The following is a 133,105-nucleotide window of genomic DNA, read 5'->3' as shown; positions in this document are numbered from 1 at the left end:
GTGACAGCGGGGACAAAGGCGCCGAGCGCCGCCATGGGGCGGCCAAGCCGGGCCGGGCCGCCCACGTGTGAACCGCGGAACCTCCCTGCGGCCTCCGTCCCACCCTTGGCCCTCCCGCGGCCGCTGCCGCCGCAGCCTTTTGTTCCCCGTGAAGCGCAGTCTTCCCTGCCGCAGCAGCGGGCGTTGCCGTCGGGGGGGGTGGGAGGGGGAACCTCGCGGCTGCCCCCGCCCCCCCGCCGCTGTCTCCGTTCACACGGTGCCGGCGGGAGACTCCCTCCCCCTTGGAGGCACCGTGCACCGGGCGGCATCACCAGGCGCCTGTGGTCGCCGCCCGTGTGCCCGCACAAGCCCGCACCGGCAGCCAGGAGCCCCGCGCCCTGACCCGGTTTATCCACCCTCGGCACGACGCGGGTGGGCTTCCCTCCAGCACGGGCTGTGCGCTGATCCAGTCCGCCAGCCCTGCCTGCCCTCGAGCGGTCCCCGCCTGCCTCGCCTCGGTGCCGAGCTCGGCTTCTCTCTCTATGCCTAAAAAGGTCGGATTTGGTGTGAAGCTGAGCAAGGAGCCGCTCTCCAGCCAAGCGCGCTGCTCCGCGCTGTGCCCCGTCCGGCCGCAGCCAGCCGCGACCCGGCGGCAGACAGACAATGGCGCGGGGGCTGCAGGCCGGGGCCGGGGGCTGAGGGGGGAGGTTCCCTCAGCTCTGCAGCAAGCGGCTCTCGCTCCTCGGCGCTTCCTTGCGGATTTACAGATGCTGAGAGATTAAGAAAGGAGGGGAGGGGGGAGCAGGAGAGGGTTGAACATGTGGTCCCCAGAGATGATTTCTTGTCCCTCACTTTATTTTTGAGCAGCCCGTAGATCACCGCGGGCATTACAGCGGTGGCGGGGCGGGGGCCGCGGCAGCGGGCAGGGCACGGCACTTGCCCGCGCCGCCGGAGGAGGAGGAGGTGGCGGGGAGGAAGAGCACGGGCAGGGCGGCACGGTTCCCGCCGTGCCCGGTACCCTTCGGGGCGGTCAGCCCGGCGTGCCCGCTCCTCCTCGGCATCGCCTGGTTCTCACCACGGTCTCGGTGTGCGTGTGCAGCGGAGGGAGGGCGCGGCTCCCTCGGGGGGCTGCTCCGAGCCACCGATTGCCCAGGCAGGCTCCCCGTAGCCAGCGCCGGGCGGGACTCCACTAAACCCCGTTTTAGTGACCCACTAGATGTAGGCTACTTCGTCTATTCTACACTTGGCTACTCTAGACGTGCAAATTAAAGCACATCACCATTTTCCACCCATATTTCTTCGGTGTATTTCTTCTTCTTTCTCCCTCCTTTGTTCTACACACGTGCCGATGTCCCTAATCTCTCTAACCTGGTTTATGCAGATCGATAACCTTGCATATGGATTACTCCAGATCTGATTTTACCTTCTTCCAAGGCAATCTTCAGCACAACCCGGTTTCCTCTGATTGATATGCCAACGCATCCACACCTTTCTTTTGTTTGCTTTACGGTGAGAAGGCATCCCATCTCCAAAACGCGTGCTAGAAAATACAGCCTCACGTTTGTCTCTTCAGTAGTGAATTTGAGAAAAATTAATCCTATCATTTGCAGTCCCTGTGAAATCTGTTTTTACTGGCCCAGGCCAAGAACAATTTAATTATTTGGTTGACTACACTTCACAAACAATGTGTAGCTGTAATTCCAAGCGTACATTTTTTGTGGCATGCTAACTTAATAGTCAACATCCTCATCTATAATTATTTGTTCAAGAATAGCTTGCAGATTAGCAGCTCCAGGGGACCACTGACCGCTCCAGGTAATGATTCAAATTAATACCAGCCTTTCCCATGGCTGCGGCGGGTGTGCTCCTGAAAACCCTGTCACAGCAGAGCTGGTGCAAAATACAGGTACTCTGACTCTTTGCTACTATTATTTCCAAGTATCCTGCCTGTTGTACACTGCAGATTAGTTTTTTAAGAGGAGAATAACAGACATTTCGGTGTGAAGGGGAGTAGCTGATTTTACACATCCTCCATATCTACGCTAAGCTCATTCCTAACAGCTTGAGGCTTCAAAGGAAGCCATTTTAAAATCCAATTCAAGGAAAACAGATTATTAACAGTGGAGGAAAGAAACCCACCCCAACAGCTTTGCCTTAAAATAAATTAATACACCTCTTCGAAGCAGGGAGGATTCAAGTATATCTACTATACAGAACTTGTTGAAACTAAAAGAAAAATAGGTGAAATGTTTATTTTAAAAATAAATAGCTGTTTTTCAGAGGGTTGAGAGAGGAAACCCAGGTCAGCTTTTCTGCAGCCCCCAGACCAGACTCCTTAGAGGTGGATGCAGCCGTTCAAGTCACTTCGGGAGACTTCAGACAGAGTCCACTTTAATTCTAAGGTGAGTGTTTGGCACGGAGAGTTCCTCAAAGGTTCGGCACAGCTTGTTGTGAATGACTCGCGGGGAAATGAAGTGTTCAGCTGTTGGCTGCCCTGCCCCTCTCCCCCCCTCTGGCTCTGCCTCACACTGCTGTGTCTGTCAGCCCCTGCCCCAGCCCCGGGGCCGGCCCTGGCTGCGCTGCTCCATCCCCATCTCCCCGGCAACCGCCCCCCCGCCCGGCAGGAAAAAAAGGAACAACAAAAAAAGAGCTGCAACATTTTCACTCGCCAGGCTGATTTCCCAGGGTGTAAAAGCACTGTGGGTAGGGGACTGCGGGAACGGCGGCAGGGCGGATGAAATGTCAGCTTGCAAGGTTGTTCACAGTCGTTCTCGAATTAGAGGAGGAATGAGACAATCGCAGTCAAGAGCTCCTTTAATGAAACTCAGAAGATCAACCCAGTTTTGTCTAACGTGCTCTCCAAACTCCCTTTTGCGGTTCCCATCCTCCCACTACAAGATTGGGTGTGATCACTGTCAGAGCCTCTGTCTTACGCTCTTGAAGGGGGCACTGATTAAAGTAAGTCCTGGTTTCCTTGCTAGATGCAGAAGGTTGCAAAAGCCAGCTAACAAAAGCCCAAGAGAAAGACTTAGTAATTTTAATTTATAATAGAAAATACGTGCTTTTGTGGGACGTGCTGCAGCATAGTTTGTGGGTCATTAGAACATGTTTTCTAAAATGAAACTTGGACCTGTCCCATGGCTCAGCATCACATTTCATGGAGATCCCACTCCTTGTCTGTGGCTCCTCTCAGAAGGATGGAAATTCCTTACAGACCTTGAAGTTATGCCCAAACCCCCAAGTGAAGCGCCAAGACCTTCTGTATATTGAGAGAAAGGATGCTGCATTATACAAAAATTAGAAGTTTGGACTCTCATGAGTTGAAGTCTTAGGCCATCGACCAAGCTGGACATCTAGGGTGGCTCATTAGTTCATTTAGGGCAAACCAATATTTTGCTCCTCAGCATGAATCATTATAGCTCAGCAGAGGGTCGGTGAGGGGTGGGCTGGGAGGACCCTGGGTACATTTGAGAGGAATTCAGGATGGTGCAGGTGGAGAAGGAACATTTGGCAAACAAAATGTTGTTGAGTATCTCTGTTTCCACATGTCTTCATGGTTTTGCTTACAGGTTGCCTGCAGTCTGTGTCAGTGGCTGGAGCCACCCATGCCAGCTGCTGGGAAAGGACAAGGCTGGTAGTAGCCGCAGCTCTGTGCTGTGACCCTCATTACCCTTGCTCCCAACAAAACCCCTGGCTGTAACATAGCCCAACAGCACTGCCTGGACCCAAACTCCTGAGAAAATTGCTAAGCTGTGGGAAAGCCAGCAGCACAGCCCCCTGCCTGACAAGAAAAGGTACAAATGCAGGGAGAGAGAAGATTATAGGAACATGATCATCAGTGGCTGAAGGACAGGGTAGAATCAACACCAGCATGGAAAGCTGTGAGGCTCTAAAGGAAGAAAGCAGAAAGGCAGCAGAAAACTGCAATGCATCAACAATGTTCATGGGAGCAGCAAAGTCCAGCCCTCCTCCCTCTGCCTGCAGCTGCCTGGCCAGCACACCAGAGTCTGTCTCTGCCCATCAGTGCAATGCTTAAACCCCACAGCTCATCAATGCCAAGCTGCCTCAGGCCTCAGTACCCAGGGTTAATGCCAATGTGTCCCAATGAGACATCCACACAGTGACCCAGGACTGGACAGTGAGGGGTGGTTACACTGTCAGCAGTGGCCCCAAACCATCCGGTCTGCTGGGTGGGCTCTGGTCACCCAACAAACCCAGTGGGTGAGGTCTGGGCTGTATTCACAGCCCCCATGTCCCCCAGGCAGCCCCCCAGGGGAACAGGGTCACCCCCACAGTGCTGCCATGCTTGCCAGCAGGGCCCAGGGCCAGGGCAGCTGCCCCATAGCCCCTGCCAGTGCTGCCCATCCTGGCCTCATCCCTGCTAAGGCCAGGAACTTCTGGTGCATCCTCCCCACAATGGACTTCAGCCAGATTGCAAGATAATTTCTTTCTCTTTTACTGCTGCTACAAATCATTGTTCCTAGCAAATAGTTAAAACTCTGTGACTGTTAAATTTTTTCTGAGAGCACCTGTGTGCTCACCAGTTCCTCTTTATTACACAAAGTAAGGGTTGCTTTCACAAAACAAAAGCTGGAGCAAGGCTGTCAGCCAGAACCCCACTCAGTGCTCTCAGAAAGGAAACCCCCCAGTCTCAGCTTAAGGACTCTCACTGCAGCACTTTGTCAGCAAAAATTACAGCAGTAAAAAGCCCCAAAGGAGGCTCTAAAGGACATCCCAGGACCACATGACACCTTTCATGTGCATAGTGCCACATATTGTGCACTTGGTTTCCCATAGCTCATAATGAACCTGTGTCGATGTTATTTCCTGGTTCATCTCATTCACAATAAGGCTGATGGGTATGCCCCCATATAAGGAAATTATAATATTAATAATAATAATTCAAGCATCTATAAAGTCTTCAAGAACCTATAATATGTGGGAATATAAACTACAGAAGTGCAAAAGAGAGATGAAAAATGGTTTCTCTAATTAGGAAATTACTAAATGATGAAAAGCAAAGAGCAGGTAAGAAGAGGCAAAGGGCAGTTTGCCTGCTACTGGGTGAGAGTGTTGATGAGAAATTGATCTGCTCTCTAATAAATCCGCTTGCCCTGGCCCCAAACGTGGCAAGATGTTGAATGGATGCTGGGGTCCCTGAACCAATGATGGGAAAGCATTTTGATTCCTGTGTGCTCTGCTTGCCAGGCATAAATATTAATAAGGTTCTAGCCTCAGTACTGTTGCTGATGCAGCTGTTTCTACATTCATGTGGAACAAATTCAGTAAATGCAAAAGAGCAGGGCATGAAAGAAAATATTCACTTGCTTGTCTGAGTTATTCTTGAAATCTGGTCTTGTTCCTTTCTTTCATAAACAGGATTTTTTTTGTGTGTGTGTGTGTGTATGTTCGGGCTCAAGTAATTGGACAAATTTGCACAATTTGAAGGTCTTGTTGCAAATGGCATTGTCAGAGGGTAGAAACGCTGGCATGACCGTCATTTGCAGCCATCAGGTCAGAATCTGGCAGTGCAGCACACAGGAGCCACATGCCCAGCAAATATTCCTTATTTGTTTCGACTCTCCTCAGTTAAAAAAAATTTCTTTCCACCCCAACGACTCATCCTTGAAACCGCGATAGCAACACGCTGCCCTGCATCAGTACTAAGTCTAATTTCTACTGAATCCCTTGCCTCTCTCGACCAGCTCGGATTTGGTATGTTAGGGAAGCAGGAGCCTTTGTAACCGGTTTGAACAAAGAAATTTTTTTCAAGGTCTTCTGCCACCACCCTGCTCTCTCCTCCCTGCAGTTACATTGCGGCTGGCAGCGCTGCTTGCTGTACGGAAGAGTGTGCTCGTCAACTCGTTAACACTTTTCTTTTTGCCTTTGCTAAAGACATGATCGTGCAAATTAATCGCAGAGACCTCATCAAGCAGCTGCGTTGGCCTCTCAGGTGCCTCTGATAAGCATTTTCAGAAGAGTGGAAAGAAATGTGATTTTGAAGGCTGAAAAAGATTGGTCCCCAGACTACTCATATGTGCATTAGATATCTGTCTTACTGGCAAAGAAAATGACTGAGCCATGTCTCTGTCCCTGGCACCAGTTGCCGTCCGGTGCTGGGCTGGAGGGAGATGATCTGGGTGTGAGGAGCTCACAGCTGACAAAAGCAGGGTTTGAGGGAACTGTGCAGGGCTGGGCTGTGCTGTCAGTGCAGAAGCAGAGCCATTCTCCTGGTGGCAGGATTTACACAAAGGCTTTGATCGTCTGGCTTATTAAAGCTGGAAGCATCCTCATCAAGACCGCACCGTTTCCATCCCTTCTTTCCCCTTGTGCTTTATGGAATCCCTGCGCTGGAGCTGCAGTGATGAGGAAAAGGCAGCAAAACTGGGGTGTGATGGCAGAGGACAGCAGCGCCAGTACTGACATTGTCACTCGGGAGCATCTGTGTAGGTGACTGACAGGCACTTTTAGGGGGGGTGTCAACCCGTGCCTGCAGAGTTGCCTGGGTTTATGGGCTGAGGCCTCACCTTGGCACAGGTGGGGATGCAGGTAGGTAAGCAAAGGATCCAACACTGCCTCTGAGCACATGCTGCAGCATTGCACACAATGGCTAAGTGAGGCTCATCATTACAAGGTTTATCTTCTGCTCACAGGAGCAGGTATTTTTTCAATTGATTTGTGTGGAGGCTGGCTCAGATTCTGAACGCATTAAAAAAAGGTATCACTTCCAAATGGCATTAATTCCTTTGTCCTGCTCTCTCCTCCCATTTTCCCTTTTACGGGTCTTCACAGGATTTAGGGATACTTTTCACCAATTTGTGTTTGCTTCACAAGAAACATTTAACTTCATGTACACAGATCTTTCAATCCTGAGAAAGAATCCACACCAGGACACTGAAATAGCAGCAACAGTGCCTGGCACCAGCTTTTTCAAACACAAAAGCAGAAAAGGGACATAATTTCTCATGCTTTCTGAGAGGCAGCAGTGAAGGATATTTTTCAGCTGCTGTACAAGGGTAGGACACAGACTTTTTGAAGATGCAGTTTCAGCCTCTTGGGATTGTACTTAGAAAATGCAGTAAAGGAATTTATAACATTTTCCTAGGGTGATGTGTTCTGACAGCCAAACTATTCTGTCTGTTCTGTTGTCATGCAAATAGGGAACACCCCTATCTTTGGCTACTAATGGGAATTAATATTTTAAATGTTTTTAACTCAGGAATTTGGAAACAGGTCACTGAAGTGATGTTTGGGAAAGCTATATCCTGTGTAATCACCAATAACACCAGATACACCGATGAGGGGGCAAACAGTAGCTGTTTGATATACTTGTGATAGAAAATAAAATACACACCAGATCTAAATCATGATTTTCAAGAACTGTACTAGGAACTTGGAGATCCTGGCCAAAGCAACCATATTCTTATGGATCAGGTGACATTTGCTGCTCTCTAGTAATGTACAAATGATTGTTTGAGATATTTACTCTTTTGGCTAAAACATTGTGTTCAACAGAGCAGGAAGGAAAAGCCAAGAGAAAAAACTGAATCGAGCTGAGGAACTTCTGAGTGAAGACTGGGAGGCTGCTAAGGGACAATGCCAGGTCTGTTAGCTTCCTGCCTTGCTCAGGGAAGAGGACGGAAAATAATCAAGGCTGGTTTTGTACAGCTAGTTTTGCTTGCTTGCAAATGGAAAAATGAAAAGGCCATGGCATCACTTAAAAGAGTAATGAAAGAGAGTGGCTGTTTGGAGAACCAGACTGAGAGGCAGGCCCTTGCTGGCATGCTGGAGAATGGGACAAGCCACACACAGGCATGCCCAGTCAGACCTGCAGGTTAAGGAAAAATGGAAAATGGAAATCCTGGCATCAGCAGAAGGAAAGTACCCAGAGGGGTGGGGAAGAGACCAGAAGTGCAGCAAGTTCCATAACCATGGCAACAGCAAACTATCTATCAAAAAAAGGAATTTCATTCCACTCCCAAAGCAGCCTGAATCTCGGTCAAACCTTTGTTTATGTGGCTGCCAGTGCTGCATGTTGAATCAGTAATTTCCATGGCTTTGAACGTGATTCTCTGTCACGTTCAGGCTGAGCAGACAAGTGAGCTCCTGAGTCTGCAGCAGACTGATGTTCCCTCTGGTTCAGGAACACTACATACTCTCTGCCCTGGCTTGGCACTGGTCTAGGTGACCCAGGGACAGAAGAATATCAGGATCCACCAGCAGTCTTGTATGTCACATAAGATCTAGAAACTGAATTGAGGAATATAAAGGAAAATGTTTTTCAGTACTATCTCATGGGGTTTTTTCCTTCCCTTCTCAGCCTTTCAAAAAGTCAGTTCCATTAGCCTTTCCCACCTGTGCCCTTCCCTGTCAGGTCACAGGTGTGTAATAACCCACTGCTCCTGCAGATCTCACTACAGCTGCTGACATCTGTGTAGGGGTGTGGGTGAGATTCTTTGGGATTCTCCACCATGAAGTGGTCTATCTGCATACAAAATATGATTTCCAGTTGACTGCATAAACCTCCTGTCCCCAAGGGGAGCAATGAGTCACTCTGTGTTAGTGCCTCCCGTCCAGCAGCTACGACACCACGAGTCTGAAATGCTCCAGCAGATCTAAGGCAAGGTCCTCCAATGACTCATATGACAATGAAAGGAAACTGTCTGATTTGATATCAGCAGAAATGTAGTCTGGGCTCACAAAGGTCCTTACAAGCTGTGTGTCACACGGAGCTGTGTTCAGCTGCAGGGAGATAGGCAACAATTACTGTACTCTTCTAGTCTGCAGAGGAGTGAAATAAAACAGGGTGGAAGGGATTTGCAGGAGGCCACTGGGTCAGTCAAGCACAAAACCTAACAGACACGATTTCTAATCAAACACACTGTGCAGAGGATCCAACTGACAGAGAATTGCTGTGCCACCTGCATTCCAGGCTTCATCCCACATGTATGGAAATCCTAACAGCTGAGGTTACAAACCCCAGAAAAAAACCCAAATCCATTACCTTAAGTCTTCTGAAAATCAGGAACTTAATTTCCTTGCAGCAGTGCCTGCCTAGGTACCAACATGTATGATGAGGAGGTGTTGTAGCAGTTCTGCTAACACTGTCATAGCAGCTACTGCAGGTATGGAATTGCTTGCATGTGTATATTTTGCATCTGCTTACTAGTGTTTTTCAGAGAGGGCTGGCTTTGATAGTGCTTTGGATTGTGAGATTCATAGCATGGACTTGGTGCAGTCCCCTTGCAGACCTCTTAAACTGATTTTCATACAAGTTCACAAGTCAGATTCCTCCATTTTCTGCAACTTTTTCAGAAGTTCCAGCCTGGATTCTCTTTCCATCGCTTTTTCTGGGACTACAATTCAGGCTGATCAACACTTGACAAAGGGTTTTGAGTCCTCACGTTACCCCTATGGCCGTGGTTAGATGATTCAGGAGCAACTTCCTATCACAGCTAACCAACAACCCATGCCAGGATGCTGACTCATCATCATATTAGATGCACTGGGCCAGCCCCAGCTTAAACTGGTTTAGATGGCCACAGCCTCACAACCATGGTAATGCTAAAGTGTAAGCAGAGACACTTCTGCCTTTCTTGCTTGCCTGATTCTGCCCTCAATGATGACAGCACAAGTTTTTGAGCAGTGGGACAACAATCTACATCAGAGGATAGATCCAGCTGAGAAAAACCATTCAATGACAGAAAAAACCTCCCAAAAAACAAACAAGGAAGTATTTTTTTCCAGATCCTCAAGGTGCCTTGATGTAGAGGTAGAGCAAAGAGCCCCTCAGACATCTGATGCCACTGATGGAAGTCTACACACAATGAGCATCCAAGCCTCAAACAGAGGAGATCCCTGGAAGCCTGGGACTGCAGCACAGCTACCACAGCAGCAGCCTGGTGTCATGGAGCCTTAGCAGAGCAGTTGGAAGGTTTTGCTTGGCTTTATCAAGAGTGATTTACTCCTCTACAGAAGGATGGCAAATCAAGAAAACTGGAACATCCTAGGCATCAACAGGAGGTTCACTGACACACACTAATTGTCACCTGCCTTCCTGCATGTCAGATTCACTCTTTATTCATGCAGGAGCCAAAGCACATTTTGGAATCAGAAACAATTGCTTCTCTCAGTGATATCCCAGTTCATAACTATACTTTATGGGTCTTGACTTCACAGTTACCAGGAAGAAGATTTACTCCTCACTTAAAACTGTACTGGAAGGGAGATGATGATCTAGAAAAATCAAGGTTTAGGATCTAGTGACTCTTAAGGGCAACCTAACTTTCAGAGAAGAACAAGGTAGATAGAAGTACCTCTAAATCCTAAATACCTTTAAATCACCCTTCCCAGAGCTTGGATCTTACCTGAGCAGGAACACATACACATCCATATAAACAGGCAGTGCTTTTGCCAAGGTGCGTTTGCTTTATCATTGTTTTTCTCTCCAGACTGTGTCACTACACCTGAGGCTCATTGCAGCCTCATCCCTGACAAACAAGGCAGACTTATGGGTGCTGCTTTCAAGGCCACAGGGAAAAAAAAAATGAGCATTTTAAAAGAAATGCAAGAAGGTCCATACACATATAGAGTGCTTTCCCTTCTTATTTTGTAGGGATTCTCATGACCTTGCAGTGCTGTAATAGAGAAATTCATTTCACACTTGATGGTCTGGTTCTGCACAGCTCTACTCACACACCTGCACTGTAAATAAAAATGCTTAACCAGCATTTTAGTCACTAGATGAATGTTTTTCCTTTTCTGAGCTTAAACAAGGATTTAGCATGATTTAGAGAGAGCAGCTGCATTTCACAGAAAAGCATTGAATACGCAGAACTGCTAACAAGGAGAGGAGCCCTGTGACAATTTTAGAGGTCTGCAGGGTTTAGTATAAGGGAAGTTACAGGCACTTTGGAGAAGACTCCTGGTGAGAAGAGGAACAGATCACAGCATGATGAAATAGGGGCAGTTCCCTGTAGAGAGAAACAAGTCAGGAGACAGCCTCAGAAGCAATACCAGACATTTGCACCTGACGTGGAAAGAGCAGTGAAGAAAACTCTTACTTCAGTCCAGCAGATGACTTTAACAAAGGCTCAGCACACAAGGGAGGCCCAAACTTCTACTTTGTGGGAAGACACCCTGAGCTGGAACTTTGTTAGAACAGATCCTCCACTAGGACTACATTGCAGAAGTCAACTCTGGCCCAGCATAGCAAAGAAACCAGCTTTGAACACTTAGAGAAGGATTTACCTGCATGAATAAATCTGTCTGCAAAGCTGTGCAATGCCTTACCTTTCACCCTCATCTCCTTTCAAGTCAATGGAAACCAGTCAAGAGACATTCCTTCACTCTCAAAAGAGAGACCTAAAGCAGCTCAGCTGAACTGTGCCCTAATATTCCCTCTTCCCTCTACCGATCAAACAAGCCTGGGGCAGATTCCTCCATCACCTGCAGGTGTCTAACCACAGGAATCTCATCACCACCACCTGTGTGGCTCCCAGCAGACATTTTATCCTGTTCCTAGAATTTTATTTCTGCAATGCTCCTGGCTCCTGGCTGTTTTAGCTGCCAGGTCTGCCTTCCCAGCTGCAGAGTGAACCTGCAGCTGCAATGAGCACAGTGCATGCAACCAACGCTCTCTCCCTTCCAAGGTGGCTTTTGTCACCTATTTGCCTGTCTGATTTCACAGCTGCCACAGGCAAAGTGTCAGCTTGCAACAGGCTGTGGGGACAGGTTTTTGAGCCCCAACACAATTCCCAGCTTCTGCAGTACCTCATCTTGTGGGAGGCCAGCCCACATGGAGGGAAGGGGTCGGGACTGGCTGTAGAGTGGGGGGCATGGGGGACCAGCACAAGCCTGATGCTGTTTCAGCAGCGAGGCAGGGGACAGACATAGTGGGGGGCTGACACCATACATCCCATAATGCTTTGTGCAAGAAGAATCAAGTGACAAATGTAGGGCGGGGGGGGTGGCGTGCGACCCCCCCCTCTCTCCAAGCTGATCCTGTGCCATGGGATGTCGGGGTATGGCAGCTGAGCCGGGCTTAGCTGCCTCCCGGGATTTAGTGTCAGTGCAGCAGCATGGCCAGAAATTAGCACAGGGCTGAGGATTTTCTTTTGGCAGATGCCAGGAGAACTGGAGTGGCTCAGGGAAGAAAAGTGATGAAGGGTTCTTTCCTCTCCACCCATTTTTTCAATGGGAAAATGAAATCTTACCATTTAGAAATGGGAATTTTGATTTCCGGCGATATGTAGGAAACGGGAGGCAGAGGAAATGCTGATTAAAAAGCCAACCTGCACCTAAGGTGCTTGTTCTTTGTGCAGCGATGATTGCCCTGCCGGTGGCGTGAAGATGCATGTTTCCAATTGTAAAGGGCCCACGGCCATCGGGGACCCGACAATATTCTTATCAGCAACAGACGGTACAGTTACTGAAAATCCTCTCCAGTAATGACCGACTTTGCTGCGGCGGAAAGAGCGATGAGCACAGAATTCACACCCAAAGTAGGGCTTTTAATTATTCACGGCTCCATATTCTCCAGAGCTATGCAAACCCGAATCACTTGCTTTGTGATCCTCGATGCCGAAAACCTCTATAGATGGATGAAACCAAGGTCGCTGTGACATTTCTCTCCCTTCCCGAGGCTGCACGGGGAAGGCTGAACTCTTTCCCTTTCGTCTGGAACCCCGGGGCTCCTCTCGGGTGGCTCCCCGGAGCCGTCGGTGTGCCAGGCGCGCACGCCGGGGTTCACCTGCCACCTAGCGGGGTTTCCCCATCGCTGCGGCTGCCTCGCGTTATCCCTCTGCCGGGCGGGCGGGCGGCAGAGCCCGGGGAGGCGTGAGCCGCGGGAAGCCGCGCTCGGAGCGGGTGCCCACCGGGGCTGCGGCTGTGTTCCCACACAGGGGGGTGAGCAGGCGCACCGAGAGGGGGCTGTGTCTTTTGGGATGGGAGGGGAATAGTGGGAAACGGAGAGGGTGTGCACCGACCGAGGAGAGTGCAAGTTCAGGGGGTAGGGGGCACGGAGGGGGCGCATTCCCGGGGCGCTGTACCCGGGCGTGTTCGTGCTGGCGGGGTCTGCGCACGGACGGAGGGGAGGCTCGGGGAGCGGCGCGCACGGAGCGGGGTGCGGGCACCGGCGTGCGTGTCCGTGTGCGGGTATTCCCGGGGGGAGTGGGAACGGCGCAGCCCCAGGAGCCGGACGGGGCGGCCGCGCAGGGCCGGTGGCGAGGGCGGTGTCTCCCGGCGGGGCGGGCGGAGCGGAGCGAGCGCCGCCTCCCCGAGGCCGCGGGGCGGGCCGGGCCTCCCGCTCGGGCCTTGCGTGCTCGGGCCTGGCCGCGCCGGGAGAAGCGGCGATGGAGGCGGCGGGCGGCGGCGGAGCGGCGGGCGGCATCGCCCTGCACGACTTCAGCGGGCAGCTGGGCGAGCAGCGGGTGCACTTCCACGCCATGCGGCTGCGGGACTCGCTCTTCCTCTGGGTGGGCGCCGCGCCCGCCCTGGCCAGCCTGGCCGTCGCCATGTGCAGCCCCCGTGTGAGTGTCGCCCGCCCCCGGAGCCCCGCGGCGCTGAGGGCCGGCCCCGCCGCCTGCACCCCGCGCCGCCGGGACTAAGCCGTGCCCTGTGCTGTGCTCCGCTTGCAGGACAGCATCCCGGTGGCCGCCTCGCTCCTGGGGGACCCCTCGGACACCGCCTCCTCCTGCCTGGCGCAGCGCTTGGGTAGGTGCGGGGGCGCGCTGCGGGGGCCGCCTCCCGCCGGGCACGCGCGGGTCGGGAGCGCGCCGGGCCTCTCTGGGGTCCCTGAGCCGCCAGCCCGGCCCGGGGGGCGCAGGGACGCGGTGCTCGCTGCCCCGGCCGCAGGGCCGGCACTGCTGCGGGTTCCGGCAGCTTCCATGCAATCCACCGGGTCACTTTAGTTTTCCCATCCGTGTACGAGTCTGCGGTACCTGAGTCAGCGGCCTTGGGCACGCTGTGCACTACCAGAAGTGAATTATTTGCTGTCCTTATCCTGGCTTTGGGTGCGAGGCAGGGGCAGCACATGCTGCACCTGTCGAGTGGGGTTTCAAGTGACCTGCTCTCTGTAAAGCTGTGACACTGCTGAGCTGGTGGGCGAGGTGGCTGTCATGCCAGGCATGTGCATTTCACCTGAGGATGAAGCCAACCCGCATCACATCTCGCACCTTTTAGCCCCCACACTGCAAGAAGTTCTGGCCTGGGAAGCCCAGGGTTGTCTCACAGATGCTCAGCCTTGATCTGACTGACCCACATGGGCTCCGCTCAGGATGCTTCATTTTCTCTTATGTGCAGTAGCTGAAATCCTGCATCTTAATGACAGCTTGCAAACTCCCATGTCCATACTAAAAGGATGAAAAATACACGGCCTGGTACATCCTAGCATCTTCTCAGCTCTGAGAGCTGTGTCATGCTGGTTACTCATCATCACCCACCAGTGGCTGATGCAGCTCCTACTGGTGAACTGCTGCGGTGCTTGTTACCAAGCTTTAAAAGCAGCATCAGTGTCACCTTACTTCCTCTGTTTCAGATGGAAAGGCCACAGAATTATTAATGATCTGTGTGCTGATCTCCATTTCAGACAGTATGTCCTGAGTTTGTATTGTCAGGCACTTTCATGAGTCTGCAACACCTTCTTCTCCATGGCCTCATATAAAAAAGGGTTGCTCACAAGACTAATCTTTGAAAAACGGTGTTAGCATCTTTTCTTCTTCACAATAACTTCTGTATGAAAGTAAGAGACTGTTTTAGTCGACCCTGGTGGCACAATTTTCTGTACACACCGAGTTCAATCCATTCCACCTCAAGTAATAATTTTATGGGGTACTATATAACACAGCTTCTTTATGTGTAATTAGTGCCTTATGCTTAGGAAGTCAGTAAAAATGTAGTTAGAGAGGATTTATGTGGGATAAAGTATAAGAGTTTATTCCTCTTTCCATTTGGTCTCCTTGTCACTCATTTCTTCTGAATCTTGCTCTAATCTTCTGTGTAGCATTGCAGCCTGGCTGACAGCTCTGAGTTATCTTACTGATTGCCATGCTTCTTTTGGGTTTTTTCTTTTTGTACATGTGCTTGCTATCTCTCTTAAAGGATTTATTACATGTCTCATAGCTGAAGGTCATAAGCTGGCGTTGCCATTTCTTCCATTAGCTCTTTCAGTGTTCTAGGACAGAGGCTGCCTGAGTCACCTGACTTTTCTGACAATTCCTAGTGAGTTGTCTCAGTTTTGCTGCCTTTTTTTCTTACCCTTTTTTATTTTTTTCTTAAAGCGCTTTTATTATTTGCATTTCTAATTTCCCATATTTTGTTACTGAGAGCTGATACTGTTGCTTGGTACTGGCCTATAGGTTACTCTTTATCCTTGGACTATTATGCACCTTCCTATTTTCTTTTTCTTTGAGTGCTTTAGGTGTCTCTTGTTATTTCATCTTAAACTTCTGAGCCAGATGTGGCCCAGCTAGGCTTTTGGTCCATGTTCCTCTGTATCCATGACATCTACCCACTGGGTTACAGGTTTCCTTGCCAGTCAGCTCCTTTCATATTATGTTTATGTACTGTTCTTGCTTCTGTGATCCTGGTTAAGGCATATTATTTTGAAAATTACTTTCGCCTTTGAACCAAAGGTAAAAAAGGTCTATAAGTCTATCATACACTTATGGCTTTGAATAACTGTGCTTGCTCTTTACCTGAGCTTCAGGGAAAAGAAATACATCTTTTTGAAATCTCACATCATAGTTTTTAGGCTGGCTTTGACAGTCCAGCAATTTAGGTCAACTCATGGTCACTTAGTCCAAATTTATTTATTTATTCATCTATTTTTTAAAATTTATTTACCCTGAGGTCAGGGGATCTGCAAGGTCATCAACAAGCATCCCTTATCTTTGTTTCACAAAGTGCTTGCTAAGGAAATCTGTGCTCCACCTCAACTAGAAATACCCATCTTTGCTGTCATTGGTGTTTAGTTTTTCTCTGGGAATTTAAATCCCTGTTACACCCACACAATCTGTAATAGCAGAGATGCTATTCACAGCCAAGTCTAACTTGTAGTTGTACTTCCAAGGTAAAAATGGTAGCCTTTTTAACCATCCTGGCATGTGGTAACCTTCAGGCAGCCAGTTTTTCTCACTTTTTCTCCCCCCATCATTTTTTTCTGTGCAGTTTCTTGTCTCCACAGGCACTAGCAGGAGCAGCATGCAGTGCCATTTGCCCATAACTATTTCTGCAATGCCAGGTTTCCTGCCCTGGAGCACGAGTTTCAGTGCTGCTGTGCATCACATTGCACACATTCTCCTTTTGCTTTCTGGACAGTTTGATAGGGGTCCTAGCCACAACAGCTGCATTTTGTGTGTTGGCTCTATCTCCTTCCTTATTTCTGAGTTTTTTCTGTTGCTGAAGACGCATCTACTTCATTCTTAGTCCTCTTTCTACATATATCTATATCTGCTTTTGTGAGGTGCAGGGACTGTTTCCCACCACCCTGCCCGATTGCTTTGGCACAAGATGTGTCTCACTAAACCTGAATCCTGAGAAAGTTTCCTGTAGGATACTGGAGGCCAATTCTTGAAGAAGTCCTTGCCCATTAGTGCCTCCCTCATGTGCATATCCTGAAATCACAGTGCTTTGGGCTGCAGTACTGATTAGTGCCATGTCTTCAATTTTCCTTTTGTAGGGACTGGCAGACTCTTGGTGAAAATCACCTCAATCTTTTCTTTCAGTATTTCTCAGCTGGGCACTGGTCACTTTGATCACCTCTTTTCCAGCATAAATAGTCTACAAACTCATGTCTAACATTTGTCCTGCCTCTTCTGCTCCTGCTGGGCTCCTCTTCAAGCTTTGGTTTGGGCCTTTGCTCAGTACATGAAGTTGTAGGAGCAGATCTGTGCTGCTGTAGTTTCTCCTGGCACTCAGCACATCCCGGCCGATGGCTGTCAAGGATGATTTTCCTCCACTTTGAGGAGCCAGTGGAACAGGGGTTATTACCCAGGCTGCATGGGAAGCAGACCTGCTGGAGGGCTTTTTAGGTAAGCCTTGTCCTTTGCAGTTTTCTGCTTTACTCTGAAGCTGCAGATGGTCTTCCACAGAGGCATGAGATGTGCCCTCTTTTGTCCTTTCCGCAGGAGTGCACATGTCCAGCTGAATCCTCAGGAAGCAGGGACAGAAAAGGTCCCCCTGCCCCTCAGAGCTGGGCCAGAGCCCTGGGAGCAGCGGTCCTTGGCACAGGCAGCCCAGAGAGACTCCCAGATTCACACTGTTCTGGGAACTGGAGCAGCATCCCAGAGACTCTATAGGCAAACATAATTAACAAGTTGAGTTTTGACACTGCAGCGCACTCTGTAGTTTTGTTAGCTCGGATAACAGCATTAATTAGTTCAGAATTAGCATTGCATTCATTTAGGGCATGATGATGAAGCACTAATGCTTACAAAACATGCTGCTTTGTACCACAGAAATCTACTGCCAGGTGCTAATTTTTGCAATCAGAGCACCACGCTGCATTATCTCAGCATTTTGTAGTGCCAAGTCTTAAAAGGCAAATGGATCCTTGCATTTCAGAAGCAGCTTTACTTACTGAGTCAGGAAGCTGGTAACCTGTTAGGATAGAAAATAATAAAAAAATCATTTGCATAATGAAAATGCCTTAAAGGAGTTGTTTAACTACATTTTATACATTGTATGGGTTTCTATATTTAACTATTTCATTTCCTATTTAGAAAAGATTAAAATCTTAGAAGTCCGAGTGTCTCTATTTTGAAGTGTTGAAAATTCAGATGACATTTTTGAATATTCAGCAGAACAGTCTGATTTGTGTCTGGGGTCATTAGCTCCCAGCTCATTCCTGGACAAGAATATCTCGTGACCCAAATACAATTTTTTGTCTTCTATTTTACACAACTCAATTTAAATTTAGTGCCTATTTTCCCTGTATAGTGCTTACATTTTTCAAAAAGTTTAGCTTCAGTAATATATAAGAAGAGCCACAAATTTTCTATATTACTGTGGTAAAATCTAAGTATTTTATTTATAAAACAGTTCTTGGTGTTATCTCTTCTACTCTGATAATTAAGTCTTCTTGTCCCACTGGACAGTTTTTTTTGTCACTGTTAATTAGCTCTGTCATGGAAGGCAGCTCTTAATTTTGTAGGACCTCTCTCTAGGTACTTGTCATTCCAGTAGCCTGGAACTTTTGCTTGGCTTCATCATGTTCAGCAAAGGCTCTCCAGCCTCTAGGAGCATTCATGGACTCTGTATAAAAAAGGTTAATGGAAACAAAATTGATAGCAAGCTTAGACAGAACTGGTGCATAGCTTTTTGGGGCCTTTTAAGGCTTATGAACCTTTTAAGGTTCATTAAAAAACCAGAACTTAATTAATTTAGGCCCAATGACTTTCTTGAGCACTTTCCCTCTGATGTTTTACACAGCACAGATTTACAAACTCTGAATTTCAGTGCTAAGAGTCCAGTACAGTCTGTGGTATCACTTACATTGTAAGATATTTAAGATGTGTCCAAAAATCCACTACAAGCTCTGCAAGGCTCCAGTGGCTAGTGGTGTCTTGTGTCAGGTCAAAAACTAGTTGACAGTCACCAGTCTTATATTGCTCACTTCTGTGATGTGCAAAATCTTGCCCAACTCCCCAGTGGTCATTGACTTTTCTGCTTTTCGTTTATAACTGCACCCAGCACAGCAAGAATGGAGAACATCTTAGAAATCTGCATGATGTGGCTTTTTTAGAGGCTTGCTCAAATACCATAATCACTTTTATATAAGAGTAAACTCTGGCTGACTACTCTGTTTTGTGTTTTAGCCAGCAAGACCAAAAAGCAGATATTTGTCAGCTACAATCTTCAAAACACAGACAGCAATTTCACCTTACTCATAGAAAACAGGATCAAAGAAGAAATGACAGCTTTTCCAGACAAGTTCTGATTGTGCATCATTGTAAAAGAAGATGAAGGTTTTGTTTCAGAAAATCTTATTGCAATTTTCACACTGACATTAAGTTAGTATATTTCTTTTGTATTGTCTTGATTGAATTTGTGGTTGTTATTAAATATAGATACACTTGACTAGGATTTTCTTTTTTTTCAAATAGAATTTGAATTTTCAAAGCAATTTTTTTTTTTTTTTTGCTACCCTGCCAAGTAGGATAGCAAATGGATGCTGCAATGGATGAACATGACTGAAAAAGTGCATGTGGTGTGTGGCCTCCACACAGTACTGGGATCTGATGGCAAATCAGTTCCAAATGCTATCTGTACAATTAATCTATTGTGTACCAGCACTGAACATAGTATAGCAGCTTTTAGTGTTCAAATAAAGAACCCCCACATTTTTGTATGGTAAAGCTGTGACATGAGTGTTACTTTTGTCCTTTTAGCCTCTCTTGATTATAGTACTGGTGCTAAAGAGTGGATTTCCTCCCATCCCTTGGGCACTCAGAACACGAGAAGGATTTCACAAAGGGTTATTTATGCATCTCTGAGGACTACATAGAAGGAAAAAGCACAAGCCAAGTTCTGGAGCAATAGATAAAGCTGTCAGGCTGCTAGAAGAACATCACATGTAAATTGAGCATATACATAAAATCAGAGAGGTCTACTACTGTGACCACCAGTGAAAGCATCCTGCTGCTACATCTCTGGGCTTACTTTCAGGTAGGATGGGTATCTTTTAATAGGGCATTGGCTGTTTTGTTTATGAGATGGCAGCCAGGAGTTAACTATCTGGATTTTGGTGGTTTTTTTCTTTCATTCTGCGTTGAGCCCTGACTAGTGCTAAAGCATCAGCTTCTGATACAAACCTAAACTAAACTGCTGGTGCTGCTTCCAGACAGCTGTCCTAAGCACCTACAGAAAAGTGATGGATTTACCTTGCTGTGGTGCCACAATCAGCAATTAAAACGTGTAACTGAGAGGCTGCTGCTGTAGGAGGCACAGCTGCTGAGTCTCTTGTCCAAAAGAGTTTGAACACCCAGTGGCTTCAATGTCTCAGATTTGGTGTGGGTGCAGAGGGCCCCTCCTTACCTGGTAGGAACAGCTGCTTGTCCTTGGCTGCAGTTCAAGATGAGAATAGCAAAAAGCAACTGTTGAAGGGTATTTTCTTTTCAATTTACACCACTGAGGAAACAGAGTCAACTATGCTTCTGTAATTGACTGTAAAGGATAATTACTTGCAAATCAATGTGCTGTTTTAATTAGCCTGATTTACAAACAGCTCATTCTGTTTGTAGGGCAGGGTAGGGCTATTTGCTGAGGCATCAGCTGCTGCGGGGGATTTGAGAAGTCACTGCAAGGGAGCCAGACCAGGGAGAGCAAACTGATGGGACAACATCATTTTATTCTGTACATTTACATACAAAGTTCTTCTCAGTAGGTACAACAGATGTAACATCATGCAGACATTTAGCTTGTAAGACTGTTTTCAGTACTTGATTTAAGCTTGTGCTATGAGGAAGCACCACCAGACTATTCATGATCAAAACATACAGTAACACGATTCTTTAAAACTTCATCAGAAACTGAAATGGGGAGGGAGATCTCGCCCACTAGACAAAACACACCGTACTCCTTTCCCAAAACATTTTACACAACACATTTAAAATGAGGTTTGTAATTTCATTTTTTTCTTAAAAAATAAAATAAAAAAAAGTGACAGGGGGGCGATCATCCCCCCACTCAATAGTGTTGTCTTATGTGCCAGCTACAGGCGCAACTTGACATTCACAGAGTTCAGTTAATGGCACTTCTGCTTCCAATTTGGTGACCAATAAAGTGTTTGTCTCCAGGAAGTGGCAACAGTTAGGTAAAATACTTCCACTAAAAAGGACGACAACAAAAAAAGCCTGCTCAGTGAAACCCAAAAGTAAATCACACAACCCTCTTTCAGAGTGGCCACAAACCACTTGCAAACAGGGTTATCTGTTTGCAGTGTGTCTGGCAACAAAAGCAGTACTGAAATCTTACAAAGGGGGACAAAACCCCCAAGATCAAGCATAATGTCACTTCACATTTTTGTTTGAACTTACAAAGATGGAGAAAGCCCTTAAATGATAAACCCAAAGAAAAATCTACTAATGGGCTTAGAGGTTACTGAAGGTTCACAGAAAAAGGCCAAAAATAGACAGGACAGCTTTGGACTGCTTCCCCTGTTGTGGTGGCCAGAAAGAGCCGCCTGAGAAAAGCCTTTCCTGGTGATGGCTGCAGAGGAGATGAGGCCAAGGAGCCAATAGTGCAGCAGGCTGGGACTCCAGCAGAGAGCCCTGTCCTGCTGCAGGACTAGACAAGGCAGGGCAAGCATCCCCACGCTTCCTTTCTGCCCTGCTACATCACCTGGTTCTTGGCTCCTCCACAGGAGGAGGTTTAGTGAAAGCTTTCCAACTCCATGAGCATGTGTGGAAGAACATAATCATCACAGAAGTGTTCATATTTTCAGGAAAAGGAGCAAAACTGGAACTGCCAAGGCAGGAAGTTAGTTTTTGCTTTATTGTTGTGACAGAGGCAGAGGGCCAGACTGACTAGAGAAGCTGGGGCTCCCTTCATTGCAGATCAGTACCGACTACCTGGTTTCAAGCAAAAAAGCAGCAAATCAAGTCAACTTCCTAAGATTTTTTTCTTAACCAAAAAAAAAACCAACAAAAAAAATTGCTGCATGTTTCTGTCACCTAATGTATTTACTGTCTAAATGCTGATATGTTTAAACAAGTATTCTTTTCCCTGTGCCTGTCATCGGAGAGCAACCACCAGAGTAGGAACCGCTAAAGCGCTGTGGACAGCAGCAGTGAGCTCGCCAGGAGCACTGGCAGTGCTGGAAGCAGCCGGGTTCACAGGCCTGGATGCTCTGCAAGAGCTGTACTGCAGCTTGAGCACACGGGCCACCAAGGAGACCACGAGGGAAGGAGCCCCTGGCTCCACAGCACGATGGATGGCAGATGCTGCTTTCTGCCTCTGTGCTCACACCTTCTCCTCTCCCAGGCCCTTTCTCTCTTCCCTGAAGCCTTGTTTTGCTTCTTCAGCTTTTTGTCATGAACCCATTTCTTTCATCCCCGAATGTGTGTGGCTTGCAACAAGCATCTCGCATCGAAGGCAAAAAGGTATTGCACAAATTTGGTGTGAGAATACTGCACGAGTGGGGAAGGGCTGGGTTCTTTCCTCGGGTGAACACAGACTGCAAAGGTCTCAGCACAGAACAAAAAGAAGCAGCCGCACTCAAGCCTGACAATAAAACTTGAGTGTAAGGAAGATCAGGCTCTTGCTGTCACAGCAAGTTTAGTAAGGGTGAAAAAAACCCAGTAGTGTAACTCTGGGCAAAACTACCATCAACTGGTCCAGTGTTTCTTACCAGGCTCAAGAAGAACCCAAATGTCCACATCATCCTCTGTAAAAATTAGCAGCTTTAGGACAACATTGTTACTCTGGATGCAACCACCTCTGTTGCTTCTGCAGGTCTGCCTGTCCCCTTGCATCCGTCAGCATCTGAGGCTGTGCTACCTTACTGCATGGCCTGCTGGGGAGCGTGGATCTCTGATTTATTGGGAGCTGTAAGAGGACATTGGCAGCCTAATGGAGGATGGAAATTGTTAGGTACAGTAGTTAATCGACAATATATACAGCAAGGGAGGAAGGGGGAGGGAAGGTACAGGAGGAGAGTGCAAACGAGCACTTTTTCTGCCTCTGAATGCAAGATGTACATCAAACAAAGTGGCAATCATACAGACAGTCAGTACAACATTGACATCCTGCTGCTCTGCTTGAACGTCTGCACTACCGAGCAATCACAAATGGATGGCCTGAGTGAGGAAGGAGAACAGGGAGGGAGAGAGGGGAGAGTTAACTACAATGCAAGAAAGCTGTTTACAGAGTCCTTGCATTGAACTAGATCCTCACAATATTCTCTTGAGTGAGAACCAAAAGCCAATGGCCAAAGGAAATAATTTGGGTGCTGGAGGAGAGAAGTCAAGTGGCCACTATCAAAGTGCCATCTGCACAGCAGGAGGTAAACTGGATGTTCGCTTTGTGTAGAATTAATCAAATTTTTCCTGAACTTTTTTTTCCTGAATTAAAATCTTACAAGAGCAGTCAGGAAAGTGAGGAAATAAGGGTGAAATCATTGTATATTCTTGGGTCAGAACCAGAACACATCTCTAAGAGCGCAAGACAGCTCAGTAAGTCATTATTCACAGGCTATCAATTAATTCCTTTCCAACAGTTATTTAAGCAGTTTTCCCACTTAAATTGAAAACACAAACCCTGGCTCTAAAAACATTTAGGACAATAAATACCAGGACACTCATTTCCCAGGAGCAGATATCCCAGCTATGCTGCCTTTTGGAATAAAGGTAAATAATTATATATATAGATAATTTCCCATGCTCCTTATTATTTATCACTGCTGGTCTATGCTTTTTTCCTGGAGCAGTCAGAGATCCTAGGCCTCCTGATAATTACAACCATTCTAGACAAAACTCATTTTTGCATCATTAGTCAAATTATTTGCATCATCTACATTACAATTAAGGACCGGTGGCAACCACCTAAAATAGATTAATATATTCTTAAAATGCAGAAAGCTGATTCTCATTGAAAAATCAGCTTGGTGGGGTAGGATTTTCTCCAATGCATTCAGTGAAAACAAAAAAGGACTAATTTAGAAAGTAATTTTAAGTGCACATGGGTTATAAAGACAAATATAAGCTGCCTAAAATGCAGTCAGAGTTTGAGTCACAACAGGTTTTGCTTTGTTTTTTCTTATTTTTTTTTCTTTTTTTTACTGTATACAAACACAGCAGGCAATCTGGGCACTTGGACTTTCTAGACAGGCAGAAGAATGTTGCACAAGTCTAAGTTTAAGTCAATTCAACTTTGCAGTGAATCCCTCTTTCCTTTAAAGAAACACAAAAACAAAACAGAAAACAACACTCCCCCTCCCCCCATGGTTTCTTTCTTGGAATGGCTGCACCTCTTAAAAGATGGCTTCATTTTTGTGATCTATGAAGGGAAAAGGAAATAAAGTGCTTCTTGAGAATAAATCAAAATAAATATACATATTTAATGGCAGGAAAAAAAGAGTTCTGAAGGGCTACTGCCAGCCAGGTCTTTTCTCAAATGAGTCTTTTCCCCCAAAACTTTTCAAAAGTAATCTGCATGACTGTTGAAGATGCCAAAATTTGCTTTAGTAGCAGAGTTGAATTCCTCTAAGTTTGTGTCTGCTCCATCACTGGTTTGTAAAATCCGTGCAAAACACCTTTGCCCAAAGTGCAACTCCTCCCGCACAACAGCATCAAATAAAATACAAAAGGAAGAGAAGAAATATAAGACGGGGAAATAAAATAATTAAAAAAAAAAAGGAGAAGGGAAAAAATCCACCCAGTTACATCTACTTCATGCCGTTGGCAGTGGTGTTCTCGGAGATGCCGTCGCTCACAGCTGCCGAGTCGTGGAGGCCAGAGTAATCCTTGAGTTCAGAGTTTGTCAGGAGCAGGGGCTGCTCGCCCTTCTTGTGCGGCAGCAGTGGCTGCCGCGTGTAGTGTTCCCCGTCTGGGATGTTCTCAGGCAGGTGCTGGTTCTTGCTCTCAGGCAGCAGCAGGATGCAGATGATGCAGATGAGTGTGCAGCAGGCGAAGATGACGTGGTGGAGGAAGTAACCTTTCTGGTTGTGCAGCTCCATGATGGGGGCGGTCAGGCGGCCGAAGCCCGCGCTGGCCAGCACCAGCCCCAGCCCGCCGCCCCTGCAAGCACAAGCACAGGGGGAAATGATCACACTCAAGTATCATTTTACACCCCTTTAGCTCCCCCACATAGGAAAAAGAGAGGCTTTACCATGTGGGTGTGTAGACAGCACTCTAAAGTACTCCCAGTTCTAAGTATTCTCACATTCAGTGAGGGAAAACCAGATTTTGCTTAGCATGCCACCCTTCTCCACTTAGACCAGACACACCAAGGAGCAGTAAGTGCAGAAGTCAATTTTGGCTGCCTCTAAGTACCTGGCACCACTCAGCAGTGGAGGCAGGAGATTAGACTTTAAAATCCATTATACCAAACACGGACTGCTGGAATATTTTCTACAAGAAATCATGTTATGGCTGGAACTTCTCAACACTCTGGAGATGTAACAAAATGCATAATTTTCAGGGGGGGAAAAAGTGTGAAAATAGACTCATCTTCCTCCAGCTAGAGGCACAGACGCTGCTTGTGAAAGGCCAGTTCAGTGCTCTCTCCTGATGCTTGGCTAAGCAAGCAAACTCTCTTGCAATTCCTTGTCTTGCTCATCAGCATCTCTCCAGAGGCTGGTGCAGGAGGCCTGGCACACCTCACAGTCCTGGGGCTGTCTCTGCTGGGTGTCCCCACGCAGAAGTGGCACTGCAGGTGTTTCTTTGGGGCAGGACATACCCTCCTGCTGTGACACGACTGAGGTCTCCTGCCAGCAGAGGGTCGTCCTTAAATGACTCATTTTAACAAAATCTGTGAGAGTGGCAGCTCCTCCTTCATTTTCCAAAGACTGCTGCCTGCAGAGGGAGACCTCCCTGTGAGTTTAATCACTGGCACCCTGCTTCCCTACCAAGCCTGTGAGGGCAGCACACTTCCTACACTTCCTCTGGGAGATGCCATCTATTCCCAAACCCTCTGCAGATCAGAGGGGTTCAGTTCCTGGCCCAATGCAGAACTGTTACTATCAACAACAACTGGCCCTTACAGAAGATGGCTTGCAGAGGGCAAATGGACTGCTTTATGTCAAATATTTGGCATAAAACCAGCTTCCCTGACTATTAAGCATCCTGGAAATCACTGTACAAATAAACCTACAAATGCCAAATTCACTCAGCCAACCACAGTGTTAAAGCTAATCTTCACTCAATCCTTTCCAAAATCCACTGCTGCTTGCTTGACAGCTGAAGGACAGCAAACATGGGTTTCAAAAGATGCTCTTGGGACACTGACTGGATCAAAAATTCACATATGTATGTTCCAACTCTTCAGACTCAGCAAAGCATCTTTCAGAGACAACAGTGACTTCCCCAAATGCTGCAAAAGCCCTTATTAAAAACTTGCCAGCTTTCCAGTGGCAATTTAGAAACCCAGCTGAATGCAACTATTGTGCAACTGGCCTCCCTGCAACTTCATTAATACACTCACATGAGTAATTGACACAACCAGTCCCAAATGCATGGCAGATCTCTCTCCAAGCTGGCTCCTGAGCAACAAAAGCCTGGCTCATTTACATCAGTGATTGCAATCGCTAAATTGTATCTCAACCCCCCTGAGAAGGACCTGAGGTGAGTTTTAAATGTTGCTGTAGAAGGACACCAAGCAAGCTGAAAGAAAACGGGAAAAGGCAGCAACAAAGACGGCTCTGTCATTTATGGGTCAAGTGGCTTCAGATTTACGGGGGGGGGAAAAAGTTTTTCCGTATGACGTCAGTAATTAGAGTAGGCATTACTTTTTCCAGTGCCATCAAAACCTGGCAGAAGAAGGCTTGAAAGTGCATTTCAGTGTGTGTCTTAAAAGGGGTTTCTTTAAGGTTTAACTACACTGCAGATGTGAAATGTGAAGGGAAAAAAAAGAGAGAAAATTGAAAATACTCTCAGGAACTTTCTGTTGTGTCCGTGCACATCAGGAAAACAGCTATAGGATAAAAGAGGCAGCAAGCTCATGGTTCACACCATTTTTGCAGGTGACAAGGGGCAGGAAGTGGAAAAGAAAAACATTCTGAGTGCTTTGGGGCATTGCTCCTCCTCAGCACAAGGAATTCCATGGCAGGGGCCAGCGTCTGCACTTCAGACACTCTCCAGATGCAGAGTGGAGCCTGGAGAGGGAGTGCGAGGGCTGCTGGCACCCACAGTGATCCCAGCCTTCTCCCTTGCACCTCTGCCTGCCAGTGCCTGCTCTGGGGGGGCTTTCCTATGGCATGGCCCCATGGATGATCAATCAGGACCACGTTCCCAACTCCTGCTCCCCCACTGACACTGGGGAGGATGGTTTGCATGGGGTTTATGGTACTAACATGGGCAAATCACAAAATTCAAAATTCTGTCCTCAGAAAGGTCCTGCTTGCTCATAGGGTAGAATTTCCTTGCTTGCTACCTCAGTGTTTTGCCAGAGAGCAGCAAGACATCCACGCTGGCATTCTAAGGGAAGGGTCTTGTCCTTCTCAGCACTCCTCAGGAGAGCAGAGGTTTGTTACCCCTGTCTTCAGACAGCCATGTCTGCATAGAGCAAATAGGTCAACACACAACATGGCTCAGAGTACAAGCGAGCCAGAGAGATGCCCAGGCTAAAGGAGGCTTTGGGAGAGCACCTAGTCCAGCCTCCTGCACAAAGCAGGAATCAGGTGAACTGAAATCAGACCAGGTTTTCCAGCTCAGCCACTTCTTAAAGTCAGTCCCTGGAAACCTCCTCAGCCATAAGGGATATTTTGTGCACTCAGTCCTAGGCCAGAGATTCAAGTAATACACCAGCATACCCTTGGCCTCATGGAGCAAGCACCACCTTTGAGAAGCCAGGCCTTATTCAGGTCCCAGTAAACAGCCCTGCATCCCACTGCATTGAGAAATACATTCAGTGCTGGTAGCTGGGTGGGCAAGGTGTGGTGTCAGCTGCAGATTGATCCCTGGGGGATGGGACCCCAAGAGGAGAGGCTGTGAGCTGGTGCAGACCTCTGTGTGAAGGTGACTGTGCCAAGTGGCTCCCGGGTGGTCACAAAGGAAAGTTTCCTCAACAACTGGAAATTCAGCTTGAGGCAGCTATTGATGGGAAAAAGCCCTAATTCAGCCATCCCGCCCACTCTTTGGCTGGGTGGGCACAAAAGCAGGGCACTGGGAGAAAAAGCCAGAACCATCTTCCACTTGATAATAACTGAGAATGTGGAGGATGAGGAGAGGACATGCTGTGTTTTGTTCAGCCTATTCCTATTTAGTAGACATGCAGGCTGTAGGGTGTGAAGATTATTCCATGTGGATTATCAGTGACACTTGGTGCTTTAATTCAGCATTTGCATGGAGGTCTGCACTGAAGTCCCAGGTACAAATAAGGATAGTTCCTGATAAAGCCCTCCTGCCTACTGCCAAGAGACTGGGGGGCAGTGCGCAGATCCCAAGGACCCCTCTGTGACACATGACAGTGTGGAATGTTCATGTTGCTGGAGCAGGTGTCATCTCTTAGTGATGAGGGTCTGGCTGTTCTCCTCCTGGAATTGTTCATCTCAGCACCACAGCAGCAGAGATGGATGAGTGCTGTGGGTTTGCTATCATGCCACGGCTACCCCAGGTAATGGCAGTGCTATTTTCCACTCTCAGAGATTTGCAGACAATGGATTTGATCAGGGAAATCCCAGAGACAGTCTCAGTGCTCTCTTTGCCTTCCTATTCCTTAAGGTTCCTTGAGATGTAACCAAAAGCATATTAGTATCATATAATGGTTTGGGTTGGAAGGGACCTTAAAGATCATTTAGTTCCAACTCCCAAAGGCATCCAGGGTGGCATTTTGGAAAGCAGATTATGAGGGAGTAGCCAGATCCCACCAAAAGGCAAGACAGAAGGCAGTTTAAACCCACCTCTGCATGAGACAGGTTTATGCACTGTCCTGAGTTACACCTCCTAATTACAGTTCTGAGGGGATCTTATTGTGGTGGTAGGATCACAAAGCAGTGCAGAGTGTCATCATTTCTATAAATAAACAGGGATCCTGAGGCATATCTAGCTGTGGTGTCACCCAGCAGAGTCAGGGGAAGCAGAATTTTGGCTCCCAGCCAGGATTTTGTCCCCCTGCCTGTAGCAACAAAAGTGATTTAAGGGAAAAAAGCTTGCTAAGTTCAGACTGCACATCTGACCCTACTTGGCAGATTCTCTTCTGGCTGACATGGTCAATTCCTTATCTGTGTGTCTTTCAAACAGAGCCAAGGAGAAAATTAAAAAGGCATAAAACCACCAAACTGATTGACACACACATAAATAAACAGCTGTTAGTGTTTCAGGCTGCTGTATAATCTTACTCCTCACACTGCCTTTTCCAGTGGAATTAATGTTATCCACAAAATACTTTCACAAATTTAGATAGCCTGAAAAAAAAGACCATGAAGCAAGGAGACTCTGGCTACTCAGATGACAGTTTTGCAATAATACTTTTGCAAAGTAGTTGAAAAGGCATATAATTTGGAGGGGACAAAATAAAAGTATCCTCTTTCCTCTACTCTCTCTCTCTCCCTCCCACCCTTATGACCTACATTCCTGGGAAATTCAGTGAAATCAGAGCAAACTCCTGAATTGCTGTGGCATTGCTGAAAGCATAATCCAGAACACAGAAGCACAACCTTTGTGCTGTGAAAGATAACAGTGCATGTACAAAATTATACAAACCCCTGACCATACAAAGATGTGTTGTGAGAAACTCTCCAACAAAGATAATTTTTCTGATTTCTCCTATTTCCCAAGATGAAAGTGCTCCTCTTTAGAAAAACTTTGAGCCTCTGCTAAGATAGGTCTGATTGTGAAGAGAAAGACAGCTTTGTCTGCAATTAAGGCAGTGAGGCAGGCTTGCAGAGAACCTCTATGCACCAAAAGCATTTAAACCACATGTTTCAACACCTTCCCTCCACTGAAGCACCCTGCAGCTGTCCTGATTAACCTGTCCTATGCAGGCAGGGATTGCTGGCACCTGTGCAGAGTCATGGAATTCCTCCTTTAATACCAAGATGCATACTCACCCAACTGCTGCTTGAACAAACCCTGCAGCGTTAGTGAAGCAATGACAATGCTCAACCACAAAAACTGCTTCAGCTGAGTATTTAAGTCCCTACCAAGCTGCAATTCATGTGCTGCCAGGCCTGCTGATCATCACCACGACAAGACACAAGGTGGAGCCATGGAAAACAAAGCCTCTCTATACACAGATATGCATTTACTTGCACAGACTGACTGCAGCCACCGCAAAAAGCAGCCCCCAAGTTGCTGTGAGGTCTCCAATGATGTGCTCCCATACAATGTGTTAAGTTACACAGCCCATTATCAATTAAATGAGGATAATTTTGTCCCCATCTCTTGAAGGGGGTTCCAGTCTCACCTGATTACTGTGGGTGTGATTTCAGCACAGAAGAACACGCTGAGGCTTCCAACAGCATGCGAAGAGAACATACCCACGATGGAAAATGCAACAGAGAATTTGTCTTTGACACTGTCACTCATACCTGGCAAGACAAGTGTGTTCACAAAAAGTAAGAATGAAGTCAAACTTCTAAGGAAGAAAACAATCAGAGAAATTTCTATTACTCTTCTCCCTCAGTAGAAATTGGAGTAATTTTGTAATACTAATTTAAAAGTGGTATTTATAAAATCCATTCTCCAAGCACCTGAGATACAAACACATATGAAAAAACCCATAATGTCATGCCAATAAATGGCAGTGATCTCTGATTTTTTTATGCTCAGATACCACAGAAAAGGCAAAACCCATGAAAAAACCAAACCCTTTGGTCAGTCTTTTAGGCACCAGCGTCTTTCCTCTCACGTTTGACAGACAAGTAGAGGCAGACAGTGTTCCTCAAGCTGCCAAACATCTTGTGCAGTGGGGCTTGGGCACTGAAGAGGCTTCCAGGACAAGAGAGGAAAGAGCTAGAAGTGCTCCCATCTCTGTGCTAAGCCTCTGCATGAGATCAGTCTGCAACCTCTGTTGTAACTCCCAGCTTGACAAGTGTGGGCGAGAACAGCTGATGCCAAGGATGGCGAGGCACTCCTTAAGCCAGGGCTGTTTGCTCAATCCTCTCACAGCTGGATGGCAGCAAGGGTTCCAGGAGCAAACAGTGTCTATCAAGCACTTGCAGAAACCCCAGTAAATCTAAACAAAGCTCAAGGAAACTGTTTCTGGCCATGATGACAGCACATCTCTCACTGGATCCCTGCTCGCCTCCTCCTGTGGGCAGGGCTGGCATCTCTGACCAGGGTTGCACAAGCTCACGTGGCCTGTCCTGGCCAGCAAGGAGGCCACATCACTCACAGACACCATTGCACCACACAAGGGGACACATTATGCCTGACAGGAGCACTGGGGAAAGGACTGCCACTTTGCAGCCTGTGCTCTCTCACCTTTCCACGCACACGTCCCAAGCCCTGCCTGAAGAAAGAACTGCTTTGTGCAGTCCCAAGCAGGGACTGTCTGGCTGGGATCCAGTGAAAATTAACACCTGCTTTTGTTCTTGCTGAATATATCAGCTGTCAAGAGAGCAAAAGGTATTTGGGAGCTCTTTGGTTACATCTTCTGAAATGTGCTACAGCTTGCTCAGGGCTAAGCTCTTTCTGCAATGCACCCCAAGTCTGGGTGAGAGAGCAAATTCTGCCAGCTGATGAGGATGTGGGCACAGCATCTTGCAAACCACAGGTCTCAGGCCACTCTTGCATAGCAAGTGAGGCTACACCATTGATCCCCTCAGGGAATTGTGGCTGCTCAGCAGAACAGACCTTGGAAAAACTGGGCAAGGACAGGTCCATCAAATCTGATACACAAAGGTACATTTTGTTCCCCTGAGGTTTGTTACTGCATTGCTCCTACAGAACTTCATCTTGGGAAAGCATCTTTTAAGGTGTTTAACTCCCCTTATTTAAAGAGTCCTTAAGGTGTTTTAGTCCCCTTTTCTTTTCTGGGGGAAAAAAAAAAAAGAAAATCTGAGATTCTTGAACTGGGAATGCTGCATCTCAGAAGGAGACTTTCTGAGAAAGCCTCACCCTGTGTGTCAAACCTTGGGGGACCTCTGCACCTTCTCTTGACATGCAGCCTATGTGGAGGGGATGCTAAACAAAGAGGCTGAGCACAGATGAGCAGGCGTGCCTGTCAGTAGGGTCTCAAGGCATGCACAGAAGGACTTTCCCCCTGCACCCCTTTGTGGCAGCAGCTCTGCTCTGGGTGCTTTGAGTGTGGCGTTTTGAATCTACCTGTTCCTGGGGGAGTGCTTCCCACATGATACAGATTTGTCTGTAAACCATACCTGAGTCTGGAAGTTGACTGTATTTTCCAATCACTGGATCCAAGACCATGGAAGTCAGAGAAAGATAAAAAAGAGAAAGGGAGAGGAAACAAGAACATACAGTTTTTATATGTTTATTTATCTGAAAAACAAGGGTAAATCCCACATGCCACCCTAGCCCCACCCTCTGACTCCCAATTCTTTCCCATGCCAAAACCTTCCCATCTTTCCCTGGCCACCAGATAGGACATGCTGTTTCCAGGCACATCTCAGCTGGAGGACAGCATGCTAATGAGACAGTGATAACAAACCAGCAGTAAAGCATATTTAAAAGCCCCAGAATTACCACTGGGACTAACACAAAGGCCTCTTTGTTGTTAATGAAGGGGGAGAAGAGAAAATGCCCTCCTGCTGCAGCCCTGAGGGAATGGCCAAAAGAAGCTTGGGTTAGACAGCAAAATCTGGGCATCAGTGCTGTCAGACTGGTGGGAGACCTATCCCTCTCCAAAAGCATGAGCTGATGGTCCCTGTGTCACACTAACCACACAGGAGCACATGGCAGCCTGGGCAGCAAGGGGAAGGGCATCAGCATGAGCTCGGCACAGCTCTGCTCCTCATTTCCCATCCTGATTCTGTGACTTTCCAGGTGACACTCCAGAGCTCAGAGGAGGGATCAAACAAGGAGAGCTTCATGGTCTGCTGCAGGTTTGTGGCTGGTGCAGAATATCTCCCTTTCTCACCATTCTCAAATTCTGATTTCATTTTCCTATTACACCCAAATTATGCTAAATTAAAGCATGCAAGATGCTGTGACAGATTTCATAATAAACAAAGGTCACTACTTCTCTCCAAACAATGTCTAGTTCTTCTAAGGAAGAGGTGGCCATGGTCAAGAGTGGGGTGAGCTGCTCTGAAGTTTGAGGTTGCCTTTCCCTCCTCTTCTCACAAAGAAAAGAGTGGAGTCAGAAAGGCTGACAAGGGCACTGCATTGAGAGTGCCAGTGTAGCACAAAGCACCTAAAGCCATGCCTGATCTTAGTTCTGGCAACTTGGTTCACAAAACCACCTAAACCTGTTATGGAAAAGGTTGTAATGAGTCCTACAGGGTGTTGCCTCCCACCTCCCTCATAAATTTATTTTGAAAAAATGCAACCAGATTTTCGTGGCTCTGGAGCAGACTAAGGGCTCTGACACACCGTCTCTCAGCTAGGCAGAGTGTGTTTATTGCCTTGACAGCCTCAACAAACATCTCCCATCCTGAAAACAAAAATTAAAATGGGCAAGTTCAGTGTAGAGACACCCTGATGGACACCCCCAGAAGAACATGGAGCTTTGGGAGGTTGCACACATGCACAGTGTGAATCTGCATGTGAATGGTCTCAGTCCATCAACAGACATGGTGAGGGTGCAGTCACAGGGCTTCTCCCACTCTCAGCCAGCATTGCTGGACATGATAAATATGTGCTCAAAGGAAATGTAAACATTTGTGCCAAGCTGGGAGCAAACACACATGATGCTGGAGTTTCCTCCATTACATGAAAGAGGTTCCCTGTTTCCCTCCTATACTCCTACAAATAGCTTGTTTGCTAAAGGCGAACTTAGTAAATGCCTCTGGGTAACAGAGGCATTTGTAAATATGAACAATTCCTGCTGGCTTGGAGCTGCCCTCAGTATGCAAGAATGTGAAAGATTTCCATCCTCAATGCAAAAAGCTCTTTCTTATTAAGGCCCTCAATTATTTCTAAACATAGAAATTAAAACCAGCAATAGCCAGTGTTCTGGTATTTGTCGCACATCCAGTTTGTCCAAAGTACGTCTCAACCCTCTTCCTCCTTCCTTGGGGTGGGGTTTTATGGGACAGGAGTCTAATGATTGCACACTGTGAGAGAGGCAAAGCACATCCCAGATTCCCTCTGCTTCAACAGCTCTCTGATTGAACAAGTTCAACCTCCTCAAGGAACAAAAAATGAGGTGAATGAAATAAAATGGAAAAAGGAAAGGGAATATTTCTATAGCAGTTTTAATAGCTGAAACAGCTCCAAAGGGCCACAAAAAAGTTACTGCTTGCAAAGGAAGAGGTGGAACACTCACTTTTTGCAGGAACAGCCATCTGAAATGCTTGTGTGCATCTGAAATGTGTCACTTTCCAAAATCACGGGTATACATTCACATGGACTATACGTACAGTATGTTAAAAGCGGGGTCTTTCAGCTGCATGATTTCTGCGCTACCTTTTTACTACTTGTTCATAGCAAGATGCTAAGAGCAGGCAGAGGACATACACCTACTGCTTTAACTTCTGCATGGTTTGGAGGCCACTTGGGAAGCTGACTTGAGTGGGAAATTTTGCCTTCCCAATCTCGATACAGCTCTTTCCCTGGCAGATGTTTCACCAAAATAAAATTGAAAGCGTTTCTTGTTTCCTTGCTTGTTTTCTTGGAGACTACCCCAGATACAGCACCAAAGCTCAATAAGCTTCACCATGGGAATCATCCACAATACAATGCCTTTTGTTAATGAGCCTGAGAAACAAGTGTTTGGGGAAACCTTCAAACAAACTCAGATTCTAAAACTATGCAGGTGTATCACATGACAAATCCGGGACAGGCAAAGGAAATGCCGGTATTTCCTGGTCCCTTATTTGCATATCAAGCTTGCATGGTACTGAAAAGCTCTCATCTCCAACTTACAGTTGAGAAGGCCCAGCTGCAGGAGCGATGCCAGAGCTGTGAGTATCATGAAGAGCAGGAGTCCTCCTCTCCTGCCCAGAAAGCCGACCACGGGGCACATGGCCAGGCAGGATGCCAGCGCGATCCCGGCCATGGTGTAGTAGTCCGCGTAGAAGTTGTGGGTAATCGCCATCTTCGCCTCGTGCCCCATCATACTCTTTGCAAAACAGTGGTGTATGCCATAACCAGTCAGCCTGGGGGAAACAGGAGAGGGCAAGAGACACCACTGCTGAGAGGGCAGAACACACACTGCAGTGTTATTCAGTGTGGGGAGGAATTGATGCAGGAATACAACACCCTAAGTTAAGAGACTTATCTCTAGGTGCTACTGTGAAAATAAGCATTGATAAAAAGAAGCAAAAGAAAAAAAATCTCCATTCAGCCAAATATTTGCTGGTTTTATTCATTTAGCTGCTGCTCATGGTATGATCAAGGCATGGGGAACTTTAGAACTCCTAGTGCATGGTAGGTTTTCCCATTGTATTTGAGAAATCTCATTCCCAGAGGAGCACATCTCTCCGTTCCCGGTGCACCTGCTGAGAGTACAGAGCCAGCACTGCTGTGATGAAGTAGCTCTGTGCTTGGACAGCAAAACACCAGGAATACCCACCTGCCTGTGACATTTGGTCATACTAAATACAAGCATTACAGCTCACTTCCCAAGCTAGCCCATTAAAACTGAAAGCCCCTGAGAAAGGAGTGTTTGAAGTTTTATGTGCTGCAATGATTATTACAATCATGAAACAACAAGATCTAATTCAGTCTACACATTCACACCACCCTTCAAAACAATGTGTCTCCTCCTCTTTAAAAAATTTCTTTGAAATGTCACTGATCAACATCTTACCATCACATCCTTCTCCTGTCTCACCCTGTGCCTCCAAAAAATAGAAAAGAAAAAAAGGAAGAAAGAGAAAGGGGCTGAAGGTACAAAAGTCTGATGAGAAGCCCCAGCTTCACCCCTGATGTGGTACAAAACACAAAATAGCAGCAGGGATGCAACAGGAGAGGTCAGTGCTCTCAACTGCACCATCACAGCTCAAGTTCCTCTGCCAGGAAGAACCTCCTGTCCCTGGCACTTACACAAGACAAATCTCATGGCACAAATTAACAGTGCTTGAGAGAGTGGGAGGCACAGATCCAGGTCTCCAAAAAAAAGAAAAACAAAACAAAACAAAACAAAAAAAAAAAAAAAAGAAAAAAAGGCAGGTGCATTACACTGATACACTTCTATACTTCTGAAGTTCAGGAATTTGAAGCTCTGTCAGTATAAATTGAGTATCCGAATAAGCATAGAAACAGCTGTGGGGCTGTGCAGACCTTGAGTGCATGACAGTCCACGGCCTGAGGAGCTTTTCTTGCAAACTTGTGAATCAATGTTCTAGTTCAAAACCCCATCCTTAATACCAAACACCTTGCCCCTGATAAAAACCTAATACAAGTGCTTCCTGTTACACAAAATTGACATTTGCTTTGAATAACTAGATTATAGCTGACTCCTCCCCTAAGAGAAATATCAATCAGCAAAACAGTAGTAATAAAAGGGCAGAGTTAATCAGCTTTACTTCTGTCTTTCTCTTCTATGCATGCAAATACAGTTGCAGAAGTTGCTATTGAGACCATGACTTATAAAGTAAATTATTTAATCATTTGGACTTTGCTTTCCAGGCTGTTCCCTAAGAATCTATTCTCTTCACTTGATGAGCAGCTCAGAATAGTTACTTTTAAAATTGAATCCTTGTCTTTCCAAATTTCTTTTTGTTCCCTGCAGAAGGTTCCTTCTATATAACTAAAAATTTAGCACAGCCCTGTCTAACAGGAGTAACAGAAGTAAAATTAATTTTTTTTCCACTCCTTAAAAACAAACATGAAATCTATTTCCTCAGATGTACATCTGCTTCATGCTCTGCTTGGATGCAAACAGCCTTCATGTGCTAATGCCAGAAATTATTTTTTGGACTGCCTAGATCTGATTTAAGGAATTTCCAAATATGCAAATGATGTGGGTGAGGGAGGAGGGGAGAATTGCCCATGCAAACAGTTTTCACAAATACATTTAACACTGTCTACCAAATGTACTTGGTGAGCCTAAGAGGAAAGAACTCTTTCAGAACAGAGGTAGTCCCTCACTGGTGGGTGGAAGAGAGACACAAAACTCATAAAACCAGAGTGGATTCTGCAATAAATTATGCTGGAGACTGACCCCTGAAGTTTGTGTGCTTCTGGATGGGTTCTTGCCCAGCATGGGGGCTGTCCCCTCTGGGTGCTGACTGATCCACAAGCCTGCTAACAGCAGTGAGGGCTGCAGAGCAGTGCCCTGAAGTGAGGAAGAAAAAGCCACAAGAGAACTACATACTCTGAAACCTAGCAGAGGAAGGTGATTCCCAGCCTTCTCCAGCCCCACCTCCCATTTGAAAAGAAAACCATGAAAAATTCAAGTGGGCATTTTACAAGATGGAAAAATTAGAAAATGCACTGCTGGTGCCCTTCCAGAGTTTGCAAGCCAATGTATTTCCTCTTTACAAGGTGTCAGTTCTGGACAGAAGATCTCAGAACCTGTAACCTGTAAAACCCTCAGGCTGATGCTTGTTTTTGCCCACATGAGCATGTCCAAACTGAAGCCTTAGGAGGTGAGCATCACATTGTCCTGTTGGAGACTGCACATTCCCCCTGTGACCCCCTGCACATAATTTGAGAGTGCTAAGGCACTTTGTAATCTGCTTTGAAGACCCACCAAGCACAGCTGTTATACGAGGGAGTAACTTGTATTTACTGGCAAGCACCATCTTCCTCTGCACCATAGCCCTGTCAGATGTACACAACTTGAACCTGTGCTCCTGGGGCAGGAATAGTTTCCAAACTCCCACCTGGGATGCAAAGCACATGTGAGTGTGCATGAGCACTTATCAGCACATGGCCACACCAGACCACTGGTGACAGCAACACAACTGCAGCATGGCACCTGAGAAAATGCAGCTCTGCTGCCTGAAAGAGCCACTGAGCTCCTCCATGTTTGCCATAAAAATTTGGTTCCCTGCAACAGCTGGTATTTTCCCAGGATCATTTATCAAAGATGTTAGTGAAGGGTCCCACAGTAGGAAATAGTGGAGCTCCCTCATCACTTCCCATTGCTACTCCAGTTCACTGACCACACAGATATTTAAACAAAGAGATTGCACTTACGAATTCACACACAACACTACGATGTTTTTCCACAGGTTCCTTGTTCCCACCACTTTAACAATGCAGACTTTCTTTGGTCTCCTGGTGATTTCCTTTTCCAGCTCTGAAACAAATCAAATCAGAATTATCATTTCACTGAAGAGAATGAGAAGATTTACTTGTGAACTAAAATATTCTGAGGGATGTTCTGGAGAGCAGAACACTATTAATTACATTTATGGGAGCTATAAAAACGCTGAACTACCTGCCTAAAGTCCAGCACAGGTTCCTCCTTTTCTTCCAGGCTTCCCTTCATCTTCTTGGGGCAAAAGAACCAAGAACTCCATACTCCAAACATCCTCCCAGTTAAAAATGTGAATGTAAAGTGGGAGCAACATGGAGCTTGACCCCAACAAGCATGATAGCAAATTTCTTGAAGAACTTAAAGATTCTGTTAATTTTTAGAACCCTCCACAGGGAGGACTGCACTCGTGCAGCTACAGGCTCTGCTCCCATTGTGCAATGCATACCCTAAAAAGCCATGGAAAGGACTGAAGCTCAAACTCATTTTTCATGGGTCGTCTTTTGTAGTTTGTTCAAATGCAAGTTTGAGAATGCAGTAGCTAGGACATTATGTCAGCTCATCCATCTTCAACTCCACTCCCTTTTCAAATATTTAAGTTTTTCTGATGGATGTCCTAAACGTTAAGACATTTTCTTAAACAAAAATCATTGGGCATCAGCAGCTGTGGAGTCTTTGCATTTCAGAACTAAAGCCCCACCATGTCCTTCCAGTTCTGGGCAGCTTCAAGTGAACTTTTCTTTGCAATGCTGAAATAACAAGCCTTACAAATGCTGCCTCTGATACCCTTGTTGGCACAGGACAATAATGAAGGGCACTGTTTATTTCCCAATTATCCTTAAGTTGGAGTTTGAACACCTACCTAAGCGTGCCAAAGCAGCCACTGTTTCCAAGCTACCGGATCAGTGGGCAACAAGTCCAATAAAAGCAGGAGAAGATGTAGCTATAAAGAAGCATCACAAAAATAATGCCTACCAAGAGCACAGACTAGGTCTGTTTTCTGGGGTAAAGGCTTTCACTACTGCTTTTTTTTTTTTTTTTTTTTTTTAAGGCAGGAGCGTGGCCCTGTTGTGAAGGGTGCATGAGTTCTCTTGGTGCATACACAATGAGCTCCGGTGTCCTCAGCTGCCCACACTGGCCTGGCCTGCCCTGACCTCTGCCTTACTCTGCTGAATAGCAACTTCCTAAAGAGATGAAAGACAGGAGAAAATAAAAGCAAGCTGGGGGGGAGGGGGGGGGATTTAAAAAAAAAGGTCACCTGAATTTAAAAACGAAACAAAAGCCACATTTGCCAGCTATTATTTGAAAAGTGCATCACAAAAATAATAAATCAAACAAACACTATTTACATGCAAATGCTTGATCTATTAACTGCTCACAGGTCACTCCTGGTCTTCTCTCTAGAGTAATTACTGGGAAGGCTTCTGACAAAAGCAGCAAAGTGTATTTTACATCAGTGATTGTATTTAGGCAGAATATGGCTACACTACTTTCCTAACAACCTGATAATGGCCATTTTTCCCCTGAACTTATGCAGCATGAAGCACACAAAAGCAGAAAAACTAAGGTGGAGCAAAAGAAAAAAAATAGTTAAATTAGTATTTGTATTACAGAAACCCTCTTTAGACTCAGCAATGGATCGGGGCCATATTAAAATATAAGCAATAAAAAATTGGAGCCTAATCTCAAAGAACAAGGTCAAAATAATTTCTATAGCAAAATTCTAGGAAGGAATAAGTGGGAACAAAATAATTCAGAACAACTGAAGCAGTTAGATAAAATATAATTGTAAAGGTAATGATTGAGCCCAGGCCAAACTTTCTACAGCAAAAAAAGTCAAAGCAAACACTAGGAGAAGCACAAGGTTTTGAAAGGTTGTTGGTGGGTGTTTACTATTTCAGCTGAAGGACAACAATGAAAATCACTACCCAAACAACACATATTGCACATATTTCAAAAGGGTTCACTCTCAAACTAAGATCTGGCCTCTAAAGTAAAACATCTCATCCTCTGTCAGCAGAAGGTAAATATGCCATATTCTTCAGATTTTCTTAATCTGATAGGGATTTTTGTTTGTTTGTTTCTCAGAGAAATTTTTACTTTTTTCTTTCAAGACAGAGGGTAGACTTACTTGTAAACACATGCTGTATTGAGCCACAACTCAATAAAATCAAGAGAAGCAATGATCAACTTGGCTACACTTTCATTTGCAACCAACCATTATTATGCCCTCCACTCCTGCTTTGTTCATACATTAGGTCTTCCTGTAATGCATGTGTACTTTGTTTATTGTCATGCATCCTTCTCACCTGCACTCAGGCCCCCCTTTTAACCTTTCTCACAAGTCAGTGCTTCTGAACCAGTTCCCACCAGTGTTTTTCACTGAGCTGCTGTTCTGCCCTCAGGTAAGGGCTCACTTGGTTATGTGAACTGTCCAACAGCTCCTGTGTCAGCTGCAGTGAGGATCACACATGACAGGGGAGCTCACTCCTTCTCTACCCTACTCGTGCAGCAGTCTTTCTGCAGTGGACCCTTAATCTGCTTTCGTGGGGGTTACACTCCATGGACACATCACAGCATCATACAAAAATGTCTTGATTCCAGATGTAACAGCATTATAAGCATTAAAACAAACAAACAAACAAAAACAACCAAAAACCCAAACAAACAAACAAAAAAAAATCCACCCAAAAAAAACCAAGGAGAAAAAAAGAAAAAAAAAGGGGGAAAAAAAGAATCTAGTCTCAAATCTTTCACCAAAGAATGCAAACAGAACCTAGCATTTTATTGAGAGCCTTATGACTCTACCAGCTACTTACGCCTCCATCTCTCTATGATGTTGTTAAAACTCCAAATCTAAGTCACCTGCTTTAGAAGAATGACTTGCCTCCAAGTCTCCAACACAATTTATCTTTCTGATGGCTTTCTCTTTTGCTTCTATTAATACTAGTGAGATATTCACCAAAAATCCCCACTGCAAAATTAATGGCCTGCAATAACCAAAATATCATTCTAATAAGAAAAAATAAGCTATGTGACTTGCAAAAAAGTCATCAAAGACAGAACTGGCTGTCATGTAAGTGACCTGCTGTCTTTGGAGGGAGCCTGCCTGCATGAAAGGAGCTGCTCCACTGACTTTGATGAGCATCAGGAGAGTGGCAGCTCTCAGGCTAACTTCATAGGTCAAAGTTAAGATATTAAAAGGCAAGCCAAAGCCTATTAAAGCCTCATGGAAGCAAACTATTTTCTTTCAGATCTAACACCAGAAAAACTCCTTGTACCCCCAGCTTACTCTTTGATTTTACACCGAAGTCACCAGTACAGAGAAATTAGCATTAAATGTTTCAGTTTTGATTTACCAAAAAGTAGAGTGTGGAATATAAGAATATTTCTATCCATTTATTCAGAGGCCCCTAATAAGTTTTCCCATACTCCAGAGCCCACACACACTCTAGGCTTCCTATTCAGAGACTCAGTAGGAAAACTGTCAACAAGCTAACTCTTTAGATCTTAGTGGAAATTAGAACTATTCACTGGCAGACTTTGAAAGTCTCATGGGAAGGGGAACCCTACCAGCTCCCAGCTCTCAAAGCTGCTGAATTCTCAAGAGACCCTCTGCATTTCAGGAGCATGCCTTTCAAAATCAGAAAGTATCTTTAGAGCCTTCAGATGAAGCCACCCATCTCTGCACCACTTGGCATAGACAAAACAGACAAAAGCCCAAATCAAGGCACAGAAAAATTATGTCCAAAATGACGAGTGTCCTGTGGTGATGAACTTTTGCTGGATTTTTCTGGCTGCTAAACGATACTGTCAGTAGCTCTTTGAACATGAAAAGATCTATGGAAGCCGAGCACAGAGACTCAATCAATCCCTGGAGCATGACAGCTCTGCAGCAGGAGATGGAGCGGTCTGAAACACAGAGGTGAAGCAATCTATTCTCAGGCAGGCAGAGTTACGGGTACACAGGTTTATTTACACCTTCCAGGACGTTTGTCCAGCTCTCAAGCCATATACAGAAATTATGAGATAGGTAAAATACTGACTGATGGGCAGAGAGAGATAAGGGACAGAAAAACAGAAATCATGAGCGGATGGCAGGACATTAGTAGTAGGATGACTCATCTTATTTAGAAAAAAAAATCTTGTTTAATAATCTGAGTGGGGAGCTTGGCAAAAACCTCAGAAAGGTACCAGCAAGGTCTGCTGGTGACAAAGTGAGGCACTATCTTACTGTCAAAGATAAGTACAATGCAAATGGGCCATTGGAGGAACTGGGTGAGCTTGAGATCCAGCATGTGGCAAAAGCAAGTGAAAATATGAAATTCAATGTGAAGTTCTCAGTGATTAAGGGGAAATGTCCCTGGTGGAAGATAAGCAAAACCTGTGTTGGACTTGGTTATGTACTACTTGAACACAAGTGACTATATGGCACCAGTTTAATGCAGCCATGAGGTATTTGCAATTCAGACAATGAAATACTGGAATTCTTTTACAATATTTGAGAAACTAAAGCTCTGGCAAGCCAGAGTATTGTATTTATAAAAGGAGAGGAGACAGAGAACTTCATCTCAGTACAGGAACAGGGCTGCTCTCTTCTCACATAGCATGAGGAAAGAGATTTAAGATAGGCATAGACAGGAGTGAAAGTGAAAAAAGAACAAACCCAGACAGCAATAGTGTATTTGAATTGAATGCTAAAATGCACCTGCAGTGCAAGAGGAATATGGAGACTGGAATGGCTTTCTAACCAAAGCACTGGACATAAAAACTAACAACACTTAAGATGAACCTCCTTTCATGAAAGCAACTCTGTAACTCCAGGACTCTAATAGCTATGGACTGATTGCAAGGATTTATTTGAATCCTCTATTTCTAATTACATTCAAATAAGATTGAAAAGTCAGACATAAGGTTGCTGTTGCAATCTTCAGTTGCTCATGTGCATTATGACACAGCATTTAGATGACCACACATTAGTTTTTCCCCCAGAATGTTCACTGCAGTTATCCAAGGAGCAGCTATTAAAGACATCTCTGCCTTTCCCATTCAACATGTACCCCTCAGCCTCATTAGCCAAACTTCCCAGTGAGTACAAAAAATCATAGATTTCCTTAGAGACATTCCTACAGTGCTGTCAGAATATATATGTACTTCATAAATGCAAATCTCTACCAACTTCTTGTAAGAGTAATAGCAAAGATTACTCCTGTTTGGAAGCAGGGAGATAAAATAGAGAGGAATTGTGTCCATAATGAGAAAAAATCATGCAGCAATACCCCTTTAGGTGTTGATATAAATGCTCCCATCTTTCTGCAGAACAAGCCCCAGAATTACACGCTAGAGACAGACACTGAAGAAATTGTGGTTAGTGACAGCACTGAAAGGGCCTGATTCCAGGGAAATCTCCATCATGGTACAAGAACATCCCTGACAGACCCAGAGAATGAGTACAGCTCTTCAGGAGGTATTCAGCTTCATTTCCCCAGCACTGTCTTTTTTCTTTCTGCAAGCCTCTGCCTCATTCACTACACACCTTCCAAATTCTGCAACAAATGAGGAACAGACAACAGCTTCATTCCCACATCATCGTCCATCCTATGCACTGATTCGTCCATCCTATGCCCTGTGGAAAAAATAGGTTGTAATCATGTTATTAAAGGCTGGATCATCATGCCTTCATGCCAGGAGGCCAAGCAGGGGTTGCCCAGGCAACCTGACTTCTTGCATTTCCCAGAGCATGACTTGTCAATGCTTTCTAGCGTCACCAGTATTAAAAAAAAAACAAACCACCAACAACAACACAAAGAGCACCTCCAATGTCCTTGTGTGGAGCTGTGGCCATCAGGAGGTTGCAGGCACCCACACATGCATTGCTGCTCTATGTTGTTGAAGCTATGGAGGGAATCTCAGCAAGATGAGCAAGCAAGTTGGGCAGCAGGGAGGGGTGAAGCAAATATTTTAGGAGTGGATTTTGCAAAAGAAGAGCTCTAAGAATGAATCCTTGGGCTTGACAGCTTGCTCTGGAAGGAGGGGAATGCATATGATTGCAGCCCCTTTGGTCTCCATGCTCTAGCTCTCCTCTGCTCTTCCTTCATTGCTTTCCCCCAGTCCCTTGTTGCCCTTGCCTCTCTAAGTCCCCTCCAGCTATCTTTATTCTTTGGTCCCACACTTCTTAAAGTGTCTTATTTCCTCTCTTCTCTGGCCACTGGTCCCCTCTTACTGCTCTCCACTTCCACTTGGTTCTCGAGGTCTCCCTCCTACCGTTCACATCCACATCCAGACTCACCAGCCCTCTCCCCTCTGGTGCCTGTGGGCTGGGGAAATGCCAGCAGCACCAGGGCTTGCTGCCAGCCCTCTGCACATGGTTCCTGGCCCGTAAAGCTGGCTCCTCTGGGAGCATAGGTAGCCCTGTGCACAAAGAGCCAGTGTGCCAGCGGGGCACAAATCAACAGGCGGGAGTGCAGCCAGCAGAGGACTCAACTAGTGAGAAAGAATCATTCAAATTGAAACAGAGGCTGACAGCCCCCTCTTCCTTCTCTTTTTTCTTTTTTTCCCCTTTAAATTTTCTAGCATATTTGGCTTCTCCCAGCGGCATCAAAAGGCACATTCTCAGTAGGCACATTCTCACCCTTTTCCCCCTGATCCCTCCAAAATCTGGGACTGTCAGATATCACTGCTACCTTTGCTGAGGACACATTCAGGGCATGCATGGGCTCTTCTCTTCCATTGCTGTAGACCCAGCCAGTAGAAGAGGACCTAACTGACCAGTTTTGCTTTTGTTCATCACTATCATGTGCAGCACATCCTGAATGAGTTGCACAAAGTCCACGACAGCTACTGGACAACAGGGGCCCAGCAGGAGAAACCCAGACCCTCCTGAAACTGATTTAATATATAAGAGAATAACAGAAATCACTGGCTGGGTTGTTTTTTTTTTTAATTTTGAGATAGAAATCTCTGTGGCTGACACACAGCCTTCAAGCAGCACCTTGAATTGTTTTGATTACATTTCCCACATTTACCTGACCACGCTCTGGGAGCTGCATGGAGCATTTAAGTTTAGCACCATTAAACACCCAAGAAACAGGATCTGGCAAAGAAGGACATCTGGCAGGTTTGTACTTCACTATCACATGGAATCACCTATATTGTGGAACCAGGAAACTTGCTTTTCTTCTCCAGCTAGTGCACTCTTCATCTATCACAAGCTTTAAGCCAGTAGTGCAGTGATGGTGCGATGGTCTAAGGATATGAGTAAAGCTTTGCAGGGAAATAGACTGACTTTCAGACATAAGGCATTTTCATCCTTCCCTCTGCTATTTACCCAGTGGAAAAGGAAAATGCATATAATTACATAGATTCAAGCCTCATGCTTAGGAAAAAAATATACATAGCAAAACAAAACAGAAAAATAGCTTATGTTTAAAGAAAAGTGATGGGAGCATGTTGTTCAGCAGCAAGAAAGATGAAAGAGTATTAATTTTTTTTCTTCAAAGAGAAACACCCTGAAAACCACAGTTTTCCTAACTGCAATCCACACACATACACACACAGAGTACTTATAACCACCTACCCCTGCATCTTCTCCATGTTGTGTCCTGCATGCAAAAGTACTGGCATCTATTTGGCTGCTTTACCTTTGCTGTCCACCTTTGGTGATTACATCAATATTATTTCTCTAAGCTTAGAAAGGAATTTTGGGAAGGAACAGCTATAAGCTCTCTGCCCACAGGAGCACCACTGGTTTGTGTTTCCATCCAGAGATGAGCAAAAAGGGAGCTTTGATTTTTCAAAGCTGGCCAAGCAGTTATTTTCATGTTAAGGACCACCTGAAATGTCTCCCCACACAGGGGAAGCCAAAGAGAGCTGCCCAGGGGTGGGTTTCCATGGAAGCACCATGTGTGACACTTGGGTAGCTGCTGACACAGCAGTGTCTCCAGTGGAGCATTTCCCAGGACACCCAAACACAGCAGGGCTGGGTGCTGGTGCAGCCAAGGCCAGCTTGCAGCAGACAATCTGCTGCAGGCAACAAACAGACCCTTCAACCCCACACAAAGAAAGAGAATGAATTCCATAAAAGTAATGAAAGCCACCTAAAGTGCAACACACCTTTAAAAGGTGTAAGGTTATGGTTGGTGCTCTAGGATTTCCAGTTCCCCTGAACATTCTTTTCTCCATTTTCTTAAACAATCTTCACACTTCCTTATCATTTATGACACTAAGGTCAAAATGACTGTGCCACAGCTGCACTGAATTTTATGTTTGCTTCTCATTCTACAGGGAAACAAGGGAGAGATGGTAAAGTTTCTGGGGAAACTGGTAGTGAAAAACCTGTACTGAATTGATATTATCAAAATATTTAATTTGCTCATGATTGAAGCTGACTTTTTTGGGTAATGCTTTGAAACATATGTCAACAAAATTCAACAAGCCTGTTTAAAAAATGACATTTCAATACACAGTTGAATAAAAATAATTTCCTTGATGCAAAAACAGATTTAAACTTTTATTTCTAAAAGAGGGCAAAATTTAAAGCCAACTGGTGAAATTTTGAGTGAAAACATAACAGGGTAATTTAACCAGGTCTAATTCACCTATGTTTCTTAAGCATTAAGGAAGAAAACGCAACCACATAAATCCAAAAATCTCATTATAAAGGCAAATTATTCCTGCCCAAAATCACAAGGTACACCAAGCACTCAAAAATAAAACCACTTAAAGCTTCTGAGGAAAAAGATCCCTTTATGCAACCGACATCAGCCCTGGGACAGGCTACTGAAGATAAGGGCAATGTAAATTTACAGCACTCTAGACTGCTATCAACACCCCTTGTCTCACTCTAATTTGTTTCCCATGTAAGCACACTCCCACTCCATCTTGCTGGCTGGGCATTGCCCATCAGCTGCCCACCCTCATCTTCCCCTGGCAGGGGTTGTTGTGGCAGCTGCTGGACCTTCCAGCTGCAGCACTGTCTGCACTTCTAGCTCTTGTCTTTAGAGACATCTCCCAGGAGAGCACTGGCAACCACTCCAGCCCAAAGGACTGTCAAAAACAGCAGATAAATTTTGCTTCCTTTCCCCCCTGCCCCACCTTACACATGGGCCACCTCCCCACGGAGCAGAGGCCCTACAGATGGTTAGTGGCACTCACACTACAGGCAGTGTAGCCAATGAATGAGCAAAAGCCTTCAGAAGGCAATAGAAATGGTGTAATTCTTCAGAAAGGAATATCAGCCTGCTCACTGCTTGGAGAGCAATTGAAAATTAAATTTTCTTGCATCCCAGAATTATTTTGTCCTCTTGAACACTGCTTCTTTTTACTATGGGATTCATATCAAGTGCCAAAATAGGTATATATGAAACACCTGTAACTCCTGTAATGATCTGTTATATCGGACACACTAATTTGATTGGTATGTATGAGTAAAATTACAGTGGGATTTTCAGCTGGAAGGGACTGCAAGTGAGCAGTTTGTCATTTAAATACATTGGGAGTAATTCAATCACAGGAGCCTGTTACAACAATGCAGTGAGCAATAATCAACAGCAACACAATGGCCCCTAACTAAAGCAAAACATTTTCCAGCCCTTTCAGATGGAAAACAAAGAATCAAACAAATCACAAAACAAAAATCCCTCCACACAGATAGGAAAGCTCAACAATGGAATAAAGGGAAAACAAGGGATATCTGCATCAGTCTCAATGCATCCTTTCTCCCAGACAAGTACCAGTTTTTTACCCATCCATGCTAGAGCAGCTGTGGACATGTTATTGCAGCACACAAGAGCAGAGAAAGGGTTCCTTCTCCTTCCTGACCCACTGAAGGCCTGCAGCTTGATCACATTCTTAATTCAACAATCCTACTGTATTCCTGTCCTCGCTCAGACCATCAATGCCCCCATGCACCCAGAATGAGAGAGGTGATCCTTCCTTCAGCAGTTTGTAGTTAATCTTATTTCATTCTTTTGATACTGCTCTTCTCTTACTCTTCCTACAGAAACGCAGCTTCCCTCCAGGGCTGCATCAGAAAAGCCTTTAAGTGTGGGGCTGCAGAAAGAGTTTAAAGAGAAAAAGTGAGGGAAGAAGTAATAAAATACCCCAACAATCTCATCATCAACAAGGAGGCAGAAATGACCATGTTCTGAATAATTTATAAATTGCAAATGGTGCTGCACTGACAACTGCTATATCTAAATGTATTTGCAGTCAGAGGATCCATAGTATCAAGGTGTGCAATAATGTTCTGTTTTTCCACATGAAAGGGAGTCCCTTCCTTAAACAAGAGTGTGCTCCTACCATGAAATTGCTGAGAAAAGTAATCAGTCACAAATAATAGTCACAAAGCCATTTTGAAATTTAGCATTCCTCCATGGGCAATATCATTATACATAGCTTAAATAAATCCCTCCAGCACACAGTTGTCTTTATTATTTTCCTCAAAGGAAACATAGGTAATTAGTTTTTTCTTTCACCTAAAATATGTTTTATTTCATCTGCAAATTCAAGAAGCTTACTGACAAAAGCCAAATTTAGGAATTGGTTGGGAAACTCCAAGGCCAATTGTTGGCTTAGGGACCCATCATTTCTCAAGATCCATAATTTATCCTGAGGAAGACCTGCAAACATGAGGTGGGGAGGATATCAACAGGTTAATGACAGCTCTCACACCCCTAATGCTTTCCAAAACTTTACCAGAAAAATGGTATTTACACTGCAAAGCCACGTTGTGTGATGCAGATCCAGGAACTGTAACCCCAGACACACAATTACATGCAAGCCAGCTAATTAACACCAGTGTGCTCACTGCACCACAAACCACACCAGTGACCTGGGAATGTGTACCAGAGATCCTGAACTGGGCTTTCCACCCCTCACTGATGGAGATTGATTTATTCATTAGGCACTGATGTTAATGGTGACAGTTTTCTATCTTGGATTAAGCCTGTTCCAGCGCTGAATGACGGCTTTAACACTGACTGACAGAAACCACAGTTACCCCAGAGATCCTCAATAAGGATCAGACAAGCACAGAACCATCACTTCTGCCCTCTGGCAGAGCTACTGGCTGAGGCTCCCCTGCAGCCCCTGCAGAGGTCAGAGCAGCTAGTGTTGGAAAAGCAGGGGAAATGTTTCCACCATCTTCTGACAAGTGGGTAGTGTGATACAGATTGCAAATGACAGTGCAAAATGGGTGTTTATGGGCAGAATCAAGCCTGTGAGAAGAAAAAGGGGAGCCTGAACTAAATCTGACAGGTGCACTGGGGAGATAAAGATCCAGAAGCTCTTTTCCTTTGTTGTAATTAGACAAACACACATACACACACGCACAGAGTCTCTTCTGCACAGCAATCCACAAGACAGGATCTTGGCTTTTTCAGTGACAATTTTGGTGATGAGGGAAGCCAGCTCTTTCTAAAAGCATCAGTAAACAAAGGAATTGATACTTCAGACTCTCAAGCAAAAACTGCACCCTACCACTGTCACTCGCAGCAACCCTCCATCCCTAAAGCAGCATCACTCAGATGATGCAGGAGAGGAGAGCAAAACAGCTCTTGGAGCAAAGCTTTAAAGAGAAACTCTAACGTGGTTTAAGTTTCCCATGGGGCTGGCACTTTAGAATAGGGGGTTTGGGTGCTGCTGCTTCTCCAAACCAACAGAGTAAGTGCTGGGTGATGGGCAGGATCCCAGCAAGCAGCTTCCTTAAACCCCAGTTTCCAGAGGCACACAGAGCTGAAGGCGCACTCTTGTAGCCATGGTAAAATTCTTCAAGAGATGTCTCTAAAGACACACGGCACTGCAAGACAAGACTATAATTACTAGGACTGTTCAACACGCCATGGAGCTTTTAACACAGTGCTGGAGTTTGGAATGGGTTTTCAAGAGCAGAATGAATGAATGAACGAATGAATGAGATGATTTACAGGCAATAAATGGACAATTTAATTCTGGGCAGTGATGCCACATGCAGCCATTGGAGAAGAGCTGGGGGGTTTGCAGTTGTCTGTCCAACTCACCAGGTACCACTCCTTTGATGTCGCTTTCTGTGCTCATCCTGTTCTTGTGCGTGAGCTGAAGGATCAGCTCCTTGGATGCCTCAAACTGTTGTGTAGCCATCAACCACCGAAGAGACTCTGGGAAAATACTTTAAAGAGGGAAAACAGGTTAGGGCTGCTTCCAGTTTTCTGTCAGAGGATGAACAGGTAGAGTTTTGGTTGCTTATTTAACCACTCAGAAGCTATGTAATTATTTCAAAATACAGAAGAATAATTTATGAAACAAAAAAGAGAGAAAACAGATTTAGAATGTGCAATTTTATGATATTTTCTTTTACCCTGATTCACAAATCATAGAGCAAGTATCCTATCACATGGAAATACGGCACATTGGAATTTTATAACATATTACAGGTGCTCTGTCCATTAATATAACTTGAAAGAAATGAGAGGAAGAGGCAGCGCTGTCTGCAATAGACATTTGATGCCAAAAAGGGAGTGAATGAGATGAGCAGTTCACACATGGTAATTCAGACCAAAGAAAGAAAACAGCTGACAGAAGTAATTTGGGTTATCTTTTAAAGACAGATGAAAGAGAAGAATTACTTCTTAGGATCATAAGCTTCCCTGACTAAAGATAATATTTTGTTAGCTGCCTTAAAAACATATATATGCATACAGTTAAAAAAGTCCACTTTCCATCCAATTGTTTCTTACAAGTGCTGATATTAACCAGATCAATGAGCTTAACTGGTCACTCTCGTTTTTTTTTTTCAATAATACAAAAGACATGAAAACTTTCAGATCTCACTCTGGTTTTTTTCATGTTGAGACTTTGTTTTTATTGTTCTTCCAAAAGACCGTATTAAAAACAAATTTAACAACTACTTTTAACTTCAAATACATAATAAACCCTCAAACTTCCTTCACAAAACACTGATCTTTGCTGTGGATGCTGCCCAGTTCTTGTCCTTCTAAGCAGCCAATTGCACCATTATCGTACTATCTCTGAGGGCTGATACATTTTGGAAAACACCTTAGCAAAGCCTCCAACTGAGACACAGAAATTATTTTTGGAAGAAGAAATAAAAAGGAGAGAAATCAGGCAGACTGCAATCTAAATTATATCAGCCAATAAAAACATGTAACAACTATGATGACAGCCATTCAGCTTGACAGCTTATTTACTACGCCTCGTGCTGCACAGATGATTTAGCACATCTTTCAGCAGAAAGTCTTGTAAAGAAAAAGCATTTTTTTTTTAAAGTACTAAGAATTTTTTGAATGCAAAATCTCTGCATGCTTGGCCGTGGTGAGGGTACAGCCTCAGCCACCAGCCTGTAAGTTTTAGATTTTCAGCAGTCTGCTCACAGGTTCCAAACAACAAGTCCTGTGATGACCACCCACACAGAGGGAAAGGAAAGGAGCCACAAGGATGGGCTTCACAGGCTGGGCACAAACATGTCTCTTATCTTCTGGGTCTTGCAAGTTGCTCAGACTGGAAGTGCTGAAGCCTAGCATCTTTCAGGTGTTCCATCTCTCAGTGTGAGCAGTGAGAGATTCCTTAGGGACACTTAAAAGTCCATGGGCTGCCTTGAGTCCAGGCCATCAATCCAGTAACATTCAATAAGAACTCCCATGGTCACAAATTCTCCAACAGTGTGACACACCAAGTCTGGTTGCACCCAATGGACTCTCATGGCCAGAGTAGAAGTCCGGTCACATTCAATAAATCTCATGGCCAGATGCAAGTATCACTTACTGAGCAACAGGAATTGTTCTTGGGTTGCTGGTGATAAATACACTGTCTGTGGAAGCACACACCAATAATACTTACAGTATGAATGACAGCCATTGACAAATGCATTAAATTGTGAGATGACTAAGTAGCACTAAAAGTATGATCACAAACACAAGCTTGCTTTTTGAATTTCCTGAAAAAGCACTCAGTATTTGTGAGTGTTCGAGTCTCACACAACAGGTGGTGAGAGAGGAGATAGGTATAGCCCATCGATGGCCCAAGGATACAAAGGCGCAGCCTCCTCTGACCTCCTTCCTCGATTAAGCTACAATTATAATGTTTTCTTTGAGGGAAGGGAAAGGTAAAGTTACAGGTGATGTCATTTCATGTTTAGGTTGGAATTTTTGTGACTTCAGTCATTAGCATATGAGGGGGTAAAAAATAATACATATTTTTGAGCTAATGTCACAAAGTTCAGCTTTTGGTCACCTTTTGGGTAATTCCTTTGGCTTACAGTTCCCATCAGCTCCATTGTTTTAAACAGAGCATGACCACAAGCCCTTTGTGCCACTCCATCCTTTGTTTCCTGCCTCCCCTAGAGCAGTACATCACACTCCCTCAGTGCTCCTGCTCCAAGGTGTGCAGACAGCTTGTCCCTGGTGAACCACAGCCAATGCATGCGCTCCTTCCTGCTGACCTTTGATTTTCAGTATTTTCCTCATATAGCTGGCTGATAGTCTGCTATCTCCTCCATCAGTAAGCAAAGGGCCATGCTTTCACAGGCAAGGAAAGAACTGGGGGTGGGAGAAATCCTAAGAGGAAAGAATCCTTGATAAAGACCAGGAAGGTACCACATGTAGCTGGAAGAACTGTGATTCTGCGCAGATGGATGGAAAATGGATGCCCATGGAAAGGCTGCAATGTGTTGTCAATTAGGGGGCTGCCTCAGGTCAACAAACACAGTAATTGCAACTTTGTGTCTTGGTGCGAGTAAATCCTATCTAAAAGCACCAGAAAAGAACCAGCCAACTCTTTCAATTTCTTCAGTTTTGGTTAGAGGGAAGCAGTTTATTTCAAATTATTGATGCCTTTACTGACATTCATGGCATCATCCTGTCTGGAGCTTCCTTTGAGAAGAAATAAGGTCTCTGTATAGTTAGAGTTCCACTTCCCTTATGGCTCTAATACATACACACACTTGAAAGGAGTCTAACTTCTATTAAATTATCTTTATACCCCTGTCACAACGCCCTGTGCCCATGTCTGACGTACATGGGTGCCTTTCTGCCCTTCCAGAATGACCTAAGAGCCCAGTAGGGGTATCTGCTCCATACTTTTGTATCCAAGCCCATCTCCCCAACCCTCCTAGACAAAAATGCTGCCTTCCCCTTTTCTCCCATCTGGGCCCAGCTTCCCAATCCACTCAGCCATGCACCTCCTGGGGACTGCGTAGCCTGCCATGTGCATGTGGCCAACAGAAGAGCAAAACCATGGGTGGGAAGAGGGCCAAGCCCCAGCCTGGAGGGGCAAACAGCACTCTCACAGCAGGAGATGGAAGTAAAGAGAGTACAGAAAAGGAGGAGGCAGTGCAGGGGCTATTTGCAGCATCTGTTGACTCACTGCTTTGGGTACATGATGGGGAATTAGCAAGCAGTGCAGTTTTCCAGTTCTTCTTTTATTACCAATCAGTTAGCTTTCTTCCTTTATCTGTAACACCCGCTGTGGGTCCACGTTCCATTTGGAAGGAAAGAAAGAGGTAATGAAATGGTAACACTTCCCAGAGAATATGCAACAGATGGAAGCAAAGAGCCTAAGAGAAAAGTACATACTGTACTGACAATATAATTAAAGAGGCATCCCAACCAAGGTTCATTTCTGCAAATGCAAAAACCTTGGGCAACACAAATCCCCATCCTCTGGCTATTACCACTACTTCTCAAGTTGCTATGCTCCACAATATATAAGGGGGACTTATTTGCTTGGTTTGCCTGCCCTGTCCAGCTAAAAAGCCACAGAGTTCTTGCAGATTACAGCATAATTTTTGGCATTTCCTATCCCTTTCAATGTCACTCAGGAATGACCTCTCAACAGGAATGTGTGAGACCCAGCCAAAGCCACCCGAAAAATGTGCGGCCTCCAGAAGACTGCTGAGGGATGCCTGTTCTCCATGCCATCCCCCATGCTCATTAGGCATCTCCATACTACTGCACCATCCTTTTGGACACAAATGTCTGTAAATACTCTGTTTGATATTGTGTTTTATCCAGTGGTGGACATGAAGTATTTCAGCTGGCAGGCATTACTACATGAAGCTTTGGAGCAGACCAGCACGTGTATAGCATACAGCAGGTGAGGGAGAGAAGAACAGCGTCACAGATTAACAAAAACACTCTTCATTATTCATCAAAGAGGTAGATGAGGCTGTCAAGATGAGGCTATTTAAATTCTATATGTTGGAATACAGGGGTAACCCCCTGCCCCTGCTGTCATTATTTTCAAGGGATTTTTAACTCTCCTGAGTGCACATTTTGCCCATGCTGAGGCATATCTGCCTTGGGAATAAGCAGTGAAATCCCCACCGAGGGTTACCACCATCAACACAGGAGGGGTCTGTAAGAAGTTAATACAAAAATATAACTGTTACATAGTGCAACATGTTTTTACATGTTGTAACTTGTCAGGCATTACAACTAGCAGCCTAGCTCACCACGGTACCTAACAAGCTTGGTCCTGCACAGAGTGGTGCATTCTTCTCAGTGTACAATAATGAAATATTTTAGACTTGTTAGTGTTCTTATTGTTATGGTTTTGTACGACACTACTCTCAGAAGCCTCTGTTGTCTTATGCTGCCACTGCGTGTCACTATTAAGACAGAGCAACAAAGAAAGAATTTTTTTGAATGTTTATAAAGTCATGGTGGAGATGGACCTGGCACTATTCCCAAGGTGAAAGCCATCCTACTTGTCTCAGACAGCTGTACCAACACCACAGTGCCACAGGCACAGATGAGTGGGACTGGTTGGGAGTGGGGAATTCCTTGTAGGAACAATCCCAAGCCAATGCCTGGCACAGACCAGCCACCCGACTTCAGCATAGCATGTGCTAATTTGGGCAAAATCAAGTCTAGTTCAGGGCTGACTACCTCAGGCATACAAAACATCCCAGCGTGCTTGTTCCAGGGCTGACAGACGTTATTTGTAACTTTTCTTGGATCAAAGAAACCAACAGTGTCAGTCCAGAACCACAACATAAGTATTAAGGGAAAATATAGCCATGCAGTCACAATCTGACAACAGCCAGGCTGGGATGCATCTTCTCAAGAACTATTTTAGTGCTTAAAGGGGACGTGAAAGCCAGAATAATAACAAAGTACAGCTTCACCTCAGTGAAAGGGGACTGTCTCCCAAGCGCCCAGTGTGTTGCAGGTTGTAGCATATTTGCATGCTACCGCAGATTATAAAGTTATTATTTTTTTGAAAGTCAAGCTTTGCACAAGGTGGATGGAAGAACAAGGGGAAAGGAATATGTATTGTGAAGCACACACTCTTCCTGAGAGTGGAGCATCTCCCAAGTCCAACATCAGGGGCTCGTTGGCAGGAGGAAGAAATACTTACACCCAGTAAAACAGCATCAGCAGGAAGGGACAGATGATGACTGCCTGGAGGACCTGCCAGTCCCTGCAGAGGGCAGCCAGCCCTGGCATGAGGAACTGCCCTGCCATCTCGATGAAGCTCGCCACCATGGTGATCATGAACCGGTGCCTGGGAGGACAGAGCTCTATCCCTGAAACACAGAGCACACAGACAGTCAGCCCCACCAGCAAAGACACCCCCAGAGCATCTCCAGGAAACTTTAAGGGAGGTCATGTCCTGCAGGAGCTTTGGTCAAAGCTCTGCAGAATCAAATAAGTTTTGCTTCCTCCCATATTTAGGCTCACCCAGCTGTCTGTGGTGAAACTTCCATTTACCTGCTGCATCCTCACTGCCAGATTTCCTTCAGTGTCTGCCTAGAGAAGCATTTTACTTAACAACAAGGTGTTTATTTTTAAAAGAGAATGTATGGTCAAACACAAGCCAAAGATCTTGGGTCATGGCTTTTCACACATCTCAGAGACACCACCTGCCTTTCCAAACAGTTTGCTGGGAGCTGGAAGAGCACAGCTCTCAGCAGGATTCAGGCACCCAGCTCAAATGGGATGCCACCTGCCCACACTTAATATGCTTTGACTCAGCCAATTCCAAGCTGGATTTTGCTGAGTGTGTTGTTTCTGGGTTTGCTTTTCCCAATAGCTTATCTTGATCAACTTTCAAACAGGCCAACCTCCCATCTGTCTTATCCTGCCCTCCATCCTTCCTTTTGCTGTGGGGCAATTTACCACCATCACTGGTCTCTCTGGTTGCCTCAGCTGTCTTGTGACAAGTGAGTAGATAAAACTCAGTTCACTAGGTCAAATATTTCCTTAAACCCTGAACCCTGGCTAGCTTTATTCAGTCAGAAGATGAATCTGTCAGAATCACAGCCTAACAACAAAATTTTAAAAAAGTCACAGAAGAAATAGCAAACACAAAAATGGTACTGGCTTGTGGAAATCTTTTCACCAGTAAGATTGTAATGGAAGCCTCTATATCATATTTCCCATTTGCCCACATTCACTTGCACAGACTAATACTTTAGCTCAATAAACCTGCCACAAATGTTGTGTAGCACTTATTGAAACGCTGATACAGAAAGAGGCCTGTAAACATTCGTGATATGTTGCTGTCAGCATTGTTGCTTTTCTATGGGATGTTTTCTGTGGTGGTTTTAAATTAGAATTTAATGGTTATTAAAATTTTAACTGAAAAGCCCTAAGAAAATAGGAAGAGATGACAGCTGCTCCTTCATTCACTCTCTGACCTGCAATTTGCATTTATCACTGTAACACAGATTTAAACTAACTGACCAGGAACTAACTTGTAGATCAAATGTAGGATTAAACACCACACATTTTGTTCCCTTTCTTTTCAGCCAATACAAAAACTACCAATGGATTTTTGCCAATAAAAAAAGAAACTGTATCTGTTGTCAGGCAGCCCAAATTTTCATTAGCCTAACCACAAACACAGCAGCTTTGGAAACAAAAAGGGGAGAAAAAGCTCTCAAAGACTCTCACATGCTATAAAAGGCTTTTACATTTTAAATTGGTAAAAAAGATTAAAACACAGAGCTCCTTATGACATTAATATGGTTTCATTCTTACTAATGAAGTATCCCAAGCCTAGGAAATTTTTGTTGTTCTATGCAAAGAGGTCATTTCCGTTTTATTTCTCTAATCTCCAGATATAAAGTGCTTCTGTTTGTTTTTCTAAACCTTAAAGTAACAGTTACTCACACTTCAATATTCCTTCATTAAGTACAAGGTCGAGTTTTGTTGCCATAGAAACAGGAAGTCTGCATTAGATATGTAAGGCTTTAGCATTTCAATTGCATTGCTCAGGTTAGTATCAGGTAAAAATAAAAATAACCGAGATATCAACTTGTATATAAAGTCAGGAAGCAGTGACCAAATAATAAAAGTATATTTTATTAAGTCACTGGTGCACAGTAAAAAACTCTGCATGCAGCAGTTACTCATTGTATAGAAAGGAAATAGCTTCAGAGATTGTTTAGCATCTATTTTCTTCTCTGGATTATCACATGCATATGATCAGTTTCTGCCCTTTCCTCTAAAAAAGCTGGAGATGACAAGAAAATAATCTCTGCTCTAGCTGGGTGAGTGTGACTTTTAGGCAACACCAGCAGCATATGAAATACCACATCTCTGTTGAAATGCTTTACATATGAGGACAGCCTACTGACTTTCCAACATATCTAGCTTCAATTTCATATGATAAAAGATTCAGCACTGCAGTTTTTAGCAGGCATCTCTCAGTGAACCCTTTCCCACCCCTGCAGCAGAGCCACCCTCGGCAGCAGCCTTGCCCTGGCAGCAGGAAAGGCACCCAGCTGATGCTCACACTGGGGCTCCATGCACCCAGGAGGCCTCTGTGGCTGCAACCATTTCCACCAAGCTCACATGACCAAAATACCAGCTCAGATCAAATTACTCCAAGACTGAGATCAGCTTTACCCACCCATGGCAAATTGAGCAAGCAAGCTCCAGCTCCCCAAATCAATGAGAAAGTTTCCATCTCAGTTACTTGGTGGAGCATGGAGCAAACCCTCATCATACACACTAATCATGGAAATCATCATCAATACCAAAAACTCCCAGATACATACATTTGCTCCACTTGGAAAATTTTGTGTGAGCAAGGAGATATGCATAGGAAGGATTTTGCTTCCTTTCCTAGCGTTCCTACTCAGTCAGAGCAGCACATCCAACTCAGAGACCTAATTTCCCTAAGGCCCAGGCAAGTGATTGTATGGGCAAGTTGAAACCTGCATGCCAAGCTGTCTTGCAGTACATGGGCAGTGAGATCAGGCATGCTCAGGACATGTGGGACACACTCTCTCACAATGTCTATCATGCTCAGGACACATGGGACTCACTCTCTCACAGGCAATAAGCACTCAGCAACAGTGGACAAACAACCCAGACCCAGACACCCCCTAAGGCAAAACTGCTCCCAGCCTGAGGGCAGCTGTCTTACCTCAGGTGTGATCCAGACCTGGGACCCACCGGCATCCCAGGCACAGGGCACTGAACACATGAGACATGCACAGCATACTGCACCTCTGGCTGGGAAATCTGGATTTCCTGGGGCCAGATGTGTTATGCCCACGAGCACTCAGGTTTGCTGGGGTGTGAGTGAGGGAGCTACTGAAGCAGCTCTGCAGCACCCTGGGGCTCAGCCCCACTGCTCTGTGCAGGATGTCACTGCTCTGGGCAGTGAAAACCACAGGTCGGACAACAGCTTAACCAGGCAAATGGAACAGGCACTGGTGACAATAGGTACAAGGACTTTACATCAGAAAGGGCAAAATGTCTTTGCTAACAGCTTCTCTCCCTGGCACTGGGATGGACAAACTAGGCTGGTATCCTTTACAACAGTTTTTCAGGCAACCTCTTCTGAAAAGAAGATGGCAAAGTCAGACAAAATCACAGTAAGTATGCCACAGCCTGATATCTGAAATGCTGTCCTCTCCCCTTTCCAACTGTTTTTTTTCCTCCCATTCTCTCCATCTGCAGCTGTGGAAGGAGCAGTCTGGGAACATACAGACAGGACACCGGGAAGAACTGCAGTATTACTGGGTTCACATCAGCTCATGTAGCCACAGAGCATGGCCCTGCATGGCCCATCTCCTCCAAATCCCACCAGGCAAGCTGTCCCTGCCATGGAGGGACTAAGATCCACATCCTGTCCTTTCTCACTCCATCTTGCACTTCCACACTGCTAACAATCTGTTTCACATTTCAGAAACCCTCTCGTTTTTCTTAGAAGGCTGACATTTATTCTCAGAATATTTGCTCAAGGATGAAAGGCAAATACTTCTATTTAAAAAAAAATAAAGAAGTTAAGTCATTTGCAAATAGCATATCAAGAGGAAAAAGAGGCTACATTGCACTGCTTGAACAACTCTCTAGCATTCACCTTCCCATCTCCAGACCCAAAACACAAAGCAATCCTTGTTCTGCAGCCCAAGTTTTAGCTCCATCTGAAACCACAAGGTAGCAGCTTTTTGTGCCTTTCCAGTGTTCTCTCCCTGCCCAGTTTCCATCTGTAAGCCACCGAGACTGTAATTATATAGGAGTATCCCTTGGAGAAAATGGCCAAGACGAAGCACCTGCTGGCCAACAGCATTCACACTGAAAAAAATCCCCAAGGAGACAGTGACAGTCTGATTCTAGATTCACACTCACAGTTGCACATTATATTAAAAAAAAACAGACAAAACCCCCCAGTTTCTGTCAATTTCCCCCATATTACTGCACACCGAATACTCTCAATTCCTTCCATCTTAGCACTGCTCTGAGACATTCCTCCTCTTCAAAAGGGAGGAAAAAGATGAGACTCAGGTGAAAAACACTCATAATTTGAGAAGGATTCCCTGGCAACATAGCTTTAGGTGTAAAATGTGGGACACCAGAAATTCCCAGAGGAAGTAACAGCCTACAGCACCAAGGCTGTGTTTGCCTCAGCCCTGCTCAGCCAAAAGTCAAGCGCAGGATGTGACCTTGAGAAAGAATTTTGCATTTGGACTCTGCTTTTCATCAGAGCACAAAAGGAAAGGAAAAAGCCTCGAAGAGTATTCAGTTTCCCAAGCTGTTCAGCACCTCCAGCACGTCCCACCACCTCTGTGCTCCCTGAGGTCACCCTTTTGGCATGGTGAGCTCCGCCACCTCCGTCACAGTGATCTTGAAGACTGCTGGGAGGTGACCCTGTCCCTGCTGCTGCTGTGTTTCCTAATTCCCAACAAGCTCTCTCAAACCTCTGGGACCTTGTCTTCCTCCAACACTCTCTGTGGGATTTGCCCTCTGCTGCAAACAAATCGTCTCACTGGATTCTCCTGGAATAACATGGCCCCCAAGGTAGCTTTTGGCTAGCTGACCAGATAAAATTGCAGCAAAAAACTATCAATAACTCCCAGACTAGATTACAGCTGGCTGCTAGGGGGACAGGAAAATAAAATCCAACATATCTGCTTATATACACAAATTTCCCCTTGGTTACCAGACACAAACTTCTAAGAGCTGCAAGCCCTACCCATGGGCTACATACACTTCCATCTCTCAGTTAGCACACTTCTGATTCAGTCCTGGCTGAAATGGCCCAAGCTAAGACAACACTCACTCCTGCATGAATTCAGACAAGGAGCACATCATCTTGATTGCCTTTGCTGGCACCACAAGCAAAGAAGCATCATGTGTAAACACAGTTTATTAGGGAACAGCAAATGAAGTAACTTGTGGAAGTAAAGGTTATCACACACACTGCCGTGCACAGACAGCCACCAATTGATGTAAGCACAGGACAGAGACAGAGTGAAAGGGAAGGAAAAATCTAATTTCCTCTCTGGAGAAATCCAATCCACTGCCACGAAAAGGGAACAGTAATAGACTCAAACTCCACTGGCTGAGTAATAGTATTATTTTCCCCTAACAGCACATCAGGACAGAAGTTATTCTAAAATACACCTGTGAGCTGACACAGGTGCTCCTTCAAAGGTACTTTTCCACACATCATCAATTTGGTGAGAGTTCTTTTGAACAGATGCTAGCCCACCATTTAATTAACACATTTAATATGTGTCAAATCAGTCCCTGAGCACTGACATAAGCTGAGCTGACGGAGCCATCAGGCTGGCACCAGGGCAGGCAGCCAGCACGACACCTCACCAGATGTGCAGCAGCACACTTAATTCCTGACCTCAATAGATTGCCTGGATCTAATGCATGGAGCTGTCTTGATAAGGAAATATCTAATCAGAACAGAATTCTTTTTTATCAAAACTAATTCAGGTGACCAACTGGTATACAAAGACCAGGATAGTGCCAAAACTAATGCCAGGCAAAATACCCTTTAGATGCACTGTGCAGCCTCACAGAGAGGCATAGCATGAAAAAAAAGTAAATATAGCTATACCTCTCATGCAAAATCCAACTAAAAAACAAGGTGCAACCTTCCCTCTCTTTACTTTCCACATGCCTGACTTGCTCCTGTAAGGCACAATTGAGTAACACACCATCCCTATTCCAGACCTGATACTGCTCAGCTGTGTCACAGTATCTTAGGAGGAGCTCTCTGAGCTGCAGACAGTCTGTAGCTACCCACAAGTGGAGGGTTTGGACCACCAGCACAGAGCCAGGTTGGATTCAATGCAGGGTGTTTACTTAATCCTCATTAACTCAGTTGCAGGAGCTGTGGACTTCCCAGGCACAATGTATATGCAGCCGGGCAGGGCAGGACAAGGCTGATCCCAGCTCCTGCAGGGACAGGAGACCCTGAGCAGAAGCTGCCTGACCAGTGTGTGGATGCAGAGATGTCTGCAACCATGCCCTGGATGCAAGCTGCTGCCCAGGGAGCATCAGTGGCAGGGAAAGAAGCACGTATCATTCCCCTGTTCATCCCATGGCATCTGCATTTGCCAAGTTTTACATTGCACAAGACAAAAAACATCTTACAAAACAGATGGCTGACTGCATAAGAAACCTTTAATACACCATGTTGCCTGCCATATACAAAGTAATAAACCCAAAGAAATGTTAAATCACTTTTGAGGTGCTGCAGTTGCCATCTCTCCTACTTCCAGAGGAAAGCAGCAGCAGCAGCATCTCCACAGCTCCCAGCCAACACTGACTTTTGGTGACAGCTCCTGGATGTGAGTAACAGCATTCTGAAACAACACTGAGAGAATGTCCCTGGAAACCTAAACAGCAGGGACAAGGAGCATGAGAAATGGGTAGATAGAGAACACACTAATTTCAGTATAAAGATGGCTTAAATTAAATGCAGTTAAAAAGTGATTAAAAAGTTTTACCATGACATATGTTTTTAGGCATGCTAATTGCCATCTATAAAAAAAATTCTCTCCCACCTCCAGTCTAAAATTTCCTATCCCCCTTAAGATACTCTCCAAACCCATATAAATGTTTGATTATTTCTGCAAAAAACTGAGATTGCACAGAAATATATGGGACTCTTTCTTGTTCCAAAAAGGTGGCTTTCTCTAAAGGAAATGCACAATTGGTCACAGCAATGTTTTGCAAACCTAACACCTCTGCTGTTCACAACAGCTGGTGCCTTTTCTCTTAGCAGGATCTAAATCATTATTGACATCTTTTTGACAGGAATGTGTATGAGAGAAGCTGAAACAAAAACTGATGTGAGATGTATCAGAGGAGCTCATTTACTTTGATGCTTTAGTTGAAAGGGATCTGCATCTGTATTTGTTAGCGAATTTTTAAAAACATTGTAGCTACTTAAAATAAGAACAGAGAAGAAATTCAATAGCTGGAAATCTGCACTTCTCTTAATTTATCAACTGACTAACAGCATTTCAACAGCAGCTGTTTCAAAAGCTCAGTTTGCAATCTCTAGATGGATAATGGTCCTCAAAGAAACAGGAACAAAGAAATAACAACATAACACCTTGTTTCAGGTCTATTAAACGCTTCCCAGCTCACAGAGACAGCAGGGCAGCCCCTGTCCCTGCAAGCACTGATTCCACATGATGTGCTCCTCCAAGGAGGATTTTTTCACCATTACCATCATGCTGTTGGATGAATGAATAGATGCACTGAGCTCTGGATTTGAGCACATTGTCAGCAGAACTGCACATTGCTAACAAGAATTTGACAACAGGAGACTTGAGTTGGTTGCAGCCTGGCTTATCAAACAGAAGAGACAAGGATGGAAGAAAACTAAATGGAGGACCAAGAAAAGTACTTGGTGCTTTTTTAGGTCATAATAAAGCTTTGCCTGCCCTGCACCCATTCCCTCAGATCAAAGGGAGACAGCTTGTCTGAAGCTCCTCACATCCAGAGGCTCAACCCCTGGAAAGCACCTTGCTCCTTTCTCTTGTGTCAACTTCATAACAAGCCTTGAATGGGATTACATACAGAGTCTGAGCAAACACTGGGTGCTGTTTATTAAACTCTCATAAATACAATTGTAACCCCATACACGTGTGCAGATACATAAACATACACACACTGATATAAATGGCAAAAAGCCCCTAGCTCCTTTTCCTCCCCTGGTCCCCCTGTGATGCCAGAAGCAATCAGTGGAAATTAGGGTGATGTCCTGAATAACCCATCCCATCTCAGGGGACCTCAATTGCTCTGGTGGCACCACCATGTCAGAGAGAGCCCAGAACACACAGAGCTGGCTGAGAGCACAAGGGCCAGCAGAAGTGCAGGCAATTTAATCAAAGGCAATTAGTGAGCCTCTTTGTGAAGGGCTGTCACACATTTGGCCCCCAGGGCAGCCTTGTTTTTAAAGATTTATGCCAGGCACTCTGGATAGATATTTAATGAACACTGTGAAAGGGGAAGTGCAGGGATGCAGAGCCAATGAGCTGCTGTGTTTTGGGTGCTCTAAGCAGCACATGCATTCACTGCAGAAGGAGGTGCCACTCAGACTAAGGGGTGACTTTTGCATTAATAATTCTGTCTCCAGGGTTCAGCATTAACCCTGACACAGGTCTGGGGAAGGCAAAGGCAGGCAGACAGAATTGGGACACCCACCCAACAAGAGAGAGCCATGCCAAACACTGCACACAGCCACTGTGCCTGAACAAGAGCAGGCAGGACAGCCCCTGGTCAGACCTCTAATTTTAATCCCATGAGGATGAGGATACAAAAAGAAAAATGAGGCTGTGGTAATGCAGAGATGGTGAGGAAACTTCTCCTGATATAAAAGCAAATGGTGCACAGTTAGAAGAAGTACAGATATTGTTTTTCCTCTTCCATTTCCCAGTGAGCTTTTATCTTCCAAGCAACATTACCATAAGGAAAGAAAAAATATATTCTAGGACAAGAAGAGGAAAGACCAGTGAAGATTTCCTTTTGGTCAATTGATTTTAAAGTGAAAAAGATATGACATCCAACCTTGGAAGAAAACCTGCTTCCTGAAGCAATAACAATTCCATTTTTCATTCAAAATCAAGTCCTCAGTATCTGGTTACAGGCTTTTATTCCTTATGTTAAATGCATGATCTCTGTACTGTAGAGAACACTCTCCACCACTCTGTGCACACAGAGGGCTCTGTACTGTGGGGTCTGCTTGTGGCTGGTTTGTGGGCAGTTCTGCAGCACAGTGTGATCCAATGGGCTCAGTGATGGTGCACAAAACCTGTCAGGGAAAGAGCATTCCCTTTCCAGCCCTCTCCAAGCACATCTCTTCAAGCCAAGGGTAACTCAGCAGGTTAGTACCTGCAGGTGCACGCACATAGAGGTCAGCACAGTGGAACATCCCTCACTGTGCTGTTGTCACATACAACATTAAATGACCTTAGCACTGCCAAAGCTTAAATATTCCTTAAATTTCTTCCTTGCTATCTTTAAAAATACTAGACAATAGCTTTTGTGAAAGCTGTTTTCCTGTTAAGTACCAGAATTCTTTGATTTGGTAAAACCTGATTAGACAGTGAAGAACAATAAAAAGGGAATTGGCATTACAGTGCCTCCAGCATCTCATGTAAATTGCAAACCAGACCACCCAGAAATATCCACTGGGATTCAAAGTTTATCCAGAATCAACTCAGAAAAACGTGTGAGTTTATTGGAGAGTTGCTCACAGCCAAGATGAATATGCAGCTTCATCAGTTTTAAATAGTAATATCTTGTTAAACCTGGGGTAAGAAATAAATGTTTTTGCTGAATGGATAGAAAGCCGCCTCTTGCTTTGCAATAACTTTGGAAAAGAGAAAGACAATGTTTCTTCACATCTTCCTTCCATGGAAGCTGGCAAGTAGGCTGGGAATAGATGGATCTTCCCAAGTAGAAGCCATCCTCCCATGGGTATGTTCACTTTTCTGCAGTGAAAGACTTCTTTCAAGAAAACTCCTGCCACTTACAGAAGAGTTCAAATATGGCAACACTTGCTGAGTTGTTCCAAATAAAACTAGAATGAATTGCTGAGCTAATTAATAGCCCAACATTAAAAGGAAACTCAGCTCCTTGGAAAGAATCCAGCTGCAATTCATGAAAGCGGATTTCACTTGTTTTGATTACAACAGCAGTAGACTTTGTACACATCACAGCTATGGCTAAAATTGTGAAGATATTTGCCCATATCCACACCTGGAAAAATGAATTACTCTCAAGCTTCTCTAAGCATCACCAAACTATTTCTCTACGTGATTTTCTGTTTCAAATGGTGCTTTGCTGTACCTGTGGAGGTACAAAGCCAAAGATAAGAGCTGTGCATAGAGGTAATGCTGTCCTGGAGATCACCCAGCAGAGCCTGGTGTAGACTTCACCTTGCCTAGGGACAGTCAAGCTGTACTCTTAAGGTCATAGGATCTTAGAGATGTTCTCCCTGCAGTTAGTTCTGCTACTGACTTTGAAAACAAATACATACTTCAAGCACTTTCTCCATTATTTGTATTTTTACTTGGGCATGAATACTTTGATTGCTTGTAGTACATAAATGGCAGCACGAATCTTATGTGCTGTTTCCTATGCAAGGGTTGCGTTGTTTGTGGTGTTAGATCATCCCTGCTAAGGGAACAGTTTCAGGTACTTCAAATAAACCTCCTATATTTACCACCCTTTTGTAGTAAGAGAAAAAATGTATAGAAGGTGGGAGAGTGAGAGAGAATGACAAAAAGAAGATTATGGTCATGGGAGGGGAGAGACATAACTAACAGAAGGAGTGCCCCTGGCTCATCATATCAGATTTCCTTCCCACACTCAGCTTTGAATAAATCATTCCACTGCTTGACGCAACAGAAATAATTCAGTTACTGTTTTCAAATTTTCCTTTGTATTTTCTTGCAGAGCCAGCAAGGGAATAAAAAAGGGCTGAGCTGGAAAAGTACAGGAGGTGAGATACAATTCTCAATTCAAACACTGGTTTGCTTCCTAACTGTATTCAATCACATAAAGGAATGTGGGCAACTACATGAGAATTCCTATCCATGAGAAAAATGGGAGGAAAAAAGCCTTTGTGGCTGATCCTGCCTTTCCTGGTGTGATGGTGGATCCTCAGCAGCCCCATGCAGGGCTCAGACACCAGCACCTCCCAGGGCAGGTCCCTGTACCTGCAGGCACACAGCAAACCTGAGCACACTGTGGGCATGGGTTCCTCCTGCCATAAACAACACAGGAATGTCTTAGGGCTTGAATGTTTCCCAGATCAGGGAACCACACATCCAACAGGACAGGAAACACTCTCCACGGCTCCAGAGCAGCACCAGGCACATGGCTCAAGGGCAAAGCATCCCCAGGAAAGGAGGGCAGAGCCCTTTGCCAGACCATTCACACCACAAACCTACAAACTACTTTCTCAAACACTTGTGGGAACAAGAAGGAACTGATTCCTGGCTACAAACCTATCTGAAAAGTTGCACAGTCCAATTAGGAAAACCACCTTGTGGCTTATGTCCAGATTTTACCAAGTTAGCAGCTAAAGAACTTTATCTAAAATGTATTCTGGGTTACATGGGAAGTAAGCATAACTAAATCTTAAAGATCTGTTTTTGCTGAAACAAAGTCTGTGAACACATAATTTGAAAAAATAAAATTAATGTTCTCTTATATTTGTATATGTTTATGGAAGCAGAGAAGACAAAAACTGCTCTCCCATCTTGCTGAGCCATGTTTCTAATCATAATTTGAATTTCTGCAGACCCCTAGAGAAAGCTGCTGCACGAGGCTGTCCAGCACTGGACAATAAGCAGGTGTCTTCACACATCCCTGCCCACTTGCATGACATTCCCAGACACAGAGAAGCTTTAATCACCATTTTCTCATCTAAAAACAAGGCCACAGCCAGAGGAACTGGAAAACCTGGAATTCAGGCTGGAACCACTGAACACTTGGTCTGCTCCAGGTGGCTCCTGAGGGCTTTGCATGGGGAAGAACCTTCCTTCAGCATTGCCTGCCTCAATGCAGGACACCAGATTTAAGCTCAGGTATTATCACTGTTTGCTTATTTTAACAGCAATATGAGGCTATATATGGCTATGTCACAATGAAATACAGAATTTAGAAATTAGAGCTACAAAATTAACAAATAAATAATTCAGTTAAGCCATTTCTTCAGCCACTTCCTCACATTTATAATTTAGCCAGATGTTTCACACGGAAGCAGGAATCTTTTCTACCAAGAGTATGAATAGACAGAAGTAAACAAAAAAAAACCCTTTTCTAAATTAAGCAACTTCCTTTGCAGCTCTTGCCCAAAGGAGAGGAAATGTCAGGCATGCACAAAGGCTGGGCGACATAACACCCTGATTTGCTCCAGATGAGTGAGGTGCCAGATATCTGCAGCAGAAATCACAAATGTGGGAGCAGCCCAAGAAGCTGCCCAGCCTTGTATCCAATCTCAGCACGGTGCCAGGAGGGGGCACAGGTACCACCTTATCCTGGAGCAGCAAGCAGGGAAGGTCCTGTTATTTTTCTTGCTCTGCCTCTTGCACCCATTAGGCAGAACCAGTGCACTGGGAGTGAAATAAAAAATTACCTTTTCATCAAGAAAAAAATTGCAAAGCAACTAATTAGCTGTTGCCCTCTGTTTACTCTGCAAGAAGAGACTCTGAGCTCCCAGGGCACCAGCATGTGCTGTGACACAGTAAAGCTCACTCCCTGCCCTCCCTCCCTGCCTGTATGTTCCAGCACTCACTGCCCGAGGGTAAATTGCCAGTAAACACAGAGGATGGGTACTCCAAAAACACACAACCAGCCTCCAACAGCTTCACTACCAGGAATGAGTTTCTCTCACCCCAAAATCCAGACATCACACACCCGCACCTTTGTCTACACAGAGTTAAGTCATTTGTATAACCTTCATCTGGAGGTGGTTTTTCTTTTAACCTGACCAGGAGCTGTTGCTCAGATCACTTTGCACCTGACTGCTGTAGGGCTATAAATAACACATCCACAACACAGCCTTGTACTCACATGCATTTGATTAAAATAAAGTCAACTAAAAGGCAGACCACCTTTGAAATGGAAACAAATGGATACAGAAGGGCTGAGAGGTTGAAAGACAGAATTTCTGAGCTAGTTACTGTCAGGCTGCCATCTCCATTGCTGGTCTGGTATCACCAGCAACATTTCTGCATAATCACATAAACAAAAAGCAAAACAGAAAGAAAATTCTAAATTTTTAGAGGGTGTAGAATTGAGAACAAGACATCAACATAACAACACCAATACCACCACTACCCAGGGACAACCCAGCCACATAAATATATGCAGTTATCACTGCCAGAAAGTGGCATGCAAGCCCCTAAAAGGAGAAGACAAACACTGGTAAACAAAAATGGAACAAAGCAAATGATCAGCCCTGCCTTGCCCCAGGCTGGCAGCACAGCTCACTGGCAGGCTGGAGATGGCTGAGCCTTGTCACTTGTGGCCTTCCTCCCTTTAAGGGAACTCAATTTACAGCCAATTTCAGAACTCCAGATATGAGAAATTGGATGCACTGATAGGTTTTAGGCAGCATAGCTTGGTTTTAATATTGACCCAGCTGACTGGCAAAGAATCCTCTGCAAACAGTAAGGAAGATTAAGATCTGAAGTGTGGCAGCAACTTCATCTCCAAATCCTTCTGCAACAGAGGAAAACTCCCTGTGCAGTTCACCACACAGAGGAGAGCAGGGAGCAAAAAATATCCAAGCTGTGTTCAAAGAAGGAAAAGTGTAGGCGTGCAGGGCTTGCACTGATTTATTACTGGCTTATCAGCAGCTAACATATAAAACCAACTATAAAAGCAACAGATGTAAAATATTTTCTATTTTAAAAATCACTGTACACTTTTCCTTCCTAGAAGGTACAAAGACTAAGAGGTGACTTTTCAATTTGACTAAATGCCTCCACAATCATAACAAAGAGGGAAAAAATGTTAAGGAGGAAGAAAAAAACCCACAAATCCAGACTTGCTCTCCCTCACCTAATCACAAATAACATAAAAAGGGTCCGAGCATTCAGGTACAGGTCCTAAATACACAAACTTTAGCCTTCATTTTTTGTGAAATTGAATTCATTGAGAGGCATACAAAATAAATAACAGTGTTTGAAATTTTTGGTAATAAGGACATCTTCATGTCTAAATATGAAAACTATTTATATCACATTTAAAGGTCTAAGCCTAACCGTTAATTTTCATATATCACACCAGATTCAATTGCCTGTTAAAATGATGTTCCCTTTTACTCAGAAGCCAATTATTCATTAACCTCCTAGAAACATTCAAACAAGGCACAATTTATTTCAGAGACAGACAGGAATTTGTAATTATAAAGATATATGAATTTAATTTTTTTTTAATGACTAAAACAAAACATGAGGCAACAAGACACCTAACTGGCCAACAGCAGAGTGAGCTCCATAAAAAATAACTTTGGGCATGATTTTTGATATTGAAAGACCCATATGATCACAACATCTGCAAACATTTTTAGCTAATGAAAGTACACCCAGAAGTAGTCTTACACTAAAACCACCCCTGCAGCCTGTGAAACAAGGACCTGGACCCAGTATTTCAGTTGTGCTTCCACTTAGTGACTGACCACACTATTTCTGCTTCAACAAAACATGTTGGATGCTAAAGGAGCCAAACAGATATTTGTACCACTGCAAGCATCACCAAATGCAACAGACAAGGCTTAATTAAAACAAGAGTACAGTGTATATCCAACCACCCTACGAACATGTTTCTCTTGTTTATATCTCTCACCATCAGGTACTTCAGATCAAACAGGAAGGAGAAAGTGTCTCTGTTCCAACCCCTTCCTTCCATGGTTTCACACATAAACCACTTAATGACTATGTGCTGCAGCACAGGCAGTCACTTAATATTTATCCACACTTCCACTACCTACCTTGTATCACCAAAGGAGCCTAACACAAAAACTACTGACTCTCAAATTATGCATCAGTCTTTTTGCTTAGGGGCTACCAGCTCCTGGGACAGGGTAGAGCAACTTTGTACAAATCTACTGCAATACTTCCTTTCCAGCTCAGAATGGCAGCAAATTAAAAAACAACAAGAAACCCCCAAAACCAAACCAAAACAAACAAAACCCCAAAACAAACAAATGAACAAACACAAAAATAAAAAACCATTATTTGAAATGAGAAAGTGAATTTACCTAGGTATGAATGTGGTTTGTAACACACCTTCACTATGAAGTTGTCTGGATTTCTCTTTCACATCTTGCCAGAAAGGTGGTGGGCTGAGGGAAAAGTATTTCATCTTCATGTCCTGACTTTTCTGACTCAAGTAGGACAACTACTACTGGCCCATGGATTTTGGAAACAATTCATAATGCTTCAGAAGTAAGGGAAACTACACATGCTTCAGTATTAGTAAGCATCAGACTGCAGGTGACTTATATTGCATTCTCCAAAAACCAGGTAATTCAAAATATCCAGTCTCCTAAAGATTCACAAGCTGGGCCCCACAATAGCTGAAGCAGGTTTTCTAAAGTTCAGATGGCTACAAGTTGAGAGCAACAGGCAATATTTGAGACATGATTTCATTCTGAATTCAACAGGACTAAGATATCGTATTAATTAAAACCATGTTTGAAAACAGCTAACTGCAAAATTCTCTGGGGTGTTGTTTGCTGCTGGGACACTCAGACTATTTGATCCCCCTTTCTGGAAACTGGACTGCAGTTCTTCCACTTAAGTGAACTTCATCCCTCTTTCAAATTTTTTTTTTTTTTGCAGTGAGAACAGAAAATTGTTTTGGCAATTAAGAGGGGTTTTTGTTAGGTTGGTTTCGCTGCTGTCTTTTCTTAATAAAAACAAACACAAAACTACTGCAAGCATTAAGCAGTGATAAGCAAGAGCAGGAGTGGGCAGTCTCCAGTAGGGGGGTGGCAGACCTTTCTGCAAATGCAAATATATCTGAGAACACCTTGTGCACACTGATCTGGCCACAGGTTGCCTGGAAGAAGCCATGCACGGCCGCGGTGCAATGAGCAGCATCCCTCCAGCACAGAAGTTTTGGGTATTTGCACAAATGCCAACCCACTCAGGGCTCTCGTGCCTGCCCCAGGTCCTGGGGCTGCTTTGACACCAGACAATGGTGCAGGGCACGTGGGGAACAGAGCACATCACAGGAGTGGGAGCAGGAGATGAAACGGGGGAGCAGGGATGGCAGCAACCAGAGGCACCTTCTCTAAATATAAAGAGGAAAACAAAAGCCCAAATTTGGGGCTAACCCTACCACACCACATGTCACTGGTGTCTCAGCAGCAAGTGTTATGTCAGAAAGACTGCTGCTTGTGTAGCCCTGGGGAATGATGTTTGTCACCAAAGCACCACAGGCATAGCAGAGGAGTACCTTCTGTTCATGAGATATGATCCTCATCACTTTCCTTGTCAAGTGAGCAACCAAAGCACTGAATTCCCAAATACATGTGCAAATACAGATGAAATGGGGTGGGTAAAGTCTCGTTTCCATAATGCTTTAAGATAACCAGTGATGTCTGCAAGTGCTATAGATTTTTAGATGAAGCACTTCACAGAAGAAATCACAAAAGTCTAATATTACCAGCATTTCCCACACATACTACTCCTTGAACCAACTGATCCCTATAATAAGTTACACACTGAAGGATATGAAGATTCAAAGCCCAAGATCTAATGCACTTTATATAGGATTAGAAAAAAGCAAAGCCATGGCTGAAAAAATTAAGTTCTCTGTGACTGCATTCCCCATGAGAAGCTCAGTACAAAGCGCTGTATGAGCTCCAAATGTGAATGTCTCTTGGAGTGAACATAACAGCCTGGAACACTAAGGTGCTTAACATCTTTGGAATGAAACAAAGAGAGGCAAGAGAGAAAAAACTTAGTACATTCACAATGCTGGCAAAACAGCAGATTTCTGTATCTTATATTAGAAAACAAAGGCATACCAATCTGTGGTGTTACAGACTCAGTGTCATGGGCCAAATCTGCTCCTAATCCAAAGGCATAGATCTGAGTCTTAACAAATCCCCCAAAACAAGCAGCCTGACCTGCCCTCTTTCCCTCTTCCTATTTGCTTCTGTGTTAGATGCTTGATGGTGTTTTTCCCAAATCTAGCCTTGCCAATACATGCATTGCAAATGCTTCAGCAGGTGCCATCAGATGCCGCTTTGAGAGAGGCTAGAGTCTCCTCTGGGATAGCTCTTTCAAAGAGTAAGATCTTCCTCTCCTACATATCATAAGCACACAAATGCAAGTGTCTGAAGAAGTGAGAATTTGGAGAACAGTAATTTCTTTCTCAAGAGAAAGATGGAGGATGTATTCTGCATGGGAAATCAAGGAGCACAAGTGGTGATGGGAAGGAATTAAGACATTTCTCTTCCTTGGAGATATTAGCAAAAAAAATTTGCCTATTTCATTGGTGCAGTCCTGCTTATTTCCAAACCCAGGCAGCATTATCAGGTCTGGGCACTGAGTAGAGATATGGAGTGACCAAAGGGAAGCATCATTTTTCAGAGATCCTAGTTCTCTCTTCCAAAAGAACTACATCCCAAGCATCCTGGCACCCAATCCCTTCCCATAGCCAAATACCATACACCCCAGACATTCCTTGCTTCTGGTACAGACTTATCATCCTTTGTACCAATTTTTATAGCTATAGCTAAGTTGTTTCCACCACCTGAGAACACTTTCTATTCTCTTGCATCTTCAAGGTTGGCTTTGATACAGATGCTTTTAAATCATGTCTAAAGCTTGCTGAAATCCTAAACTGCACTGAAGTAAGCTAGTGACCTTTGACTTGGCAATTTCATTCAGACAAAAGAAAAATTAACTGTTCCTTGAGTTTAATTTTGTTGTTTTAAAGAATGGAAACAACATTTTAGACTGAGACCACTTGGGTTTTTTCCTCCAGAGAAATTCAATGTATAAAATAAAATATCCTTATCATTTCTTCTTAAACCAGTGCTTCTCCTTTCCCCACTGGGCACACACCCACCCACTCACATAAACACTGACCTTTCTCATCCCAAACTCCTGACAGAGGATTTGTGCCAATCTCCCTGCAAACACCACTCAAATAGCCTTCCCTGATGCAAGAACTACCGCACAGCACGGGAGTCAGATGAAGTACAAAGGTAAATTTAGAAAGTCAAATCCATTGAATGACATTTTTGTTGTTGCTCTCGCACACCCTGAGGTGACCCGGACATTCCTGAGATGGGGTGAGTGATGCTCCTTCTTACACAAGCAGCAGCTGATGACAGGCTTCAGTTCTAACCTGCTGACAAGTTAAGTGCGCTGCAGAAATACCAGACAGCCCAAGAAAACCTCACCTTATTTTCAGACATACCCCCCCTGCCTCTCACTTTTTATCTCCAGTACTGGACTGCAATATGTTGGACTAGTTTTCCTTTCTAGAAAACTCATTCATGTGTGTGGTTTTTCATCTGGAGATAGTTCAGGTATGACAGCTGGCTGATTCTTATTTTCAGAAAAGCTTAACAAGCAAAGCAAGAGCTGCTGGGGTGGGTGGGGGTTTAGGAAGTGAGTGGGAACCCTTTAAATACAAATCACACCTTTCTGCACTTTTAAAGATAGAATTATATTAGCTCTATCTCAAATTAAAATTGGTTTTTAATTCTATATTTGAAAAACAGTACCCTTACCATAAATTAAATTAATTCTAAAAAAATTAAAACTATATTAATTCAAAACACTTTTCAAGGAAACAATGGTTTGCTTCTCAAAGATTTCAAGCAAGGCTGGCACTGAGCTTGCAAAAGCCATGGACCAATGCTCTGAAACAAGAGTTTGCAGAAGGTCTAACTCAGCTCTTGGCAGCTAAACTTCCCCCAAATGGCCAAAACACAGTTTGAAAATATAAGTTTGTTTAAATTAACATACTTCTATGGGCTTTGAACTTGCCACTGAAAGCAAGCTATGGGAACTGGGAAGTTTCAGGATGTGGAAAGCTTGTGCTTCTCTTCCCTCCGGTATCCATTATATTATCTACTGTATCTCGACTCTGAAGGATGTGATGACCAGAAACAAAAAACCACAATTCTTCCTTTGTTTAATGACATATTAACTTGAAAGAGCAAAACCATATTTTTGTAAACTTCTGTTTTGCTCAAAGAGAAGATCATTTGAACAAGCTTTTGTTTCACTAATAATTAGTCTTTAAATGAAGTGCTTTTTAATTCCATTTTCCATCCAAACTCATCTTGGCAAAAACCACAAGGGAAAACAACCATTAATCAGGGATCTGAGCAAGTGCAAGCTGAGCATTACAACAACTTCAGTGAGCACATGCACACATGCAGCACCCACCCAGTTCTCCAGGAATAGTGCCAAATGAATGTGACAACCATATTTAATTACAAGTCCACACATTTGAATTACTACCAGCCAGTGACCACCTACTTCCTCTCGAAAAGCATCTTAAATAATGAAATTCTGACTTTACCTTAAAGTTTCAGCCTTGTTGTCTGAAGGCAAGAATATAAAATCTATAGCCAAATCCCTAACTTTCTGCATACTAAATACCTTGTCTACTTTAAGCTCCAAAATTGGGATTTTGGAGGAACAGGAACAACCTCATGCACCAACTAGCAGACACTCTGCAATTTTTGGTATTACATGAAGCACTCTGCCTACTTAATTTCCTCCCTTAACCACCAATTTCTTCATGAATTCTGGCTGACACAAAAAACATTCAAGACCTTTCCATTTTAAAACTTTCATTACAGACAAAAGAAGGTTTTCTGGCTCAGATGGTTGTCACCAGCCATGCTAAAAACCAGTCAAGTGAAGCTTTAGACCTTGCTTCATACAGCCAGCAAAGCCTTAGTCTTAGGACTAAGTTTTAAAAACACATTAAGAAGCATCAACATCACAGTCAAGTGTGCAAAACCACTCATGGCTCTCTTACAACCAGCAGCCGAGTTTGGCGCTGGACAGGCTTGAGCAACATTGTCCAAGGCAGGACTGCAATATCTGACAGGCAGAGTTACAGTGGTAGACAGATGAGGATGGATCAAAATCATCTTCTGAGGAGGAGGTGGGGTATTAAAAAAATTAAAATAGAGTTCATATACTCTAATGCAAGCTAAAGAGATTTGTCAGCACGAAATTGTCCTGAATAAACCCATCAAGACCATACGGTTGCAGGGTGCCTCTGATCCCATCTTAAATCCAGATTTACTGAATCATAAACATCCAACCTTAATATTCTAGGCCACTGTAACTATATTTTACAGATATGAGTTTTGTTGAGACAAAGAGCTGTGCAGCTATGGGGCAGCAAGAGGAGACCTGACCACTGCTACAACTTCTTGAAATTTTTTAACACTAGAAACTTTTCCCTCAATTAGTTTGGAGAGGGGAGTGAGGAGGGCTGCTTATTTTACTGCTCTAACTTTTTATGTTTGGAGATATAAGAAAGACAATGTTCAGAAACAACTCTGACAACTCTGTGTGAAGCTTTAAGTGTGCATTAAAGGAAAAAAAAAAGAAACAGGCTCATATCTCAGGGGCAAAAATTGACAGCGCACATATAAACCCACACAAAACCAAGCTAACAGGTAAAATGCATTTATAGAGCAAATTATACTTTTCTCAGAGAGATTAGACAAACATATTTAAATACACTAAATAAAATTTACATTCACTTGCATATGGAAGTGAATTGAAACACTCTTTAAATATATCCCTAAGCAGATCCATTCCATTTCCCAAGACAGAGTCTTACTGCCAGACACACAAATTCAGCTCAGTTTGATGATCATGACACAAATTTCATTTTTCTCATCCTCTTGTTTAAGGGGAAGTCCAGAGTTTACATATCCTCACAAACAGCCTGCTCAGGCGGGAAAAATGTGGAGACAATGTCCGACAGTGGTTTTTGCTTGGAGGATGGAGACACCTCACCGTGACTGCTGTGCTGCCCCTGGCTCAACTCAGCTGCCACGCTTGAATGTATTTTTTCAACAGGCATCAGCCACCTCTGACCAGCAGATTACCTCCCCCTGCACCCCTCATCAGACCTCTAAAAGCCTTCATACGAGCCAGGTACCCCAGGCCCTGCCCAGCATGGGTTTGAGTCTCCTGTGAAACAAGTCAGAACAGCCACCAGCCTCAGAGCTCCACACCTATTTATTTAACCCAAAAGGAGAGGCCACTTCCTTCCATCTCCAGGCTGTGCAGCTTCTTTTATTCAGCTGCCTTTAGGGGACTCCTCTGTTCCAGCAGAGGGAAATATTTCACATCACAGCAGTTTGTCCAGGAAGCTCTGAGACACTCAAGTGTTTTGCAGCCTTGCCAGTCATGTAACAAGGCTCGATCACTAGAGTCCAGTCACAGAGTCATTAGGTCAGTCACTGCCTTGGTCACACACAGGCCTGGACACAGGAAACCTCAATGGCCACCTACACAGGAGGAGGGTGTGGGCTGAGATCTTGTTTACAGGAGCACTCAATGTTCTAAACATGTGGAAACTTGGCAGTGGTGAGCAAAGCTTAAATGCCTTATGAGCTTTTACCTATTTAGCTAGTTACTTTTAAAGCACGTGCAAATGCCTCCTCCTGCCCTTCAGCTGAAGCTGAGAGCCCTCTGAAGGTGTCAAATGCCAACAGTGTTGGAGTTGGTGGGATGGTATTGCCCTGAAACAAAACACAAAGCTGGGCCAATATATCTTGCTCTGTAGGTCAGCTGACCTCTCCAATTCCAGATGAAGCTCCTCTTTGATTTCTCCTTCTGACTCCCCAGTTGTCAAGCCTGGCTTCAGAAAGAAGGCCAAGGTAACGAGGAGGAGCTGCATGCCAAGTCTGTGGTGTGTTGCTGGCAGAGATCCTTGTAAATAAAGGAGGATAAACCAAATCCCCAGAAAGGATCCATGATTCACCATGGTATATATGGTACTTGGGGCAGCCCACGTTTTCTTGCTTGTAAATTCAGCTTCCACTCCAAGTTAGGGCTTAGAAGAAGGCAGGCATCTTCTTCCTAACTGTGCTGGTCATCTAGTCCTGTCTTTCTCTCTGGGTGGCTTCTGATGACCAAAGGAGCTACCTGGAAGCAGAGCCACTAAAAAGCCTGAACCATGCCAGGTCCTTCCTTCACCCTGAGAAAAAACTTTGAGGATTTTGTTTTGCTTTTGTGTGACTCAATCTGGTCAACAGGCTCAAAAGTGATGCAGGCACAGGGAAAAGGAGAAAGTAGTGGGGCAAGGAGGAAGATACACTGTGGGTTAATGGGCTGCATGAGTTGATTTTTCTTAGGACAACAAGTTTTTAAAAAGTTAAGTTAAATGGAACAACAAGCACCTTGGCCTAGAGACACAGAAAATTTAGGGCAAAGACGCAAAATTTGAAGTACTGTTTTAGACTGTGGCCTGTGGTAGAAGCATAGAGCAAGACTTTGTTCAGGATATTTACTTTACAAGGCAAGCCCCCATCTGATGCAGCCACAGAAGACAAGTTACAAAGCTGCTTTTAAACTACAAAGCCAGAGAAAGGATATTGCTAGAGGAAATGCTCATCGCCTTTGTGGGAGCTGTCACACCTTCAGGACTGAGTGCTCTGCCCTTCTTGGCACATGGAGACCTGTCAGAGCATTTAAAATGGCTTGATTCTGATTAACACTAATTTACTCTGTTACCAGCTTAAGTAAGCTGCAAAACTTGCCTGAAAGAACCACATGAAAAAGTTCAGTTGAAGAGCTGTGCTGCTAAAATTAGCTACCAACCCATTAAAAATACCCATAATTTAGCCTTGGTGCAGCAAGGGTGGATATTATGCTCTGATGTCCACCTAATCTTAGCAGTTACCATAAGCTGCTCATGACTCTTTCCTTACATTCTCTACTTGTTTTCTACTGGCAGATTTTATCCTAAGAGTATAGAATCAGTTAATATAGAAAATGTATAGAAAGCATCAATATAGCAAAAAGAAAATTGTCTTTCCTTCAGGTCAAGCTGGTTGGATATTTCATTAAAAATCTGGAGTTACTATGCACAATATGAGATCATATGTACTATGGAGAAGGGAGAATGTGTTGGCAGCACAGAACATGAAATGATATAGGCAATTTGGCTGACAGCAGGAAAGATTGTTTGGATTAAATAAAAAGAAGTGTTGAATGTTTGCCTGTGCCAAGAAAGCTTGACCCCTGCTTTTGAGAGTGATATATAAATTGGTTCAACAATTTAACAAAGTTTTAGTTATGCAGTACTTAATACCTGGGAAAAAACCCCAAACCCAACCCTTTATATTACTACCTGCAAACTGCTAAATCTCTGCAAACATGTTTGCTCAACACTCTCAGCACTGCAAACACAACACCAGGAAGAACTTTTTTTTCCTCCCCATTTCTGCAGGGGTTCTCTGCCTTCCCCAGGGTTTGTTCAATGTGGTCACACTCTATCAGCTCTGTCTGGCACAGGGCAAAACAAAGGCAAAACAAGGTATTCTCCCCATTCTTTCCAAAGGCTTAGTGGTACAGATAAGTTAGCAAACTGGATTTCACTTCAGCACCTGAGAAGCAGCTTAGAGAAAACACCTTACAATAACACACTGGAGAAGCAATGCTCTTTGCAGTGAGCTGGGTGTGACAATGCCCAGAAGAGTATGGAGAACCTACAGCACTAGACAAATCCAGTCTAATATCTGTATTTCTGCATCAAGTCTGTCAGGCCCAGTCCTTCTACTGGCACAAGCAGCTATAAGCATTTGCCCTGAAGGAATAACAGTGCTGCCGTGCATAAATAATGAACACTTCAGGTGGAAACAGAGCTCAAATAGGGAATCAAAATCAAGAACAAATAAAACAAAAGGAACTCCAGTGAACTAACATGCTTTGTCAAGCTGGCAGCCAAGCAAGCTGTCTTCCCTGCACTCCCACCTTCCTGTCAATTATCTGATTTCACTGCAGTTACTTTTACTTCACCTATTCCTATGTGTCACCTCCCTGTTCACAGGCATATGATGATACTAATAAAAAATACATGGGAAATTCCGTTAAATAACAGAGGCTCAGTATGCAACTTGCTGGTCTTTCACAAGGCAAACTGTATAACAATAAACAGAGAGAAATATATATTGCAACAACAAGGAAAAACCCACAAACACACAGCCAACCCACATGCAGTGGGAATCTCTGTTCGGGAAGCTTTTCTGTGTTTTTGTAGGGTTTGTGTGGGTTTTTTGTAGGTTTTATTTTTGTTTGGTTGGGTTGTTGTGGGTTTTTTTTTTTTTTTTAAGAGTTTTTTCTTTCTCATTTGCAAGTAAATGGATTTGAAGATTAAGATTTGCTGATGCCTCTCAATTTTCATGCAGAGCGACTTGTCCTCCCCATATGTAAAACTTCCAGTGGGCAGAGAATCTCACCCTGAGCATGAAGAAACTGCAGTTGATGTGCAGCTCAGGTCTGCATAAAGCAAACAGCTAGTGTGCATCCAGTTCCTTCACATGGCTCTCCTACTTGCCAAAGAGTGCCCGAGCTGCAGGGAGTAAGGGATTTCACACACCCCATCAGATCACTGCTTACAGGCTAGCACATCAGCTCTAGCGTCAGAACGCTGGAAATGTCAAAGTTACAAGAATAAATGCTATTAACTCTTCCCACAGTCAACCTGCCCACGTCATCTTGGACTACAGGCTGGACTGAAGGAAGGTAAAAAAACCTGAAGAAAAAAAGTTTGCTCTTCTGAATGGTAGTCCATACAAAAAGTCCATACATTTAAGGAAAGTCTTTATGTTTGAGATGAGTCTTCCCTCAGAAGCTCATCTTTCTGAAGAAGGAGTGGAATAATCCCAAAGAACAGGTGAAAATTAAACAGAACTACAAAAGTTTGGTCAGCATCTCACTGATTCTCACTTTAAAAAAAAAAAGATCTGAGTGACACTACAGTCAAGAACATTATCCTTCTACAAGAGGAAGTGGACATAAACAGTTTAGATCCTGGCAGAAAATACACCTCTTCAGCCACATTGTCACAGCCCTACATCCACAGAGAGCTCTGGTGGATGCAGCCACAAGACACTTCTCTTTCACCCCACTCCTTTGGGCCATGAACAGTAATGGGCTCCTGTGCAGAAGAGCCAAAAGTGACAGAAAACCAGAGCATTTCTAAATTAGCTGGAACACAAACTAAGAGCAAGAAGCCAAAACTACATTAGATAAAGAAGTGCCTGAACTCAGCAGATGGTGAACAGAGGTAAATGAAGCCTCCTGTGACTTGAAAGATACAAGAAGTGGACCAGGCTAGAGCAATCAACTAGAGTATTGTCCCAAGGCAATATGAAAATTCAGAAGGACCAGAACGATGTTCAAAGGACACAAACAGGAGGTCATCCACCAAAACCAGTGCACTTCAGAGCTGCAGCAACACAGGATGATGGGGATAACTATTTAGTTATTGACAGAGTCAGGCATATTTTCTCAGAAGAAGTAGGTAGGGACAATCATTTTGGGGAAAGGAATGTGCATCTGCTTTCCCATTTTCACATGGAGTCTCTGCAATATCTCCCAGGCTACAGATAATATACAGAAAAAACAGTGGCTTCCACTGTAGGCCCTGGATGATAGTCTTCCCGTTTGCAGAAAGGCATTCACACTTTATTTGTATACCTACCTACACCTCCCTGCTCTCCCTCCTCCACTGTTATTTTTCTGGTTGAGAATCAGTCTCTTCTGCAGCGTGGAAATCAAGATACTGCCAAGCAGCATCACTGAATATAAATGAATTTATCAAAAATGAAGGAAGCCTAAAATACTATCATAACCTGAATGTTCCAAATAAGAATTTCTTATCCCTGAATCAGCATGTTTTACAGCTCTCTGTACAGCTTTCTTTTCCTGTTATTGCTTCAGATGAGCTCTGCGTCCTATGAGATATTTCTACCAAGTACACACAGTACAACTTATCAGGAAAATACTTCTTTCACACTTCCCCCAACCTTCCCAAGTATATCTAATACAAATCCTGTCCAAATTGTTTGGGTTTTCATTTAAAACTTAAATTGATTGTCATTCCTCAGAGAAAAGTTCCCTCTCATTTTTTAAAGTTTCTGTTAAAGACTTCTTGCACATATTTTAAAAACAGATCAAGCAAATTCTAAATTTAGAGTTTTAGCTCAGATGATCTTCCAAAAATATTCACATACATTTTTCTATTCATGTCTCTGTCAAAGTTACTTGGAAAATAATTAGCAGTATCTTCTTTGTTGTGGCTGTCTAGGAGCTATATATACATCCACAATGGCAGAAGTTTCCTGGGTCATTTCTAGTTCATTCAGTTTCTGGTTCTAGAAATGCCCACCCACACAGTGATTATTATTAATTGATACAAGAGAGAAACAGAGAGACAAGTGGGGTCAGGGGGAGGGGTGAACAGAGAAAGGCACAGAGGAGCAGCATCATCCTGGCAAACACATCCCCTTACAGCTTCAAGCATATTAACTACTACCCTGAATGCAGACTGACTTCCACTCAAAGCCCTGGCATTTCTCAGAATTAAATCACACTGCTGCAACATCTGAGCTTGTCATCAGTTAAGGCAAGACCTTCATGTTCCTGAGGAGAAATATATTGCCTGAAGCACTACTAGTGACAAACAGAGAAAACAGACTTAACAGGATTTTAAAAACCTTGCAAAGACCTGGTTATTGACCACAACAACATTAAAAAAGACCAAAATAAACAGGAGGAAAACCCTGTCACTCAGTCATTCCAAAGCTCTCAACACATCCTTCACCCTTGCTCTGAAATGCAGAAGATGCATGCCAATCATCACACTCCAGCAAGAGAGGCAAGGCAGTCACCTCCTCTAAAACAGAGTCAGAAAATAGACTGTTGAATAGAGATGATCAAAAAGAGAGAGGCTGTGAACTAAAAGAGGAAGCCATCAATTTTTAAAACACTGATGGAGACAGATTCAAGCACATACTTTTAACAGCTGGAAACAGAGCTGATGCAAGAAGGGGACACAGAGGAGGCCGACATTACAAGAAACCTTGATACACACATTTACAGGACAAACAGCAAGGAGAAAAACAAATGAGAAAAGCTGGGAGACTTATAAGACAGCAGGTGCAAAGAGGTTCCAGATTTACTGCACCCTCTTAACTGGCAGTGCTGTAATCTATTGCTGATACAGACTGAATCCTATTTTATTTAAGCTACTGAAAAACAAGTACAAAGTTGATGAATGCCTGGCATCATCCTTATGCAGAAGGTGCTGTATGCACTCAGGCAGCTGCCAGCACTGAGCTAATTGAGAGTGTGGTCTTTTCCCAAGACCACAACTATAATTTTAGCTCATTACAGCCTGCATTGGGGTGTGCTCAGTTTACATCTTTGCACACTCTTCTTTTAATATTCTGATGAATAATTTAGTTCCGATGGCAAGCCCTTTCACATACAGGCATTTTTTCCTCAAGCCTGTGGATGTGGTTCCAAAGTATTGAACTGGAAGACACCCAAAAGGGGCTGTATCTGGTTCTCCCTCCTCTCCCTGTATTTCCCCTGTTCTGTAAAAAGCAGAATGCACAACACAGGACAGCCCAGGACCTATAGCAAGATGCATTACCCTAAGGAAACTGCAAACATTGCACCATCCTGGTTTGAGTCACAGTGGAGCTGAAGAACAAAGGAAAAGCAAAGTGCTTTACCTCCCTGAAAACTATGCTCACATAATTCATCTTCCCAAACAGCCAGCATGCATTTGAAAGTTTTCCTGAAACATGGTCAGGGGGTGTTCACAGGGACTCAGCTCCACTAGGAGCCAAGGGACAGATCTGTCAGGATCAGCCCCAGGACAGCCAAAGGAGTCTGAGGGGTTTCCTCTCACCACCTTTGCAGCAGCTTCCAGCTGTGCAGAGAGCTCCTGTAACAGATCCAGCATCACTTTCTCTCATGGGTGCTCCCCTGGGTGTCTGTCACTGGCAGCTGGCACCCAGCTCTTCCTCTTGCCTCTGGCATCCCCTTCCCAGTAGGAAAACTTACCTTGCAGATGACAGTACACATCAGCATTTGATTTAGCAGTGAACCAGCTGATTTCTTCCACCACAGAAGCAAATCCTCTCCTGCAATGTACAGGGGAGAGTCTACCCAAATTCATATGGCCAGAACAGAGGCGGTGTTACAAAAGCATTTTTTTATTTATGAAAAAGAAGGTACTATTACAGCATATGCTTGGTATAATCAACACCCTTCCTCCTACAATCCTGAGGTAAACTTGAATTTCTCTCCTAAGTACGTGGAAAAGAATGTCGTGAATACCCACTTTGCCATCTTGAGCATGCAAAAAAATTCCTTCACTGCTTTCTTTGTCAGCCTGACCACAAGGAAGCTCAGCACTTTGGCTGCTGAAGTCCTTCACATACACACACTCCCTGCAACATGAAAACTACACCACATTTCCAAATAGCATCACAGGTTGTTTACAGAGACAGGCTGACTAAAGATATTTTTATCCTCAGCTCCCAAGACCAATTTATAATTAGTACAGCCTTTGAACAAGATGCACTTGCAGCACAGCATCAACACACTGACTCAAAACAGGGCTTCTTGTAGTGCGAGTGGCCTCCCCAGCGCAGCCCTGCTCCATGGCTTTTGATACAGAATGGTGGCCCACAACAATACAGACACGGGCTGGCTCTGGGGCACAGCATGGCCAGGAGCTGGGCAGTGAAGGAAAACACCTTGCTGGAAGCCCTGAGAAGCTCCCCAAGAACTGGTATTCCTTCTGCAAGTGGGTGATGGAACTGCCACCACGGCTCTCTCTGGCCTCTGTACCACTGGTCAGATGTCACAGTTTTTCCTATTTCATGGATATCCTTAGACTCGCTTTGCTGAGACACCAACACAGAGAAGCTGCTTTGCAGAAACACTTCCATGCACTGACAGCCAGTGTGTTTCCATGCAGGTCACATTACAGCACCCTTCCTGTACCCCTAAAGCCTCCCCACAGCTCAGCTGCTCAGCTCAGAGGGTGCTGGCCACACAGATCCCCTCGGAGACGTCCCCAAGCACAGTCTCAAACACAGGCAGCTGCACAATGCTTTTCACAGCATTCAGATACAGCACTCCAGCTAAACAAAGGCTCTCTTGTGCTGCTACTGCATGGCCTGAAATGGGGTGAAAAGAGCATGTCATGCAATATGCCAGGAAATGGGGTGACAAGAGCATGCCAGGAAGTTAGGGAGAGGCATAAGGGGGTAGGAAAGCAGAGGAATGCAGCCAGATGAGGGGGAACAACAGGCAACCTGGATCGAGCTGCCTCCTCCTCCTCCTGACAGCTTGGTTTGAGTGAAATACCCACAAAGCACAGCAGCTTCCTCCCCTCTCTGCATTCCTGAAAAGCTGTAACACAGCTAGAAGGGCCTTCACAGTACCATGGGCTCTGTGGTGCTCCTCCTAAGAGATCTCCCACTCCTCCAGGGCCAGGGAACAAGCAGGCAGCAACCAAAGAGCAGCATCTCTTCCTGCTTCTGTCCAGAGGGCAAGGGAGGCAAAGATAAAGCAAACCTTTCAAGTCTCATTTGTAGGGTAATAAAATTATAACCCTCTGTTTGCCCAGGACCATTGATTGTCAAGGCAGATAGTTTCACCCAGCAATTAACCTTCCCAAATAAATCCATGCAGAAACAACACAGCAAAAAAAAAAAAAAAAAGAGTAAAGTTTATAGACTGCAGTAACATCCACCCTGAATCCTTCTCTTCTTAAAAAAGAAAGTCTGTGGGCCTAAATGCAACAAGAAATATTGATGACAACCTACAATCCTCCCAGACATAACTAGCAGTCTCATTTTATTCAATTATGAGGTCATGGAGATTTCTTTCTACACTTCACCAGCTTTTGCTATGGGGGAAAAAAAATAAAAGCAGCAGAAACCTCATGGGTGAAGCCCACATTAAATTATCTTGGCTTCTTGGACTCCTTTGGCTTCAAATAAACAAAATCGTTGCCTAGGGACAAAGTTTGACACCTGCACTCATGGCACTCCAGGGCAGTTTCAATACAAGTGAGAAACCTGATTGAAACAACCACTGCAGTGACCTGAGAAACAAACACTGTCCAGAGAGAACTGCTTAATTAGGTCTATCCACACTCTTACTGAGAAAATGTTGTCCCATGTCCATAAAGTAAGCATTTCCAGACCACTGAAATGGTAATCCTTCAGTGCTAGCTCTGCCCTTCCACCAACCCAAAACTTGCTTTACTTTGTTCTGCTGTCAGTTAACCAAAAATTAGTACAATAATCTCCTACAGCACACTCTGTTATCACAAACCAGCATTGATCCCTGCAAGTAAAACCCTCATGTTTTGCAGGAAGACAAAATATTAATTGCATATGTGCAAGAGATAGCCCTTACTATCTGCCATGGATGGGGCAGAGTGCACTTCTGGGCTGCAAACCAAGGTTTCTGAGACCTCAATTAGCCTTTGGTGCCCCAAAACCAACTGTTGTATTGCTTTGCCTAAACCATCCTGACTATATCAAAGAGAGGTAATTCCATGGAAAACACTGGCCAGTTTCCAAGACAAATAAATAGTTATAAGCTGAGAACAGCTCAAATACTAATTACAGACAATATCAAGTTGTGTGGTGCATGTGGAGTAGACAGGGGGAATGGATAAAGTCCCTAATGTGAAGGGAAGCAGGAAGGGACACCCTATTACCCCTACAATGCAGATGAACTACAGCCAGGGCAGCATAAAAATAATAGTTTGTTGTTTCAAAACAAACCTCTTGAGAATCCATGGATACTGTACACGGAACTGGCTCCCTGAGAGAAGCTGTGTCGAATCCCAGCACAAAGTCATCCTCTTCAGCCCCTGGGAGGACGACTTGAGCCTGTGCTAACCAACTCACATCACCAACACAACTAAACTGTGAGCTATTAGGGCTTTGTTCTCATTTTATACAACTATTCCTTACAGAAAGCTAAATTTCAGAGAATGAAATTAGTAATCACTGTTTATAATGTAAAATCCACATGGCTTTACAACAAAAAACCAGTATTTCTGATGGTTTAAAGTGTCACTGCTACAGCAACCGACCCAGCTAAATTGTATAACATTGCAAATCTAGAAATTTGTGTGCTCAACCACAGTTAAAATAAAAATAGGAATGTTGTATTTCTATGACTGCCATGGGAATGGCAATGACTTTGTTCTGATGGGGCACCCTTGCATTAGAGGCAGATATTCTGCTGGTGACTGACAGAAACGAGGAAAGAAGCACTTCAGATTGAAAAACAGTACCAGTGTTCCTCCCAGCCATCAGTTGCAGCCAGTGCTCCTTGTGTGTGCAGCTACAGCAGCTCCACAGGGAACAAAGCAGCACAGGCCTGCTTTAAGGGAAAACTTGCCCACCAGTGAGGCTGTAGAACCTGTACAACCATGTTGTTCCATTACTTCTAGACAGCCTGTACAGCATCATTTGGAGACTGAAGAATGCCCTAACTGAATTAAAAACAGTTCAATGAGGCAGAAAACCATAACATTTTGCCTCTGGAAACCTGGATTAAAACCATGGCTTCAGCCATGAAGGTAAACATCATGGCCTGCTGGTACAAATAGGGAAAAAACACAATCCACCAAGGAAGATTCTGCTCAGATGCAATTGGAAGAGCTGAAGAGGCCTTCAGAATTCAAGCTCTGTATATAGAAAAAAAATCAAGTGCAAACACAACAGGAAAGGGATCTATTCAAAAGGCTTATATGGGCCACTAAGTCACTCCATATACTAGCTGAAAACAAGTCTTGTTAAAAATCAGGACTCCACATTTTCATCTCTCTTTCCAGTGTTTCAGAAATACATGACAGAGTCAGAATCCTGTTATTACTTGTGTCTATCCTAAGTTTCCTTGTCCTTCCCTCTCCCCAGTGCACAGATGCAGCTTCAGCAGCTCCTATTTTCATTTCTTCTGCTTCATGCACTCTCCCACAGAGATATCCCTCTATTCATAGTTAGGAGGGCTTGCATAACTGGCTGCCCCAAAGCAATTGCCTTCAATAAAACACTTCCTTCTTAGAAGCAAAAAAGCAACCTTGAGATGAGTGTGCTGCCTCTGTCACTCTCCACACTTCTGTTATCCCACATCCCAGCCTCACTTCTCTTCTTCCCATTATCACAGGGATCAGAAATACATCAAGCATACCTTAAAGGATAAAAGATGTTTTCCTTCATCCCATCTTGCCTAGCAGGATGGTCAACACACAGATGGAGGGATATTCTTCCTGAATGACACATTGCAGCATGTACAACATGCAATCCATGGCAGGCATAATTTACATTTGATGGAAATCAGAATGGTGAACAGGGCAGAGCATGGCACACAGTACTGATTCCCCAATTAACAGAAGCAAGAGCTCCTCATTTCAGAGAATTCCATCAGGAAACATAATGGGATCTTCACAAGCAAATGGGAGCAGCTGAGCATCCTGCTTCACCCCACTTTCACTGTAACAGACATTATATACTAATTCTACACCAATGAGACAGGAGAGAAAAAACACAAAGTACACAGGCACCAAAAAACTGCAGTGCCTGCTGACAGGTCCTTGTAACATCTCACCAAGCAAGGTCTTTCCCAAGAAAGCACAGAAAGGCCCTGAACTGACCCAGTCATTGGCATGGGGGAAGGAGTTTATCCCATAGGCAGCAAGATTTGAGTTTAAAGGCACACATTTCCCCACTCCTAGCTGGGGACAGACATTCAACAGCCCTTTCAGTCACGCACATGCCTTCTTTCATTGCCTAGTTCAGAGAAACCTGCCATTTACCATTGCTAGTTGCTAATGCACCAGCCCTCCAAGCTAATGTAGAAGAGATTTGTAGAACAGCACTGCAGATTTTATGTCTGAACCTGGCAGCAGAGAGGGATTAAAATGCTTTCTATGAAGACATAGGAACACACGATCAAGGATGGAACAAGCCCCCTGCAGCAGACTCTTGTGGCACCACTTAGCTTTCAGGACAAGGTGGTAGACATGGGGATGTTAAGAGTGCATTAATCCCAGGCAAAAAGCCTGCAGCTTCCAAAGGGCAGATTAATTATTAAACCAGCAGCAATAAAAATATTCAGCAGCTCAGAGACATATACCTATATTATAGACAGATAAGAGTGGCAATAACCTTGAACTTCAATTTGTAGATTCACTTCCCCTTCCCTGTGGATAGCAACAGTTATATTTTCTAAATTGTTCTTACAAAGGGAAATTGATGAAAATGGCGGTTTAAATTGGGTAAGAGGCACCGTGTACACAGCAGTAGCATTTTCCTGCATCTTTCTATCTTCTCTCCTGTCAGCATCCATAAGTATAGAGTATGTTTGCTTCCCTGACCAACAAACCAAAAGAGGGACCATGAACATGATTAAGGGCTTTAAAGTATACCTATTTTTCCTTTAAAATAATTGGGATGGCAAATACTGGGATATAAGAGATTAGGCCTGTTGGAGTTTGAAGAGACCCTCCTTATCATCCTTGCCTTTCTAAAGTCAGGTTAGTCACTAGAACACCCGAAACTCAGATATTCAGAAGAGGGATGGGCACACGTGCCCTCAAGACAAGGTAGTTTTGGGGTTGCTGGTATGTACATGCAAAGATCACCCAGTATTGTGAGAGAAAGCAGAGCATATTCTGGGTTTGAATGAAGAATAGTTGTTATCAGCTGACAGGAATTAAGTTTCACCTCAGCGTATTCAATGCAACTGAACTCCAAACCACCCATTTATAGATAGGAAATGCAGAAAAGCAAAAATAATGTTTTACAGTGTTTGGCTGTGAGTCATTGAGTTGAGCAACTCCAGCTAGCAGTATTCAACATGGTTAAATGGAAATGTTGGTAGGGAAGCTGGAGTCTCAGCAATTTCTCAACAGATTAATTTACTTATTGTCTCTCAAAGAGAGGAGCTTGAAGTCTCTAATGCGTGTATCACTATATGCTGAGTATTAAATAGGAGAGGACAAACAATGGCCAAGCTGGCTGTCCTCCAGTTAATCATCCTGCTTTGACTCAGATTCATCTGCGAGCTGCTGTTGAAAACCAATTGCTTGTTTAATGGGGCAGAAGGATGAAATAAATTTCAATATGCATCTCTAAAGTGTCCCTCTTATGTAAAAGTGCTGCCTGAGGGAGTAAGAGACATATACATTTCCTTCTGCTTGGGCCAGTTTCATTTCCAATTTGCTATCCCGACAGGTACCAAGTTCTAAAATGATGTGGAGAAAGAAGCTGCAGCTGAATGCAAACCACCTCTCCTTGGTTCTCAAGACACAGACAGAACTTCTCCAGGGAGGTGACAGCCATGCACCCAAGTGAGATTAGTTAACACTGACTCATCAGGTGTTTCATTAAGGAGCTGTGTCAAGGAAGAAACCAAGAGTGCAGTGAGCAATGCTAACGCCCTGGGGAGAAGTGGTGGCTGCTGGGGTGGAGGACATTTCAGGGACAGACAGCACTGGCACGGCTGGGAAAGTCAGCCCAGGCCTGTCTCCAAACAGCAAAAGCCATTAAGTGGCACTGCCTGGAAATTAGGATCAACAGTAATGCAGAAACACACTTACACATTATGTGCTTTTGGTCAAGTGAGGAGCATTCAAACCAGATCAAAACGGACTTGCTGGCTGCAGGGCATCCCATAATCTTTTTCCATACCAACATTTAAAGGCAATAGCATCATTTGGGACTTAACCTTTTTTTCCACTTCTTTTTTAAACAAGAAAATTTCCCTAAGCTGAGAAATAATTCAGTTTTACATTCTAATTTGGAAATTACAAGTTAGAATGTAAAAGCATTAAAAGAGAATCCAGGACTTTTGATTTTACCATTGTGCTTTTTTTATGATTTTATGACAGAACATCCACACATGCATAATTTATGTGACCCTTTGCTAACATAAACCAGAAACCAAAAATTTCTACTGCTTTAGGAAAGCATAAGACAGACCAGTCTGGACTAGAGGTCAAAACACCACCTCCGCAACCCACCCACATGCTCCTTGTGCTTTCCAGCCACATTCCATTAGTCTGTGGCTATCATACAAGGAAACATTCTTGTGTCACACATGCCTGTGTACTCGCTGACCAGGCACTGCACAGCATGCATATCAATTTTATCATCACATGAATAAATAAGTTTGCGCTGTGCTTTTTCACTACACTATTTTAAGGGGATAAGGTACATAAAAAGACTAAATGCTTCCAACTCCTGGCAAAAAGACAGAATAGAAATGAAGAAAATGCCAACGCCAGCACTTGGGAATTTGTTTTCAGTAAATTCCAGTGGTGTGTAGGACACCAGGAATGATACCTGCAGATTTGGGGAGCAGCTGCCTCTCCCACCAAATGTCCATGCTGCACACAAGTATCAAATCACAACATACTGAGCTGGAAATCACCCACAAGGATGGAGCCCAACTCAGTGCTGTACAGGACATCCCCCAGAGTCAGATCTTGTGTCTGTCCCAGGCCAGTCTGGATTGCAGTGTCTTCTGAAAGCCACTCTGGTCACTAAGGACTTGATGAAGAGGAAGAGATATGAAGGAATTGCCTGGGAGACTATGCCAACAATAGATCATACCTGCTGTCTGTCTGGGACAGGGAGTTTCTATCCCATGAGAAATTTTAATATTTTGACATCTGCTTTTACCGAATTTGTCCTTGTTGCTTAAGGATTCCCATGACACAACAGACTAGTTTGGCAAGGAAAGAATCTGCAATGAAAACGTGATCCAAGAATCCAGACATGAGGAATAAAATGCACATAGCATTTAAAAGCAACACATTATTGCATTTGAAAATAACACATTATCTCCAGAGACCACAGACATTAAATGTGATCCAAAACAGAACATCCATGGTTTTTCCAGCACAGGGAGATGCTAGAGAAGCCAAATATTTTCTGTAGAATGTTTCTATCACAATAGAGTACAGTTTTCAAAGAAGAAATGTGTGTTATATGTGTATACATATGCAATCTTTCCTTCCTCTATGACACATCCTCCCATATTTCCTTTTAGTGCTTCATCATGTGCCTTTTACCTGTTTGCTGCCATTCACTCACTCATCTATCTTTGCTAGGTCTGCTCCTAGTGTTCCAGAATTCCAAATGAAAAAAAGACCACAACTTGCCACTAAAAACAGCTCAGTGAGAGTCACTTCCTATCCCTGACCTTTCCATGGGAGGGTGGTCAGCTCAGCTGCAATCCATACATGCACTATTCCTCAGCCATCATTTCTTTAACTTCCTTTAGGGGCGTCCAAAGACTGTAGCCATGTCAGACAAGGTTGTGTGATGCCAATAGAAAATTTTACACTTCAAGAATTCAATTTTCCTCACAGAAGGGTGCTCTGATTTTTTCCCTTTTGATTTTGCTCCACCTGAAGTGTACTCTGCAGTACACAAGAAACTCGAAGTATAGCTCACCCTGAACACAGAGACATTGTGGTATGAGAAGGAAAGAGCATGCTACTGATTATGGTTCCCTTATTCCCAATTCCACTGCTATTGCAAACACACAATAATCCTAGGGTGGATCTGTCAAAAAAACACAGAAACAGACAGTGTGGGAGTAATATTTCGAGAAGTATTTTTGATTTATTTTGATTAAGCCACATCACCTTGCACAATTGATTTTGAGTGCAGCTACAGAACCAGCCAAATTGGCAAAATTCAGGAGGTGTCAACACGTGGCAGAAAATTCTGACACTGGCAGTGTTTTTTGAGAGCTGTAATGTATGGCTACACTATTGTTCAATTTTCAGATTTAGCTTCAGGAGATAATGCTGGTCAGGATGCAGTTTGTCACCCCATCACAAAAGTCCACCTCCCAGCACTCTCACCTCCCCTGACATTTACTTCCAACATTTGCATATATTTGCTGCCTAAGTTGATATTTCAACAAAAGAGCAGGAAATCTGCTCCACAAATTGAATTTTTGTTAATTTGTTGGCTGGATTATGTGGCTGAACTAAGCCAGTAGAGAGGGAGCAGATGCAGAGGGGAATGCAGGTGAGCAAGGCTGCTGCTCCCTGCACCAGCAGCTGCTGGGATTCCCCCAGGCTGGGAGTTTAGGAGCAGTGACAGGAATGCAGACACATTTCTGCTACAGGGTGAGCACATTAACAGGAATATCCTGTTAACAGCTATATCCAATAATTACTGAGCATTGGTATCTTAAGAGCATCACAGTTCCTGTGCAGAAAGACTTTTCCTTAAGGACCTTCAGGGGAGCACCAGCACTCTGAGGAATGGGCCCATGGCCACCCAGAGCCGCAGCACAGTGACAGCACCTCTCTGCACAGGTGCCTGTGCTGAGGCAGGACTGGGCTGTTCCAGAGGCACATGTGCTGCTGCCAGGATCTCCAGGTACAGACAACATGCAATGGCTTTGCCAACCGCATCCTGCTCCCATCCTCATTCACCAGTTTGCAGAACAAACAGGAAATGGAACTTGCAACAAATTGTATGTTTAGGTTATCTAAATGTGTGATAATTTTACATTTACTGTTAAGTGAAATGAAACCTAATGAATTTTACACTGAGGGCCTGTCTTGAAATTGTCTCAAGGTTTAGATTTCAAAAGTACCAAATTTCATACCAAAATTTCATACCAATTTCACATTGTACAAGTGTGACTGCCTGCAGTCTATTACAAAAATCAGCTTAAATATTGTTTGCTTTGGCATTTAGCCTTCTTGCAGTAGTAGCTTTAATTTAAGTCACTAAAATTCTGTTTGAAATTAGAATTGTGCATAACATTTTGCAGACCAGTATTACAATTCAAAATCATCAGGAAAAACTTGTTTTCAGATAAATCTTAGTGAATACTCCTAATACATCATAACAAGTGGTGTAGCGTACGTTTCTCATAGATGTCTTCTCCAAAGAATAAGCACTATTTCATTCCACTGTTGAGAAAGTGAAACTCACTTTTCAGTAAGTAGTTTTCAGTACGGCCATTTATAAAAAAACAAACAGGAGACACATCTGAAGCCTAAACATATAAATCCAGAAACTTCCTTTTGTATTTCCTACTTCACACAGTACATTTTAAAATAGAAATGAGCATGCTGCATGACATTCTCAGGCAGCCACCTAACTAGCAATCAAAAATCAATTCAGAAGACAGAAATAATAAATTAAAAAAACAATAGAAAACAACAAAACCCCCAAACCACAAAAACCAAAATCAAACCAAACAAGCAAAACCAAAACCATCGCAAACTTTGACAATCCCAAAGACTTTGAAAACGTTCTAAGTAAAAGACCAAGGTTATAGGAGCTTGACAGATAATTCAGTACAGAGAACATCTTTCAGCATCTTTATTCTAGACACAAACATCATCATCTCGGCCCCCCCAGTTCAAGACCTAACCTTTCTAATCCCAAAGCAAAAAAATAAAATTTAGTCTCATTGAAGGGTAAAATTTACTGAGTAAAACAGATGGGACAGCAACAAAATGATCCTTTCAAGCAACTCTTTACAGTACTGAAATATGAGATTGATGGTCTGCATTTCTGCTCTCCAAGGTTAGCACTGCCAAGTTCATGATCAAGATGTTTTGGTCTGAATCACAGATTTTTCATTGTCATCAGTAGACTGAAGGGTTTTATTAATTCACTAATTTGGATGTTGCCAAGAAAAGCCAGCCAGAAAAGTGGATATCTCATAACTAGGGCCTGATCATATTTGGTTCTCCAACTGAGCTTCAGAAGTTTTCAATAAATCCAAAGCCAGGCTTCTCACTGTGAAAGCTTAAATAAATAAAGTTAAAGCCATACAGATCTCTGTAAATTATTTTTCAGAATTGCTTTTCTCTGCTGCCAGTTTATCTGCTCTTCTCGAATTTAGTCAGTGCTTAGAAAAGGTGGAAGGACTTTCATCTGCTACTCCTTCAAAGACAGCTATCCTGAAAGAAACATCAACCTGTCCAAGACATATGTTTCTCAACGTATTAGACCTGCTGTCTCTGCCAAGATGCAATTAAACTATGTCTAATTTTCGAGAAGCCCACAAGAAATAAGTTTTAAATCCCACATTTGAGAATGACCCCCACTGAATTAAGTCAAGCTTCACCATGACTTGCAACAGACTAATCTGTTTACACCAAGGGAATTTCCTGACCCGAGGTTGCTGCAGTAAGCTTGCAGGAATTGATTCATTTGCACTTCAAGCAAGCCACAAGGGCTCTTAAACTGCTCCTACAGCAGGGCATTATGGCAAGGCAAATTTATACCATGGCACTTGCAGTCTCTCCTCTCTCCTTGACTCCCCAGGCACTTGGTCCTTCTCTCCACCTTTGCCTATGCTTATTCCACCCTGCAGTGAGCTTTTGGGATGAGAAAGACCAGGGGAAAACTGACTTAAAACCAAACAAAACAACCAAAATCAGGTGTTTTCTGCTTGTTTACACTGCTGAATCAGTAGGACCAGCAGTAGGTGGGAAGACCAGCCAGGACAGGATGGACATTCCCAGAACAGACAGAGCCAGGTCAGCTTAGGCTGTCCCTGAGCAGCTGCCAGGTTCTCCTGCAGGGCAACAGCTCCAGGCAGCTCCTCCTGCACTGTCATTTTGAGATTTTAACTACTCCCAGAATCAGGGCAGAAAGGATCAGACACATAAACAAAAGGCCCTGTCCTGCTTGGACAGGCAGGTGTGTTATTTCTCCCAGAAGCCTCTCACTCCTGAGGTATTCCACCTGCACAGCACTGCTGTGGGCAGAGCCACACTGCAGCTGCTGGCTGGCACCTGGGCAGCACTGGGCAAGCAGGACATGCTTCTGTGGCCTGAAGGAGGGATGGAGATTGTAGGCAAATACAAGTATCCTAGTCAGAAGTCAAATCCAAAGCTGTCCTGGCAGGAAAAAGCAATGGTATGCCCAATGCAAATCCCACCAGGTACTGAAAACCAGGATCCCAGCAAAGGACAGCACCAAGGCAGCAGTGCTGCTCACATCCACACATGCCAGCATGACGTGCTGCCAGCTTTGTCTGGCCATTTTTTTTTTTGTTTCCAAAACTGCTAGGGCACAAAATATTTAATTGCTGCTATTTTCTTCATTGGATTGGAGCAGATTCCTTATTTTAGAAAAATATCTGTCACATTGTCTTTTATCACAGCATGAGAGAGGAGGCAGTTGTGGTACATTCTGTATAGTCTGGGGTTCATTTTCCTCTTTGGGTCATGCATTAGCTATTCCCCTCTGCTTTGGCACATGTTACTAACCCTAGACCCATATGAAACACTTATCCTCAGGGAAAGACCACCATTAAAGAAAAGGTCAGGAAGGGAGGAAAGGCACCTGCATGAAGGCTTTTTTTTATTGAAATAAAACATTCAGTTAAAAAGGATGAAGTCTGTCTCCTGCAGAATTCAAATCTATCAGGTTAAAGGTTTGCAAGATGCAGAGCGGATTTTGCATATTTTCTTCCAGACTTAGCACAGACACAAAAGGAAAAAAAAAGCAGAATGGGAAAACTGATTGGACAGAATGGGACAACGGCTGATCCATTATTCTAAACTCACAAATGACACCTGAAAAGACTCATATGAGTACAGTCAAGGTTGATGTAATCAAAGCTTCTCCTGCCCACATTCCAAAGCATTGGAGCTCAGTAATTGGGTTTCTCCGTTGTACAGATACAAGAGAAACAATTTTTTTTTCAACAGATGACAAACACTGACAGTTTTATTTATTTATTTAACTTTCAAAGCAGAGTCATTTTTAATGGATCTATAATTCAAAAGCTCTTTAATTAATTTTCCTCAAGCTTCCTAGAAAGACAGATTTGGCTTTCTACATTGAAAAACAAGTCAGTCAAGTTCTAGGCAAAGAACCCCAACCAAACCTTTCAAAGTCAAAGCTAAAAATGAAACAAAAAATGGGAAGCTATTAGGAATACTGGTTGCAATTTTACCACATAAACTACTTCCAGCATTACACAGTTTTTAAGCTGCTCTTATTTTTCCTTCCTGCCTTCAATCCATTTTTGTTTGCTATAATAATAGCATAAAACCCCACAGAAATTCTTCCTTTATATTGCTTTTTGCCTCACCACATTATTGATCCTGCTTCCTGTGCTTTTTTTGTTACTTTACTTTCTTCTGACTCTGTTAATCGAGTGCTCCATATCCAGGAGACAGCTACAGTGCCCACAAGTACAAGAACTGAAATCTGAGTGGAAGCAGCAGTGGAACTGGAAAAAGTCCCTGCAGAGCTGGCAGGCTGACACTTTGTTCCTTCTGGACAGCAGTTTCACATCAAGCAGAAGTCTCTACGGATCCATTTACTTATTTATTTTGGACAACAACGCTGGTCCTTAAATATCTGTTGAACTCAGCGCCTCATAGAGAAAATGCCCTCCTCGCTTCCCCAGGGAATTAATCTCAAGTGTCTGGATAACATTAAATAACCTATCTATGTCTTAGTACCAGGGCACACAGGCTCTCCAGTCTGCATTTTTAACAAAATCACAATTCCAGTGCACAGTGCTCCAGCAGAGCTTGCCTTCCTCCACTGCACCACGGCACTTCGCATATCCCAGTCGAGCTGAGGCATGCGCAAACACTGCTCTCCCCTGCTGCTTCTGCCAGAGATTATTCTCCTCAGAGAATAAACAACAGCAGAATGAAATGTATGTCCTTAACCTAGTGCATTGATTATGTGAGCTAAGCACTGATAGAGATGTATTTGCACTTAAATCCTGACTGCAAGGGAGGGGGCTGAGGCATCACTGTACAAGAGAGTGGTCTCTGCCGTGGAACTAGGGCAGAAAGCTGGAAGGAGAGACCACAAGAATTGTCAGCCTGCCAAGAATTCCTCCAAGCACTAGCCAGAGAGAAATGCTGGGACATCCAGGAGCTGGAGACATCACCCAGAGAGGTGCAAGAACACGGATCCAACCGGATCCATTTCTGATGCAAGTACTGGATTGTGCTTTCTTCCACAGTTCAGTACAGGCACTTCATCAAGGACAGCTATACTTCCAAGCCACTGAACCTTCTTCAAACACCCTTTTTCTCTAGTATACTGTCTGGGCTTTTTTACCAGGCCTAAATTCAATAATTATTGCAAGAAAAGTTGAAAGATTTCATACTGAATGTATAGGTGACTAAAGCAGACAAACAGCTGATATATCCAAAACTGGAGTAGTGCAAAGATTTGCACATCATCCATTAGACTTCAGTAAACTGATTTCTTCTCTCACAATTCATACCATAACCAGAATTCAAAGAATGTGAACAAACAAGTTTCCAAGATATTAGCAAGCACTTAGGTCTTAACTTATCTCTAAAAACTACAAAAGTGTCTGTACAAGTCATTTAAGAAGGGACCAGATGTTCTCAAAAGCCAACAGCATAGCTCATAATGTTAGATCCATCAATAATTGCAGCATATAACTTATGAACAAATTCATTCACAATGCTACATCAAGGAGTTTTCTTTTAAAAAAAAGGAAAAATGAGTGATACAAGGACTGGTATGGTGTGGTCTGTATGATAAATTCTGTTCACTGTCAACAAATAAAATGAAGAATTAAAACAAAAGTGAACTTTTTATTGTATCTGACTAAATAATACACACTTGCAGAATTACTGCAATGAGCACTGCCTGCAAATTTCATGCTTTGAGTTAAATTTAATTAACTTGAACTAGTAAAAATCCCACAGGGTTATATTATTTGTAAGTGAGAAAATAGGAGTCATGTCTGCATGACTAGGGATGGGAATTTGTCTAGCCTTGTTTAATTATGGTTCCCCTTGAAAGACACATAAATATTTATGTGAATTTGTGCACTGACATTTGTTGCTGGACTTGAGCAAAGTCACTACAGATAACTTCTAAATGCACCTTCTACATAGACATGGCTTTTCCTCTATGCACATCCTGTTGCTATAACGTGGCTTTTTTTCCTGACAAGCTAACCTGTAGGGGTAGGCAGGAAAGGGAAGGAAAGCAGTGTTCATTCCTAGGTGATTTATGAACCTATGCATCCTTCCTTCTGCAGCAGAAAGTTGGCACACGCACATACAAAAAAAATGTGCATGTGTCTGTGCTCTCACTGGAAGAAGCATCTGGGGGAAAAACAAATCCAACCCTGAATGCTGCCTGTCTTAAGTACAACTCCTGAGAATGTCACTGCTCCTCTCATTTCCAACACCAGCCCATCCTGTTTTCAAGTGCTGCCAAATGCCAGGACACAGATGAGGAACAGGGCAACTAAAACTCCATAAGCCAACAGTCCCAGCACAACGGGCTTTATATGTACAACTTCTCTCTGATACTCTCTGCAAAAATTTTAGTTTCTTGGTAGGAAAAATTAGTAAGATTTGAAAAGCCAAAGTCACCTGGACATGGCCTGCATGGATGGATGCATATGTGTTGCAGGAAGATTTTACTACTAGCTACCCTACACAACACAGAACATGAGCTTGGATCCATGTAGCAAGAAAAAGCCATTTAGCAGCTGTCTTACAGCAAGAGGGGAAAAAACCCAACAAACCAGCAGAGGGAACAGACACTTCACAATTTATTCTTACAGTGAATAACACCACTTCAGCTGGGTCAAAGAGTTGCAAGTAAAAGGCAACTTTTTGGATTTAACGATCCATTTTAAACACTCCCTTAAAGTGTAGTCATTAGTTGTGTGAGCAGATGAGACAATGCAAAGGAATTTGGAAGAGGAAGAGAAAAGCCTCTCTCATTTCCTTTCAGTGGCAGCAAGCTTTCAGCTTTATGAATCTATTTGACATTGCTCAGAATAAAAAAGAAAAAAATTTAAAAATCCCTAGAAGTGTAATTATAGTTCTGAACAGTTTCAAGTGGCATGACAGAAGGTAAGATTTTGCAGACCGAGCATACCCAGAGTGTTGGAGCTGCTCTGGAACAATTAGAAGACAGACTTTAAATGGTAAAAATGCAAGCTGTGTTCTGAGCCGGGGAAATTGCAAGTGTACTCTAATCTCATCTGATTGTCATCATCACAAGTGTAACAACTGCAGTGTTCTATCTTAATTACATTCACAATTGACCAGTCATACAAAAAGAACCTCAAATAAAATTAATTCCTTAGGCTTTTTGTCACATTGACAACACACAAGAGTTTCAGCAACTGAAATGGAAAAATTGATTAAAATTACATTTGCTGTAATATCTGCATCAAGAAAACATGCTCTAACCTTCCAAGGAGCTTTAGAAAGAGCCCACTTTTATTCTCCTTTGGCATACTTGGAGAATTTGTATAAATTAATTCTAAGTGGGCTGCCTTCAATGCTACACTTTTTCAAGGATTCAGGATAACATGTTAGCAATGCTTCAAGGGCACCTCTGCTCCAGAAGACTGTGTAGGGGTTAAAATAAGGATGAGGGTCCCCTCTGCCCTAATGGCAGACACTGTGTCCCTCAAAGGGCCTATACCCACTCTGACCATCAGAAAGGGAAGGAAATTCAGCAGAAGTACTGAGGAAAAACAGACAAACAGACCATTATGAGTTGTGATTTGACTACAGCGAGGGAAGCAGTGTAGAACAGGAAGATTTATACTTATAAGGAGAGTGCTGTAATTCCAATAACCTTTTCCACTCTTGCATAAATTGAGCCCCCAGGCACTTGATAAAAGGCATGCACAGCACTTTTTTTGAGCAGCTGGAGAGCTCCTACTGCATACTATTTTTTTTTTTTTAACAGCTCTCCCACAGAGCTATCGAAAATTGTAGCAGTGCTGTTTCCAGAAAATCACATCCCGGCTCAGTGATAGAACAGCCCGTGGTGGCTCTACAAACAAAGTGGTTCTGTATCATTTAACAATTAATGGTCACTTTAAGGTGAGCCAGTTAAAATGTTTCGTTCAGTGGATCCTTCTGTGATCACTCCTACCAGATCTGCCTCGAGTGACTCAGACAAAGGCAGGCTGGTTACATAAACAGAAGGTAGGTGGCTTAACAACCTTGATCTTATCACAGACCTGTCAGTGGAGAGAACTGCACGTTACTGCAGAGCTAACTCACATGTCAATACACTGGAAAGGAATCAGATGTTTTCCACATCCTACAATTTGGGAATGCTTTGCAGAGTTATTTATTGAGCCAGTTCAGTTTACACAGAACAGCTTCAGAGGCTGCTGTTTCCAGTGCTTCACCTGCCTTGCCAAGGCCATGCTTGCTACTGAAGAGTCATGAGAGGAAAACAGAGAATGAAATCAATTATAAACTTGGAATGCTTCAGGATTTCAGAGCCTATATACTTTTGAAAAATAAAGGAGGAAAAAAAAAAAACCACACACATAAATCTCACTCTTTCTATTAACACCTGACTGGAAGCAAAAGTATTTTAAAAATCTGACATCACTGCAGCTCAACACTCAGAGCTGCTCCATTTTGGCACTTGCTCATTCTTCAGTCAGTGGTAAACTTTCTAGCACTCTGCTTTAGCTTTCCAGGACACACGTTTAAAAAAAAAAAATCTTAAGAAGCCACATTTAGCCTTTCAGATCACTGCCTGTGCAATCTGCAGGAGTAACAGGTTAGAATGACCTAGCTATAAATGAGAAAGATGCATCAGCGCTGGACATCCTCACTGGTCTGAAAGCTTTTGCCAAGCTTCCACAGGCTTTTGAAACACAACCTATGATTTTCAACAGTGTTTCTACCTTTTTTCTCCCAACAGTGAAAGAGAAGAAACATGCCCACTCATTCTGCTACTATGCATCAGAGGGACATCCCTGCTTCCTTGCTCCAACCTTAGATGTCATCTTCTTTCTAACAAAGCTATTTCCAGAGCTTATTTACCAGTTCATTCAAGTCTAGACTTTCTAATTTTGCAGCATAATCTGTAGCTCAGTCACCCATGAAACTGCTGAACAGCCTGCAATTGTGTGCAAATCCACACCGGGGCTGGTGCTGCCTGAGCTCAGGTACAGTCATTAGCAACAGCATACAGCTCTTCAATGGGAAGCTCTTTAAACCTGCCAGGAGCATTTGCCTGAAAAATATCTCTTCACTTCCCCTCCTTCCCCTTAAATAGTTTAATTAATACCAAAGTCCTAGCTTTGGCTCCAGAAAGTGACAAAATCAGGGATCCTGGCCGTGAAACAGATACAGCTTAAGACACCAACAGCTGGAAGGAAAGGCTTTTGTCTTTGCTCATTTAATGGCCCTGCCCAGTGTGAGCCCCCAGTCCCACTCTATCCCCCAGGCTCAGGCAGCAGCAGAGACACTGTGCCCAGCAGATCTCCCAAAGGAAGCAGGGGACGAGACCAGAGGGCACAATCCACTGACATTGGCACCCTTGGTGATCTCTGGAGGGAAGGTGGATGGCTTGCCTGGCAGAGGGCTCAGGCAGATGCTGGCACCAGCCTGACTTGGGCAGCAGTATGTGAGAGGAGAGGGGGTGAAGGGGGAACTCCTGTCCTCAGCCATGAGAGCTCTGGTGTCAGCTGATGGCAAGGAGCCCTAAGGAAGGGAGCTGTGCTGAGCCAGCCAAAGCATCTGCCCTTCCCCACAGGCACCCAAGAAAGGGCAGCTCTGTGCTCAGGGCAGTGACCCAGTGAGATGAAAGTGACCCAGATGCAACACCCTCCCCACCCTCAAAGTAATCAGATTTGCTCTCTCCCATGACTTCCACATTTGCTGAGTGTACTTGGACCCACGTGAGTTGCAACAGCAAGCAGAGCTATCTGCAGTAAGACTGGCATGCCTGGCTGCTGCTGCAAATACACAGATTCCAGCAGAGGCATTACTCAGGCACCCGTGACCCTGCTCAGGGCTCCCACACCTCTTCCTCTCCCTCTCAGCCTGTCCAAAGGACAATTCTTCTCAGGGCCATCTTAGGGCTTTCCCCTCAATGGGTAAAGTCAAACCTCCTGTCCTTTGGCTGGGCAGCAGGGTGTGGCACCATGCATGCATCTGAGCTAACAGGGGCACAATGCCCATCCTTCCTCTCTGGATATGCACACAGCAACAAATACCAGATAGAAGGCACCCCGAGAAAAAAACAACTTTTCTCCTGCCTTCTCTTAACCTGTCTTTCTCCAGTCTGTACTCTCTTCTACATTTAGCTGCTGGGCAGGCCATACATGCCCCCCAAGCCACATGGCCAGAGCACTCCTCTTCATCCCTTCTCCATTTCTCTCTCCAGGATATTTTGCCAATGGTCCCAGCACCCTCCTCCAGCAAGAGGTGGCCCATTACTGCAGAAATCTGCTAAGCAAGGATGGTGGGGGACCCACCCAGCATAGCACAGCAGGCAGCACCTGCTCTGTGCATCACATTGCTGCTGAGCGTGGCATATTGGGAGACACTGAAGCCTCCTGGGAAGAGCTCACTAAGGATTCTTCTTGGTCCCTGGCCATACAAGGTGTGTGCTAACTGCTGAGAAGCACAGGAACCCATGAAGACTGGTAGGAAAACCCGTTTCCAGGCAGGAAAACACTTCTGGAAGACAGTAAATGCTCCTCCTGCTCCACATCAGCATGAAAGAAAAGCCTTTCAAAGCTGTATGTGTTTGCTCAGTGGAATAGGATCTGCTGCATTTCATTCTCCTGGATGATGCAAGGACTCACAGCAGCCAGGAGGGGAAAGTCCTGGGCTCATTGCTCCTCTGCTTCCCCCTCTCACAGCAAGCACCATCACCTGCACAAAGCCTGTCTCTTCCTGCAGCTTCACTGAAAATTTCACCTGAAACACCTCTTCCAACAAAACTTTGGCAGCTGCAGGCAAAATTTCAGTTTAACAAATCAACATCCCAAGGTAGTTCCCTCAGATAAGCCCTGAGCAGCTCCAGGCAAGAGGAGGCTGTACTTGCAGGCCATGAGAGGTGAGCTCAGCACAGCACTGAGGAAAACCCATAGAGGAGCACAGCAGCTCCATGCTGTCCCTCCATGGAAGGCAGGGCTCGTCGCTGGCACACTCTGCACCATGGATAACACACTAGGCTATGAAGAAGTGTGTGGTTTGGATGGTGAAGGCAAGTCAATCTCAGCAGCTCTGTGTTCTAAAGACAGCACTTTGGTGCTCTTCTCACTCCCAAAGCATCCTGAACTGTTATTTACAATTTCCCCGAGGCATGCCATAAATCCAAGCACAACTAGCAAGCTCAACACAGTGTAAAAGGATCCCAGAGGCAGACTAATTACCATTGCAGGCTATGCAACCCTATGCAGTTTTCTTCTGCACAGTAGCTTTGGAATTTTTGGCTAATGGCTGCCACTAACAGGTCAAACTTGCCACTTTCTATTGTTCTGTTCAGGGCAGCCAGCTGGGAGTTCAGGGGCAACAAATCTCCAGGGGAAGAAATCAAGGCCATTAAGGGAAAGGGAAGAGAAGCTATGAATCATAAGAGTACTTCACACACTTTTCTGATACCAGCAGGAAAGACAGTAGGAAGTAAAGACTGAGAGGAAGCCTAAGAGATTATATGTCAACTAAAACCAAAACCACCACCAAACAGAAAACCCTACAACTCCCATTCTCTTGAGACTTTAGGGGTTACTTCTCTCCAAGCACTCTATACCAAGGTGAAAACTTCCTTTTTGTTTACATTATTTAATACAGTAAAGACTCACTCCCCTCATCTCTCGAAACAGAAGGTCAGAAGATTTATCAGAGGCGCAGGTGCTGCATCTTTCACATTTTCTCACCCCCACAGAAGTGTGCCAATGTTTAGCCTGCAGCTAATTTCACACAGATCTCTCCTAACACCTACTAGCTCTGTTTAGGCATTGTCTATCCAGACAGCAGTGGTTATAGCAAACACCTGAATTTTAGAGGGGGTGGGGATAAAAGAGCAGACTCAAATCATTGCTTTGGACCAAGTAGTGCATGAAGCAACCAGAATATGCCATTTTCTGAATGAAAGCCTGGGCTGATAAGCTATTGTCTGGTCTAAAGCAACATTTACGCTTTTTCACTTCAATCATAAAAATGTCCAGAATCAAACTTCTACTTAGTCAGCATTTCCCCATGAAAATCATCAGTAGCAATCTCTTAAAAGTTAGAAAAAAAACCCTAATCAAATAAGACAAACTAACATGCTCCATCTGGGCTGTGAAAAATCCTGACAAGCTGATTATCCAGCTCAACATCACACTGGTAATCGCTGAAGCCCATGGGAACCACACAGGTTAAATTACTTCTCAATAAAAGTGTAATGTCTTCAGTGGTAGTTTCATTTTTTGGTGTAAGATTCTCACTATAGATTAAATGAACAAACGCAAGAGAATTTTAAAAATCAAGTATCTTGGGTACCATATCAGGTATAACAGTGAAGTGCAATACAGAACCAACTCTTGTCTGTTGCAGTCAGGCCTCTTTCCCCATGGCACAGACCAAAAATAAAACAAAAACTGTGGAACTTAACACTACGAAATACTCTGTGCAAAGTAAGGATACTGTGCTAAATCTCGATGGGTTAGATACCATCCACAATAGGAAGTAAATAAAATTTTATGAAGATCTGTACAGCAACTTCCAGGATATAATTAGATAATACTTTTCCAGAGCCATAATAAGGAGGAGAAAATTTTGTGTTTTCTTTGGTTGTGGTGTTACCTGTTAATTACAAACAGCCAAGGAAGCAGAAGATGCTCTCTGGAACCTATCCAAGGGACATAGATAGGCTGGTGGCATTGTGGATGCACTCTCCAAAGGCAAGGCCTCCAGAGGGGGTTTTCAAGTGTTCTGGCCACAAGTTTACTACTCAGTTCAGATAGGAGCATGTAGGTATTTCTTACAAGCTTTCCCTCAAGTTTCTCTCAGAGATTGCTTTCCTCCTCATGAAACAGACAAAAACAACATCCAAACAAAACCCAAAATCGCCCAACCAAAAAATAAAGAGAATTGATAAAAGGATTTCAGAGTCTTCTAACATATTTTTGCTGTAACTTTACAATCTTGATGCAGGGACACAGGATATTTCTGCAAGTAATAGAGGAAGTTCTGAAAAAGTGCCAGAGTACAAACTGCTAGAGGCAGACAAAGTGGTCAGTCTCCCACTGAGCTCAATACTGCAGGGTGAAATCTACTCCCATTATACATTATGGCTATGACCCAGGTAACTTCTAGGTTTAAAAAACAACAGACAAACCCAAACCACCTTCTAACTTCTAAAATGAACTCTGAGACAGCTTCACAGACTGCTTTGTAGCAACCTAAATAGACAGCTGCAAAAATCCTCCTTAGAAAAATGTGGGCTAAATTTTTTGCAATCAATATGATTCAGGTTTGATCTGCTTGAACAAAAGCAGGAAGCCAGAGAGCAGCAAAGCCCATACTCAATAAAACCCATTTGTATGGGCAGTGAAGGAATACTCACGCAGCGCGTACAGGGAGAGGACTATTCCAGCCAGGCAAAATCCCTCGAAAAACCTGAGTGTGCTGAACATGGTCACATTCACTGAGAGTGCCACAGTCAGTCCAAATATCAAAATGAATATGACAGAGAAGAGCAGTACAGGCCGTCGACCAACCCTGAAAGCAAGGAAGTATGGAGAAACAGTGTTAAAAGCCAGGATGGACATAATGCTGGATCATTAAAACTGGCAAAGAGGGGAACAAGTCAGGCAATCCCTTCCAAATATTGCTACCCATTTTTAACATTTGTTCCATTCTTCTCCTTTTTTTTCTTACTAAATCCCAGATTTCTCTGCCAGCTTTGCATTGACAAGTCCATCTCAGAAAGGATTAAACACGTTGTATTGGTGCTTGATTTAACCAGCCTTTTCGAACAACAAAGATAAACCTAGGAACTACTGTAAGCCCAGAAATAAGTCCTTTGGAGATGGAAATCAACTTCTCAGAGTTCTCTGTAGTAGCACAGAAGGACATATTATATATTTCATGGCATAATGTATTTTTTGCTGCAGAGGTTTCCTCTTCCCAAGAGACATGTGCTTTTCAGTCTCATCTACAAGAGCAGCCAGCTCAGAAAACTACTTTTCTTGGTCTCATTTGTTGAGGAGAAGCCTAACAAACATGGACTGAACACAAAACAGGGCTCAGGTCACTCCACTGAGCCTCAGAGAGTAAATAATATAACTCACAGGAAAATTGTGAGCTCCAAGCCCCTCCACTTTGTGCCCTCATAGCTGTTGGAGAGACCCACAAAACCAGCCTGACTGGAGGGTAGGGTGAGGAATAAATCACTTCAAAAACCACTAGAGGTAACAGGGGCAGAGGACTTGCAGCCCTCCTTTGCAGCTGCAAGCTGTAGTTGCATGTATTGGTACAGTGCTGACGAGGAGGAAGAGTTATGCTACCACTGGATGTGGGGGCAGCCACTGCAGAATTTGGTGCTTTCATGTCCAAGGAACATGGCATTTTTAACATCTCTTTTTCTTATGCTTAGTGTTTATAATTCCCTTTTCTCTCCCCTCCTTCTATGCAAGGAGAATGATATGAAGCACCAGAGCACATGGCTATTTTTAAGCAAGAATTGGATCATTATGTGGAGATTTCCAAAATTTTTCAACTTGTCAACTCCCACAAGTTTTCCAGTGGAACTGAGGATCCCTTTTAGTCAGCTCCATATGCCATTTTCACAAAGAATACATGAACTTGCTTTTCGTAGGCAGCTTTCACAGACCCATTCAAAGCAGACTGTCAGCTGCAAGCCAGCCATCAGGTTGAATGTCAGCACAATAAAGAGCATTTAAATCTCACAACTCAGTCCAGTTTCACATGCTGTAGCATTTCTATTCAATTATTTCAGCAGATTGTCACCAGCAGTTATAAAATACATTATACATATGCATTCACAATTAGAACTTTGGATTTTGCAGTACTTAAAATAAAATAAGGAGTGAAGGGCTGAAAAAGAGACATCATTATAATTTTGTGCATTTTGGGAACTGGAAGAGTGGACCAGTCATCAGTCAGGCTTTTCCAAAGTCACATCTAAGAAAATGTTGTCATGACTCCTTGCACGAAAACAGGTTTATTATTATTTTCAGCTATAGTATCACCTGTGAGGCCCCTCAAAGATTTAACTGGCTGGCATTAGTCATTCAAAGCTTTTAAAACACAACCAACATGAAGCTGAAGGAAGCAAGGTCAAATCAGGCTGCTCTCCATCAGGGAACAAGCACAGCCCACTGGCAGGTGAGCTGCAGTGGGGCAGAGGGTGGGAACACAGCAGCACTGACTCTGTGATGCACAGCACACTGGGGGCATGCTGGACATAGGGAGTGGCTGCTGCCTGTGCTTCAGATTTTGCATTTACGGAACACAGCCCTTGGGCAGGGAGGGGAAATACCTCATGTAAAACCTTGAATACAGAAAAAAAACCCCTATGAACTTAGTGTTATCAGCTATCTGCACAGGCTTTTGCAGCCCCATTTTTGTTATGCCAAGCTGTAATTCATACCAATTAGTATTTGTGGAAGTGTTTTGCAGATGAAAGGCATTATGCAAACACTCAGAATTAGGAACTTAATTCTCATCACAAGCCTGACCTGCCATTCCCTGATGTTGATTGAAAAAGACCTCATGCTTGGCATACTTCAGTTCCCTTCTTCCCCTCCTCCCACCCCTTGTACTCAAGGTTACCCATCATTAGGACACAGAAGTTCTTCTACCATTATACAAGTGACACAAATGAATGGTTGCTGCTAATGAAAAAAAAAATCAGAAAATCCAAGAGCCTCTTGAGCCCATAAAAGCCAACTGAGGCCAGAAAGTCCCTCTAAAAAGAGGCATTTCCTCACAAGCACAAACCTAGTCATCTTCTTCACCAAGGCATGCAGCACACTTCTCAAAAAACTGAAGCTTCAGGGCAGCTATCAGCCATATATTTGGTGATCCAGCAGTGTTTTGACAGGATGGTGTCTCAGAGCATAAAAAAGCGCCTTTTATATGCAGACAGAATTATCTGTCTAACAGTACATGGAAATGCTTGTGAGAAATTAAACCATACACAATTTCCCTGGAAAAACAGCCCCAGGATGCTATCTGCTATCTGCCATCCAAACTGTTCCAGAGAGAGATTACTGTAGCATGGAAGTCTCCACCTACAGTGCACGCTGCTATCTAGATCAAATGCTAAATGCTGCCTGCACAGGTAAATAACCAGGGATACAAAGCAACCCCAGGCTTTTGAAGAATCTGCAGCCCCCACACGGTATGATAAGCAAATACATCAAAAAGATATTCCTGATGTCGGAGTTGCCCTGCAGGGGGAGAGTGACTGGGCTGAGGAGAAGAGCTGCTCTTCCCACACTCCTACACATGTCACCCTGAGATAACCAAGCTTTGCTCTCACTGCTGGTCAAGTTGCCCTTCCCATGCCATTCTTTGCAGGCCCTCTCTTGCCTTTGGGACTGGAACTACTCAGAGGCTCCAAAAAGCATCAGAGCAGGAGCAAAGCAGGGGCACTACAGGGCAACGAGAGGTACAGACCTACTGTCTCTCTTGGTGCTACATGAACACCGTGCCCACCTGCTCCAGGAGGAAACTTTCCACACAAACCTCAACAGGCTCTGTCCAGAGCAGACAGAATTGCCAGCAGCACTCTCTGCCTGTGGAACAAGTGACTTATTCAGGCACTGGACACAGCTGGCCTTCCCACAGCTGAGCATGTTTGCAGACCTTCCTCCTATAGATTTTCCTCACAGAGCTGTCCCAGTGTGCACACCTACTGTGTTTTGAGCATGGAGCACTCAGTTTACTTAGCAAATTGCCTTAATACACTCTATGCTTTGGCCTCATTCAGCTTTAAAAGCTTCTTTCAAAGAGGAAAACAAAGCCCCTAATGGCACAAAAACCCCAAAACATCTTCTAATTATCTGAACTGGAGAGTGCTATATAAATGAAATGAAAACAGAATTTGAATTTTTATAACACATTTTATGCATTACTCTGTTTAATCTCCCTGGTTCTTCCTTGGGAGTGACATCTTTTTTCCTTAATTTTCTCTTTCTATCAGGTACAATCTGTACAACCCCACACTTTAGCAGAAATTCAAGCTGTGATTAAATAGCAAATTAAATTCCATTTGGGTCTACTTTTACCAGCCCCAAATGCTACTGCTAAACAGCAAAAAACTTATTGAGCACAGGAGTTCTGCTGTGTCAGGGGCATCAGCTGGCAATGTGGACTAAACAGGAGTATGAGGACCAGCTTTGGTGGCAGCAAACCATGTCCATTCTAGTCATCCACAAAAGGGTCACTGTTCCCTCCAGCCACCAAGTTACCCTTTTTCTCCTTTGCACCACAGCTGGAAACCAACTCTCCTAAATTCACTAGGCATTTCTAGATATTTGAAAATCAGGGTAATTTTATGCTGCATTAGCTCAGCTAAGCAGCTTGCAGAGGGGTCCAACAAGCTCATGTGGCAGCACAAAGTACACACTGGGGACAGAAATGGATGGAAACACAGGATGCTCCTTTTGGTGGCACAGAGCTATTAAATCTGCTTACTGCAGTTCTCTCTCCAAGCCAGTGCCTTAGGCAACAAGTCGTTCACTTATTTGTGGCTTATTTGTCAATTATAGCAGCACTTTCCTAACTTGGTAATAAGTCTGCTTTCTCTTCACTGATTCCATTTTAGGAAAGCCAAGCAAGATCCCTCATTCATTCCCCCTCTATACTTTCTATGGGTTCTTGGAGCCCCATTTTACTGGGGTATTTTAATCAAATTCAACTGTATTTCATGCATGTTCCCTACTTCACTGAAAAGTCATGATTTGTCTCTTCCCCAAAAATTTTCAGTGACTATTCAGGAATTAAGATGCAATTTTGCTAGGAATGCTTGATCCAAATTACTGCAGTGCTGCAGGGGGCCCTTTCTCTCCCAACTGGCTGGCGAGTTGCTGAGGTTTTATAAGATTTCCCTAACAGACAACTCTTCTTCTTTTCCTGTTTTAATGAATGGTAAAAGAGTTAACTTGGGGCCATTAAAAGCACCAGCACTGGCAACTGTGCTGGAAGGCACTGAAGTGACTGGGACAGCACTGCAGAGCTATTGTTTCAGGTGCTTCAAGTTTCCACTGAAATCACTTGAGTCATCCATGTAATTTTTCCTCCAATCTTCAGCAGTACAAGACCACCTTTTGAAATTAAAGCTGAATCCTCAGCATCATTGGGGTATCCAATAACGTTTTAACTGCCTCAATTCAACAAATTATGATTTACTCTTTTAAAGCTTAATACCGCAAAACTAGCAGCACATAAGTCAGCGTTAAATCCTTAACACTACATCACAATGTTTGCCTGACAAGAACTCTAGAAAAAGAACAATTGAAAGGTTTGCAAAAAATGGCCTTCAACTCACCAAAAGGTACTGTGCAAGCACAGGATTGACATTAGTCATGTATTCAGTGAAGTCAATGCAGCTTCCAATTTCTTTTGGTCCTCTTGCTTCATTAAGAAAACGAAACCCAATCCTAAACTAAAGGCTTTGCTTGTATAATTAGAAAATACTTAATTCTAGACTAGCTTTACAGCTGCAATAAATTGTGTCATTGGGAAACAAGTAAGCCAAATATCAAATAGTTTGTGCTACTGAGCTTGATTTAAATTACTCAGGAACAATTAACACGTTTTTACACTGTTTGTCCATCATGATTCTTTCAGAGCCTTAAAAACCATTATGCAAAGGTTCCTAATGAATATCAAGTAGAAGGCACTCAAAACAATATTTAATACTATTATTTATTTATAGTTGCATCGCATTAAAAGATTTTTCACTTACCAGTCGGCTATACATCCTGTTATCAAGTGGCCAAAGATTAGTCCTACAAGCAGGGAGAACTTAGCAATGTGGACTTTCCAGGCAGAATCACAAACAAGATCCCACTGGAAGAAAAAAAAAAAAGATATAAATAAATTGAAATAAATTAGTACCTCAGATGTGTTTAAACATACTAATACAGTGTAGAGTTTTTTCCAAAGGTAAATCCAAGTGCAAGGAAAAGGCAGAGGAAAACTTTCCCTGTCAAGTCTAACCCCAGACCCCAAGAAGCAATGCAGAGACTCATTTACCTCAGTGAGTTTTATCAGATCCTTAATCATAAGATGGCAATATCCAGCACTCAAGGGTTCCCCTCTCCAGGCCACAGTAAGGTTAGCCTCAGAGGAAATCTCCATCAGGTGCTGGCAGTACCTGTACTGGTGCTGCTGGAGCATCTCTCCATCCCAGCCCAGACATCTGTTACCAGAGCCCCACACAGCCCACCAGCAGCAAACCCGACAATTTAAGAGCAAGTGCTCCAATTAACCTCCTCAGGGCTGCTTGGAAACATGGGGAAAAGCAGCTCCTTTGCCACAGAGCCCTAATGGCCCTTTGCTCCAGGCTCTCAGTGTCACAGTGCTTTCGCTTGCAGAAAAGCATCTTGATTTCCCTAGGTGGTGGAAGGGAGATGAAGACTGAATAAAGGCACAGCTTGTCAGGACAAGCTCTGGTATGGGGCCTGGCAGAGCAGCTGGAAGTCCCAGTGCAACTTCTTGGGACAGCAGCCCCACAGGGACTTTTCACAGCTCAGAGACCAGACAGGATCTGAACCTCCACCATAAAGCTGTGCTAATACTGAAATTAATCCTTCTGTCCAAAGAAAGGGGAAATGGACCATATCAGGCAACCTGGCACTAGGGCACTGCCTCATCCCCATGAGAAAGGTGGGAACAGCAAGGTTTCTAGTGAGGCTTCCCTAAACTCCAAGCCATTTTCCTTTGAGGCAGAGGAAACCAGAAGAACCAGACTGCATTCCTGGCTTTAGCCCAACATCCTCATTGCCCTCAGATATGAAATGTAATCTTTCTTATGTGTAAAGTGTGGATAGTTACTCTTATACCCTTGAATAAGTGTAAGAGGATATGTTTGCCCGTGGTTTGTGAAGTGTTCAAATATTGATGGTAATGGCAGCCACACAATTTTCATGACAAATAAGTACAGCTAACTTTGGAGAGTCAGATCCTCCAGAACTGAAACATTGCAGAATAAATGGCTGTTTGTGTGTAATGTAATAGTAGCAGCTCTTCTGACACCAGTAACTGAGGTTTCATAGCCAAAAACACAAAGTAAAACTATGCAATTTATTTTTAAGTCAGATGCAACTTCAAAAAAAACTCCCCTCAAAAGAGTTCAATTAGGTGCACTGCACTTTTAAGCATTTCCATGATGCACAGCCCTTCCACAAACAAGGCAAGACTCAGCCCTCTGTCCAACACCACAGATGTCCTCGATACAATATACACCTCTTCAAGAGGTATAGCAATTTTGTGGCTGAAAGAAATGTGCCAGCACTCAGGCTCAGGCTTTTTGTTTAAACTAAATGTACTTTGAGTTCCCCACTCATGATTTGTAAAAGTTGGGACATATATGTCCCATCATTCACCCTACAGACTGGAGGCACTAAAGAACCATAGTATGAGAAAGGATTTTTTCCACCAGAGCTATGAATAATTTGCAGTAAAGAACTCAGCAAGGCACTGTGGATTGCTCTCCAAAAATGTTGACTTTTCAGAAGCAAGTAGAGGATATGCAATTACTAATACTAGCAATTCTAGAACCAATCTCCAGCTAGCAAACAAAAATATCTGCCCAGACAGGCTACAAACAAAACAAAATTTAGAAGATACATCTGAGGCAGAGGTAGGCTTTAAAATTCTCCAGATTCATTTTCACAATCCAGAAGGTGTATATGCTGCTTAAAATTGATAAATCCATTTTTTGGTAGATAAAAAAAATTAAGTTTAAAAAAAATATTCATATTTATACAAGAACAGATTTAAAAATTCAAACATTTGTTTTTATATTAGTTGATGTCAGAGGAACAGTAGTGTCCTCCAAGTGCAGAAAGAAAAGGGAGATATCGTGGTGCCTTTCCATTTTCACAGCTTGCTGCTGCTAGCCAGTGCTAGCCGGCCCTTACACAAGCCCCAGGCAGGGAATGTGCAGGACCAGATTACATGGAGACAAAGGCTCCTGGCTGGAAGAGCCAAAATCTCATCAAGGGCTGTTGTGAAATTTCAGTCCAGGACAACAGATGTCAAACCCCTCTGGCACACTGGCACAGAGAGCAAGAGTTTAGAAGCAGGAGAAAAGTCAGTCTATCAGCCTGTCCTTCAGTGGTGCCCAAAACACACCCACTCCTCTGATTACTTATCTGCAAGTCATCCCTTGTTTGTTTGTTTTTGAGGATATTGTCCAACTCCCCAGCTGCTCTGAAAACAAAACATCTATTTCCTTGCAAGCCCTGCATCTGGCCCTTTCCTGCCCTCTGCTAAGCCTCACTTCAGGCCAGCAGAAATCGGAGCTGATTCTTCTCCACACGGGCAGACTCCTGACAGACCAGGCAGCCCTGACCTTCCCAAAACACCTCCCTCTGCAAAACCCTCCCAATTTGTAAATACACAAATAGGGAAACATATCAACAGTTGCTTTAACACACAATTCTGGAGAACCTGCCATGACCCCAAATTACTTGCTCAGTACTAAGAGCTGAATTATATCCTGGTTTCTTCTCTGGCAGCTGTCACAAACCAGAGAGGTCACCATGAAGCAGTTACCCAAAATAAATTTGACAGGACAGTTGTAGGTGCCACCAGAGCATTCAGCTTGCAAAGGGAGATGAGAATAAGGAGAAAGAAGAAAAATGGATGCTGGAGTCAAGAGCAGCCTCAGGTAAAGATGACATTAATAGGACAAAATACATATTTAATAGCAAGCATATCATCTCCACATATCTTAACACAGCAGCAGAGCAAACCAGCAGAGCTTTGTCATGCTGAAAGCACTGCGATTTTGCCAGAGACCTGTGTTCCCCCTTTCATTCCCCATGGAAAAGCCCCATCTTTGAAGAGCTAGAAATAAAGCAGGAACCTTTATACAACATCAGTGCTGCCCCTCCCCTCACACACCTGGGCTCAGCAGAGCAGAACAGAGCTGACACGTGCCCACGTGGCACAGCTGTGCCCAGAGCCATGGCAGGTCCTGCTCCCAGCACCAGTAGTTTCATCCTGCAAAGATGACATTTAGATTTGCTCCAAGGAGAAAGGAGTGACAAATTCCCATGCAGAACAAAACACTGGGATGGGCAGAGCTGGTGACAATTCAAGTGGCACTCCAAGTAAATCTGCACTGGGAGATTGTTTTGGCAGGAGACTGGACAGTAATCCTCTACCACCACTTGTAAAGGGTAGATTAATCTGTTACAAGCAGGGAAACCATTAAATCCTATAACTGCTCTGGCTGAATCCCCTGGTGTCCCACTTGGGAGCTGACAGTGTCAAGCCTGATGAAAGAATGCTTCTAACCTTTCCCTGGGATTTCTCTGTGCCCCTGGGTGTTCCAAGTCTTTCTGTCCTCCATTCGTCCTCCCAATACAAGAAAGAGATCAGATAAAGTGACTTGCTACACAAAAAGAACTGCATTGTTATGCCAAAACAAAAATAACTATATGTAAAATATGTTGGTGGAAAAGGAACATTAAAGAGCAAAAGCTTCCTTTTCATAACAGTACAGCAACATAGAGAATTTGCCACTTATGCAGATGTGCAATGTATTGCAAGTGATTTTTTCATGTTGTGGCAGGGTATTTTGGTCAAAGCTGAAGGAGCCACACCTTCAGGAGCCTAATGTTCAACTGGTATCAGTGAGTCACCACCCATGCTCTGACTCACTATAATTCATGGCAAGATGGAGGACTATTTAAAACATGGGATGCTTGGGAAGGCACCTGGCAAAAGGTAACACACCCAAATAGGAACCATCTTGTAACTTCTTTACAAAGGGTGAAAATCTGGACAGGGCTCCCATGGTGCATCACTATTTGCACTGCTATAAGTTATAAAAGTGAAGTCTGCTGCGTGCTTGTAACTACAAACACAAGCTGTGTGAATTAAGCGCTCTTGTCTCAAAAGCCCTTGCACTCCAGTGATCACAATGCTGTCTGTTGTACCCAAGCACACTGAATATGCCCTGCTAACAGGTAATGCCTGTTGAGGATTTGGCTGGTTCTACCTTCATTAGATATGATAAGGTGGTGAAGGTAGAACCAGCCAAAGGCAGACCCTTCTGTCCTAAAAAGGAGCAACGAGAAAGCAGGAGAGATTCTCTGGTACAACACTAACCCAGAGTGTGGCACAAAAACCCCACGAGAGGGGCACTGGACACACATCCCCACTTCCCACTCTGTGGTTTCAGAGTTTACTTCCCCTGCTCAATGCCCAGGTTGCTGCTGAAAGAAAGCACCCCCTTTCCCAAACAGGCGGATGGCAGCTCTGCTGTGACTGCTCTCTGCAGTGGTTTCAGCAAGAAGACATCAGAGGATCAGCAGAGCTGCTGCCTTGGAAGGCCCTAAGCCTGTCAGCAGGAATGAAGCTGCAGCCCTGGTCCTTCCCCAGGCAGGCAGCATCTTCACACTCCCCATCTTCATGCCTCACACGCCACTTGTGACCTCCCAATCTCTTGAGTGAAGGTCACACTTAGGGAGCCCTGTCCTCTATATACCATGTGTGTCACAGCAGCATCAAACCCTGCCTGGGGAAAAGCCACCAGCTTGCCTGCTCATCCAGGAAAGATTTTAGGACCAATAAATGAAAATAAGAATCAATTCTTCATCAATGAGGTATGCTGGGTCTCACCTTCCTTTGTTCCTCTCCTTACTGTTCCATCTTTTATAACCAAACCCTGTCAATTTACCCTGCACTAGAACTAGAATCCATCTTGTATGCAAACACCTTACCCAGTGAGACTTTAAATTTGTGATGCCTTCATATTATCTTACAGTGTTCTTTTTCCTAAAAAAAACTATCTATCTTACAGTGTTTTTTTCCTCAACAATCTGAACCAAAGTTAGTTTTAAAATAATAAAATAATAAAAACTACTGTTCTGTTTCTCATACAGTATACATTGAAAAAGGCAGAACAGTCTCCAAGTACTTATTCCTGGAGGAAAAGCTCCAAGTCAGCAGACCAAGTGCTATTTAAAAAAAACCCCAAAACAAATAGGAAAGCAAGCAGTCAGTAGTTCTAATACAATATACCTACCAGTAATTCCTTTCCACAGAACTGAATAATCTGAGTAGTACTCATAATTACAGCCACAGGACAGCACTGTACCAAGATTTCCCTCTAGACTGCTAAAGGACATAATTTCCCTCTTCCCTTTCTCAGCCCCCTGCAAAAATGACACTCTGTCAGCATTTAATCCTAAAGAAAGTGCATGAGACCCAGAAAGTGGTGTGATGCTCAACTCTACAGGAAATAAGTGTGCAGTAAAAACACACAAGGGAGGTTGGAGAAGAAGCCTCCCAGAGGGATGCTCCAGCTGCAACACCAAAAGCTGGGGAGGGGTTTTAGTGCCACAGGCATCTCTGTATCTCCTTCTCAGCCACGGCAACATGAGAGCATTTAAACTATTTAACCTTCAGGGTTCAGAGTAAGGGTGCCTCTCCTTGGAGTTCACAGCTGGGAAAAGTACTCCTGATCTGTATTTTAAGTGTCAATAAAGTGTTCTTGAGAATACATGGCATTTTTGTGACCATCAGTACAATCAGCTGAGTGGAAATATCAAGATCACATTTGAAAATAAGAAAATTAGGTAGAGTAAAACACTAATAGAATTAATCCTGGAAGAATTGAGAAGAAGGTATAAAAATTAATAATTTTATCTTTTTTTTTTTTTTTTGCCAGCCACATTCAGAACCAAACCTCCCCAAACAACAACTTTCCTTATGTTTTTCATCAGACACAAATGGACTGGAAACCAGAAGAGTCATTAAAAACACAACACACAAGAAAAACAACAAACCAGTTATTGAGAGGTTTGGTTGTTTGTTTTCTTGGAACAGCCACTCAAATAAGCCCACACCACACCTACGCTGGAACGCCTCAACCCAAGACACAGTCAACACCTGACTTTCAAGCTACTTCCTCTCTCTATGATGCTAGACCTCTAAAAGCCAAGTACATCTAACATTGCCCAGCTTTATCATAAGTGGATGCTTTTGCTGAGATCTTTGAACAGTGCCTAAGCTCTCAGAACCTCAATACTTCAAAACAAAATTTTTACTGAGCAAGTACACACTGGTATTTTCAGAAGTTCATAATCATCCATATTTGCAAGAACTTTTACTCAGGTGGCAAGAGGAATATTGCTGGTACCACAGTATGAGTTTTAGCCCAACATCTGCCTTCTTCCTACTCCTAACAAACCTGGGGTCCCTATCACCATACACTGGAGCTTGCTAACTCAACAGATGCAAGGGCTTGTTTCCTTCAGCTTCTTTCCCAATTTGTTTTTCTTTACAGTGGAAACAATGTTTTCTGTACTTTTCACTCTCAGAAACCAGTAAACCATTTTTGACCACAGCAGACATCTGGCAAGGAAAACTGCAGCCCAGAAAAATGACTTGTGAACAGTGCACACAAGGTCATGTACACAGAAATTGTCAGATTGCTTTAACTATGGACATGGCTGACCACCTGGGCAACGCACCATTTGAAAAGTAAAACAAAGAAACAACTTTTGATACTACCACAGGGACAAAGGTTTTGAGGACATGAGGAGGGAGAGGAGTGGGGAGAAAAAGAGGGGGTGGCACACGAGCCAGGGGACATGTGCTTATCTGTCTTCCAAGAAAGATATAATTAGATTGTGCAGCATAATATGAACCATGAAAACAGCTTCTATCCCTACAAAATAGCACAGGACTGCATAGCCATGGACTTCACAAGTTTCCTGAATGGTTTCTGAAGTTTATCATAGTTTAAGTTGCTGAAATACATCTCCTTCAAAACCACAATTTTCTGATATGCATGTCTTAGCTTTGTAATTTCTGCATTAATTTTTAAGTGCATAATTTTTTAATCAGATATTTCAGCCTTAAAAATAAAGCACAAAGGCTCGGTGCCACGCATTAGTGTGTGAGCACTGATACAGAGCACAGCAGCACTTCCTCCTGGTGTGAAAACTTTGACTCTGCCATCATAATGGGAAACCTAAGGCACAGGTTTCCTTAAGCTGCTTGAAACTGGAGAGGCAGAGACACAGTGCCTCTTATATGAATTACCTCAGCTTAAGCAGGCTGTGCCCACTGTGCCCCACAGGGAGATGCTGTCCTGCTCACAAGCAGCATGTGTGGGGCTCCATTCCCCCCCAGGCAGCTGAAAGGCCTTTTTTAAAGCCTTTCAGTCATGGCTCACCTTTAAGGGACATATCCCCAGCTTGAAGAGAAGGCTCAAGTAACACTGCAGTCACAAAACAAGCCTGGAATTTCAAATATGCAAAAGGACACATATTGACTCCATTTCAATGCCATTAAACTAACTTGGAAAAGATTTTAAATTTAGTGTTCTGCACTAAATTGTTCCTTAGCCTATGCCATAGCTCTCAAGCTCTCCACTGGGCGCATCAAGAGACTCCTAAGACAATGCCCCCTGAGACAATGCAGAGCTGAAAAATTTCATCTACCCTTCAACTTCACACTTTAGTCAGGAACAATTAGCTCTTTTATTCCCAAACTTGCTTTCATGACAGATTTGGTTTTATCCCCATTAGGAGAGGGAAGAAGGAAGTTTGCTAAGTAAATAATAATTGTTAATATGCTAATAATTAAAATATGATTTGTTAATCATATGACAATCTTCTGAATACTCAACATGATTAAATCAACTTTTGTAGCATCCACGTACCACCCACTTCTCCATCACTACTACTTTTATTTTCAGTAGGAGTTCCCTTTATTCTGAGACATCTAGATCTTTTCCAGCCTTTGCCATCCACAGATTAGTCAACTAACTTGTTTCTCAGATGATGAGATCTACCTAATTTTTCCCAACTTCATAATGTCATCTAACATCAAAGAGTTGGGAGATACAAAATCTTGCTTGCAGCTTTCCTGCAGAGTATTCATAATACTATATTAATAATTTTCCTCAGAGCAGCAGCAGGATGTTTCAACATCTCTTTTACGTCTCTGTGCTTCAACTAAATAACTTTTCTATATGTATCCTGACACGATTAGAAGATTTCACCACAAAAATGGCTTTAATTTTCAGTCTACTTTTTGCTGTAAGACCTTGTAGCTGCTAGCCTCCCTCTGGCTGCATGAAAAGACCATGAACAACCACGCCCATCCCTAGGACTGAGACACACACACACTGAGAAGTGGCATTTGAGTACCATTCCTCAGTTTCCAGCTGACGACCACGCATATTCTGGACAAGGTGTGTGCTGCTGGGACTGACTTTGCAACCAAACTAAAAAAGACAAACTAGCCATCAAATTTGTATTTAGAACTGGTCTAAGCACTGAAAATAGAAGCCACATGTAAGAAAACCCTGCAACATTGTGGTTAAATATTAACTTTCACTATCATCTCTTTATCAAAAATAAGTTCATGCTTTGTGGACTTGTATTTTTCAGGTTGCCAAAACATGCATGCTCAAAATATGTTGCAGTCTTGACAAGGCTGACACAGCAAAATCTAGTTTACTATCTTGTTGCCCTTTTTTAAATCCAGGGGAAAAAAACCTACAAATTCAAGCATGGCATAAAACTCTGATATGGAAAAGGGTGAAGTGGTAGACAAGAGGAGAAAGACATTCCTCATGACAAAAACTTGCCACCTTAGATAAAAAGATCAGACACCTTAACTCTGACATGCAATTATTGCTGCCATGACCTTGCCCTCTCATCATTTGCAAACTATGGCTATTGCAACCCAGGCAAGAATAAAAGGAGAGAGGAAAAAACCCTCAGGGTCTGGTATGAATTCAGACCTAAATAAATATTAAGGGTAGGGAAGAAGGGAGAAAAATATTCCACTTGGTTTACAAATCAGAAGGTGAAACTGGTCTGTCAAGCTTGTATTGTTCAAGCAGACAACATTTTATACAGCCATGGAAGACACAGTAGGGAAAAGGTCTAACAATTTAATTTACACTCCCTATCCTTTAATCCAAATAATATTTGTAGGGTGGACATTGCAACACTGTCTGCATGATCATGGGCTTTGGCCTGAAGGCCAGGAGGAAAGCAGGCAGCTCCAGAGTGCTGCAGAGGAGCAGGGAGACAGTACTTGGGCCAAAATGAATTCCTTCACCACTGTTTGGAGGCAAAGAACCTTTTTTAGGGAACCAGACCACCCTGCTCCGAAAACAATGCACAAGGGTAACAATAAATCACTGGAGAAGGCGAACATACCACTTCATGCATCTCACAGGCAGCATTCCTGGTTCTCACAGCTTTGCTCCTGGGGAATCCAGATAGGCATCCCAGAAATGAGGATCAGGATACGTCCACTTACCTAATCTTTTGTTCTTGTTGTTCAGTGTTAACAACCGGCAATTGGGCCTCTCCCAGATTATAAGAAAAATAAAAAATGCTAAAAAAGTCTTGTACTACCCACTGAAATTTCCTACCCAGCCCATCATGCCCAGAGCACATTTAGCCTCCCCTCATCAGCCAACAGGACAGGCAGGAGGTTCCACCCCAAGCATGCCAGTCACACCGAGCACAGCACTGATCCTTCTTTGTGGGAATAGCTACAAACCTATTGCATGTTCCCAGCAGGTATGACACGGCATGGATCAGCAGGAATAACTCAACCCACGCAATAATCCCTGTTGCCTGCCAGTTTTAACAGGCTGGTGTGGGAGCAGGCTTCCCAGCACCAACACTGGGTGTGGACCAGAGCAACTCCAGTAATGCTGAGCAGTTATCAAACAGAAATGGGGTTTGCCTGGAAACCTCTGCAACACACCCCAGATGACATGGATTGAAAGGGTGTTGAAACTCCTTTTTTCCTCCTTCAAGTGCCTTCCTTTCCCTTTGACTTTAAAAGGGAATTCAGAACGCACACAAAGTCATCTGCTGTCAAAATCAGCCAGTAAAATATATAAAAAATAAATTACATTACAACAACTAAGTACATGTTTGAGTTGAGGTGACCAAAATCTGAAAAAGGCTGTTTTGATGGAATTCCGTGCAAGAACTGAACACTCAACACTGCTGCAAAGCTGCAGCATATTCCTACAACAGGCTACTCTGATCTTCTACCCATTGTCTGCAGCAAGCCCCAGTCCTTTGTTCTGTAGCAAGATCTCAGCCTAATTAATTCCACAGCCACTTGCGGGTAAGCCAGCGCCAGCCTGGCTGCGCTGCAGAAAAGCGGGAAGAGGAAGGAATATGAAAGGGAGGGAGCGAGAGTAGCTGTCCTGAGCAGGGATGACGGGTGGGCAGGAACAAATAGACTGGCAGAAAAAACAAAAGATACACAAAGAGATATCAAAAAAAGCTCTGTATCTATCTCTTTTAGCATTTTCTAAATCTAGCGGCTCTCTAGAACTGATTTATTAAGGTTTAATTTAAGACTTTTCACCATTAGTATGGCCGAAGTCTTGAAGCTCAAGAAAATCATAAATCTTGTGCTATTCCAGATGTTGTTTCATTAAGAAATGAACCCCTGAAGTTTGGCTGTCCTGTAAGCCTCATCTCACATTACCATCAGAACTGGCTCCAAATTACATGCCCTCCTGAGTGCCAGTTCCTTTCTTTGACAAATGCTTTAAAAAAAACACGAGGTCACCTTTTAGTACTGCAGTCTTGTAGCCAGGGTAAGAAGAGCTAAAATTGTTAGTGCACTTCAGAAATTTGGGGTTAGACTGCCTGCACGGCTGGTAAACATTCACCACAGCCAGCAATTTCTGTCACAACATGGGCAGGGTCGGTATATTTAAATTACATGACAGAGATACAGGATGTGTTAGGGAGTGGAAACAAAAACAAACAGAACCCCAAGCATTTCAAACATCACGTCCATCCAGGAGGTTAAAAAAAAAAAAAAAGGCAGTTGTTTGACATATACACAAAAAATTACTGAGATGAAAAGCTCAATAGCAAGCCTTGGAAAGCTAAGAACATCTTAAAGAGATTTCAATACGGAATTACCTTCCTGAAGGATCATTGTTAGTTCGAGCAACACTACAAACTATTTATGGCAAGCTGAAATCAGATTCCTGTAACTGAGAGGCTTTATCTTAAGAGTGATAATAAACATGAACTGCATGTACATTTCCTGTAGTGAAAAAGAATCCATGCCAGACAAAAACTCAAAACTACCTGAGTTCCCATGTCAGTATCAGTCTTAATCCAGTCTCTGTTTTCTAAACCAACCACTTTAAAAGGCTTTGGCCACTACATAACACCCCCAAATCAGCAAAACCGGTATCTAGGCTCACTAAACAAGAAGCCTTGTGACATCACACTTGATTATTCCAAACATCAGATTATTTACTGTTTGCAGGCAGAGGACAGTTCTTCACATGGGAAGTTGCCGGTGCTGTTCCCAAAAGACCCATCCCCTTCCTTGATGCCACTGACCCAGAAACTCGCCCTGTTCTTTTGGGGTGTTGCTCACTTGTGTCTGATAATCAGGAGACTCCATCACCACACTCAGTGTGTGTGCAAGCAGGACAAGCCAACAGCTCCCCTTTGCCTCCTCCTTAACAGAAAGATTTTTCAAGTCTGTGAAGGCTCAGAGCAGTAACCACTGACTCTTTATCAGCTAACTTGCAGAGGGAAGAAGGGGAAAAAATAGTTTGGGATCTCTCACATAGCTGAGGAAGCCATGAAATAAAATAGTAGAAGATGTTTGCTCTGGTCTGGCAGTATTTCTGGATACCTCTGAGCATAGGGACTTGTTGAGACCTTCAGTACCCATTAGAAGCTGAGAGTCCAAAGCCTAGGCTGAAAGAAATTTAGAACAGACTTTCTGCCCTCTGCAAGTTAGGCCTTGCAGGTCCCTACACCCCCTTCAATCTGTTCAGTGGAAGCAAAATGATGCAGTAGCTTCAATATTGCCACTTCTGACCCAGCTACTGCAGTGGGTACAATAACTCAAGGTTTTCATTGATTTGGGACTAGGTAGAAGCCAGTCAGCTAGAAACTAACACTGACAAGAGAAATCCTGTCAGTTGCAGAGAAAAAAAAAGAAGCATCAGCATTTCTAAGTCTCTTTGCAGAGGCCAGCCAACTAGAGAATATGCGTAAACAAATGAGATTACAGGCACAAATGGGAGTAGATAAGGGTGGCATAGTTCTTATTTTGGGAAGGACCTTGTCAGAGGGATCCCTTCAAAGTAATTAATAACTGTATTCTGAAAGTCCATTTAAAATGTACACCTATCCTCTACCCCAAGAAATATTATTCTGCAAAATGTGCCAAATTCATCATCACTATTATCACGAAGAAATTTATTTGTTTTATCATTTCTGGCTACTTGCAGATACCAGCAATAATCCCACGAGGCAATACCAGAGACTAAAGCACACGTTACTGCACAGAACAATTTAGTTTTGATTAACCCAGTAGAACACCCAGGAAAAGAAGAAAAAGTTTCTTTTAAGAGGAAGTTTTCTACCAGGCTAACAAGCTGAATCATATGAAGGTGTGCCCAGAAAAGTGCCAGAACTGCAATAAGAGCAAGGAGAAGGAAGACCAGTTAAGCACAGACATCTCCCCTTGCAGGAGCAAAGAGCACCAATCATAGACCAAACCAATTCAAGTTCAGACATCCTTGCCCCTGGACCATTTGGCTCTTCTGACTTCAACTCTACTTTTTTTTGGCAGGGACAATTTGCTAGAGGCTCAGCCAAATTGGCATGAGAATGTTTGAACCAGTGGCAAATAGGTAAACCCATTGCCATATCACTTTGGAAAGAAGAATGACTCAACCCAAATCAAGTGGGAAGTTGAGAGCCAAGTGAACAGCATTGCAGGAAAACAAGGCATCTGGAGCATAAAAGCAGTCACAACAGGAATTCCCTTGTGACTAGACATGAAATATTATTACATAATTGCTCCAAGTGATTAAAATGCAGCCACTAAACTAACCACTTCCCTCTTACGCCAACCCCAAGAGGTGGAATGATCTGGAACATTGCAAGCGCACACAGAGGGATGCTGTGCCATCAACCTCTGCAATTTAATAAAACCCAGTCCCTGTCCATCACCAGCTTTTGGTCTCCATTATACAAATCAGCGTGCAGAACAGCAAACAACCCCACCACTTAGTGCAATCAAACACAGAGGATGGGTCATCCTAGAAACAGAGTGAAAAAACCAACAACCATCAATCCTGTAACTAAGAGCTTCCATGAAAACATTGTCCCAGGATAACAACTGGCTTTGCAGATGGTCAGAAGATGCAGGCACTGGTGGGAGAGTTAGAAAAGTCCCTGCTGAACGCACACTCCAGCCCTGCTAAACTTCATGACTACATACATTTAGTTATCACAACGTTGCTCACTGTGTTAATGCTAATAATTTACTTGAAGCACCACTTTGCAAATGCCTAAAAGGAGATCTCAGGCTTTCCCACAAAAAAAAAAAAAAAAAATAGAGAGTGCTTCTTAGCATCCTTCCTTTGGACACAGGTGAGATGATACATGGACCATTAAAAAGGCTTTTCTCTAGCCTTTTGACTAAGGGCTGGTTTAGGGTGTACCTCTCAAGAAATACATGTGTACTCTGTTTATAACAGTATGGTGATGTTGATGTTGTGATAAGGAAGAGATGAAAATCTTCAAGGAATCATTTAGCAGTGAAAAAGCCTTGCAAGTGCATTGTGCTAAGGGAAGATATTTATGTACAATCCAAGTTAAAGACCAAGATTTATGTGCCAAGTCAGGACATTAGCTCAGAAGGGTGATTTAACATGGCCACGGGAATCCCTGTGGTTAAATTATGCATCTGACCTCTTCACTACATGTATCTCAGCAGTGTTAAATAATAAGCACTATGTCCTTTATTACCATTTCCAGTTCTAATGACTGGCAGCACTATAAAAAGCACCGCTCCCAGTGACTCAGTCAAGCAGGTCAGGATAATGACAGTGTCTGACACAGCAATGCCAGTCTTCAAGAAAGGTGCAAGGCCACTGCTGGCTCCAGCAAACACTCAGAGAAGTGGGACTAAACAAAGCACCAAGCAGGGCTGGAAATAGCAAGACCTCCACTCCATCAATCCCAAGCATGACATAGGCTGGGGGAAAATAGGCACCAGGGAAGGGAGAGCTGAGAAAGCCTGGACAGGGATACAGCATCTGATGAGGGGTGTACCATTAGAAGACAGGCTGTGGAGACAGTGGAACTTAACACAGTTTAAGGACAGCTATCCAACCCCTGAGGAATGGGGGGAGCAGTGATGTCTCATACGTATGTACATCAAATGTGCTTTGTGCTAAAGAACCAGAATTGCTTCATTGTTTCTGAATACAAGGCAATGATGGAGCATCCAGCAGCTGTTAGCTCAGACCACTGAAGGTAAGTACGAGAGGATTTACTTGCCAAACAAAAGTACATTTTTTATTAATATACTTTTGGCTCTCTTTATGATATTTCAATATAACCCCTGGCTACTACACAGATGAGCATATATTAGACTAAGATTTAATAAAACTCTATTTAGAAAGATGAGAACATTGCATAATACATTACAGAAATAAATGTATTTTTGAGGAGAGTTAAGGGTGATCTGAACATCCAGTCTCTTGAATTCATCCAGAGCAGCTCTTTCTCACAAAGGACAGTGAGATGCATGTAAGAGGAGTCAGCAGTTACAAGAATTGCTCCCACAGTATCAGAGCTCCTGGGGATTGATAAGAAATGAAGTCCAAATCAAGCTGTGATGATGTTCTGTCTGGGTTTTTCCTCTCTTTCTCCATTAGAATAAAAACAGGCAGCACCCCCACCCAGAAAACCCCCCAAAACAAAAACAAAGCACAAACTAAAGAGGAATCCTGACCTCAAGAAAACAATCTAATTATAATTACATGGGATTACAAATCAAAGCAAAAAAGCTGCCAGGCTTTTGGAAGTGAGCATACAAAAAAATAAGAACTCCACACTGGAAAAACCCACAGTCTCAAAAGATGATTATTATTCTTTCTAATAGAAAACAAGACAGCAGGGGCCACAGATGTTTGTTTATCCCTTAAAATTGATCTGCCCTTTACAGCAAGTTCTTCCAAAGAACACTTTTTTTATTATCTCTAAAGAAGCATGCAAGACAGCAAACTAACTCTCCCTTGACCTTTTTGTGGCCAACTTGACGATGACCTTCAAAAGATTCAAACATTTAAAAAAAAAAAATTTTTAAGTTTAGCCTAAAAAAAATATTTCAAGATAATTTTTTCATGCTAAAACTTTAGTGTTAAACCCCCAAATATATGAATAGCTCAGTCTCTGTATATAAACAGAAGAAAATCTGACCTTTTTAAATATCTAACTTTCTTACGCATTTCTGTATCACACCCAATCAGATCCAACATGTGCCTATGTTTCTCTCATGAAAGGAATGTAGCTGGGCTACCTTCCTTTTTAATTCTGGGTTCAAGGTATTGAGGGATTTGCTTTTCCCGTTGCACACTCTTTCAAGGGACACAAAGAGAAACCGAAATGATTTTCAATGATTCAATATAAGTGCATGCTGGCTGACCAAAGCACAATTATGTTGCTCATCTGACTGTTACCTCGTTTCTTTATCCCAACTAGATAAACACAGTTAAGCTAAAACACTGCTCCCAGGCAGGAAGTAATTTTTGCTGATCTTAGGAGGGGGGTCTTGAGATTAAGGGAACTTCTTCCCCGGTGTAACCATTTCATTTTACATTTCCAGGAGCACCAGCTGCCTGTTAGTATCAATAAGGCCCATCTGCAGCCAGCGGGTCTTTTGCAGGGCTGATAATATAAACAAGCAAAAGCTTTCAGGTTAAAAGGGAAGGTGATTTTTTGATATGCACTACTCAGCAAATACAAAGCAAGAGCAGAAAGCGGCACAGTCTCTTCACTAGAAATTTTCCACTTTAGTCATTACATGGGGAAACACAAAACACAGCAGCATGCACGTTTTGCTTCTGGAGTAAACTCGAGTGAGATATTTCTTCAATTCCTCTGCCAAGACAGTTTTCAAGAGAATAAGTACATAACCAGAAAAACTCAAGAGAACTTTTGACTTATTTTACACACAACAGTCACCATTTCTTCAGTTTCCCCAAAAATCAACCTGTTTTTTGGCGTGTAGAGCTGCTTCAGTATACTTGCACAAAGATGAACCGGAGCCCTCTCCGCCACCCTTTCCCCTTATCAGCTGGGGCACTTGCCTCCAGCATCTTGCCCACAGACACCGAGAGACAGCAGGACACTACCAGGAGCTCAAAGAGACACACAGGATCCCGTTTCAGGACATAACTTTGCAGCTTAGCGCTGCAGCCAGTGTGCGGGTACAAATCCACAGGCTGGACACCTGGTGCGACGCCCCGGCAGGGAAAGGGCTGCGCGGCCGTGGGACTGGCTTTCCCCGGCTGGGAGGCTCACCCACGGGGACTTGACTGACCCAACTACAGCATGCAAGGACAGATCCGCATCGTGCCCAGCTGCTCCCCTCGCCTTGGAAAGAGCCGAGAGGGTCCGCGAGGGCTGGACAGGGAGGGGGGCCGAGGGAAGTCGCCTTTCTCACCTTGCTCACGACGTTTTGGACGAGGCCGGCTCGGATGCGGTAGTGCCACTCGCGGCAGCCGCACTCGCTGGCGTTGCCCCCCGCGGGGGTGGGCAGCCCGGGCGGGGGGAAGATGCTCCCGTTGCCGCTGTGGTTGGCGTGGATCGGCGCCAGGGTCCCGCTCCAGTTGCCCTGCCCGTCCGCCTCCCGGCACCAGAAGTCGGGCTGGTCCAGGAGGAAGGAGTCCGAGAACTTGCTGAAACCGATGACGAGCGCCGGGACCCAGGTGAGCAGCACCAGGGTCCGCTGGTAGCGGCCGCCCAGCCCCCCGAGGAAGGGTAGCACCGAGCCGTCGTAGTCGAGGAGCAGCGGGCTGCAGGCGGCGGCGGGCGGCGGCACCGGCAGCGCCTGGATCTCGGCCCCAGCGGCGTTGGCGGGGGGAGGCCCCGGGGGGGCGGCGGCGCCCCCCCCCACGGCCCCCGGCACGGAGCCGTTCTCCTCGGGCAGCGGCCGGCCCCCGCCGCCCGCCTCACGGCGCCGCTCTATCGCCATGCAGCCGCCCGGGGAGGCTCACATAGGGGGGGCCGGGGCAGACCCGGCTCCCTCGCGAGTCCTTCCCTCCCTCCGCTCCGCGCACGCACTCGCGCACCTTGCAGCGTAAGGTATTGCACACACGCTCCCAGCCGGACCGGCAGGAGACGGATGGGGGAGGGAGAGAGGGAGGATGGGAGGAAGGACAGGGGCGAAGAAAGGGGAGGCACCGAGGGAGCCCCCTCGCTCTCTCCGTTCCTCACCCGCAGCCTGCGGCCACGAACCGCTGCAGCTGCCGGCGGTGCCCCCCCGCTCCTCGCCTGTGCGTCAAGCTGCACTCATCCCAGCTCTCCCTTCCCCCTTCCGAGAGGCACCGCCGAAAAGCGAAGGAAGGATCCAGCCGGATCCGAGCATGCGATGGGCCAAAGGAGAGGAAGGGAGAAGGCGGGGAGGTTGGAAGAGAAAAGAGAAAAAAAGAAAAAAACCAGCCGCCCTGAGAACCAAGCCCTGCAACAACAAACCAAGCAAAACCGGTGCAGCAAGGCACCGAACACGCCTCCTCTCCCGGTTTTGGTGAGGAGGGGGAGGAGGGACAAGAGGGAAGGCAAAGGAAGGAGGGGAAAATAACAGCTCCCGACGCGGCTTGCCCGCTTCCCGCACAGCTAAGGGCTCCCCCCCGGCCGCGGCAGCAGCGGCGGCGGCAGCCCCCAGCACCTCCCCGCCGACCCTTGGCAGCCCTGCGTCCCGTACATCTGGCTCTGCAGCAAGGGGCCCCGCCGGCCCCTCCGCGGCCCGGGCTGCGGACGCGGTCACCGCCGCCGCCACCGCCGTGCGCCTCCCGCGGCAGCCCGCTCTCCGCGCCGTGCCGCCGGCCGCGCCTCCGGAGGCGGGCGGACGAACCCTGCCGGCTGCTCGCCCTCCGCCCCCCGGCAGCCCCCACCTGCCGGGCCCGCTCCGCCCCCGCCGTGCCGGGCGGCCGCACCTGCTCCCGCCGCGCCGCCGGCCCGGCCCGGCCCCCGCCAGGGACCCGCCGCCGCCGGGGGCGGGACGGCGCCGCGGGGCGGGGAGGGCTCGGCGGGGCTCGGCGGGGGCTCCGCGCCGCCCCGCGGCCGCGCCGCGCTCCGCGGCCGGGGCAGGTAGGGCTGCGGGGCGGGCAGCGCCGGGGCTGGGGAACGGGAGGAGGAGGCGCTCGGGCTCCGCAGCGCGCCCGCTCCGTATCAATTATTTACACGGTGTGTGCGCCTTTAACGGCGCGGCGCGGCTGCAGCGGGCTGGGCGGGAGCGCACCGCATCGCCGAGACGCACGAGCACCCTGTGTGGCCGGGGAAAGGACGAGACTCGGAGGGAAGAGCCGAAAGGTGAAGGGGGCATCTCTGAGACCCAGAGGGGGGCGAGGAGACGTGCCTGCATCTCTTCAGTCAGCCTGTCACATCAGCACACACTTGGAAGAAAATTATATCCTGTTAGCACCTGACGTTAATGGTAAAATAGGCATTTCAAATTTGTGAAGGTTATTTTTATGTTAAGCTAAATTTACTTCAGCGTGTAAGTGCCTCAGACTATTTTCATCGTAGAGCACAGCCCGTGCATTACTGAACTCTGCAGTTATTTTTTCCTTTGTAAGAGGGGAAGGAGAGAAAACAGATCAATATACGCTTGTACACGTGAACACAGCTAGTGAGCAGAAAAGGCTTGTGTGCATTAGAAGAGGATGGGTGTCATTGCCAAATATAAATGGAAGAGCAAGTTGTTGATGGAATTTCATGTACTTGATCTCATCTCTGCTAGCAAATTATTGTACACCATTAATGCCTTAGATTTCCCTCCCTTTAGCCCTTTGTCTTACAGAGGACACCAGAAAGGTTTCACATCTACACCACTTCAGTGTGTCTCTGTGTCCCTTTTGTGGGGCTTCCCTGGATTCTGCTCTGAGGAACACCCAGTACTTCAGAGGCCCTACAGCCTCTCCAGGGGACACTTTATCCTCCTCTCTGAATATTCCTTGCTGAAATGTGAATGTGGTGGTCCCTGCCAAGGGAAGTCTCCTCTTTCTGTGTTGCAGTGTCCTTTTACATCTGATGGCTGCTATCACATCCCTGTGCCATGTTTTCTTTAAGATGACCAGCTGCAATTTGTCTGCCTCTGCTGCAGTCTCTTTGGCCAGGGACTGCCTGCAGCTCTCTGCTCTCTCCTCAGCTGCTGTCTGCAGCCTGTGCTGAGCAGTGCCCCAGCCTCTGTGTGCAGAGGGGTAACCCTGCCTGCAAAAATAATTCATCACAGGGCTTCTCAGTCATGTTCTTTGCTTTCCCAGTAACTTCTTAGGGTTATTTTGAATTCTTATGTCATCCTCCAATGTGTTTACAGTTGCTCCCCAGTTAGTGCCATCTCTGAAGGCTGCTAACGAAACACCCCCTTTGGAACTGCATTTGTAATCCACCCTCTTGCTTGTAAAACACTGACAACTGCTGTTTCCAAACTTCTGTACCCCCTGCCTAAATTTTTCAGACAAGCTGAACTCCCTTCCTCATAAGCATGTGCATAGAGGCTAATCGAGGCACAGATGAGTGGAGTCCACTATCCCCTCTTCCATAACATTCTCTGCTCCCCATTGCTAAGGGAAATTTACCCATATTGTCCCAGTTTCTAGTTGACAAGTTCATATTAATAGTTGCTTACCCTATTGTTTCCTTCTACCTGTCTACAAATCATGTGTCTATTTGTACTAGATGCTTTCTTGGGTGAAAAACTGGCTTATTTATTTATTTTCAAATGCTACTTTTAAAGACAGGCATCAGTTTGCTTATTTCTTGCCCTTATTTATTCCCTGGATTCTCAGAGATAAACATGAGTGTTTCCAATGCTGTTTGAGCCACTTCCTTCACTACCCTGGCATAAAGTGCAGCCAGACTGTTGCTTTGAACATCTTGATGTTACCTAAGTATTCTTGTTCTGCCCCAGCCTGGGCTGAAAACCTTATTCCCTTGTCATTAATGTGTATCACATCAGTCCCCTGATCAAATGTGACCTCTTTTAGCTGGTGCAAAGAAGACCTGAGGCAGTCTGAGCCCTCTCTGGCATCAGTCAATATCTTTCTCTCTCTGATGAGTAATCCACTTGCTTTTGACTTCCTCTTACCACTGATGTACTTATCAAATGGTTTCCCACTACTTGGGATGCTCTTTCTAGTTAAGTTTTATTTGTTGTATTGGGTTTTTTTGTGTTTGTTCTTACCCATTCTTGCCAAGCAGCATTTCTGCACTCATCCCATCAAAAGATCTGCTTTCTCTGTGCTTGTTTTTTTGTGAGCTCATGATTAGCCCAATACCTACATTTCTTCTGCAATGTGATCATTTGTGACAGGTCTTCTAGAAACTCCCAGCTACCACTCACTGTCTTTTCCCACTAAGGGGAAAAGGCCTCATTATGACTTCGATCAAAATGTTGAGGGGAAGAGAATTTTAGGAATGGAGGTCTCAAGTGCAAGTTCTGAGGACAGAGAAATTTGACTGAAGAAAGCAAAGAATTGAAAACTGGGGAGAAACGGGAAGGAAAAGAACCATTAGAGAGAAGCAAGTAGGTGTAGTAGAGCTGTAGAAAGAGAATAAAGTCATACAGTACAATGAAAAATGTGTAATGAGAGGTTACAACCCTTACTCAAACTGATCAAACATTTTCATCCCAAACACCTTTTCTGGGCTGCTTCTACATCCTGAGTTTTTGTTTGGAACGGAAAAATTTCAAAGGTAGCATTTTCCTGAGGGTTACATATTTTGCATAGTAGAAGTTCTGCCCTTGAAACAGTGATCCTCAAGAGACTGTTTCTGAGTAGAAGAAGGTTGCAGACAAAAGAGGAAAGAAAACACATTTCTAGGAGCTAAGAAATAAATTTTTGATGAATAAGTACTACTGAAGCAAAATGTTATGGGAAAAAAATCTTTCAAAAAAGAGAAATGCCTTCACATACTCCTGTGAAAACTGTTTTTTGGTTTAAATGAGGAAATGAAAATTGTTTTAAAGGAATATTTCAGATGGGTGGTAGACCCTACATAGGAGTAAATGCTGAAGTTAAGCATCAAAACTCTGTCTCCTGAGCAAGGCTTCGTGAGGAGCTACATTTTGTGGTCAAGTAAGGTTTCTCCAGCAGTGCCTTCTTGACGTGAGAGAGAAGAACCAGGAGTGGGGTAATCCTTCACAGAAATACAAAAAGATACAGTTTAAAAAATAAGCTGTATTCAAGAAGAAAACAAATCAATGTGTTATTGTTTATTTTATCCACCTTCACTGCGTTATATTAGAAAATTTGTGCACCATTATGACCTGGGTCATCAACAGTTTGCAGTGGAGGAACAGAGAAGGTGACTATGACCTACTCTGACAGGAGCAGTTTGATTGCCCTGTTGCAGAACAAGCCTCCTGTTGCAGAACAAACATCCTGTCTATTGGCACCCACTGCAGCTCAAGAGGCTTTCAAACCAGGACACAGAGAAATATTATCATGTTTACACAAGGGAAGGAAAAAAAAAATCAAGCTCCCTTAGCCCTGGTGTTAACATTTTCACATTGTTGGAAGGCCAGCCACAGTACTTTGAAGAACTCCTGGCATAAATTCCTGGTTTATGTGGAATTTGCAGCAACTTCATTTCATAGCAACAACCTTAGCTGTATTTTATTGTTTTATGGGATGCATGCTTCATTGCCTTTTTTGTCTAAAGGAATCTTGTACTGTAGAGGTGGAATTATGACAATGTATTAACCAAAGCTACTTGGTACAAAGTTTGATCAATAAACTTACCTATTGGAATGAAGACTATTTAAATACTGGAGGAAAGCATGGTGTCTTCATAGGATCATATGGAAATTCAATTTGAAAAAGATCAGGAGGTCTCTAGTCTCCCCTGCTCTTGAAACAGGAT

The 133,105-nt window shown here is 44.1% G+C and overlaps 2 protein-coding genes across 4 annotated transcripts; one reads left to right on the top strand and one right to left on the bottom strand.

Moving 5' to 3' along the window:
* The first annotated feature begins 13,278 nt into the window (after positions 1-13,278).
* PSMG4 (proteasome assembly chaperone 4) lies at positions 13,279-19,321 on the top strand. Of its 2 annotated transcripts, none has more exons than XM_058816738.1 (3): positions 13,279-13,508; positions 13,617-13,692; positions 18,799-19,321. In XM_058816738.1, the coding sequence occupies exons 1-3, from the start codon at positions 13,332-13,334 to the stop codon at positions 18,867-18,869; spliced, it is 324 nt and encodes a 107-aa protein (XP_058672721.1). In that variant the 5' UTR covers positions 13,279-13,331; the 3' UTR covers positions 18,870-19,321. The 2 variants fall into 2 exon arrangements, with proteins under 2 accessions (XP_058672721.1, XP_058672712.1); XM_058816729.1 differs by having other exon boundaries at positions 18,795-19,321.
* Positions 19,322-24,014: 4,693 nt separating this feature from the next.
* On the bottom strand, positions 24,015-128,937 carry SLC22A23 (solute carrier family 22 member 23). Of its 2 annotated transcripts, XM_058812345.1 has the most exons (11): positions 127,683-128,937; positions 110,911-111,014; positions 105,538-105,692; positions 55,258-55,426; positions 49,923-50,050; positions 43,442-43,531; positions 37,845-37,947; positions 34,623-34,855; positions 31,955-31,987; positions 30,040-30,163; positions 24,015-24,713 (listed from the first exon to the last, which is right to left on the bottom strand). In XM_058812345.1, the coding sequence occupies exons 1-11, from the start codon at positions 128,211-128,213 to the stop codon at positions 24,362-24,364; spliced, it is 2,022 nt and encodes a 673-aa protein (XP_058668328.1). In that variant the 5' UTR covers positions 128,214-128,937; the 3' UTR covers positions 24,015-24,361. The 2 variants fall into 2 exon arrangements, with proteins under 2 accessions (XP_058668328.1, XP_058668336.1); XM_058812353.1 differs by lacking the exon at positions 43,442-43,531.
* Between the last annotated feature and the right edge of the window lie 4,168 nt (positions 128,938-133,105).

The sequence above is a fragment of the Ammospiza caudacuta genome, chromosome 1 (assembly GCF_027887145.1).
Source record: "Ammospiza caudacuta isolate bAmmCau1 chromosome 1, bAmmCau1.pri, whole genome shotgun sequence".
Taxonomy (NCBI): Eukaryota; Metazoa; Chordata; class Aves; order Passeriformes; family Passerellidae; genus Ammospiza; species Ammospiza caudacuta.
Note: the sequence above shows the minus strand (reverse complement) of the source record. Positions and strands in the feature narration are given on the sequence as shown.

Excerpts from the sequence above, each read along its gene's own strand:
- SLC22A23 (XM_058812345.1), bottom strand. The coding sequence starts at position 128,213 with ATGGCGATAGAGCGGCGCCGTGAGGCGGGCGGCGGGGGCCGGCCGCTG. Across the intron at positions 111,015-127,682 it reads TCCAAAACGTCGTGAGCAAG|TGGGATCTTGTTTGTGATTC; the intron begins GTGAGAAAGGCG and ends TTTTTCTTCCAG. Across the intron at positions 50,051-55,257 it reads CTGATGCTGTTTTACTGGGT|TATTTTCCCAGAGTCTCTTC; the intron begins GTAAGTATTTCT and ends CCCTCTTTAAAG.
- PSMG4 (XM_058816729.1), top strand. The coding sequence starts at position 13,332 with ATGGAGGCGGCGGGCGGCGGCGGAGCGGCGGGCGGCATCGCCCTGCAC. Across the intron at positions 13,509-13,616 it reads TCGCCATGTGCAGCCCCCGT|GACAGCATCCCGGTGGCCGC; the intron begins GTGAGTGTCGCC and ends CTCCGCTTGCAG. Across the intron at positions 13,693-18,794 it reads CTGCCTGGCGCAGCGCTTGG|CCAGCAAGACCAAAAAGCAG; the intron begins GTAGGTGCGGGG and ends TTTGTGTTTTAG.